This window comes from Pelodiscus sinensis, chromosome 22, assembly GCF_052426305.1.
Source record: "Pelodiscus sinensis isolate ZL-2025 chromosome 22, ASM5242630v1, whole genome shotgun sequence".
NCBI lineage: Eukaryota > Metazoa > Chordata > Testudines > Trionychidae > Pelodiscus > Pelodiscus sinensis.
The window spans coordinates 22,786,788-22,920,039 of NC_143073.1; the positions used below are offsets into that span (position 1 = coordinate 22,786,788).

General features: G+C 61.2%; 12 protein-coding genes across 19 annotated transcripts; 8 read left to right on the top strand and 4 right to left on the bottom strand.

Annotated features, from left to right (window-relative positions):
• Positions 1-1,404: 1,404 nt before the first annotated feature.
• LOC142819628 (protein NKG7-like) lies at positions 1,405-3,235 on the top strand. Its single transcript, XM_089772581.1, has 3 exons — positions 1,405-2,347; positions 2,509-2,694; positions 2,946-3,235. Exons 1-3 carry the CDS (start codon positions 2,143-2,145, stop codon positions 2,984-2,986), a joined length of 432 nt encoding a protein of 143 aa, XP_089628707.1. The 5' UTR covers positions 1,405-2,142; the 3' UTR covers positions 2,987-3,235.
• A 6,583-nt stretch (positions 3,236-9,818) lies between these two features.
• LOC106731456 (protein NKG7-like) lies at positions 9,819-14,423 on the top strand. Its single transcript, XM_075907920.2, has 5 exons — positions 9,819-10,818; positions 11,785-11,993; positions 12,215-12,361; positions 12,560-12,685; positions 14,383-14,423. The coding sequence occupies exons 1-5, from the start codon at positions 10,676-10,678 to the stop codon at positions 14,421-14,423; spliced, it is 666 nt and encodes a 221-aa protein (XP_075764035.2). The 5' UTR covers positions 9,819-10,675.
• Positions 14,424-16,483: 2,060 nt separating this feature from the next.
• Positions 16,484-22,037, bottom strand: LOC142819623 (uncharacterized). Its single transcript, XM_075907895.2, has 5 exons — positions 21,930-22,037; positions 21,466-21,660; positions 20,401-20,532; positions 19,264-19,404; positions 16,484-17,108 (listed from the first exon to the last, which is right to left on the bottom strand). The coding sequence occupies exons 1-5, from the start codon at positions 21,973-21,975 to the stop codon at positions 16,957-16,959; spliced, it is 666 nt and encodes a 221-aa protein (XP_075764010.2). The 5' UTR covers positions 21,976-22,037; the 3' UTR covers positions 16,484-16,956.
• A 2,381-nt stretch (positions 22,038-24,418) lies between these two features.
• LOC142819626 (protein NKG7-like) lies at positions 24,419-29,900 on the bottom strand. Its single transcript, XM_075907912.2, has 5 exons — positions 29,236-29,900; positions 28,331-28,534; positions 27,414-27,560; positions 26,490-26,624; positions 24,419-25,801 (listed from the first exon to the last, which is right to left on the bottom strand). The coding sequence occupies exons 2-5, from the start codon at positions 28,503-28,505 to the stop codon at positions 25,701-25,703; spliced, it is 558 nt and encodes a 185-aa protein (XP_075764027.1). The 5' UTR covers positions 28,506-28,534; positions 29,236-29,900; the 3' UTR covers positions 24,419-25,700.
• Positions 29,900-35,837, top strand: LOC112544519 (uncharacterized). 2 transcript variants are annotated; one of them, XM_075907878.2, is made up of 5 exons: positions 29,900-31,166; positions 31,942-32,138; positions 32,769-32,915; positions 33,424-33,522; positions 34,585-35,837. In XM_075907878.2, the coding sequence occupies exons 1-5, from the start codon at positions 31,087-31,089 to the stop codon at positions 35,580-35,582; spliced, it is 1,521 nt and encodes a 506-aa protein (XP_075763993.2). In that variant the 5' UTR covers positions 29,900-31,086; the 3' UTR covers positions 35,583-35,837. The 2 variants fall into 2 exon arrangements, with proteins under 2 accessions (XP_075763993.2, XP_025036588.3); XM_025180803.3 differs by having other exon boundaries at positions 30,893-31,166; positions 33,388-33,522; positions 34,585-35,781.
• A 22-nt stretch (positions 35,838-35,859) lies between these two features.
• On the bottom strand, positions 35,860-44,520 carry LOC142819622 (protein NKG7-like). 5 transcript variants are annotated; one of them, XM_089772511.1, is made up of 5 exons: positions 44,139-44,295; positions 41,802-41,950; positions 40,128-40,274; positions 39,010-39,144; positions 35,860-37,750 (listed from the first exon to the last, which is right to left on the bottom strand). In XM_089772511.1, the coding sequence occupies exons 2-5, from the start codon at positions 41,833-41,835 to the stop codon at positions 37,707-37,709; spliced, it is 360 nt and encodes a 119-aa protein (XP_089628637.1). In that variant the 5' UTR covers positions 41,836-41,950; positions 44,139-44,295; the 3' UTR covers positions 35,860-37,706. The 5 variants fall into 5 exon arrangements, with proteins under 5 accessions (XP_089628637.1, XP_089628636.1, XP_089628638.1 ...); XM_089772510.1 differs by having other exon boundaries at positions 41,802-41,953; XM_089772512.1 differs by lacking the exon at positions 41,802-41,950 and having other exon boundaries at positions 44,139-44,520.
• A 4,709-nt stretch (positions 44,521-49,229) lies between these two features.
• On the top strand, positions 49,230-54,571 carry LOC102448796 (protein NKG7-like). The gene is made up of 5 exons (XM_075907915.2): positions 49,230-49,508; positions 50,432-50,642; positions 51,082-51,228; positions 51,576-51,710; positions 54,290-54,571. The coding sequence occupies exons 2-5, from the start codon at positions 50,465-50,467 to the stop codon at positions 54,334-54,336; spliced, it is 507 nt and encodes a 168-aa protein (XP_075764030.2). The 5' UTR covers positions 49,230-49,508; positions 50,432-50,464; the 3' UTR covers positions 54,337-54,571.
• A 26-nt stretch (positions 54,572-54,597) lies between these two features.
• On the top strand, positions 54,598-57,909 carry LOC112544991 (uncharacterized). Its single transcript, XM_075907888.2, has 4 exons — positions 54,598-55,323; positions 55,758-55,907; positions 57,085-57,204; positions 57,287-57,909. The coding sequence occupies exons 1-4, from the start codon at positions 54,729-54,731 to the stop codon at positions 57,400-57,402; spliced, it is 981 nt and encodes a 326-aa protein (XP_075764003.2). The 5' UTR covers positions 54,598-54,728; the 3' UTR covers positions 57,403-57,909.
• Positions 57,910-58,962: 1,053 nt separating this feature from the next.
• ETFB (electron transfer flavoprotein subunit beta) lies at positions 58,963-63,307 on the top strand. Its single transcript, XM_075907897.2, has 7 exons — positions 58,963-59,118; positions 59,845-60,000; positions 60,985-61,143; positions 61,366-61,428; positions 61,593-61,751; positions 62,797-62,978; positions 63,112-63,307. Exons 1-6 carry the CDS (start codon positions 59,062-59,064, stop codon positions 62,965-62,967), a joined length of 765 nt encoding a protein of 254 aa, XP_075764012.1. The 5' UTR covers positions 58,963-59,061; the 3' UTR covers positions 62,968-62,978; positions 63,112-63,307.
• Positions 63,308-64,703: 1,396 nt separating this feature from the next.
• On the top strand, positions 64,704-71,785 carry VSIG10L (V-set and immunoglobulin domain containing 10 like). Of its 2 annotated transcripts, XM_075907871.2 has the most exons (11): positions 64,704-64,774; positions 66,547-66,879; positions 66,976-67,239; positions 67,493-67,777; positions 67,947-68,201; positions 68,691-68,963; positions 69,068-69,355; positions 69,646-69,759; positions 70,497-70,558; positions 70,679-70,822; positions 71,190-71,785. In XM_075907871.2, the coding sequence occupies exons 1-11, from the start codon at positions 64,726-64,728 to the stop codon at positions 71,289-71,291; spliced, it is 2,169 nt and encodes a 722-aa protein (XP_075763986.2). In that variant the 5' UTR covers positions 64,704-64,725; the 3' UTR covers positions 71,292-71,785. The 2 variants fall into 2 exon arrangements, with proteins under 2 accessions (XP_075763986.2, XP_075763985.2); XM_075907870.2 differs by lacking the exon at positions 71,190-71,785 and having other exon boundaries at positions 70,679-71,173.
• Positions 71,786-86,786: 15,001 nt separating this feature from the next.
• IGLON5 (IgLON family member 5) lies at positions 86,787-116,823 on the bottom strand. Of its 2 annotated transcripts, none has more exons than XM_075907887.2 (8): positions 116,546-116,823; positions 97,596-97,674; positions 93,960-94,192; positions 92,547-92,666; positions 92,012-92,143; positions 91,752-91,872; positions 88,547-88,698; positions 86,787-87,886 (listed from the first exon to the last, which is right to left on the bottom strand). In XM_075907887.2, the coding sequence occupies exons 1-8, from the start codon at positions 116,703-116,705 to the stop codon at positions 87,786-87,788; spliced, it is 1,098 nt and encodes a 365-aa protein (XP_075764002.2). In that variant the 5' UTR covers positions 116,706-116,823; the 3' UTR covers positions 86,787-87,785. The 2 variants fall into 2 exon arrangements, with proteins under 2 accessions (XP_075764002.2, XP_075764001.2); XM_075907886.2 differs by having other exon boundaries at positions 88,547-88,701.
• Positions 116,824-117,055: 232 nt separating this feature from the next.
• On the top strand, positions 117,056-127,563 carry LOC102445942 (putative G protein-coupled receptor 33). The gene is made up of 2 exons (XM_075907883.2): positions 117,056-118,425; positions 123,734-127,563. Exons 1-2 carry the CDS (start codon positions 118,234-118,236, stop codon positions 124,841-124,843), a joined length of 1,302 nt encoding a protein of 433 aa, XP_075763998.2. The 5' UTR covers positions 117,056-118,233; the 3' UTR covers positions 124,844-127,563.
• The last annotated feature ends 5,689 nt before the right edge of the window (positions 127,564-133,252 follow it).

The window sequence follows — 133,252 nt, forward strand, 5'->3', positions numbered from 1 at the left end:
GGATCAGCCTGTGGGACTGCCTGCCACTGGATAGCAGAGGGGTCAGCCTGCGGAGCTGCCTGCCACTGGATAGCAGAGGGGTCAGCCTGTGGGACTGCCTGCCACTGGATAGCAGAGGGGTCAGCCTGTGGGACTGCCTACCACTGGATAGCAGAGGGGCACTCATTGGCGATAGGAGGTAATGCCTGTAATGTGCTGCATTAGTGTGGCTGGGGACCAGGACGCCTGGGTTCTCTCCCCACCTCTGATGGGGTGGAGCGTGGCTGTGGGGGTGGAGCGTGCAGAAGTCACAGAGCGACGGCGAGTGAACTCACCACACTGGCAGGGTTTGACGTTGAGGGGACAGACACACGGACGGCGCTTTGCCGGGAAGCACAAGCCATCCAAGCCCCTGTCTGACCTGGCTCCATATTTCCACCATCCGCCACCCAGGTGAGTCGAGACGATGGGCAGAGAGCCCAATGCTGCATCTGAAGGGGAATTTCCTCGCTGAGGCCTCTTAGACACCACAGACATTGGCAATTACAAAGGCAAACCAGGGAGACTCCCTGCCAATGGGTAGAACTGGGGTTATCCCGTGGGACTCCCTGCCACTGGGAACTAATGGGGTTTGCCTGCAGGACTCCCTGCCCCTAAACTTCCCCGACTGCTGATTTCCCTTGCCCACCCCCATGTTTCACCTCACTGGGAAAGGACCTGTTTCCACAATCCGACACAACACACACGATGTCACAGCCCGCTGTTACTGTCAGCTGCCCTTCCCGTTTTCCCATTGGCTGAGAACCCTGATACTTACCATCTGGGGGGCAGAGCACGGAGCAGTGGGAACAAGTCCCTGTAGGAAAGCTTAGCAGGGACTGACTTCACCAGGGCTCTTTATGGCGCCTGTTGTCAAACTAGGCAAATCTCCCGATGAGCTGGGGTACCCCCGGGAGGGCTCTGTGCGCCCCTGGGGTACGTGTCCCTAGCGGAGAGCCACTGCTCTAAGGCAGCACACCTCACTTCCCCCCACAGCCAAGCACTTCTCACTCCTTCCACTGTCCGAGAGCTCAGGACACACCCAAGGGTGCTGGCTCCCATGGAGGCACCGTGCTCCCAAGGCCCTGGCTGAGGCACTAGCCCGGAGGTGCTGGAGCAGGGCTGGCAGCACGGTTGTGGAGCACAGAAGCGACTCAGTGGACTGAGGTTTCCTGTGTTGAAATGAGGGTGAGAAGGACCCTGCACATCTCACCAGTCAGGATGTAACAGCGACAGGCAGATGAGCCCAGCAGACAGTGCGGGGGAGGGACAACTTGTTCCATCTGGTAGCAGAGAGTTCCACTGGCACCAGCTTCTACACCCTGGGAGTCAGCAACACCGATCCCACCCTCCTGAGCCAGCCCGGCCCTGCCCTGGAGACAGAGCCTCCTGCTGGGGAAAAGCCCCATATTCCATTCCCCACCCTTCTGTGTGATCTCTGGCCCCACAGATCGGGCTGCCCTGGGCGCCGTGACCGCAAAGTGAAGACAAGACACGTAGCAGCTGGCAGCAGCCCCTGACCGTGGGGCATTTATACACGGCACCCGGCCCTTGCTCAGAGCCGCGCTGGTTTAGCCTCCGGCCACAATTCTGCAATTTCCACGGCTCCCGTTCATCTCGGTTTCCCACCCTGTGGAGCAGAGGCCCTGCCGCAGCCCATCCGGCACCACGGGCCCCGTCTCTAAGAGGGACTCAGCCCAGCCTGCACCAGGTTCCCTGAGGCCGCGATTTCCCATCTCTCTCTTCCTCCCCTGCCAGGTGTCCTCAGATCCCGGCTCCTCGGCCCCCAGCTGCCCCTGCCATGCAGCCCCTCCGGATCGTCAGCACCGGCCTGGCTCTGCTCAGCCTCCTGCTGCTGCTGCTCGCCCTGGGCTCCAACCACTGGCTGGTGATAAACAGTGAAGTCATTCTGGGGTTGTGGCAGTTTTGCCACAATTCAATCTGTGAAAAATATCCTGCAGTGTCAGGTAAGGGCAGGCGGCTCTGCCAGGGATCCCACCGCTGCCACCAACCAGCTCCACTGGGCACAACCCTGACTTCCTGGGTTCTTTCCCCGCTTCTGGGAAGGAAGAGGGGTCTAGTGGTCAGAGCAGAGTGGACTGGGAGCCAGGACTCCTGGCTTCCATGGGAGTTTGCTGCAGGGTTATTCTCTATGTAACCCTGATCTCTCTTGGCTCCTCAGATTATGTTGGCGCCACCAGGGCTTTCCTGTTCCTCGCCATGATCGCTGGGGGGGTCTCCAGCATTGCTGTCATCACCTCGTTCTTCCGCTCCCACCTCGGCCCCGTGCCCCTCACCCTGGTCTCTGCTGTGGGCAGCTTCAGCGCAGGTACCGCGCCCAGGGGGCCTCCCCCCAACCCCAGTCCTGGAGAGCTCTCCCCAGGCCAGGGACCACGCTCAGGGCTCTGGCAGCTCCCCCTGGCGGCAGGGGCTCTGGGGCTGGGCATGGGCTGCACTAACCGGGTGTCCGTGCTCTTCTCTGTGCCCTAGGGCTCTGTGCCATGATCGCCATGGCCGTGTTCACAGCAGAAGTGGCCTTGGTCACAGCAGAAATAACCGTGGTCACAGCCGAAATGGCACGCTTTTGGACTCCAGACCAAGGCCAACTCCCCACCTTCTCCTACGGCTGGTCCTTCGCCCTCGGCTGGGCCTCCTTCCCCCTCTTCCTCCTCACCGGTGAGTACAGCACTGGGAGCGGGTCCCCAGGGATCTCTCACCTGGCGCTGAAATGCAGCTGAGTCTGGGGCAGAGCTCAGGGCGGGTTTATAGAGGGAGCCCTCTCCGGGAGCTGAGATTCAGTCCTCCAGGGATGGGACATGGGGACTCCTCGCCGGGCGCTCACATTCAGCCACCTCTGGGGTGGTCCCCATGGGGGCTGCTCCCAGGGACCCAACACCGCACTGAGCCCCAGTCCCTGCTCTCCCCAGGTGCAGTGACAATGTTCATCCCCAAGGACCCCTCGAGCTGAGCCTCAAGCCGCGCTGGCCGGAGGCTGGACGGAGCCAGCAGCATCATGGAGCTGATTCCCTGAACAGCCCAGAGCAGATGGCAGATAGAGGGGGGAGTGTGCAGCCTTGGCCCCTCTCAGCCCCGGCCTCTTGCTACCATGGGGGCCCCCCACCTTCAGCTGTCCCCTCCAGCTGTGTCCCCCCTGCCTCTCCCCATACGCACAATGCAGCCCCGTCCTTTGGCATCCAACCCACAGGCTTTGTACAGACATTACACAGATCTCTTTCTAAAGCATCGTGCCTGGGGATTTTATGGTGTTTGAAAGGGAGTCGGACGCCTGGGTTCTGTCCCCGCCTCGGGGAAGGGAGTGGGGTCTATGGGTTAGAGAGAGGGGGGCTGGAGGCCAGCACTCCTGGGTTCTCCCCCCAGGGGGCAGGGCGTGATGCTGGTTGGCGTGGGGAGGAAGGAGGGACACGATCTCCTGCCCTGGCCAGGGGCAGCGTGAGGCTGAGCGAGGGGCGGCCCTTGGCGGGTGCTGAGCCCAGGGCGCAGCCTGGCCAGGAGGGAAATGGCAGGAAATCCCCGGCCCTGCGGTTCGGTGACTCTGCTCGGAGCCGGCGCTGGGCAAAGGGAACCGAACGGCACCGTCTCGTCTGGAGCGAGTCTCCCATGAGCCTCTGGGGCATCGCAGAGTCCTACTGGCCCCACGGCCCCTTCCCCGTAATCCTAGGAACGGCCAGGCTGGGCCAGGCCTCGCGGCGCCATCTCCCTGGGGGGCGATGCCCAGCGGCCAGCCCTCGCCAACGCCCTTAACTCCGCACAATTGTCCCACCTCAGTCTCTCCTGCGCCAGGAGCTCAGGGGCTGGGGGCCGTGCACAAGCCACATGCCAGCTGGACACAGGGTCACAGGTGTGGCTACATACCCCAGGGGTGCAGCAGGGACGCGCACACACACACACACACACACACTGACTCAGTGTGGGCACTTCCGGCCAGGGGTCACCGGTGAATCTGTTCCGTGGAACCTGGGAGATCATTGGGGGCCCACCTGGCTGAGGTGTTTGGGGGCACTGGGCCCTGTTGCGGGGGGAAGGGACTGGGTGAGTGCCAGCCTCGGGAGTGGGCCCGATCCTTTCATGGCAGTACACAGGCAATCCAGGAAGTTTTTGGAGAATGTTGTGGATAAATCATGGAAGGGATCCTTAAGGAATCCATATTGAGGCACTTGGATGAGAGGAAAGTGATTAGGAATAGTCGGCATGGATTCACAAAGGGCAAGTTGTGCCTGACCAATCTGATTAGCTTCTATGATGAGGTAACTGGCTCGGTGGACATGGGGAAGTCAGTGGATGTGATATACCTTGACTGTATCAAGGCTTTTGATACGGTCTCCCACAATATTCTTGCCAGCAAGTTAAGGGAATGTGGATTGGATAAATGGACGGTAAGATGGATAGAAAGATGGATAGAAGACCGGGCCCAGCGGGTAGTGATCAATGGCTCGATGTCAGGATGGCGGTCGGTTTCTAGCAGAGTGCCCCAAGGTTCGGTTCTAGGACCGGTTTTGTTCAACATCTTTATTGATGACCTGGATGAGGGGATGGATTGCACCCTCAGCAAGTTTGCGGATGACGCTAAGCTGGGGGGAGAGGTAGATATGCTAGAGGACAAAGATAGGGTCCAGAGTGACTAGGACAAATTGGAGGATTGGGCCCCAAGAAATCTGATGAGGTTCAACAAGGACAAGTGCAGAGTCCTGCACTTGGGACGGAAGAATCCCAAGCATTGTTACAGGCTGGGGACCAACCGGTTAAGTAGTAGTTCTGCAGAAAAGGACCTGGGGTTACAGTGGATGAGAAGCTGGATATGAGTCAACAGGGCGCCCTTGTAGCCAAGAAGGCTAATGGCATGTTAGGTTGCATTAAGAGGAGCATTGCCAGCAGCTCCAGAGATGTCATTATTCCCCTTTATTCGACTTTGGTGAGGCCGCATCTGGAGTATTGTGTCCAGTTCTGGCCCCCCCACTACAAAAAGGATGGGGACGCATTGGAGAGGGTCCAGCGGAGGGCGACCAAAATGATTAGGGGGCTGGAGCATATGACCTACGAGGAGAGGCTGAGGGTACGTCTACACTACAGCGCTAGTTCGAACTAACTTAGTTCGAATTAGTTAATTCGAACTAAGCTAGTTCGAACTAACGCATCTAGAACTAAAAACTAGTTCGAACTAGCGTTTTGCTAGTTCGAACTAGTAAGTCCACATTGAGTGGACTCTGAACAGGGCTTAAGGATGGCCGGAAGCAGTGCCGGCAGGGCATAAAAGGAGGACTTAGAGCATGGAGATACTGTCTCAGGCTAGCCGAGGGCTGCGCTTAAAGGGTCCCGACCCCCACCCCGGACACACAGTTCTAAGGGGTGCCCCGCTTGCAAAGAAGTTCTGGCTTGGAGTGCCCTGAGTGCCCACACTGGGCACATCACACCACTCGGCCATCAGCCCGGCTGCACTTGCCGCAGGCTGCCATCTGGGGAGAGGGAGTAATTGGGGGGCTGCAGGAGAGCTTCCACCCCCAGAAGCCCGCAGAGCCAGCCCAGTCCTCCCCATCGGGGGCTCGTACCCCATTCCTCCCTCACCTCCTTCCACTTACCCTTCCTTAGCCCCCCTTCTTCTTGATGTACAAAATAAAGATAACGTTTCTTCCAACATTGACTCTGTCTTTATTGAAAAAAACTGGGGGAGACTGGGAAAAGGAGGTGGGAGAGGGGAAGAGAAAGGCTGGGAGAGGGGAGGGCAACTAACATGATCAGGGGTTGGGAACAGGTCCCAGATGAAGAGAGGCTACAGAGACTGGGACTGTTCAGCTTAGAAAAGAGGAGACGGAGGGGGGACAGGATAGAAGTCTGTAAAAGCAGGGGTTGGGTGGAGAGGGTGCATTCAGAAAAGTTCTTCCTGAGATCCCATAAAGAAGGACTAGAGGACAGCAAAGGAAAGGAATGGGTAGCAGGCTTGAAACTAGTAAGAGAAAGTGGTTCTTGACAAAGCAAATAGTTAACCTGTGGAACTCCTTGCTGCAGGAGGCTGTGAAGGCTACAACTAGAACAGAGTTTAAAGGGAAGTGAGATCAAGTCATGGAGGTTGGGTCCATGGAGTCCTATTAGCCAGAGGGTAGGAGTGGTGTCCCTGCCCAAAGTTTGTGGAAGGCTGGAGAGGGATGGCACGAGACAAATGGCTTGGTCATTGTCTTCGGTCCATCCCCTCCAGGGTCCCTAGGGTTGGCCGCTGTGGGCAGACAGGCTACTGGGCTAGATGGACCTTTGGTCTGACCCAGGACGGCCATTGTAAGCTCAGGGCTCAGGGTCGGGGGTCTCAGTGGACCCCCTTGATTTTCATGCACACCTGGTCCTGGGTGGCCAGGCTGGCAGCTCTCCTGCCCTAGACGGCCACTTTCCTGTGCCTAGTGCGGAGATCGTGGACAAGGTCCACGATGTCCGCACTAGCCCAGGAAGGTGCCCGCCTCTTGCGGTCCAGGGCAAGCTCCCGGGAGCCGCCAGCCTGGTCCCGGCAAGAGGGGGTGGGCTGGGGGGCATCGGGTGGGTGGCTCTGTGCCGTGCCAGGTGCAGGGTCTGCTAGCTGGGTGCTGGCAGGCTTGCACCTGGCACGGGCACCGTAGCCAGCCCGTGCCCCTTTAAGGGGTCCGGGGCCGGGAGGGGGGCATAGAGTTTCCCTGGTGTTGGCCAGAGTGGCCACCAGGGAAACCTGGGGAGGGCTAGCCTCCCACTAGTTCGAACTAAAGGGCTACACAGCCCTTAGTTCGAACTAGCTAGTTCGAACTAGGCGTTAGTCCTCGTAAAATGAGGTTTACCTAGTTCGAACTAAGCGCTCCGCTAGTTCGATTCAAATTCGAACTAGCGGAGCGCTAGTGTAGCGCATAGGAAAGTTAGTTCGAACTAACGTCCGTTAGTTCGAACTAATTTTCTAGTGTAGACATACCCTGAGGGACTTGGGTCTGTTTAGTCTGCAGAAGAGAAGAGTGAGGGGGGATTTGATAGAAGCCTTCAACTCCCTGCAGGGGGTTCCAAAGAGGATGGAGAGAGGCTGTTCTCAGTAGTGACAGGTGGCAGAACAAGGAGCAATGGTCTCAAGTTGTGGTGGGAGAGCTCCAGGTTGGATATTAGGAAAAACTATTTCCCTAGGAGGGTGGTGAAGCACTGGAATGGGTTCCCTAGGGAATTAGTGGAGTCTCCATCCCTAGAGGTGTTTAAGTCTCGGCTTGACAAAGCCCTGGCCGGGTTGATTTAGTTGGAATTGGTCCTGTCTAGAGCAGGGGGCTGGACTTGACCTTCTGAGGTCTCTTCCAGTTCTATGATTCTATGATTCTATGGGGTCCTCTCACCACCCGGGAGAAAGAAGAAGAGGCCAGGCAGCCCATGTAGCAGAACCAGCCACGCAGGGGCCTCAGCGCGAGGGGAAGGCGGCTGAGGTCTTTGGGAGCGACGGCCGGCACAGGAGGCTGGTCAGCGAGACGAGCCCTGGGGCAGGAGAGAAAAGGTCTGGGCAGCAGCCTCCTCCCTGCAGCTCCTGGGGCACCAGGGTCCCTCTATGCCCAGCCCCGTGCCCCTCCCCAGAGCTGGTTGCATTTCAGCCCCACGTGAGGGATTCCTGAATAACCCGCCCCCATACCCCACGCCAGAGGTGCTGGTCTCCCCGCGCCCGGCGAGTGGCCCTGCAGATGCTGAACAGACCGGTCCAGCAGAGCCCGGGGCCCCCACTCGCTACCTCTCTGCTCTCCGAAAGCCGCCCTTGGGCGCACGGGATCCTGGTTTGGCTCCCGCACGCACAGACCCACGTGAGACATGCCTGGGAGCGGGTCCGCCTTGCAGAGCGGCCTTCCTCTCTGACCCCCGCGGCGCTGCAGAGGGGGCAATTCAGGGCAAATTGCCTAGAGACAGGGCTACTTACAGTCCGAGCCTGGTGTCCTCCTGTGTCAGGCACCAAATCAGCCACATCCAGCACCTCAGCTGGTGTTCCCTGTGCCCCACCCAGCCCCCCCTCGCACAGGGGAGAGGGTATAACCCATCCCCCCCTCCCCCAGACACCCCAGTGCTCCCTGTGCCCCCCAGCCCCCCTCGCACAGGGGAGAGGGTATAACCCATCCCCCCCTCCCCCAGACACCCCAGTGCTCCCTGTGCCCCCCAGCCCCCCTCGCACAGGGGAGAGGTTCTAACCCATCCCCCCAGCTCCAGACAGGTTCTCCCAGTCCCAAAGGACCAGCCCCAGTCCCAGGGCAATTGATACCTCGGATCTCACCCAACAGAGCCGGCTGGGCCGATCCTTTAGGACAGGGGTGGGAAACCTCAGGTCTGGGGGCCGGATGCGGGCCCCAGCTTGTCTGGATCCAGCCCCAAGGCTCAAGCCTTCTCCCAGCACTGGGGAGCTCGCACTGGGCTGCAGCCTTCCCTCCCCGCCCCCCACTGCAGGGCTGGAGCACACAACTCGACTAGCCCCCCCCCCCCCCCCCCGGCTGTGGTGTGTTTCTCCCCCCCTGTGAGGGGTTGTTGGTTCTTTTGCTTCTCACTTGTGTGCGGCCCCCGACTGGTTTTCTGTGGGTCAGCGGCCCCCGGCCTGGAACCGGTTCCCAGTCCTGCTGGGGCCTCTAAAGCCTCCAGGCCCAGGCTCGTCAGTGCGCCCGGCAAAGCTGCTTGGGAAGTGAAGGCGGGAGTGAGGCACCCCAGGCCCTGGCATCCCCTTGCCCGTGTGGAGGGGTCCCGCTGGCGTCCGGTGCGACGGCAGCTCCCCCAGGTCAAGGCACGAGCAAGCGGCCTGTCGGTGCAGGGCTCCCAAGCGGCCCCGGGGGCCTGGCGACTGTCGCTTTGCAGACACTTCCTCCCGTGCGGCTCGGCAGCACTCGCGGGTCACCGTTCGCCGCCTGCGGCTGGTCACTTGCGGAGACGCCGGCACGACAGGTGGCGACGCTGCTGCTGTCGCCCAGAAGCCGATGCCTCAAACTGCAGCCCGGAGCCCGGACTCACCACTTCCCGCCCCAAAACCACCCGGAGCAGAGCAGCACAGACGGGCCCCGCCGAGCGCCCGCAGCCAATGGACGCCCCCGCCGGCGCTCGGCAAACCCGCCGCGAGGGGCACAGCGCTGTCGGCCTCTTCCTGTCGACGTCCAGCACCGACCCACGGGGCGCGGGGACCTGCGGGGAGACAGAGCAGGGGAGGGGAGGGGAGGGGAGGGGAGGGGAGGTCTTTTATTGCCCCAACCTCTGCTGGTGAGAGAGACACACTGGGGGGCCAGCCTGAGCTCTCCTGGGGGGGGGGGACAGGCCCTCAGACACCCCCCCCATTCAGTGCGCCTGGCACAGACTGTCTGGCACACGGAGATAACACCCCTGTCAAGAGACGGTTCCAGTTGAAGCGGCCCCTTAACACCTCTCCAGTCATGGGGGAGGGGTGCAGGTGGGGTTGCAGGTTGGGGAGGGGAGCAGGGGGGTACAGCCAAGGGAGGGGAGCAGGCAGGGAAGTGGTGCAGGTGGGGGAGGGGAGCAGAGGGGGAGGAGTGCAGGTGGGGAGGGGAGCAGGGGGGTACAGCCAAGGGAGGGGAGCAGGCAGGGAAGTGGTGCAGGTGGGGGAGGGGAGCAGGGGGGTACAGCCAAGGGAGGGGAGCAGGCAGGGAAGTGGTGCAGGTGGGGGAGGGGAGCGGGGGCGGGGAGGAGTGCAGGTGGGGAGGGGAGCAGGGGGGTACAGCCAAGGGAGGGGAGCAGGCAGGGAAGTGGTGCAGGTGGGGGAGGGGAGCAGGGGGGGAGGAGTGCAGGTGGGGAGTGGAGCAGGGGGGTACAGGTCAGGATGAGCCCCATCTCCAGCCTCTCTGCCCAGCCCTGGGTTTCTAGCACCAGGCTGGCGAGGGGTGGGGAGGATGGGAGGAGGGAGGGAGGGAGGGGCAGGCCTTGGGCAGGTTTCCATGGGGACGAGGACTGAGCGGGCATCTATGGGAGATGGCTGGGCAGAGGGTTCACCCATGGGCACAGGGCACGGGCAGGCCCAGGGTTGCCCAAAGCCGGGGGGGGGGTTGTTGCTCAACAGAGCAGGGGACACATGGGGCAGATTTCACAGCCAGGGGTGCTGGTCTGTGGGGAGCTCGCCCAGGGGAGGGAATCCATCCGTCTGTCTGTCCGTCCATCCCTGCCCATGCCCCCCTCTGCCTAGCCAGGGATGGAGGGAGGGATCTCTGCCAGGCCAGAGCCTCCCTGCCTCACCCCACTCCCCACCCATGGCCCCAGAGCGAGGGGGAATGGAAAGTGAAGGCGGAGGGGAAAGTGCAAGGGGAAGCAGAGGGGCCCTGCCCCGCATTGCCAGGCAGAACCGCCCCATGCGCCAGACAATTCCCGTATTCTTCTGTGGGGACTGATAAGCCCGTTCCCAGATCCTCCCCTCAGAGATGCTCCCCTCACGGCCCCCCCCCCGCCACCCCTCGGACTCCTGGGTTCCCTCCCCAGCCCTGGGAGGGGCGTGGGGTCTAGCGGTTACAGGGTGGGGTCTGGGGGTCAGGACTCCTGGGTTCTGGGGGCACTGGGGTGGGGGGCACTGGGGTGTCCTGTCCCCAGGGGGTTGAGAGACTCCAGAGGAGCCAAGGGCGGGGGGCAGGGTGCGGGCGTGCCAGGGGCTGAGCAGGGTACGTTACCCAGGGGAGGGAATAGTCGGCTGGGATGGATGGGGGGGGGGGTTGATTATGGGACTTTGCTCCTTCTCTGCCTCCAGCCCCACCTGTGGGAGCAGCCCAGGTACAAGGCTGGGGCTCCGAGCCGGGGTGGGATCGGCCGGACGCAGCCCTCCGAGGGAGCAGGTGCCAGCAGGTGAGGGGAATCGAGGGGGTTCATTTACCTACATCCCCCTAGGCATAGGCCCCACACAGGGGCACAGAAGGGCTGCCCCCCCCCCCCGCATCCTTCCTCACACACAGAGAGCGCCCCCTCCCCTCCCGCCCAGCACACCCATTTCTCTCCAGCACCTGGCCTGGCCCCCACCTGTGGATGGCTGCAGGTCCTGCCCTGCCACGCGGGAGGGGCCGGGCTAAGGCTGTGGGGGACCCTTGGAGGTGCTGGTGGGGGAGGGTCTGGGTGCTGGCTGGTCCAGGGCTCGGCTGGGGGGCAATGGAATAGAAGTGGGGCAGGAGCGGGGAGGACCGGGGAGGGGCCGGCAGGAGGTGCAGGGAGATCAGAGCCAAGGGGGCACAGACCCGGCACAGGGGGGGGAATCACACGCCCAGAGTTCAAGGCCAGAGGGGCCCCTGGGTCCCACGGGTTGTCCCAGCTCCTGTCCGCTGCACCCACGCCCGAGACGGGACCAGCATGTGGCACCCTGAGACCCAGCTGAGCTGTCGGGTGCTGGGACCAGCTGAGCAGAGGTGCCCCCGGAGCACCGTGTCCCAGCCTGGCTTCGCAGTGCACAGCTGGGTTAGGGCTGGCCGGGGGCTCTCCGCCACGCCCGGCTGAGTGGTCTCTGGCCCTGCTGATCAGGCTGCCCTGGGTGCCCTGACCACACAGCGAGGACGAGACACATAGGAGCCGGCGGCAGCCCCTGACCGTGGGGCATCAATAGACGGCACCTGCCCCTTGCTCAGAGCCGCGCTGGTTCAGCCTCCGGCCACAATTCTGCATTTTCCACGGCTCCCGTTCATCTCGGTTTGCCACCCTGTGGAGCAGAGACCCAGCCGCAGCCCATCCGGCACCACGGGCCCCATCTCTCCGTGGGACTCAGCCCAGCCCACGCCAGGGCCCCTGGGGCTGCGATTTCCCATCTCACTCTTCCTCCCCTGCCAGGTGCCCCCAGATCCCAGCTCCTCGGCCCCCAGCTGCCCCTGCCATGCAGCCCCTCCGGATCGTCAGCACCGGCCTGGCTCTGCTCAGCCTCCTGCTGCTGCTGCTCGCCCTGGGCTCCGACTACTGGCTGGTGGGTGACAGAAACATCAGTTATGGACTGTGGAAGAACTGCGGCCCAACAGAATGTGCAGTACTTTCTTCAGTGCCAGGTAAGGGCAGGCGGCTCTCCCAGGGATCCCACTTCCGCCACCAACCCGCTCCACTGGGCACAGCCCCAACTCCTGGGGTTTAGCTCTAGCTCTGGGATGGGAGTGGAGTCTAGTGGTTAGCGTGGAGGGAGGGCAGAGGATGTGGAGCCAGAACTCCTGGGTTCTGGGGAGTTTGCTGCAGGGCTCTTCTCTACATAACCCCTGCTCTCTTGCCTTTACAGAATACTTTGATGCCACCAGGGCTTTCCTGTTCCTGGGCATGATCGCCGGGGGGGTGTCCAGCGGTGTTCTCATCACCTCGTTCTTCCGCTCCCACCTCGGCCCCGTGCCCCTCACCCTGGTCTCTGCTGTGGGCAGCTTCAGCGCAGGTACCGCGCCCATGGAGCCTCTCCCCACTACTCCCAGCCTCCCAACTGTGCACCCCCAGCCAGCCCTGGGGAGCCTCCCAGCCAGGGACCCTTCTCAGGGCTCTAGCAGCTCCCCCTGGTGGCAGGAGGGGCAAGGGCGGGGGGGGAGCTGTGCATGGGCTGTGCTAACGGAGATCTATGCTCTTCTCTGTGCCCTAGGGCTCTGCGCCATGATCGCCATGGCCGTGTTCACAGGGAAGACTGTGGATACCACCCAGGGTATGGTGAACTTCGGCTGGTCCTTCGGCCTCGGCTGGGCCTCCTTCCCCCTCTTCCTCATCACTGGTGAGTGCAGCCCCAGGAGCGGGTCCCCAGGGATCCCTCGCCTGTTGCTCAGATGCAGCTGTCTCTGGGGTGGGGCCCTGGGTGTGTTTCTAGGGGGACCCATCGCCTGGTGCTAAGACGCAGTCCCTGTGGGGTGAGGCAGGGGGCTGGCTACAGGTAGGTGACCAGCTGCCCTGTATTTAAAGGTACAGTCCCCTATTTAAACCCTTCTGCAAGTGTCCCTACTGGTTTTTTTAATGGGCACAATACCCTGTATTTTCTGTCTCTCCCCTCCCATCAGTGCTGGTGGGCAGTGATCCCTGTGAGCTGTGTGCTTGGGTGGCCACCCAGGAGAGATTCAGATGCCCTCCAGCTGATTAGCAGAGCACCCACAGCCAGCAGCGTGTGTTGCTATTGGTGGTACACATCCACACATGTTTTGATGCCCATAAAATTTATTCCTCACATGCTTGGAAAACATTAGAGGGAACACTGCTGGTGGGCTCGAATGCTGGCTGGCTCCTTCGTCACCAGCTGCGCACCCACCAGTGGTGAGCAGGGAAATCCAGGGGCTGCTAAGGAGACTGGGCATGCCAGGCTGGCAGTCGGGCAAGGCTGCAGCAGGCAGGGCCGGCCGCTTCCCCTGCTGGTCCATCCATGTCCCTGCTACGTGCCCGGCCAGCAGGCTCCGCAGCACCTGGTTTCCAGCCGGCCCTGACTGTGTGCTGTGTGACGTAGTGGGGGTGTTGTTACATTCACTCTTTGCTGTATTGTGATGTCTGTGTGTGCACACACCTCAGTTTCCCCCGGCTACTGCGGCACTCTTTGCATAAGGAGGGAGAGGCTGGGCATGACTCACTGCAGATGGGTGTTGGGCCCAGACACCTGAGGGCCAGTCAGGAGATAACTCCTGCCCAGGAAAAGGGACAAAGGGCTGAACCAGGCTGGGGAGGAGAAGGATCATAGGGCAGAAAGGGGGGAGAAGGCCCGAGACCCCTCCCTGGGGATAAGTCTGGCTGCTCTTGGTCCCTGTGTTAACATTGATCCTTGCTAGGCTGTGTCCCTGGGAACTAATAAACCTTCTGTTCTACCAGTCGGCTGAGAGCCCCATTGGGCTGCGGATCTCCCCCTGTCAGCCCCCCCACTCTCCCCACCGATCTCCCGCAGCCAGCCCCCCCACTCTCCCCCACCTCCCCATTCCATCTCTCCCAGCCAGCCCCGCTACCCACCCCCCATCTGAGATCAAGTGTGTCCAGTATTTTTTTTAAATCATCTGGTAATCCTACCCCCAGGAAATCCGAAGGCCCTCTGGTCAGGGGTGCTGGTTCCAAGAAGCCAAGCCCTGCATCCCCTTCCCCCTCCAGTGCTGGCCTGGGGAAGCTTTTCTGGCACTGGGCGGGGAGGGGTTTAGCACCCTATTCACACCCTACAAGCTTAGTTTGAAATGCAAACCTGCAAACATCCTGCAACACACACTCCGGAAAATCATGCCAGTCTAGACGTAGCCGATGACTCCAGGGCTGCAGAATTTCTTTTCAACAAGGCCTCTGTCCAGGTGACCCTACCCTGACCGTTAGGACGGCGTCGTGGCTGATTGCCAGAGAATTCACTTGAACCCGGGTGATTTTACCAGGTGTCCCTTCTTCAGCAAAGGGAAATATGGTCGCTATGGGTGTTGCTCCCAACACCGCCCTGAACCCCAGTCTGCTCTCCCCCAGGTGCAGTGACCATGTTCACCCCCAACACCCCATCGAGCTGAGCCCAGGGGGGCTGGATGGAGCCAGCAGCATCACGAAGCCGATTCTCTCAACAGTCCTGAGCAGGGGGCAGAGAGAGGGGGGAGCGTGCAGCCTTGGCCCCTCTCTACCCTGGGAACCCCCCACCTTCGGCTGCCCCCGCCAGCTGTGACCCTCCCCCCTCGCCTCCCCACAATCCAGCCCTGTCCTTTGGCATCCAACCCACAGGCTTTGTACAGACATTAAACAGATCTGTTTCTAAAGTATCGCACCTGGGGATTTTATGGTATTTGGAAGAGTCGGATGCCTGGGTTCTGTCACCGGCTCAGGGAGGGGAGTGGGGTCTAGTGGTGAGAGCGAGGGGCAGCTGGGAGCCAGGACTCCCTCTATAGCAGGGGCCTGCAACCTATGGCTCTGGAGCCAGACACAGCTCAGTATGGAACCAAGCCATGGCGCTTTTGTCATTCCCGAAAAGCAGGCCACTTTTTTATTTAAAATGAAAAATGAATTCCAAATTTTCAAAGACGCCCTTACGCGTGCAGCTGGAATGCTGCATGACCCTGGGTTCGACAGTTCTGATACAAATGTCAAAGACGGGTGGGAAAAGATGCAGCCGCAGCCGGCCCATGACGTGCAGCCAGCCGGGGCAATGGTTCGCGGATGCTCTTAGTCACCGGGTCAATCCCCATGCTGTGAAGTCGCGTAGGGTCCGGCCGGCCGACGGGCGTTCTCGGGGCTCGCCGGGCGACGTGCTCTGACTTTGGATGGCGTTTGGCTCTTTGCTTTGGGACGCTGCCGACCCTGCTGTAAGGTGAGCGCCTGGGTGCCCCCCCCGAGCCGGGCCCCCCCCCAGGATGAGACCCACCCAGCTCCTCTGAAGAGCCATGAAGGGGCTGCTCCAGGCGGGGCCCCATGGCCGGAGACTGCCCCTCCCCAGCCACCCTGCGGCCCTGGCCCTGGCATCAGACCTCCCCAGGGCTGGAGCTGTGGGCCGCGTGGCGGGCGGCAGCTGCTCCAGGAGCCCGGCTGGGGCCGGAACTGGAGACCTGTGCTGGGTGGAGCCAGCCAGGGCGGGGTTGCTCAGCGGCCAGGGCCAGCTGGGGCCATGGGGGGGCAAGGTTGTCCCTGTGGCTGGGGCCAGGTGGGGATGCATGGGGAGGGGGGTGGACTGCTCCAGCACCCAGGGCCAGTTAGGGCAGTGGGAGGTGGGGGACAGGGCTGTCCCTGTGGCTAGGGCCAGCTGGCGGTGCCTGAGGGGGGCTGCTCTAGCAGCCAGGTCCAGCTAGGGCCGTGGGGGGGGGGGGGACAGGGGCTACTCCAGCGGCTGGGGCTGTGTAGGGGCAGGGCTGGATTAAGGGGGGGCTAGCCGGGCAGCTGCCCGGGGCGCCAACGTCTGGGGGGCACCCGATGGAAGTGGTAAGGGGCGCCGTGCACCCGGGAGCAGGGCCACGCATACACCACGCACACGCTGCCCGGGGCGCAAGTATGGCTCGGTCCGGCACCTCGTAGGGGGGCAGGGCTGCTCTGCTGGCAGCAGCTTCCCTCTGCCCCAGGTGGGGACTCGCAGCAGCCCCACGGGGGCAGCCCCCACCCTGCCCCGGGCTGCCCCAGGAGCAGCACTCTCCGGGGCAGGGCGCGTTTCACCTTCTCCCCACGAGGCGGGGTGGGGGCTACCTGGGAGAATCTCTCGGGGCAGCGCCACTGGTGGGTGCCACGGTGGCACGTCTGAGGAAACTCTCTGCGCTCACAGACGGAAAATCTTAGGGGGAGGCTGCTCTGGGGTTCTCACCGGGAGGGGCAGTAGGTGATGCTGGTGGGGGGACACGATCTCTGGCCCTGGCAGGGGCGGCGTGAGGCACAGTGGGGGGCGGCGCTTGGTGGGAGCTGGGCCCAAGGGATGGCCCGGCCAGGAGGGAGGTTCCCTGCCCCGGCGCAGCTGCCAGGAGAGCAGCCGAACGCGGGGCGCCTTCTGGCAGGACGGAGGCCCAGCTGCCCTGCAGGCCAGGCTGTACCCGGGAGCCCATCGTGCCAGCATCAGGCCTGGTGGTGCCCATTGACACCCCAGCAGGGACACGCCCGGCCAGGCATTTGCAAACTCTGTTTAATTTAGTGCAATAAATGTCCCGATTCCGCCTCTTTCAGCTCCAGGATCCTGGTGGGAGGAGGCGGGCGAAGGGGGGTTGTGCTGGGCAGCAGACGGGCGTCCTTGCCCTGTGAGAGCTGGCTCAGCCGCGGCATCCCGGAGGCACCGTCACGCCAGCCGGACACAGGTCACATGAGTCACTGCATGCACGAAGGGGTGTGCGCCCAGAGCAGGGCCTGTCCCCTCCAGCAGGGGGCGCTGCTCCCCCTCCCCCCACACTCACACACACAGACAGCAGGGCCTGTCCCCTCCAGCAGGAGGCGCGTGCGCGCACACACACACACACACACACACACACAGAGCAGGGACGGTCCCCTCCAGCAGGGGGCGCACACACATGCATGTACCCACACTCGGGGAGCACACACACACACACACACACACACACGCCCCAGCCCAACCCAGGCCCGGCGTCACTCCGGCGGGGGCAGTTGCGGCTGGGCACTAGGCGGGGGCTGCTGGAGGGGGACGCGGGGCTGTGGCCTGTCCTGCTGCGGGGAGACCTGGCTGCGGCTGTGCAGGGGCGTGTTCGGGCACTGGATGTAGGTGATGAGGCTCAACAGGGCTGTGGGGGGAGAGCTGGGCTGAGCGGAGCTTCAGAGGGGGGCCCAGCCCCCCATTACCCTGGACCCTCCCCCGATAGCCCCCAGCCCCCTCATTACCCCATCTTCTCCTCCCATAGCCCCCAGCCCCCCAATCCACAGCCCCCCCATTACCCCGTCCCCTCCTCCCATAGCCCCCAGCCCCCCAATCCACAGCCCCCCCATTACCCCGTCCCCTCCTCCCATAGCCCCCAGCCCCCCAATCCACAGCCCCCCCATTACCCCGTCCCCTCCTCCCATAGCCCCCAGCCCCACAATCCACAGCCTCCCCATTACCCCGTCCCCTCCTCCCATAGCCCCCAGTCCCCAATCCACAGCCTCCCCATTACCCCAGCCCCTCCTCCCATAGCCCCCAGTCCCCCAATCCACAGCCCCCCCATTGCCCCATCCCCTCCTCCCATAGCCCCCAGTCCCCCATTACCACAGCCCCCCCATTACCCCGTCCCCTCCTCCCATAGCCCCCAGTCCCCAATCCACAGCCTCCCCATTACCCCAGCCCCTCCTCCCATAGCCCCCAGTCCCCCAATCCACAGCCCCCCCATTGCCCCATCCCCTCCTCCCATAGCCCCCAGCCCCCCAATCTACAGCCCCCCATTACCCCAGCCCCTCCTCCCATTGCCCCCAGCCCCCCAATCCACAGCCCCCCCATTACCACAGCCCCCCATTACCCCATCCTCTCCTCCCATAGCCCCCAGCCCCCCAATCTACAGCCCCCCATTACCCCAGCCCCTCCTCCCATAGCCCCCAGTCCCCCATTACCACAGCCCCCCCATTACCCCATCCCCTCCTCCCATAGCCCCCAGCCCCCCAATCTACAGCCCCCCATTACCCCAGACCCTCCTCCCATAGCCCCCAGTCCCCCAATCCACAGCCCCCCATTATCCCAGCCCCTCCTCCCATAGCCCCCAGCACCCCAATCCACAGCCCCCCATTATCCCAGCCCCTCCTCCCATAGCCCCCAGCACCCCAATCCACACCCCTCCCATTACCCCACCCCCTCCCCCATAGCCCCCAGCCCCCCAATCCACAGCCCCCCATTACCCCAGCTCCTTCTCCCATAGCCCCCAGCACACCAATCCACACCCCTCCCATTACCCCACCCCCTCCCCCATAGCCCCCAGCCCCCCAATCCACAGCCCCCCATTACCCCAGCTCCTTCTCCCATAGCCCCCAGCACACCAATCCACAGCCCTCCCATTACCCCACCCCCTCCCCATAGCTCCCAGCCCCCCAATCCACAGCTCCCCCATTACCCCACCCCCTCCCCCATAGCCCCCAGCACACCAATCCACAGCCCTCCCATTACCCCACCCCCTCCCCATAGCTCCCAGCCCCCCAATCCACAGCTCCCCCATTACCCCACCCCCTCCCCCCATAGCCCCCAGCTCCCCAATCCACAGCCCTCCCATTACCCCACCCCCTCCCCATAGCTCCCAGCCCCCCAATCCACAGCCCTCCCATTACCCCACCCCCTCCCCCCATAGCCCCCAGCCCCCCAATCCACAGCCCTCCCATTACCCCACCCCCTCCCCCCATAGCCCCCAGCCCCCCAATCCACAGCCCTCCCATTACCCCACCCCCTCCCCCCATAGCCCCCAGCACCCCAATCCACAGCTCTCCCATTACCCCACCCCCTCCCCCCATAGCCCCCAGCTCCCCAATCCACAGCTCTCCCATTACCCCACCCCCTCCCCATAGCTCCCAGCCCCCCAATCCACAGCTCCCCCATTACCCCACCCCCTCCCCCCATAGCCCCCAGCACCCCAATCCACAGCCCTCCCATTACCCCACCCCCTCCCCCCATAGCCCCCAGCAGCCCAATCCACAGCCCTCCCACTACCCCACCCCCTCCCCCCATAGCCCCCAGCACCCCAATCCACAGCCCTCCCATTACCCCACCCCCTCCCCCCATAGCCCCCAGCACCCCAATCCACAGCTCCCCCATTACCCCACCCCTCCCCCATAGCCCCCAGCAGCCCAATCCACAGCCCTCCCACTACCCCACCCCCTCCCCCCATAGCTCCCAGCACCCCAATCCATGGTCCCCCCATTACCCAGCCCCTCCCCATATCTCCCAACCCCTCGGTATCTCTCCCAGGCCCCACGCCAGGCTCTCACCGCTGGCCAGGAAGAGGAAACCGGCCAGGCAGCCCACGTAGAAGGACCAGCCGCGCTGCGGCTTCATCTCGGGGTGGAAGGGCTCCGAGATCTTGGTGAAGGACACCCTGAAGGTCAGGACACTCGCCAGCGTGCACAGCCCTGAAGCAGAGGCAAGGCGTGGGCTGCAGCCTCCCTGCCCGGCCCCACTGGGCTCCCAGCTGGCTGCTCCACCCCAGAGCCAGCCACCAGGCCAGGGCCCTGTGTGATCAGCCCCTGCCCAACCCCAGAGCCAGCTGCCAGGTCAGGGCCCTGTATGATCTGTCCCTGCCCCGTCCCAGAGATGGGCGCATCCTGGGGTGGGTGAGTGGTGCCTGTATAACCAGCCCCGTCCCAGAGATGGGCGCATCCTGGGGTGGGTGAGTGGTGCCTGTATAACCAGCCCCGCCCCAGAGATGGGCGCATCCTGGGGTGGATGAGTGGTGCCTGTATAACCAGCCCCGCCCCAGAGGTGGGCGCATCCCGGGGAGGGTGAGCGGTGCCTGTATAACCAGCCCCACCCCAGAGGTGGGTGCATCCCGGGGCGGGTGAGCGGTGCCTGTATAACCAGCCCCGCCCCAGAGGTGGGCGCATCCCAGGGCGGGTGAGCGGTGCCTGTATAACCAGCCCCGCCCCAGAGGTGGGCGCATCCCGGGGCGGGTGAGCGGTGCCTGTGTAACCAGCCCCACCCCAGAGGTGGGTGCATCCTGGGGCGGGTGAGCGGTGCCTGTATAACCAGCCCCACCCCAGAGGTGGGCGCATCCCGGGGCGGATGAGCGGTGCCCGTGTAACCAGCCCCACCCCAGAGGTGGGTGCATCCCGGGGCGGGTGAGCGGTGCCTGTATAACCAGCCCCACCCCAGAGGTGGGCGCATCCCGGGGCGGGTGAGCGGTGCCTGTGTAACCAGCCCCACCCCAGAGGTGGGCGCATCCCGGGGCGGGTGAGCGGTGCCTGTATAACCAGCCCCACCCCAGAGGTGGGCGCATCCCGGGGCGGGTGAGCGGTGCCTGTGTAACCAGCCCCGCCCCAGAGATGGGCGCATCCCGGGGCGGGTGAGCGGTGCCTGTATAACCAGCCCCGCCCCAGACGTGGGCGCAGCGCGGCGGGGGCAGGCGGTACCTGTCAGGGAGTTGGTGATGGCGGCCAGCCGGTACTTGTGGAAGGAGTGGAAGGAGATGAAGACAGAGCAGACGGCGATGAAGCCCAGCAGAGTGGACAGCGTCATCAGGGCTTTGACCACCTCGAACGTCACTGCGGGATCAAGGGCCCAGGCCGGTTACCGAGCGGATCTCCCTGACCCCAAGACACTGGTCTGAGATACAGCTGGGGGGAGCCCAGGGCTGGGCTGGCAGGGGCTGTGGGCAGGAGTGGGGGGCACGGGCAGAGGCTGCAGGTGGAAGTGGGGGGCACCAACGAGATGGGTTGTGGGGGGCACCAGTGGGCGGCCAGGGCTGTGGGCGGGAGTGGGGGGCACTGGCGGGGGGGCAGGGGCTGTGGGTGGGAGTGGGGGGCACCGATGGGGGGTAAGGGCTGTGGGCGGGAGTGGGGGGCACCAGCAAGGGGGTAGGGGCTGCGGGCGGTAGTGGGGGGGTGCCTGCCGGGGGGGTAGGGGCTGTGGGTGGAAGAGGTGGGCGCCGGCAGGGGGTCAGGGGCTGAGGGCGGAAGAAGGGGGCGCCAGTGGGGGGCAGAGGCTGCGGGCGGGAGTGGGTCACCGGATCGGGGGCAGGGGCGGGAGTGGGGGGCACCGGCAGAGAGGCAGGGGCTGCAGGCGGAAGAGGTGGGCGCCAGCGGGGGGGCAAGGGCTGCAGGTGGAAGAGGGGGCACCGGCGGGGGGGGCTGTGGGCGGAAGAGGGGGCGCCGTGGGGGGGCTGTGGGTGGAAGAGGGGGCGCCGTGGGGGGGCTGTGGGCGGAAGAGGGGGCACCGGCGGGGGGGCAGGGGCTGCGGGCGGAAGAGGGGGCACCGGCGGGGGGGGGCTGTGGGCGGAAGAGGGGGGCGCCGGCGGGGGGCAGGGGCTGCGGGCGGAAGAGGGGGCACCGGCGGGGGGGGGGGGGGGCTGTGGGCGGAAGAGGGGGGCGCCGGCGGGGGGGCAGGGGCTGTGGGCGGAAGAGGGGGCGCCGTGGGGGGGCTGTGGGCGGAAGAGGGGCACCAGCGCACTGTCTGTGGGGCCGGGCAGGGGCCCATACCCGACCCCGTGGGCAGTTTCCTGCAGAACCAGTTGAGGCAGATGTTCCACAGCCCTATGGTGGTCTCGAACCCGTGGCTGCTGATTTCCAGCCAGTACGGGGAGACCAGGGCCAGCAGCTCCGTCAGCAGGCTCAGGCAGGACAGGACCTTGGTCATCTTCCTGAAGTTCAGCTTCTCAGCCAGCCCCGGAAACACTGGGGGAGGGGCGGATCTGCATTAGGGGGGGCAGGGTCCCCCAGAGCAGCCCCCTCACCAGGGTTCGGACCCCTCCCCCATTTGATCTCGCGGAATGACCCCTGCCCCCTCGTTAGCCAGCTCCCCCCGCCCCATCACAGCCCTGGCCCCCAGGAGCCACATGGCTTCATGAGGCCTCCTGCCCGTTACGCCCCAATGGGCCAGGCCCCCCTTAGCCCCGACAGTGCCCCCCGGCAGCTGGTGCCCCTCCCGGCCCTGTGCCATGTACTTGCTGCAGGGGCCATCCCGACGCCCCCACGGCCTCGCGCCCCCATGGCCCCGGCTGCCTCCAACTGCCACGGAACCTCCCCGGGGGCCCCGCGCCCACCCAGCGACCGGCAGCGCAGGGGTCTGGGGTCACCGGCCTCCCCTGCCGCGCGGCCCAGAGCCCGGCTCCCCGCTTCATCCCAGAGCCAGGGAGACGGGGCCAGCCGCCACCCTGCCCCGCCCCGCTCACAGAGGGCATCTGCTTCTGGGTGTGAAGGGGGGTTCCCCTGGCATGTCCCAGCATGGCACTGGGGGGGGGCGCTGTGCTGGGGGGAGGGGAGGCTCTTCTGGGGCTGGCAGGACCGGTCCCCCTGGGCCAAGGCAGCCCATAGGGGAGCGTGGACAGGCCTCCCATGTCTGCAGTGCTAGGCCCCGTCCGCGGCCAACGTGCGGATCTCTCACAAAGCAAACCAGGCCTGACTCAAGCCTGGGGCACGAAGCACGGAGGCCAGGCCGAAAAGGGGTGTGTGGGGGGGGAGTTAGGAGCCTGGACAGGACAGCGAGAGCAGGCCAAGACGACCAGAAACAACCTGGCACTAGCACGTCCCATGTGTGAGAAGAGAACACGCCAGAGACAGGTGAAAAACTACGACTGAGGCGCTTTGGCAAAATGTACCCTAAGTACTGGCATCATAGGGATCTTACGCAGAACGGAGCAATTGGGAGCTCTTGCCAGAACGGCCACGTCGGGTATAAATGGAGGTGTAGGAAAGATCGGCGGGGGGTGGGGTGGGGCAAGGGGTCCCTGCAACCCTACGCGCTGCAACAAGGAGCGGAACCAGCCCCTACCGCCCGATGCCTTGTGGACGCCTCTGCATGTGGGGAAAGAAAGCGGCGGCGACCGCGCACCTGACAATCGTACGGGTAGCGGCATTGGAACTGTGGGGGGGTGTGAGTGTGTGTCATAGACATAAGTACGGGTACGTTCATAGGCTGAGAACTGGCTCGTGTAGTGCCCTGGGGTAGGTGTGAGATTGTCTGGGCTGACACTCGGGGTGTCGGACTAGCTTGCTTTGCAGCCCATGGCTGGAACCTCGCACTGCAAGTTACCAAGCGCTCAGCTGAGGTGTTTTACTGGCTCCTCTCGGGTCTAAAAATCGAACCACACGACAGAGCCCTAGGGGGCGCTGTGCTGTGGGGGCAGGGCTCCCCCCGGCTGGCAGGGCTGGTTGTGCTGGGCCAGGGCAGTGCTAGGGGGCGCTGTGCTGTGGGGGCAGGGCTCCCCCTGGCTGGCAGGGCCGGTCCTGCTGGGCCAGGGCAGTGCTAGGGGGCGCTGTGCTGTGTGGGCGAGGCTCCCCCTGGCTGGCAGGGCCGGTCCCGCTGGGCCAGGGCAGTGCTAGGGGGCGCTGTGCTCTGGGGGCAGGGCTCCCCCTGGCTGGCAGGGCCGGTCCCGCTGGGCCAGGGCAGTGCTAGGGGGCGCTGTGCTGTGGGGGTGTGGGGCTGCCCCAGCTGGCAGGGCCGGTCCCGCTGGGCCAGGGCAGTGCTAGGGGGCGCTGTGCTCTGGGGGCAGGGCTCCCCCTGGCTGGCAGGGCCGGTCCCGCTGGGCCAGGGCAGTGCTAGGGGGCGCTGTGCTCTGGGGGCAGGGCTGCCCCAGCTGGCAGGGCCGGTCCCGCTGGGCCAGGGCAGTGCTAGGGGGCGCTGTGCTCTGGGGGCAGGGCTCCCCCTGGCTGGCAGGGCCGGTCCCGCTGGGCCAGGGCAGTGCTAGGGGGCGCTGTAGCCTTTTCTCTGAGGGTATGTCTACACTACAGCGTTATTTTGAAAGATCTTATTTCGAAATAGCGCGTCCACACTGATTGGACGCTGAATCGCATTTAAGGCCAGCCGGAACTGGTTCCGACAGGCCATAAGGTCAGACCTTACCTTGTGGCCAGGGCAGCCAGCAGGGCACCCTGGGAAGGGCTGGAGGCCCCCTATTTGAAAACAAGTGTCAACACAGCGCTTATTTTGAAATAGCAATTTTGAAATTGGCGCTATTCCTCGTGGAATGAGGTTTACCAATTTCGAAATAAGCCCTCCGCTATTTCGAATTAATTTCAAAATAGCAGTTGGCTCGTGTAGATGCTAAGAAAGTTATTTCGAAATAACGTTGCTGTGTAGACATACCCTAAGAGGCAGGGCTTGAATCCCAGGGGTCTGGGCCAAACCCCAACAGGGACAATTCCATTCAGCTTCCCTAACCCCCCCTTAGACTGTGAATTTTCATTCACTTCCCACCAGAAATTGCCGAGTTACAGTGAATGAAACAGCCACTGAGCCCTGCCCCAGAGGTGGCTGCATCTGAGCACCCAGAGAGCCCTCCTCATGCGACATTATGTGCAGCTGTTTCCCACCCGCCCTGCCCCTGAGGTGGCTGCATCTCAGTGCTGGGTGAGGCCGCACAACCTGAAAATGGAGTCTGGAACTTGGAGGGTGAAGTGGCCTGAGACAGCCGAGCGATTTTACCCGGAGGGTTCAGTGACTCTCTTGCTTTTGGGGGATGGTTCGTACAAGTGGCACCTTGTGCTCAGCCATGCACGAGCAGGACTCCTGGCTTCAATTCCAAGCATGGGAGAGTCACATAAACTTGCGGTGCCTCAGTTTCCCATCTGTAAAATGGGGATAATCTACCTTTGGCTACACAGATTATATTTAGGAGGGGCAGGGACTGTTTCTGTCTGGGCAGAGCCCGGCACAATGGGGCTTTGATCTCGGCCAGCATCTGGGCAGCGCCCGGCACAACAGGTTCCTGATCTCAGAATGACTCACATACCCAGACCAAGCATGTAAACTCTCAGGACTTTATACAAATGCAGCTGATGGCACCGGCAGAAACAGGTGAGGGGAGAGCATGGGGCGAGGGGGCTCTCTGGGTTTCCCCTGACAGCTGTGAGCTCAACCCAGACGACAGGCTGGAGTAACTAAAGCCCGGATGAAGTCCCATGGACGAGGCAGGGGAATGGCAGAGCAATGCAAAAATATGTGGCCTACAGAGGAAATAGTCCCAGAGGCGGAGGGATACACGATTCAGTTAATTGACAATGTCCCAGCAAGAGAGGAATATGTGATGGTGCGGAAAAGCCCAGAGGGGAAAAAGGCCCGGCAGCGGCGAGATATTCAATAAGTGCTGACTGAGAACGGAAACCCCCCCGGGCACTGGCAGGCTATTCGATAGGCTAATTGGGTCTGCGATCACGTTCCTTCCATGGATGGAGACCTCTAAATGGGGCTGAGAAAAACAAGTCCCTCAGTGGAGGGATATTTTATAGCACAAAGGGTCACAAAAGAGTCCTGGTGGTGGTCGGAGTGGGGGAGGGAGATCGAATAGGCCTGAATGTGAAAAAGTCTTAGTCGTGGAAAGATCTTCAGTTGTGCTAGGCACCATCGAAAGAAAAATGTCCCAGTGGTAGCAGGATAGATGACAGTGCAAAGTGACACTGTTAGGAAAAAACTCCCAGGAGCGGAGGGATATTTGATAGTGCTAAGGCTCATGAGAGGATAATTAGGCCTGACAGTGAAGGGATCTCCAATAAATCCAGCTTACATCTATGACAAAATAATCCCAGTCATGGAAGGATATTAAACACTGCAAAAAAATATTCCCTTGGCGGATGGCTCTCCCAATGGTGTGAAGAGCCAGGTGAGGTCACAGCTTGGAATATCCATGGACCAATCGGCATCCAGGATCCAGCAGGGTAGGGTGGCTGGTTCGAGCGGGGAGACGGGCCCTGGAAGCCAAGGGGGATGGCGCCCCCGGCTATGCCAGGGATGTGCCCATCCCCCCCTCCGGGGCCACTTGGCTGCCCAGCTTGGTGCCCAGGATAGGCAAATGCTTCTGGGTGATGAGGCTCGATATTCCTGGGCATGGAGAGGAGAGAAGAGTTCTGAAAAATTCCTGGGAATTGAAACTTTTCCAGAAGACGAGGACAAACACGTTTTTGCCGATTTTGGGGGGGGGGGGCCCAAATGCATTTCAAACACAGATTCTTTTCTTCTGAAAACCAGTTTTGAAAATGGAATTTTAAAGGCAAAAGTGGTTCCCAAGCTGAAATTTTGTCACGGAAAAATACATTTCAATTACACATTTTTTCTGAAAATGGTTTTCAATGGATTTTGCCCTTCCCTCCACAGATTTTTCCCAAAAAGACATTTTCCAGGAATGAATTTTTTTAACATAAACGGCTTTTCAAAACCAGAAGCCGTTTCTGTTCCATTTTCCTTCAGAAAACTGGATAAGGGCTTCAGGGAAAATGTTCACTACAAACTTCGGATTTCTTTTTGGAAAAATTCCCACCAAAATATAAAATTTGTTCCCCCCCCCCCCCAAATTAGATTCGGGTTAAAAAGTCTGTTTCTGGAAGGAAAAAATCTCCCCCCATTCTGCTGCTGGACCCCTCGTATTCAGGGACCAGCCTCCCCAAGGAAACATCCCACATTCTCCACCACCCAGGCCCCATTCTCAGACGTGACTGGGCTCCCCGGCTCGGCCATACGGGGATGGGACTGAAGGCAGGGGCCCCTTGGCCCCGCCCCCTGCCCTACATACCGGCAAGGGCGAAGGCAGGGCCCACAGCCCAGGACAGGTAGAAGGCCCAGTCGTAGGTGTGCTTGATCTCGGGGTGCGGGGGCACGTGGATCTCAAACACGAGGAATGTCACGGAGCCCAAAAGCCCTAAAGCCCCTGCGGAGCAAAGGGAGAGTCTGAGGGGCATGTGCCTTCCGCTGCCACCAGGGGGTGCTGGTGCTTTTGGGCAGAGGCGGGGCTCCCGGTGTGCTGTTACGGTAAGAGCCAGCTGGGGATGCACCCCCCCCCCCCGATCCAGGACAGCCCCAGCCCCCCCCTCAGTGTAATTTAGGAAGGGCAGGGGGTGATGCCCCCACCCTGAGATTGGTACCAGGAGCTCCAGCACCTTGCCCTGTGCCCCCCACTCCACCCCACACTTACAATTCCTACAGGTACTGTCCTATCACAACCCCCAGCCCTGAGTGCACCCCCAGGGGGCTTGCAATAGGACAGTACCTGTAAGCAATGGAAGTTACTTTCACCCCAAGCTTCTCTTCTCCTTGGGTGAGACAGTCTGTGGAGATAGGCCCCTACGGGCTAGTCCTCCTACCCATCCCCCCAACTCGCCCCTTTATCTGTCCAGCTGTGCACCCCATTCACCCAGCTCCACCCCTCCACCAATCCATCCAGCTGTACACAGCCCACTGTCCATTCCTCCCCTCCCCCCCCCCCACCAGCCATCATCTGCCCAGTCACCGAGGCAGGTGCCAAATGGGGGGATTTAGACGAACAGGATGTCTAGACCCCAGGCCTAGGCTGCACAAGTCCCAGGCTCTACCCTTGGCTGCCTGCATGCCCTCTCGCTCAGCCTCCCTGTGCCTCAGTTTCCCGCCCTGGCCCCCAGCAGCCCTTGCAACCACTGGAGAGCAGCGAGGTTGCTGGACCCAGCAGCCTTCCCCGTGCTACCTGCTGTGAAACAAGTCATGGCGGAGACGTTGGTTTCCGGGAAGAACTTGCTCGCCTGGCGGAGGAAGGAATTGAAGCAGCACAAGGCGGAGATGAAGGCGAAGATGATCCCCAGCAGCAGGAAGCCCCGGCTGGCGTCCAGCATACCTGGGGGTGTCGGGAGAATCAGGCAGCCCGGCCCGGGCCCCACCCCAGACCCCCCCCCCCCCGCCTCACTGCCCGAACAATGAACATGTATCGCCTACGGACAGCTGACGCTGGATGGGGGATGTGGGAGAAGGCCGATGGACACCACGGACTCCGATTGACACCGGCTGATGTTCACCAGCTGGGGGACCCCCTGGACTCCGGTGGTTGCTGGTTGATGGACACCGGCTGGGGGACCCCCTGGACTCCGGTGGTTGCTGGGTGATGGACACCGGCTGGGGGACCCCCTGGACTCTGGTGGTTGCTGGGTGATGGACACCGGCTGGGGGACCCCCTGGACTCTGGTGGTTGCTGGTTGATGGACACCGGCTGGGGGACCCCCTGGACTCCAGTGGTTGCTGGGTGATGGACACTGGCTGGGGGACCCCCTGGACTCTGGTGGTTGCTGGGTGATGGCCACCAGCTGGGGGACCCCCTGGACTCCAGTTGACACTGGCTGAGGGACACCGGCTGGGGGACCCCCTGGACTCCAGTTGACACTGGCTGAGGGACACCAGCTGGGGGACCCCCTGGACTCCAATTGACACTGGCTGAGGGACACCAGCTGGGGGACCCCATGGACTCCAGTTGACACTGGCTGAGGGACACCGGCTGGGGGGACTCCAATTGACACCGGCTGAGGGATCTGCCCCATGGACTGCAGCGGTTGCTGGCTGATTGAGATCCGGTCCCGTCGGGCCGCCGGCCAAGGGGCGCAGGAGGACACGTACTGGATCTGGCAGGCAGGCTCTTGCAGAAGTTCCCCTTGCACAAGCTCCATATCCCCAAATGCAAGGTCCCCACCTCCGAGCTCAGGAGCAGCCAGTAGGGACACGCGCCGGTGAGCAGGAAGAGGAGGAAGCTGAAGAGGTTGAGACAGATGTTCACCGCCCGGTAGGGGAACATCCTGCCCCATGCAGCGGGGCCAAGCCAACCTGGAGGGAGAGAGGCGGGGCCGTGAGGAGCCAAGCAAAGGCTCAGGCAGGGGGGAGCCGGCGGACGCAGCCCCGCTGACCAGCCGCCCCGCCCCAGGCCTTCGGTGGGGGGGAGACCCAGAGGAAGCACACACTGTGCCCACTGCTCCGGGGCAGGCAGATGGATAAATGGGTAGAAGGGACCGTAGGGGGCAGGAGGGGGGAAGGTGGGGACGGATGCAGGGGGGATGGGGATGGGGTTGGAGAGGTGTGAATGGGGACAGGAAGACGGAGGGATGGAGGGGTGGATGAAGGGGTGTGTATGGGGATAGAGGGATGGATGGACAGATGGAGGAAGGGGGAAGGGAAGGATGCACAGGTGAGGGATAGATGGATGGGTGCATGGATGGATGGATGGATGAGGGATAGATGGATCACAAATGGATTGAGGGATGGACGAGGGGTGGATCGGTGGGCAGATGGATGATGGATGGACAGATGAGGGATAGATGGATGAGGGGTGGATGAGGGATGGATCGGTGGGTGAATGGCTGGTGGATGGATGGATGGATGGATGGATGGATGGATGGATGGATGGATGGATGAACAGACGGATGGATGAGAGATGGATGAGGGGTGGATCGGTGGGCGAATGGATGGATGGATGGATGGATGGATGAGGGGTGGATGAGGGCTGGGTGGGTGGTGACAGAGAAACAGACCCTCACTGCAGCCCCGAACTCCGTATCTGCGACTCGGGCCAGCGTTGCTGCCGGGGCCTCTGCCAGTCGTGGGGGCTCTCGCAGGCACGTCCCGGGCTGGCTGTGCTGAGTTAGGGAGCCCGGCGGGCCAGCAGGACCCCGCTTGGCTGCGGCGGTGGCTCCGTGAAGGCTCCCAGTGATGAGTGGAACCCTCTGGGTGTGTCCAACTGCCGTGGAACCCTCCACCCACCAAGCCGGGCCCCTGGCCAGCCCCACAGGCAGCGCCCCGGGCGGGGGCGGGGGCGGGCTGGGAACAGGGAGACGTGGATGGAAACGGCTCAGGGGCCGGGCCCGGGGAGCAGGGACAGCGCGACGGTGGCGGCAGAAGCGCCGCGTTCCGAGCTCCTGGGGCTGAGCCGGCGTCCGGCGCTCAGAGAACCGGGGGCCGGGGCTTGCAAAGCTTTGCCCTGGCCATGGGCCTCCTGCACGGCTCCACGGCCTGTGTCAGGGGCACGTCGCCTGTCGCCAGCTTCCTGCGAAGGAAACGCCGCGTTTCCTGCCTTTGGGGTCGGTCGGTTCCGCCGCCGGCCTTGCGCTTGCTTTGTCGCGTGGGCCTGCAGCCCAGGGCACCAATGGGGCCAGAGGGAGCCCCACCCGCCCCAGAGGTGGCTGCATCTCAGTGCCGGGCAAGGGGGCCCCGTACCCGGCCCCCACGTGCAACACTCCTGCCTCTGCTGGGAATACCTGGCCTAGGGCGGAGGAGCGGTTCACACGGCTCATGGCCACCCACATGCGCAAGCCCCCCCGGCCCTTCCCCCTGATCCGGCCCAGCACAGAGCAGAGTCCGGCCGGGGGCTTTGGCCATCACCGTGTCCTCGGTATTAAATCCTAAGATCAGAGCCCCCCAGGGGCCACCGGAGACAGGCAGTCTCTCCCGGCCTCTGGCCCGTTGGCCTGCGGCTCTCTGGGCCTGGGCCCCTGTCCCGAGAGCCCGTCTCGCTCTGCTCCGCTGCACTTTGAACCCGGGCCCCTCGCGGCGAAGGGACCAGCCCGTCTCCCTCTGTCCGGCCACGTCGGAAGTGTCTGCAGCCCGCGGCCTGACCCAGCTCCTCTTTCCCCTACTGGCCACCCCCAGCTCCTTCAGCCTGCGCCCGTCCGGCGCTTGGCCCTTCCCGTTGATCGTCCTTGTCCCTCGCCTCCGGATCCTTTCCAGTCGCCCTCCGGCCTTTCTGGGCCTCAGGGACCCGCCCTGCCCCGGCAGCTGTTCCATCCCCGAGCATGTCGATGGCCCCGTTCTGTTGTGCAGCCCCCACCGCTGGCAGCCCAGGTTGCGACAGAGCCAGCACCGAGCCAGGAACAGGGCCCAGGAGCCCTGGGAGGCAGATTGGGCAGGATGTGAATTCAGCTGACAGGGCAGGAACGATGCTAATAGGGGGCAGGGCCTTGGGTTATAACAGTGCCCCCTACAAACCCTGCCCCCTGCAGAACAGCGCCCCCTAGTGCCATACTGGGGCACTGGGGCCAGCTCTGCCTGCCTGGGGAGACCCCGCCCCTGCAGCACAGTGCCCCCTAGTGCCATACTGGGGCACTGGGGCCTATCCCTGCCTGCCTGGGGAGATCCCACTCCTGCAGAACAGCGCCCCCTAGTGCCATACTGAGGCACTGGGGCCTATCCCTGCCTGCCTGGGGAGACTCCCGCCCCTGCAGCACAGCGCCCCCTAGTGCCATACTGAGGCACTGGGGCCTATCCCTGCCTGCCTGGGGAGACTCCCGTCCCTGCAGCACAGCGCCCCCTAGTGCCAGGGAAGGTTCCGTGGCAGTTGGCGGTAGCTGCAGACAGGCGGGGGCAGACAAGCTCTCTGGGGCCATGGGATGGAGCCGCAACCAGCTCCGCACCCTAGTCCTGCAGCCCCGATGGAAACAAGGGTCTCGATGTCGGGAACAGGCAGTGAGTGAGTAAGGTGGGGTGAGGAGAGATCTGGGCCCCTAAAGCACCCTCAGAGCAGCAGGTCCTGTAAAGAGAGAGTGGTGTGTGTCTAGGGCTAGATAGATAGATACACACATGCTTACAGAGCTAGCTAGATAGATAGAAGGGGTGTGTGGAGATAGATAGATAGATAGATAGATAGATAGATAGATAGATAGATAGATAGATAGATAGATAGATAGATAGATAGATAGATTAAATTAGATTGTATGAACAGAGAGTGGGTTATGGGCCATATGGACACATGGGGTGTATGGGGATGAACAGATGGAAGGGGTATACAAGGATGGACAGATAGATGGGGGTATATGGGGATGGAGGGATGGATGGATGGATGGATGGATGGAGAGTACATGGAGACGGACAGACAGATGGATGGAGGGTGTATGGGGACAGATGGATGGATGGATGGATGGATGGATGGATGGATGGATGGATGGGGGGTGTACAGGGATGGATGGGTGGATGGACAGAAGGGGGTTGTACAGAGATGGACGGATGGATGGATAGGGGGTGTACAGGGATGGATGGACAGATGGGGGGTGTACAGGGATGGACAGACAAATGGGGAGTGTACAGGGATGGATGGATGGATAGATGGGAGTGTATGAGGATGGATTGATGGATGGATTGGGGGTGTACGGGGATGAGCAGGCAGCCAAGTGTGGTGACGGATGAAGCGGTGGATGGGACGGGCGCCAGAGGGGGTCTCCCCCACTCAGACTCCTGTCTCCCCGTAGGGCTCCCCCTCCCAATGGCAGCCTGGGGACCCTGCGCTGTGTGAGCGCTGGGGCCACCTGCGCCAGCCTGGCCCTGCTCCTCGTCGCCATGGCAACCCCGCGCTGGCTCCTCATTGACTCACCCGAGGACGGGTACCACAGCGGGGTCTGGTGGCTCTGCTCCCGGCCCGTGTGCACCAGCATCGTCAGGGAGACGGGTAAGGGCCCTGCCTGATCCCCAGGCTCCCCAGCCCTGCTGGTGCCCCCCAACCCACAACATGCCCCCCCAGCCCTGCCGGTACCCCTCACTCCCAACCCATATCCCCTGCCAGCCCAGCCCAACCAGTGCCCCTCACTCCTGACCCTTAAAGAAAGCTGAGGGGGAACAAGAGGGTAAACAGAAACATTAGCTTAGCAGGGGAGGGGGAGCCCAGGGCTGGAGTAAGGGGGGGGCTGCAAGTCAGGAATGAGGGGCACTGGCAGAGCAGTTGGGGGAGGGGCTGTGGGTTGGGGGGGAGGGGCTGTGGCAGGGATGGGAGGGAGGGGCTGCAGGTCAGGGAGGCAGAGTTCCTGGCCCCCAGCTCTGCCAGTGCCCCCGACCCACAGCCCCTGCCCCCCAGCTTTCCTGGTGCCTGGCCCTCACTCCCAACTTACAGCCCCTGCCTCCCTGACCTGCAGTCCCTACCCCCCAGCCCCGCCCGTGCCCCTCCCTTCTGACCCACAGCCCCTCCCCCAACTGCTGTGCCAGTGCCCCTCTGTCCTGACTTGCAGCCCCCCCTTACTCCAGCCCTGGGCTCCCCCTCCCCTGCTGAGCTAACGCTTCTGTTTACCCTCTTGTTCCCCCTCAGCTTTCTTTAAGGCGATCCGGGCACTGCTGATCTTTGCGCTACTGGCTTCCTGCGTGGCCGTGGCCTCTCTGCTGCTCTCCTTCAGGCCAGGCGCCCGATGGCGGGCCTCTCACTTCCTGGTCTCAGCTGTGGCCAATTTCATCGCAGGTAAAAAGATCAGAACCCTTCCCTTCCCTCCATCCCCTGGAGAAACACGAGCCTCGGGCAGCCAACAGCCCCTGGCTATCTGGATGGCTCCTCTGGCACCAAGGTGCAGCCAGCTCTGGGGTGGGGCAGGTGGGGAACAGCCACACATAACACTGCCTGGGGATGTTCTCCTAGCATGGGGATGCAGCCAGCTCTGAGGCAGAGCAGGTGGGGAACAGCCACATGTAACACTTCACAATGATGACTCGCCCAGCACTGAAATGTAGTCAGCTCTGGGGTGAGATGGCTGGGGAACTGCCACACATAACGCTGCCCGGGGATGCACTTCTGGTGCTGGGATGCCACCTGCTCTGGGACGGAACTGCACAGGCTATGCCTTGCCCCCCAGTGCAGGATACTGGGGGAGTGAAGAGCTGTGGGAGCAGCTGATGGCTGGCAGCTGGAAGCATTCAGGGGTGTCCGGTCTCCCCAGGGCTGCTCGTGCTGATCAGCGTCGTGATCTTCACAGCGCACGTGATCCTGGGCATCGTTAACCCACAGGCCAGGGCCTCCTTCGAATGGGCCTTCTTCCTCTGCTGGACCCTCAGCCCCATCTTCGTCTTCAGTGGTGAGCCCCACCCTGGGGCAGAGTCACACACGGGGCCTGTGCCCAGGGGCCCTGCCCCCTGCCCTCCTCTTACCCCAGGGGCCACCCCCGGGCCAGCTCGGAACCAGAGCCAGGTCAGGGCAGGAGCCACCAGAATAGCCAGTTGAAAAGGGGCCCGGGTGGCTCCATTGAAATCCGGGTGGGACGGCTCCCTATCCCAGCCCTGTCTGGCTCCGGGAAGTGACCCCAGGTCCCTGCGGCCCCTGGGCAAAGGTGCGACCAGGGAGACTCCGCCCGCTGCCCCCGTCCCAAGTGCCAGCTCTGCAGCTCCCATTGGCTGGGAGCTGTGGCCAATGGGAGCTGTAGGGGCGGTGCCTACAGGCACAGGCAGCGCATGGCGCCCCCTGGCCCGTACACCTAGGAACCAAGGGACATGCCAGTCGCTGCCAGTTGCTACCTGAGGTCAGCCCTGGCTCTTCCAACACCTCACACCCCCTCCCGCACCCCCAGAGCCCTGACCCAGCCCAGGAGCCCCCTCCCACACCCCAGACCCCCCATTCCCAGGCTCTCCTCAGAGCCTGCACCCCAGCTGGAACCCTCACTCCCACCTGCACCCCAACCTCCTGCCCCAACTCAGTGAAAATGTGCAAGTGAGTGAAGGGTGGTGGGGAGACTGAGGAAGGGGTGGAGCCACGGGCAGGGGGCGGGGCCATGGGCAGGGGGCAAGCCAGGTTTTCCGTGCCATTAGACAGTTGACAGTTGTAGCCAGGCCTCCTGCTGTCAGCTGGGCTGCACCCACCGGCTCCCTCCTGCCCCACTGGACTTTGTGCCTGGGGCTGGCAGTTTGGGGGGCGATGTCCCCTCGCGCCCCCCCCCAAGCTCGGCCCACGCTGCAAGGCCCCTGTTCTGGAATGGGCATGCAGGGCTTCCTGCCCTGGGCCCAGGGTGTGGGGGGTCCAAAGGCTATTTGGGACATATTCCCCCCCGACCCCCATCTCACCACAATGGGGACAGGCTGGAGGGGGCGAGCCCCACTCCCCATGGGGGGGGTTCTGCTATCTAATCCTGCCCTCCCCCCTGCAGGGATCCTGTGTTTCTTTGTCCACAGCTGCCTCCTGGCACCAAGCCGCGTGGGACCCCAGAGCCAGGACAGCCTGGACCTCGAGGCGTCGCTGACCCAGGAGGAGTCAGAGGAGGGGCCAGGGGCAGGAACCCTCCCGCTGGGGCAGACGTTGCCAGCTCAGGAGGGGCCAGAGCCGGGGCTGGGGGCAGAGCACTTCCCACTGGAACAAGAGGGGCCAGAGGTGGAGACACCAGCCCAGGAGGAGGACAGGGGCCTGGGGCAGACGTTGCCAGCTCAGGAGGGGCCAGAGTGGGGGCTGGGGGCAGAGCACTTCCCACTGGAACAGGGGGGGTTAAAGGAAGGGTTGAAGGGGGGGCCGGGGGCAGAGCCCCTCCCCCTGGGCCAAGTGATGCCGGAGGGGGGGCCGAGGGCAGAGCCCCTCCCCCTGGGCCAAGTGATGCCAGAGGGGGGGCCAGAGGCAGAGCCCCTCCCCCTGGGCCAAGTGATGCCAGAGGGGGGGCCGAGGGCAGAGCCCCTCCCCCTGGGCCAAGTGATGCCGGAGGGGGGGCCAGAGGCAGAGCCCCTCCCACTGGGCCAAGTGATGCCGGAGGAGGGGCCGAGGGCAGAGCCCCTCCCCCTGGGCCAAGTGATGCCAGAGGGGGGGCCAGAGGCAGAACCCCTCCCACTGGGCCAAGTGATGCCGGAGGAGGGGCCGAGGGCAGAGCCCCTCCCCCTGGGCCAAGTGATCCCAGAGGGGGGGCCGAGGGCAGAGCCCCTCCTCCTGGGCCAAGTGATGCCGGAGGGAGGACTGGGGGCAGAGCCCCTCCCTCTGGGGCAGGTAACACTGGCTCAGGGGGAACAGGAGGGGGGAGCAGCTTCAGAGCCCTTCTCCCTGGGGCCGGTGAAACCGGCTCCAGGGGAGCTGGAGAGGGGGCAGGGGGCAGAGCCCCTCCCCCAGGGGCAGGAGGGGGCTGCACAAGGGGCTGAGGGAGAGTTCAAAGTGGGTGATTCGTCTTAGGCCCCCATGGGTGCCTATTAACCCTTGAGTGCCAGGACCCCTAGGGGCGAAGGAGCTGCTGGGCGGGGTCAGATGAGGAGATGAGGTGACTGTGGTTGTGTGGGTGTGTTTGTTGTGTGTGAGCATGGGGGTGTGGTTGTGTTTGTGTGGGGGTGTGTGTGGTTGTGTTTGTTGTGTGGGAGTGGGGTGTGTGGTTGTGTTTGTTGTGTGGGAGTGGGGTGTGTGGTTGTATTTGTTGTGTGTGTGTGGTTGTGTTTGTTGTGTGGGACTGGGGTGTGTGGTTGTGTTTGTTGTGTGGGAGTGGGGTGTGTGGTTGTATTTGTTGTGTGGGAGTGGGGTGTGTGGTTGTGTTTGTTGTGTGTGAGTGGGGGGTGTGGTTGTGTTTGTTGTGTGTGAGTGGGGGGTGTGGTTGTGTTTGTTGTGTGGCAGTGTGTGCAGCGACGGGCGCTTGCACAAGGCCTGTGCATCGGGCCTGGCTTCCCCGGCCACGCGGCCGCGCTGTCTCGAGGCGTCGAGGGAAAGAGCCGGGCACTCGGCAGACGGCGACTGAGGCCGTTTCTTCCCCGGCCGCTCTCCTGTGCAATTATTCTAATTAATTCATTCAAATGAAGGCTCCATTGGTGATACAACCTGCCCCTCGGCTCCTGAGCTTTGCGTGGGGAAGCGACGCCGGCGGCCGAACCCACCCAGGCGCCCCGGGCTGCTCCAATCCCCAGAGGGGTGCGGGCGCCCAACTCCCCTCGGGGCCCTCGCTGAAAACGTCCCAAAGTGCCATGGCAGGCGGCCAGGCCGCAGGAATCGAGGGAGCCGCGGGGCCAGGCAGCGAGACGTCAGAGGCCCAAAAGCGGCTCTGCCCAGCTCCAGGACACAGCCCCAGTCGGGCTGGCCCAGTGCCACGGTGAGTCCCTTGAAATGGAAAAGGCGCAGCAGGGGACAGGCCACGTCTGGGTGTGCGGCCACTTCCGGGAAAGGAGAGATGGAAACGCTGGCGCAGGCCAGCTCAGGGAAGGGACAGCAGAGGGACAGGCCACTAAGAGCTGGGTTAACCTTTGGGACTCCCTGTCCCTGCCACCAGATCAGAGCAGGGTTAACCCGATGCCCCTACCTCGCCGGCCCTGGAGGGGGGTGCAGGTCCCCAGCTGACACTCCTGCCACAGCCCGCGGTGAATGACGACACCCAGCACCCAGTGGCAGCACATACAGCCAGCAAGACAGTTGCCAAGCAGGAGAGATAGAGCCCGGTTGCCCCCATCTTGGAGGCCTGGCCCAGGGCCATTGTAGACAGGGGAGACCGGGCACAGCTAGGCTGGAAAAGCTGTGGGGTTAACCTGTGGGACTCCTTGCCACTGGGCACTACAGGGGTTAACTACCAGGACTCCCTGTCACTGACCATTGGAAGGGTTAACCCTTGGGGCTTCCTGCTTCTGGACATTGGTGGGGTTAACCCCCAAAGCTCCCTATCACTGGGCATTGGTGGGGTTAACCTGCGGGACTCCCTGTCACTGGGCATTGGTGGGTTTAACCTGCGGGACTCCCTATCACTGGGCATTGGTGGGGTTAACCTGCGGGACTCCCTATCACTGGGCATTGGAGGGGTTAACCTGCGGGACTCCCTGTCACTGGGCATTGGTGGGTTAACACCCAGGTCTCTGCTACTGGGTTCAGATGGGGTTACCCCCCAGAGCTCTCTGTCACTGGGCATTGGTGGGGTTAACCTGCGGGACTCCCTGCCATGGGGGCGTGGCCAGGTATCCATCAGGGTCTGTCCTGGTGGTCGTCTCCCCAGCTCAGCTCTAATCAGGTCTTGACTCCCATGGTAACCCCAGGGTTCCAGAACCCCTGTGGCCCATGTCGCCCCCGGCTCAGCCCCTGGGCCCAGCCCACCGGGCCCCCGTGGGTCGACAGGGGAGACGGTTCGGATGCAAAAGGACCATTTATTGCGGAGCAGGAACAGAGCCAGACACAACGGGCAAGCCGCTAGGGGGCGCTGGCTGTGCTCAGCCCCACAGCGGGACCCGCTGGCTCGAGGGGGGCAGGGAATGAGGCGTGAGGCCTTTCCCCCAGGGGGCAGCAGAGGCTGTGGGGGGTGGGGTCCATCCAGTCCCCCCATCTCCAAGGCTCCAGTCACCTCTTCGCCCGGCGGTTCTGGGTCACAAGGACGAAGATACCTGGGAGGAGATGGGAGAACTTGGAGACTCCCTCACAGCCCCCCCCCCCCCGCCCCCGCTGCTCCTTCGCGCCCGGCCCTTGCAGCGCCCCCTCTCTCACTTGAGCCACACCTCCCTTGCCCCATTTCCTGCCCTCGCCATGCACAGCACCCCTCCCCTGCAGCCCCTGCCTCCGGATCCCATAGCACCCCTCCCCTGAACCCCAGTAACTCCTGTCCCCCACAGCACCCCTCCCCTGCAGCCCCTGCCTCCGGATCCCATAGCACCCCACCCCTGAACCCCAGTAACTCCTGTCCCCCACAGCACCCCTCCCCTGCAGCCCCTGCCTCCGGATCCCATAGCACCCCACCCCTGAACCCCAGTAACTCCTGTCCCCCACAGCACCCCTCCCCTGCAGCCCCTGCCTCCAGATCCCATAGCACCCCACCCCTGAACCCCAGTAACTCCTGTCCCCCACAGCACCCCTCCCCTGCAGCCCCTGCCTCCAGATCCCATAGCACCCCACCCCTGAACCCCAGTAACTCCTGTCCCCCACAGCACCCCCTCCCCTGCAGCCCCTGCCTCCAGATCCCATAGCACCCCACCCCTGAACCCCAGTAACTCCTGTCCCCCACAGCACCCCCTCCCCTGCAGCCCCTGCCTCCAGATCCCATAGCACCCCACCCCTGAACCCCAGTAACTCCTGTCCCCCACAGCACCCCTCCCCTGCAGCCCCTGCCTCCAGATCCCATAGCACCCCACCCCTGAACCCCAGTAACTCCTGTCCCCCACAGCACCCCCTCCCCTGCAGCCCCTGCCTCCGACCCCCATGGCACCCCACCCCTGAACCCCAGTAACTCCTGTCCCCCACAGCACTCCCTCCCCTGCAGCCCCTGCCTCCGGCCCCAATGGCACCCCACCCCAAACCTCAGTTGCCTCTTCTCTCCCATGGCACCCCTATCCTGCCTCCCACAACCCCAGTCACCTTCTGGTCCCCCACATCAGCCCCTCTCTTGCCCCTACACCGCACAGTGCCCTGCCCCCCACAACTAAAATCACTCTTGCTCCCCACAGCATCCCCTCTCGCAGCACCCCTCTCCTGCCCCTATGCTGCACAGCACCCTCCCCCCATCATAACCCCAGTCACCCCCTGCTCCCCCACAGCACCCCTCCCCCAACCTCACCCTCCAGACTAGGCTCCGCCCCACCCAACCCGCAGCAGCCCCCTCCCCCTCCCGCGGCACCCCAGCACGGCCCCCCATGGCGACCCCCCAGCTCACCACACAGGCCCAGCAGCGGCAGGGCGGCCCAGCCCAGGTAGAAGGACCATTCGAAGGCCAGTTGGATCTGCCCGTCCAGGTTCCTGTGCCAGGACTCGGCGCTGAACACGGCCATGGAAACCAGGGTGCAGCCAGCTGGGGGGTAGACACCCTGAGCCAGCAGGATCCAACCCCCCCAACCAGATCAACCCCCCACCCTGAAGGCTGGTGCCCCCATGAGGTGCCAGGCCCTGAGTCCCATCCCCTTCCCCAGGGCCTGCCAGCCCCGCTCCAGCACCCCCAGAGGGGCCAGCCCTCATCTTCAATCCCTGCCCCTCTGCAGCACCCCCAGAGGGGCCAGCCCCCATCTTCAATCCCTGCCCCTCTCCAGCACCCCCAGAGGGGCCAGGCTCCATCTTCAATCCCTGCCCCTCTCCAGCACCCCCAGAGGGGCCAGCCCCCATCTTCAATCCCTGCCCCGCTCCAGCACCCCCAGAGGGGCCAGCCCCCATCTTCAATCCCTGCCCCGCTCCAGCACCCCCAGAGGGGCCAGCCCCCATCTTCAATCCCTGCCCCTCTCCAGCACCCCCAGAGGGGCCAGCCCCCATCTTCAATCCCTGCCCCTCTCCAGCACCCCCAGAGGGGCCAGGCTCCATCTTCAATCCCTGCCCCTCTGCAGCACCCCCAGAGGGGCCAGCCCCCATCTTCAATCCCTGCCCCTCTCCAGCACCCCCAGAGGGGCCAGCCCCCTTCTTCAATCCCTGCCCCTCTCCAGCACCCCCAGAGGGGCCAGGCCCCTTCTTCAATCCCTGCCCCTCTCCAGCACCCCCAGAGGGGCCAGCCCCATCTTCAATCCCTGCCCCTCTGCAGCACCCCCAGAGGGGCCAGCCCCCATCTTCAATCCCTGCCCCTCTGCAGCACCCCCAGAGGGGCCAGCCCCCATCTTCAATCCCTGCCCCTCTGCAGCACCCCCAGAGGGGCCAGGCTCCATCTTCAATCCCTGCCCCTCTGCAGCACCCCCAGAGGGGCCAGGCTCCATCTTCAATCCCTGCCCCTCTGCAGCACCCCCAGAGGGGCCAGCCCCCATCTTCAATCCCTGCCCCTCTGCAGCACCCCCAGAGGCCAGGCCCAGGCCCTACCGGCAGCGAAGGCTGAGAGGGAAGCGACGAGGTTGAGGCTCATGGGGCTCTGGAAGCAGGACATGATGGAGGCCAGCAGGGACAGGATGCAGATGGCCGCGGCCAGAGCAGCCAGGATCAGGAAGGCCCGGGTGGCTTGTATATACCCTGTGGGGAGAGACATGAAAAATGAACGAGAAACCACCCCCTGAGCCGGTGGAGGGGGAGCCTGGAACAGAGGGAGCAGGGGGTGGTGGGCTGGGCGTGAGGGGCCTAGGTAGGGCTCTCTGTGCACATCCCAGGATTGGGCGAGGGGGCCCTATCACTGGTTCCACAGCCCACCCCAGAGGTGGCTGCATCCCAGCACCGGGTTAGGGACCCCTGGAGCCCACTGCTCCACCCCAGTGAGGGCCGTGTCTCAGCACCAGGCAAGGGGTCCCCACAAGAACACCTCCCACCCCCACCCCAGAGGTGGCTGCATCCCAGCCCCGGCTGTTTCCTCACCATTGACCTGGGCAGGGGACACACACACCCCGCCCACTGTACACTGCTGCCAGAGCCCGCTGTGGAACGTGTCCTTGGCGCCGTAGGCCACCAGCCAGTAGTCGGTGCTGAGAGCCAGGCAGAGCAGCAGCAGGCTGAGCGCAGCCAGCAGGCAGCTCCCCACGCTACAGGCCTGCATCTCCCTCTGAGACGGGCCGGCTCAGCTAGCGGGACCCGCAAGAGGAGCCCTGAGATGGGGGCATTTCTGGGGCATAGCCCCTCTCCCGCCCAGCCCCCCTGCCCAGCATCCCACCCCCTGCGGTGCGGGGACTGAGTCAAATTGCTGTCGTGACTCATGTTCTCCCCTGCCCTTCAGAAGGCTGTGGGGCCTAGCGGTTAGAGCTGGGCGGGGGAGAGAAGTGGGGGACTCAGAGCCAGGAGTCTGAGATGAGTGGGGTCTACTGGTTAGAATGGGGGGGCAGGATGTCGCAGCCCTGCGGTAGGCAGGTGTTCAGTAGTTGTTAGCGCTGCTGCAGCTGCTTTTCCATGAACGTTTCACACCCCACCCACTCCTGCCTTGGCCTGCTGCTGCAGGACAGGCACTGAGGGGGAAAGCGCCTCTTTCACCTTGCGGCTCTTTGACTCCCACCGCGCCCTCCAGAAAACCCAGCCTACGTCCTGTCTCCCCTCCACACACATCCCAACCTCCCCCCCACACACTCACTGGACCCAGTTTCCACCTTCTCTCCCCTCCCAGGCAAACCCGACCCCTCAGTGACCGGACCCAATCCCCCCCTCCTCCACCTAATCCACCCTGCGCCCTCTCTTCTCTCCCATCAAACCCGATCCCCCCTCCCAACCAGACCCAGTCTGCTCCCCTCTCCCCCCTCCCCCCACTGACCAAACTCCATCTCCTTTCCCTCTCCTCGCCAAACCCTCGTGTCCCCTCCCCACAGGACGCCCTGGGGGAGGGGTGAAAGTGGCATGGGTCCCCCTACTTCCCTCTCTCTGCAGCTGAGGCCATTAGAAAAGTAGGGAAGTTCATGTTGTTTCCCTTTCTGTTTGCACCACTTTGTTATAATTACAGTGAAATTCATGAACCATACACAGAGCCCAGACATTTGGATTTTCTGAGAATTGCCTGAGAATTACAGAGAATCCGTTCCCTAGGCTGCATAGTTATAAAGCCAGTTTATGAGCTGGGCCAGTTACCATCACCTCCCGTCCACATTCCCAAACTCTGCATCAGACTCTTTGGGGCTGCAATGGAGTCGACCTCTACAGCGCACGAGAACTTGCAGAAGTGTCCCTGGGTACGTGCTCTCTGTGCAGTCTTCCAACCACCATCACAAGTTGATGAGCTGCTGAAAATACCGTATTGGCCTTATGCAATGAGATTACTTCTCCCTATTTGAATATCTCTCAATCCTACTTGATTAGAAAATAGGCCGCTCTTTTTAAACTCCTCTTTTCCCCTTTCCACAAAACCTGCCTCTTTATGGGAGATGTTGCCATAAGAAATGCTAACACAGGAAACAGACAAGCAGGCATGTCAATAATTGTACTTCACCTACAGTCTCCTTAACTACAAGATTTAATGTATCTCATTCCTGAGTTTTTGTCACAAATGTAAAGCCCCTAAAACTTATATTTATCCGTCTAGCCTTCAGTATCATGATGGCTCTCTAGAGAGAGAATCTAAGGCTGTGTCTAGACTGGCCAGTTTTTCAGGAAAATCAGCCACTTTTCCAGAAAAACTTGCCAGCTGTCTACACTGGCCGCTTGAATTTCCACAAAAGCACTGACGATTTCATGTAAGATTCTCAGTGTTCTTGCGGAAATACTATGCTGCTCCCGTTCGGGTAAAAGTCCTTTTGCGCAAAACTTTTGTGCAAAAGGGCCAGTGTAGACAGCCCAGATTTTGTTTCCGCAAAAAAGCCCCGATCGCAAAAATGGCGGAGCGGGGTTTTTTTGCGGAAAAGCGCGTCTAGATTGGCACAGACACTTTTCTGCAAAAAGTGCTTTTGTGGAAAAGCGTCCGTGCCAATCTAGACGCTCTGTTCCGAAAATGCTTTTAACAGAAACCTTTTCCGTTCAAAGCATTTCCGGAAAATCATGCCAGTCTAGATGTAGCCTAAGAGTATGTCTAGACTGTGGCACTATTTTGGGATACTGGAAGATTGCGGGTGCACAATTCTAACATCCCTGTAACAGGGTTAAGGGATTTGTCGGAATTGTGCCTTATTTTGAAATTTGGCACTGTGCAGACAGTGCCAAATTTCAAAATAAGCTCTTTCCACCCAGACTGGAATAAGCTAAGCCATGTGTGTAGCGGAAATTGCTACCTTATTCCAGCAGAAGGGTGCTGTCTAGAGGTACCCTGAGATTAGAGAGCTGTGTGAATCTCACTGGGGTCAGGCACTTAGCCTACAATTTTCAAATGGGGAGGCTTAAAGTTAGAGAAAATAGGAGCTATGAATGCTGGGCACCTTGGACAACCAGGCTACCGCTGCTTCTGTACCCACATAGGGATTCAGGAACCCAATTGTAGGAACAGGATTTGGGAAATGGGAGACTTGGTATCCTGGGCCTAGAGTGAGGTTCCAGCAAAATGTGACACCTTAAACACATAAGAAAGGACAGATTAGGTCAGACTATCTAGCCCCGGGCTCCCCTCCCTGCACCAGGAGAGAGAGGAGCCGCCAGGCCAGGGGTCGCCTGCAGCCGCCGCGAGGGACTCTGCGGCCAGCGGCTCCCGGGGGTGCTGCGGATGGGCTGCAGGCTGGCTGCCCCGGGCAAACCCCTGGGAGCAGGAGCGAGGCAGAGCGCGGGTGGGGCGCTGGCTGCGACAGGGTCCAAGCTCCGCGCGGAGCAGGAGGGTCTCCCGAGCTCTCCTGGCGCTGATGAGACAAGAGGCCGGAGGGGAGGGGAGCGGCGCGGCGGCGGTCCCAGCGGGGACGGCGGCAGGCGGCTCGGACCGTGGAGCGCAGCTGCCCGCCCTGGCCGCAGCAGGAAGCGGCGGAAGCCCGGCTGGGCGACCACTCGGACTCCACCCGCTCTTATTTGTTCGGGAAGCTCCGATGTAAGGGCAGCGGGCAGGCGGGGCCCCCCTCCCCACACACGATCCCCGGGAGCTGCCTCCCCTTGACACCCCCCACCCCGACCCCCACCTTTCCCCTCCCCACCGCTGGCAAAACCGAAACCCACCCGCAGCCTCTCTTGTGCCGCTGCCACCCAAGTTCCCAGCAGCGGGCGCGCCCCGGCTCCGCCTTCCCGGCCCGACCCCCACCGGAGCGGGGGGGGGGGATTGGGGGAGCGGCTGCCTCACCCCTCGGCGCGGTTCCCAGTGGCCACAGGCTTTGCGTGCGCCCCTGGACACGCTGTCTCGCCCCCGCGCCTCTCCGGGGCAGTGGGAGCGCGTCCCGCCGTGCGCCCTGGCTGGCCCCAGCGGAAAGCCCCGCGCGTCCCGTGTCCACAGAGCGGCAACGCTGCGCGGGCGCTTTTCGGGAGCCTCCCCCCCCCCCCCAGCCATAGTCCGGGCCTGCTAACCTCGGAGCTCTCTGCGGGGGGGGGGGGTCACTCGCTGATGCCCAAAGCGCCGCTGCCCTGGGGCTTGGCGTCTCAGCGGCCGCGTGTGCGCAGCGCGGCGGGGCGAGGCAGGAGAGGGGGCGAGCGGGCTGCGGGCCGGGTGGGTTGCGGGGGGGTGGGGAGCCGGCGGGGCGCTGCGTTTGAGGGGGGAGAGCGCGAGCGTGGAGTGGGGGGGCGGGGCTGCTTCTGCAGCGGGAGGGGGAACTAGAGGCCCCGCACTGGGGCGCTGACACTTCTTCCCAGGCCGCATGGGGCAGCAAGAGCCGCGCTCCCCCTGCGCTCCCCCTGCAGGCCTCGGCTCCGCTGCCCTGCCTGTTGCCTTGGGCGCCCCGGCTGTCCCCTGGGGACTGGGCAGGGTACCGCTGGCTGCCACTGGCTGCCACTGGCTGAGGGTCTGTGGCTGCTGGCAGGCCTGGGTCTTGCATGTGCTCAGTGGCCAGACTCTACCCCTTTAAGGGCCCCGGGCTGGGGGAGAGGAGAGTTTTCCTGGTTGTGCCCAGAGTGGCCACCAGGGGAAACTGGGAAGGGCTGGAGGCCCCCAATTCGAAGTAAGTGTCTACACAGCACTTCTTTCGAATTAGCTATTTCGAATTTGGTGTTATTCCTTGCAGGATGAAGTTTAGCAAATTCGAAATATGAGCTCCACTATTTCCAATTTATTTCAAAATAGCAGTTTGTATGTGTAGACGCTATTAAAATTAATTTGAAATAATGGCTGTTATTTCGAATTAACTTTGTAGTGTAGACATACCCCAAGGTTTTTATGGCAGAGAGTATGCTAATGACGGACTCATTAGCATGAGTCTGATGTCATTAGCATATGTTTTGCCAATGGTTTTTGCACAAAAAGAAGCAGCACAGACGCTTCCATTTTGCGCAAAAAAAAACCTTTTGTGCAAAATCCTAGACCCTGTCAGGACTCCTGGGCGCTCTCTCAGCTCTGGGAGGGGAGTCGGGTCTCGTGGGTTATAGCAGGGGGCAGATACATTTCAGCTCTAGATAAGAACATCAGAATGGTCCTTCCAGCCCAGAGGCCTGTCTGCCAACAGAAGGATTAAACAGAAGAGGCAATCAGCACGATCCATCCCTGGTGCCCATTTCCAGCTTCTGGTAAATGGAAACTAGGTTTCGGTAACTGGTGTTTGGTTCTTTAAAGGATTTGAAACCACAGACAGAGGAATACTTCCTTTGGGGGCTAAACAAAGATTTTATTTCTATTTATTTTTATAATTAATTTTTCATTTAAATTAATGTACTATCTGTGATTCGTTGCCAGCTTTGTCCACATATTCACTCTGCCGATACCATTATTGGACCTAACCAGTTGAGTTATAAGATTAAGAACAAATATTCCTGCTCATCCAGAAATATAATTTATGCTATCATGTGCCGAAAGTGTCCGTCTGCTATGTACATTGGACAGACGTCTCAGACACTTCGCCAAAGGATCAATGCCCACAAAACAGATATTAGGATCACAAAGAAAAAATAGTTTCTTGCCATTTCAACCAGAAAGGGCATTGTCTCAACGACTTGATTACCTGCATCCTGCTTCAAAGACCTTTTAACACCAGACTTGAAAGAGAATCCTTTGAACTGTCATTCATACTTAAATTCGACACTTTTCACCTTGGTCTAAACAAAGACCATGACAGGGTCTATGATTCTATAAGGGGAGAGGGCCCAGTGGGTAGATCTGAGGGGGCGCTGGGAGCCAGGACTGAGAGGTTCTCTCCCTGGCTGGGGAGGAGGGAGAATCATAGAACCATAGAGCTGGAGGAGACCTCAGAAGGTCATCAAGTCCAGCCCCCTGCCCTAGGTAGGACCAATCCCATCTAATGTGTGGAGTCTAATGGCTAGAGTGGGGGAGGGGGCAGAGGTCAGGACTCCTGGGTTCTCTCACTGGCTTGGGGAAGGAAGTAGGGTTTAGTGGTTAGAGCAGAAGGAGCTGTAGTGGTGAGGGGGGCGATGGCCAGTTTTGGGGAGCAGAGTGGGATATCTTCGTACCTTGCTGCTGGGTGCCCCCTGCACACTCTCTCCAGCTGCACCCAGGCCCCCAGCTGTCCCTCCCAGCAGATGGGGTCAACAAGAAAGGGAGTGGGGCTGTTACTTAGCAGGAAGGAGCTGGGGGGGTGCTTTGTGGGCAGAGAGAGTATCAGAGGAAAATGTGCGTCTGTCCCTGCGTACCCTGTGGGATCGAGGCACACAGCCCTACCCATCCCTGCATACCCCACCCAGCTGTACCCTGATCAGTCCCTGCATACCCCATAGAGCCATACCCTGATCGATCCCTGTATATCCCTATCCCTGCGCACCCCCCAGACAGCCGTACCCAAATCCCTGTGCACGCCAACCCCGCTTGCTTCGCAGGTGCTGCTCCCCAAACTCCTTTGCTCCCCTGAATCCCGCCCAGAGCTGGGGCTCCCACAAGGCCACCAGGGGGCGTAGCCGGGCACAGTGACCAGCAGAGCTCCGATCTGGCCACCAGGGGGCGAGGCCGGGCACCGTGGCCTGCAGAACCCCCCACCCTGCCACCAGGGGGCGTGGCCGGGCACAATGGCCTGCAGAGCCCCAACCCGGTCACCAGGGGGCGTGACCTGTCTGGCTCACTCTTGAGTCCCGTGGGCCCAGCTGGGGTCCGGGGTCCCTTCTCTAAGCCAGAGAGCAAACCCCCCGCCCTGCCAGTGCCCCAGCGTCCCCACCCGCCCTGCCAGCGCTGCTCTCTCCCCTGCAGGGCCGGTGGATCTTCCACCTACGTGGGCTCCTGCGGGCAGCTCGCATCGCCCTGACTGCGCGGCTCTCGCTGGCTTCGTGGCGGCTGCATCAGCCCTGAGCCGCTGCTCCCTCCCGGCTCGTCCGCGTGTTTTGCTCACTACACCGGCGGGGCCACCCCCTCTGGGGCTGGTTACACGGGGACCCCTCGCCCGGCGCTGGGATGCAGCCACCTCTGGGGCGGGGCGCGCGGTGCTGGTCTCTGCTCCGCTGTTTTGAGCCTCCTGACGCCCCGAGACCCGCGACTGCCCCGGCCGCAACAGTCGCCTGAGCCCGGGGGAGCAGGAGCAGCTGGATGGGGAGTGACCGGTGTATGCAGGAAAGCCGGTGTGTGTGTGTGTGTGTGTGTGTGCGCGCCCCCTGCCTTGTGTGTGTGTGTGTCTGCGCGCCCTGCCCTGTGTGTGTGTGTCTGCGCCCCTTGCCTTGTGTGTGTGTCTGCGCGCCCTGCCCTGTGTGTGTGTGTGTGTGTGTCTGCGCCCCTTGCCGTGTGTGTGTGTGTGTGTGCGCCCCCTGCCTTGTGTGTGTGTGTCTGCGCGCCCTGCCCTGTGTGTGTGTGTATCTGAGCCCCCTGCCTTGTGTGTGTGTGTGTCTGCGCGCCCTGCCCTGGGTGCGTGTGTATCTGAGCCCCCTGCCTTGTGTGTGTGTGTGCGCGCCCTGCCCTGTGTGTGTGTATCTGAGCCCCCTGCCTTGTGTGTGTGTGTGCGCGCCCTGCCCTGTGTGTGTGTGTATCTGAGCCCCCTGCCTTGTGTGTGTCTGCGCGCCCTGCCCTGTGTGTGTGTGTATCTGAGCCCCCTGCCTTGTGTGTGTGTGTGTGTCTGCGCCCCTTGCCGTGTGTGTGTGTGTGTGTGTATCTGAGCCCCCTGTCCTGTGTGTGTGTGTATCTGAGCCCCCTGCCTTGTGTGTGTCTGCGCGCCCTGCCCTGTGTGCGTGTGTATCTGAGCCCCCTGCCTTGTGTGTGTCTGCGCGCCCTGCCCTGTGTGTGTGTGTATCTGAGCCCCCTGCCTTGTGTGTGTGTGTGTATCTGTGCCCCCTGTCCTGTGTGTGTGTGTATCTGAGCCCCCTGCCTTGTGTGTGTGTGTGTATCTGTGCCCCCTGTCCTGTGTGTGTGTGTATCTGTGCCCCCTGCCTTGTGTGTGTGTGTGTGTCTGCGCCCCCTGCCCTGTGTGTGTGTGTGTGTATCTGTGCCCCCTGTCCTGTGTGTGTGTGTGTCTGCGCCCCTTGCCGTGTGTGTGTGTGTGTGTGTGTGTTTGAGTCTGCGCGCCCTTTATCCATTCTCTCCCTCCTCCCCCAGAGCCGGGGAGAGAACCCAGGGGGTGTGGAGCAGCCATTGCCCCCTGCAGTCAAAGCGGGGGAGGGGAGGGCTTGTCCCCTCCTCAGCGGTGACTCGCCGAGCTGTGCCGGTGGTGACCGCCCCCCCCCGAACCACAGGCACAGGAAGCGGGGGGAGGGGGGTGCAGAGAGAGAAACAGCTCGGCGAGCCAGCGAGAGAGCGCGAGGCGGGAAGGGGGCAGGTGACGGGGGGGAGGGGGGGGTTGAACGGACTGAGGAGTTGGGGTGGCCAGAGGCACCTAAAGGGGGTGTCTGGGGAAGGCGAGACACGGGGTGAACAGGGCTAGATGGATATAAAACGTGTAGGGGATGGATGGGCCAGGGACACTGGGATCGGCTGGGATCCTGGTACAGCTGGCTGGGGTACGCAGGGATCGGGGTACACAGGGATGGGGTATGGCTGGCTGGGGTACGCAGGGATCGGGGTACACAGGGATGGGGTATGGCTGGCTGGGGTACTCAGGGATCGGGGTACACAGGGATGGGGTATGGCTGGCTGGGGTACGCAGGGATCGGGGTACACAGGGATGGGGTATGGCTGGCTGGGGTACTCAGGGATCGGGGTACACAGGGATGGGGTATGGCTGGCTGGGGTACGCAGGGATCGGGGTACACAGGGATGGGGTATGGCTGGCTGGGGTACTCAGGGATCGGGGTACACAGGGATGGGGTATGGCTGGCTGGGGTACGCAGGGATCAGGCTACACAGGGATGGGGTATGGCTGGCTGGGGTACGCAGGGATCGGGGTACACAGAGATCGGGGTATGGCTGGCTGGGGTACGCAGGGATCGGGGTACACAGAGATCGGGGTATGGCTGGCTGGGGTACGCAGGGATCGGGGTACACAGAGATCGGGGTATAGCTGGCTGGGGTATGCAGGGATCGGGGTACACAGAGATCGGGGTATAGCTGGCTGGGGTATGCAGGGATCGGGGTACACAGAGATCGGGGTATGGCTGGCTGGGGTATGCAGGGATCGGGGTACACAGGGATGGGGTATGGCTGGCTGGGGTACGCAGGGATCGGGGTACACAGAGATCGGGGTATGCAGGGCAGGGACAGACACACAGTTTCCTCTGATGCTCACTCTTACCACAAAGCCCACCCCCTTGCTCCTTCCTGTCAAGTAACAGCCCCACCTCCTTTCTCGGTGACCCCATCCGCTGGGAGAGACAGCCGGGGGCCTGGGTGCAGCCGGACAGAGTGTGCAGGGGGCACCCAGCAGCAAGGTAAGGAGACGCCCCCCTTGCCAATATAGCTCCCCTTTGCTCCAACCACTAGACCCCACTCCCCTGAGCCAGGGAGAGAACCCAGCAGTCCTGGCTCCCTACCCCTTCCCATCTAACCACTAGATCCCACTCCCTTCTCTAAGCCAGAGAGCAAACCCAGCAGTCCTGGCTCCCAGCCTCCCCACTTCCACTGTGCCCTGCCCTAACCATTAGATTCCTCTCCCTGCTCCACAGCCAAGGAGAGAATCCAGGAGTCCTGTCCCCCAGGCTCCTGCCCCTGCTCTAACCATTAGACCCCCTCACTGGGCTGGGGAGCCCTGAGCACTGGGAGTGCCTTAGGTTCCCAGGAGCCCAGAGGGGGCTGGGAGAGGGTCCAGGGTAGCTGTCCAGAGGCAGTGGAAAAGAATGAAACTGGTAGATGGATAAGGGGCCAGATGCCAGGGTAGATGGGCCCATGGAGCTGATCTGTGGCAGCAGGACACCAGGCTGGGGGACCATGGGGCTGAGCGAGAAGGGTCTGTGGGGCTGATCCCCCAGACAGGGGCCCAAGTTCCTCAGAGCAGCCGCCGTGCAGCTCAGGTTGCAGGGAAGACATGAGAATAGCTCGGGAAGTGGTTGGGGTGTGAAACGCTGCTGGGGAGAGCAGTAGCAGCACTAACCATTAGCAAACACTCCTCCCCACCCACACTGGAGCTAGCGAGAGACCCCGGAGTCCTGGCCCCCTCCCCCCAGCTCTAACCACTAAACTCATGGCCTTCTGAAGGGCAGGGGAGAACATGAGTCATGGCAGCACTTTGACTCAGCCCTGGCACCACAGCAGGCCCAGCCGCAGTGGGGGGGGGGGGGGGGATGCCGGGCAGGGGGGCTGGGTGGGGGAGAGGTTGTGCCCGGGGACTGTCCCCAGCTCGGGGTTCCTCTTGCAGGTCTGTAGCTGAGCCAGCCCGTCTCGGAGGGAGATGCAGGCCTGTAGCGTGGGGAGCTGCCTGCTGGCCGCGCTCAGCCTGCTGCTGCTCTGCATGGCTCTCAGCACCGACTACTGGCTGGTGGCCTACGGCGCCAAGGACACGTTCCACAGTGGGCTCTGGCAGCAGTGTACAGTGGGCGGGGTGTGTGTGTCCCCTGCCCAGGTCAATGGTGAGGAAACAGCCGGGGCTGGGATGCAGCCACCTCTGGGGTGGGGCACGGGAGGTGTTTACATGGGGACTCCTCGCCCTGCCCTGGGATCTGGGGTGGGGGTGGGAGGTGTTCATTTGGGGACCCCTCACCCGGCCGTGAGATGCAGCCACCTCTGGGGTGGGGGTGGGAGGTGTTCTTGTGGGGACCCCTTACCTGGCGCTGAGACATGGTCCTCACTGGGGTGAAGCAGTGGGCATCCATCCCGATGCTGGGATGCAGCCACCTCCGGGTGGGCTGTGGGGCCCGTGATAGGCCCCCATCGCCCAATCTTGGGACATGCACAGAGAGCCCTACCGAGTCCCCGCTCCCTCTGCTCCAGGCTCCCCCTACACCCACTGAGGGTTGGCTGGGGATGGTGGTTCCTCGTTAACCCTTCATGTCCATACCCTCCCCACAGGGTATATACAAGCCACCCGGGCCTTCCTGATCCTGGCAGCTCTGGCCGCGGCCGTCTGCATCCTGTCCCTGCTGTCCTCCATCATATCCTGCTTCCAGAGCCCCGTGAGCCTCAGCCTCGTCGCTTCCCTCTCAGCCTTCGCTGCCGGTAGGGCCCAGCCCCGGGCCTGGCCTCTGGGGGGTGCCGAAGTGGGGCAGGGATTGAAGACTGGGGCTGGCCCCTCTGGGGGTTGTTGGAGCAGGGCTGACAGGCCCAGGGCCCGAGAATGGGGCTTGGGGCTTGGCCCCTCTGGTGCGGGTGCTGGAGTGGAGCTGGGAGGCCCAGGGGGGCAGAGAATGGGGCACAGGTCCTGCCCTCTGGGGGGTGTCAGAGCGGGACTGGTGCCCAGGGACATGCAATGGGGCTCAGAGCCTGTCCCCTCATGGGGGCACCAGCCTTTAGGACAGGGAGCCTGGAACCTACTGGCTCAGAGTGTCTACCCCTCCCTGCCCCAGCTGGCTGCACCCTGGTTTCCATGGCCGTGTTCAGTGCCGAGTCGTGGGACAAGAACAAGGACGGGCAGATCCAACTGACCTTCGAATGGTCCTTCTACCTGGGCTGGGTCGCCCTGCCGCTGCTGGTCCTGAGCGGTGAGCTGGGGGGTCGCCATGGCGAGCCGGGCTGGGACTCCACAGGGGAAGGCTGCTGGGGCAGGTTGGGGGGAGGGAGCCCATTTGGAGGCCGGGTGCTGTGGGGGCAGGCGAGAGGCATTGTGGAGGGAACAGGGTGAGTGGGATTGTGGGGGGCTGGGGAGAGGGTGCCATGGGACAGCACGGGTGGACTGAAGTTGTGGCTCTCCACCCTGGCTGAGTCTCTGTCACCGGGTATTAGACAAGTACAGGGATGGGCATGAATTTATGATGGGGGCTCTCCAAGAATTTGAAAAGTGGTCAAGGGCTGCACTCTTCCAAGAGGAGGAGGAGGTGCGGGGTCTGGGATGGAGGTTGGGAGCAGAAGGGTGCTTGGGGTAAGGGAGGGAGTTTGGGTGAAGGAGGCAGTTGTGACCTGGGGCACTGGACTGGGGTGCAGGGGGTTGGATTGTGTCCCAGGGCAGGGAATTGGGGTACAGGAGGGGGTGCAGGGATTTGGGTTGTGAGCTAAGGCAGGAGCTAAGGCAGGGGTTGGGTGCCAGATCTGGGAGGCGATATGAGTACAGAAAGGAGGCAGAGGATTAGGGTCTGTGGGTTGGAGAAGGGAGGGGCTGAGGTGTTCCTGAATCAGCCTCCCCGCCAGCCAGTGTCTCTCTCAGCTGTGGGGCAGCCCTGCCCAGTCAGTCAGCTTCGTGCATGGAGCCCTGAGCCGGTTAATCCGCTCTGGGGCCAATTAATCCCCTGCGAAGCTGTGTGGCTGCCCAGCTTAGAGGGAACAGGCTGTCTGATCTGTCCTGCACAGGCTGCAGCCATGTGCTCTGGAGCCCCTTGTTCTTCATGGCTGCCTGTTATTGAAACAGGCAGCTCCCATTGGCTGGTTTCTTAGCCAATGGGATTGTGCTGGGGGTGGGAGCAGCCCCTAAATCTTCCCCCCCACTCCAGGTTCACAGTTTAAAAAGAAAAACCACCCAGCGGCTGTGTTTGAGTGGCCTGCGGGTGGGGTGAGGTAAACGGGGAGCCTGCCATGGGCTCCCTGCAGCAGATCCGGTGGCTTGGCAGGCCGGATCCAGCCTACGGGCCGTATTTTAGCCCGGCCTGGTCACACACAGCACAAAATGGCTGAAACAACAACGACTTTATTAACACAACAGCAAACGTAAAGAACAACCACGAAATCGGGCTGTTATCATCGGGGCGGATGATAATTTTGCAGGGCCCAGGCAGTGCTGCGGAGCCCAGGGCGGCACAATTTCGTGCATGCGCTTCGGCAGCAGCCAACCAGAAGTAGCGTGTGCAGGGCCTATTGAAGCGTGGGGCCCGGGGCAGCCGCCCCGCTCGCCCTTCCCTATATCCGCCGCTGGTTATCATGAAACAGTGGTGTGAAGGCAGAACCCAAAATGTGAGTCGCTAACACTGGGGGCAATACAAATAGCGGGATCACACCCCCCTCTCGGTGTTTGGAGAGGAGGGTTGCTGGATGTCCAGGACGGAGGAAGGAAACCCGGGGAAACAGGACGGAGCCGTAGAGGCTCAGGCAGGCGGCCGGTCTTCTCTCGCTCCGCCTTGAATCTTCTTTTCGTGCCGTGCCGCCCGGCGTGTGGTGTGCGGCAGGAAGACGAATGAGGGAACGTGAGCGTGTGTGTGTGGACAGTAGATCTGGGAGATCGGTCGCCTGGCCTCACTGCAGGCACCTTAACCTAAAACGAACACGCTGTGCCCAGCAAGTGCGACAGGCGTGGGGCTGCCCCTCCCCTCTCCCCACTCCCCGGCCCGGACACACTGTCTGGCAGGAGATTTCCAGTCTCCGTGGAGGCACCAACCAGGCTCCTGCCCCTGCGGCCTGAGGGGCACAGACGGGCTGTAGCTCCGACCCCCCCGAGGGTGCGGGAGCGCCCTTGTCAGCCCTCTTGTCACCCGGCAGGTTGGGGTCAGGTGACCCCACTTTTCCCGCCTTTTTCCTTTTCCCACCTTCAGGCCAGGGTCGGCGACAGGGAGGCTGATCACTGTCTTTAGAGGCGAAATTAAAATGGTGGACCCACAGACTGGCGCCCCTCCCCCGACACAGGAGCGGGGGGTGACTGGGATTGTGGGGGGCAGGACACTGTGACATCGGGGCAGGAGAGGGGGTGCTGTGGGGGACAGGGGTGACTGAGGTTTGGGGGTGGGGTGCCATGTGGGGGCAGGAGGCAGGATCTGTAGGCAGGGAGTGCTGTGGGGGATGGGGGACTGAGGTTCAGGGGTGGGGTGCCATGGGGACAGGAGTTTGGGGCTGCAGGGAGGAGGTGCTGTGAGGGGGAGGGGGTGACAGGTTCAGGGTGGGGGGGCCGTGTGGGGGCAGGAGGCAGGGACTGCAAGGAGGGAGTGCTGTGCAGGACAGGGGTGACTGGGGTTCAGGGGTGGGGTGCCATGGGAGCAGGAGGTGGGGGCTGCAAGAAAAGGGGGGTGCATGGCGAGGGCAGGAAATCAGGCAAAGGAAGTGTGGGGCAGGTTGGGGAGGTGCTGTGAGGGCCGGGCGCAAAGGGGCGGCGGGGAGCGGGGGGGCTGTGGAGCTGTCTCCAAGTTCTCCCATCTCTTTCCAGGTATCTTCGCCCTTGTAGTCCGCCGGGCGGGGTACGAGCAGTTGTAACCGGAGCCCTGGAGATGGGGGGACTGGATGGACCCCACCCCCAAAAGCCTCTGCTGCCCCCTGCTGCAACGGAGCTAGCGCCCCCTGAGGGGAAAGGCTGCACACCTCATTCCCTGCCCCCCTCGAGCCAGCGGGTCCCGCTGTGGGGCTGAGCACAGCCAGCGCCCCCTAGCGGCTTGCCCATTGTGTCTGGCTCTGTTCCTGCTCCGCAATAAATGGTCCTTTTGCATCCGAACCGTCTCCCCTGTCGACCCACGGGGGCCCGGTGGGCTGGGCCCAGGGGCTGAGCCGGGGGCGACATGGGCCACAGGGGTTCTGGAACCCTGGGGTTACCATGGGAGTCAAGACCTGATTAGAGCTGAGGTGGGGAGACGACCACCAGGACAGACCCAATGGATACCTGGCCACGGCCCCATGGCAGGGAGTCCCAGAGGTTAACCCCACCAATACCCAGTAGCAGAGAGCCCTGGGGGTTAACCCCACCAATGCCCAGTGACAGGGAGTCCCGCAGGTTAACCCCACCAATGCCCAGCAGCAGGGAGTCCCACAGGTTAACCCCACCAATGCCCGGTGACAGGGAGCTCTGGGGATTAACCCAACCAATGTCCAGAAGCAGGGAGCCCCAGGGGTTAACCCCTCCAATGGTCAGTGGCAGGGAGTCCTGGGGGTTAACCTCTCCAGTGCCCAGTGGCAGGGAGTCCCACCGATTAACCCCACTAGCGCCCAGTGGCAGGGAGTCCCACAGGTTAACCCCACAGCTTTTTCAGCCTAGCCGTGCCCGGTCTCCCCTGTCTATGATGGCCCTGGGCCAGGGCTCCAAGATGGGGGCAGCCGGGCTCTATCTCTCCTGCTTGGCAACTGTCTTGCTGGCTGTATGTGCTGCCACCGAGTCCTGGCTCCGGCTCTGGGTCCTGGGCATCGTCATTCACCGCGGGCTGTGGCAGGAGTGTCAGCTGGGGACCTGCACCCCCCTCCAGGGCCAGCGAGGTAGGGGCATCGGGTTAACCCTGCTCTGATCCGGTGGCAGGGAGTCCCACAGGTTATTCACACCTTTATCCAGTGGCATGGAGTCCCATGCATTAACTCTGCTCTCAGTGACCCACAATAACTGCAGTGAGGCCAAGTGGCAGGGAGTTCCACGTGCTCCATCAGCATCAGGAAGAGGCTAGATCGGGAAACTGGCTGAAAGAAGAGTGTGTGTGTGGGGGGGGGTCAGCTGTGCCCATCAAGAGGGAGCCCTGAGTGGGGGGCAGCTCCCTCTTCCCTGTTGTCAATACCCAGTGCATGGAGCGTTGGCGCCCTCCACTGCCCACATGAGGACACAGCGGCGCATGATGCTGGGGAACCCTAGGGCAGAAAGGCCCCATAGTGTGCAGAGGTTCACTAACCCCCTCTCTCATTCTGCTCCCCCTGCCCCCCAGCATATGTGGGAGTGTCGAGGGGATGCCTGGTTCCAGCCGTCCTGACCTCGTACCTCTCCGTGCTGTGTGGGGCCCTGGCACTCACTCCCTGCCCAGCCCCCAAGGGGCTTGATTGGGCCCGGGGGGCTGCTGCCCTCTGCTTTCTCACAGGTAAGAGGCTCCCCAAACCCTTCCCGCATCCTCTGCCCCCCAAACAGCCTCCCCTACTCCCAGTCCTCCTTACCCCCAACTGCCTTCCTCCCCTCCCTTACCCTCATGTGCACTGATTTTTACCCATCTCCGAGTAGGGTTGAAACAAAAATACCAAACACCCCCCCTTCCCTGGCAAAAAAAAAAAATTGGGAAAAAATTCCATTGAAGGGGAAAAAAAAGGGCGGGAGGGAGACCAAAGTTGTTGAGGAAAAAAAAAAACAGCATTAAATCAGCATGCCCCCTTTAAGAGACAGATAGGAACTGGGAACGGTTGAGCACTTAGACCCAGGGGAAACCATTGCTTCCCCTAGGTCTTTTGGCCTGCAGCCTTGGGGAACCAGGTAAGCATGGGGTCAGGAGGCTGGGGGCGCCAGAAGCCAGGAAGGGGCAGGGTGGGGGGGAGAGGACGGGCGCTGAGTGTTTGTAGGGTTGCCGGGTGCCCAACATTTTCACCTCCTGGCCGGAGAAAAATTCAGAAAATACTCGACATTTTAGGTGTCCGGTATCTCTGAATTTTTTTACCAGACAGGAGCCGAAAATATCGGACTATCCAGGAGAATACCGGACACCTGGCAACCCTATCTCCGAGTGGAATGAATTTTGTTATGTGCACCATTGTGGGAGGAGACGTGCGACAGGGAGGTGACATGCAACATGTCACCTTCACATTGGTGCACAACATATGAGTCACGTGGTGGGGGAAGGGCCAAGGGGTCTGCAGCCTGGAAGGAGGCTCGGGCCTGGTGCAGGGGGCTGTTGAGACGGCCCTAGGGGTGGGGCCAGGGTTGGTTTGGGATGAAAGCGGGTGCTCCGGGATCCCCCCACTCTCTGAACAGCACCTGGGTGGGCAGGAGACGGGGCTGGAGAGGGAGCAGAGCCAGGCCACCCTGGCCATGGCAGGATTGGGACAGGCTGACCACCATGGCAGGTTGGAGGGTAGGGGTGGGGTGGCTTGCCCAAGTCCCTGCCCTGTGCAGCTTGAGTGCCTGCTAAATAGCTTACAGGGGACTTAACAGCCTACCCCCCAACTCCACCCCTGCCCCATCTTCTCCGTCCTCACTCCTGACCCCCAACCCCTTCCTCTGGCCCCGGATCCCTGCAGTTTCCCCCCAGCCCCACATCTTCTGTCTTGCAGGTGCCTTGGCCACGCTGGCTCTGGGCAGTTTCATGGTTGGCTCAGCCAGGGAAGCGGGCGGCAGCTGGGCCTGGTCGCTGGTGGTGGGCTGGGTGGCCGTGCCTGCAGCCTGCTTGGCAGGTGAGCACGGGGGAGGGTGCAGGGGGGGGAGGGGAATGGAAGAGAGGCTGACACCTCCCCTCCCCTGCCCAATCCATTCCAGGCACCTGCCACCGCCAGGCTCTGCGGAGGGAGCGACGCTTGCACAGCGGCCAGAGAGGACCACCCAGCTTCAGTGATGCCCCGGCCCCCCGTCTGGCCCCCAAACAGAGCTATTAAACCCCGTCTGCCAGGTGGAGACACCACAGGGCGTGGGACTGAAGCATGGATGGCTCATCTGGCTTGGGATGCAGCCATCTCTGGGGTGGGGCTGCTGGGAACAGCCATCTGGAATAGCGCCCAGGGCTGGATCCCCGTGGGCAGGAGCAGCTACCTGTGGGGGTGGGGAGGGCATCCAGTTGTAACTAACATTGAACCAGCCTGCCCCACAACCACTGCTGCTCACAGCCAGGAGCCTGGGGCAGCATCTTTGCAAGTACACAGCCAGAGACGGGCCCTGCCCCACATCCACTGGCCCAGGCGCTGCTCGGACCTAGAGCCAGAGACGGGCCCTGCCCCACATCCACTGGCCCAGGCGCTGCTCGGACCCACAGCCACAGATGGGCCGTATCCCACATCACTGGCCAGACCCATGGTCAGAGACGGGCCCTGCCCCACATCACTGGACAGACCCATGGTCAGAGACGGGCCCTGCCCCACATCACTGGCCGGACCCATGGTCAGAGACAGGCCCTGCCCCACATGCACTGGCCGGACCCACAGCCAGAGACAGGCCCTGCCCCACATGCACTGGCCCAGGCGCTGCTCGGATCCGTTGTCAGGGACGGGCCCTGTGTGGGGTCGCCAGGTGTCTGAGTTTGAACCGGACAGTCCGGGATTTGAACTTTCTGTCGGGGAAACAAGTTGAGAAAACAGACGTGTCGGGCACTTTCTAATTCCGGAACTTTTATTATTAGCGGGTGTCCCTAGGCGGCTGCGGCCGGTGACAGGCTCACACGGCGGGAGCGTCCCCCAGCCGGGCAGCGCAGCTACACAGCGGGGAGGGGCCGGGGCAACCGGACCCGCCCTGCACCCAGCACGGGACGGGCAGCGCCCCGGGGTCTGCATGTGCCCGGGTCAGCCCCGCCCCCCGCAGCCCCGCCCCCAGCCGGCTGGTCCCGCCCCCGCAGCCCCGCCCCCAGCCGGCTGGTCCCGCCCCGTGTTTTGTTCAAACCCATCTGTAGCTCCGGCCCTGAGAGCGGACCCAGCGGGGGGCGGGGCCAGGAGGGGGCGGAGCGAAGAGCCGCACGCTGGGTTCCTTTCCGAGGGGGCGGGGCTCTAAGGCCCAGCCCAGGGAGCCACAAAGCCCCGCCCCGCCCCTCGCGCCTGGCAGCTGGAGTCCGGATCAGGTGTTCACTCCTTTCGTCACAACGTGACCCCCCATTGGGTTGCGGCGACCGTTTCTGCATGCCGATTGGCCAACGGGAAGAGCCCGCCTACCTCTCATGGTGATTGGTTCAAGGAGGTGGTTTTCCGTTACGATTGGAGATGAATAGCCCCTGCTCTGATTGGCTGCTTCGGCAACCAATACATGCTCTGATTGGTCAGCTGCTCTCCACCCACCCACCCCCTGCGAGCGCTGATTACTCATCAAGCCTAGATTCGCTCTCCGCTGATTGGGCTGCGCGCCCCTTAGCCGTGACCGGCCACGCGCCCCACATGCCGCCTTCCCATTGGCTGCGCCGCCTTCCCGCCTTTGTGCGGCGCCGATTGGTTCCGCCGCCGGCTCCGCCCCCTCTTCGATTGGCCGCTGAGCTCCGGCTCCGCCCTACCGCGGGATCCGCCCGCTGATTGGCCAAGAGCCCGGAAGAGGGCGTGGCCAGGCCGCGGAGCGGGGCGATGGCGGCGCTGCGGGCGCTGGTTGGGGTGAAGCGGGTCATAGACTATGCCGTGAAGGTGGGCGGGGCTCCGGCCGCTGGGTCCCCCGTGGGGGGCGGGGCTCGGGCGCCTGGGTCCCTGCGGGCGGGAGCGCTCGGGCCCCCCCCCGCCCGGTCCGTTTAGTTTTTACATCCCTGTGCGGAGCCAGTTTTGTTCCCTGCGCCGAGACCGCGCCCGGCGCACCACCCGCGGGACAGCCGGGGGGGGGCCGCGGGACAGCCGGGGGGGGGGGGGCCGCGCCGGGTCCCTGTCCCGGGGGGGGGGGGGGCCGCGGGACAGCCGGGGGGGGGGGGGCCGCGGGACAGCCGGGGGGGCGCCGCGCCGGGTCCCTGTCCCGGGGGGGGGGGGAGGCGCCGCGCCGGGTCCCTGTCCCGGGGGGGGGGGGGAGGCGCCGCGCCGGGTCCCTGTCCCGGGGGGGGGGGGGGGGGAGGCGCCGCGCCGGGTCCCTGTCCCGGGGGGGGGGGGGGGGAGGCGCCGCGCCGGGTCCCTGTCCCGGGGGGGGGGGGGGGGAGGCGCCGCGCCGGGTCCCTGTCCCGGGGGGGGGGGGAGGCGCCGCGCCGGGTCCCTGTCCTGGGGGGGGGGGGGGGAGGCGCCGCGCCGGGTCCCTGTCCCGGGGGGGGGGGGGGGGGAGGCGCCGCGCCGGGTCCCTGTCCCGGGGGGGGGGGGGGGGGGAGGCGCCGCGCCGGGTCCCTGTCCCGGGGGGGGTGTCTCCGAGGCCGGGACCCAGTGACGCTCTGCCCGCAGGTGCGGGTGCGGCCGGGCGGCGGGGTGGTGACGGACGGGGTGAAGCACTCCATGAACCCCTTCTGCGAGATCGCGCTGGAGGAGGCTGTGCGGCTCCGGGAGCGGCGCCTGCTGCAGGACATTGTGGTGGTGAGCTGCGGCCCGCAGCAGTGCCAGGTACCGACCCCCGGCTCCTGTCCCTTCCCTCCCGCCCCAGCTCGCAGCAGTGCCAGGTGCCAGCTCCCGTTTTCCCCGACCCTCACTCCCTGGTACTTGCCCTCCTAACTCCTCAGTTTTCCCTCCCATGCCAGGCACCGAACACCCCTTCTGCTCCCCCTCCCATGCAGCCCCTTTGGGTCCCTCAGTGCCCCTCACTGCTGGGACCTGCCCTGTTGCCCTGCAGTATGAGGTACCAACCTCACTTAGCGACCCAGTGCCAGGTACCTGCCCCCCAGCTCCTCCCACTTCCCATGATCCTCCTACCAACCTGTTGGCTCCCCTCTGCAGCCTGCCTCCAGCCCTCAGGAAACTCCCCCACACTGCCAGGCTGAAATGTGTCTGCTTTTGGGATGCGCTGCACCCCGCCCCTGGTGTCAGGCTGGGGCCAGTCCTGCCTGCTGGAGAGAGCCCCACTCTGCAGCACCCCACCCCCTAGTACTGTACTGGGGCCAGCCTTGCCTGCTGGGGAGAGCCCCCACCCCTGAATCCTGCCACTGGGTCCCTGCCTAGGCTCTGCTGGATCCTCCCCCGGCCCAGCTCTGTCCTGGCTTTACAGCCCCTGTGGGCCCTCGATCTTCAGCCACTGCCCCTCACGCCCAACCCGCAGCTTCTGCCAGCCCAACCGTGTCCTCTCCCCCCCTCCCCAGCCCTGCCAGCCCAGCCCTGACTATCCCCACCCTGCTAGTGCCCCTCACTCCTGACCTGCAGCCCTGGCAGCCTAGCCCTACATTTCCCCTCATTGATGGTTCCCAATTTCAGCAGCCTGCTGGAAGTGGAATGTGCCAGACCTCTTCCCCGCTCGGAGGGACAGACGCTGACCCGCCCAGGCTGGGCAGGGAGCCAGCAAGCCCCACTCCGGGGTTGGGAACATGGTTGGGGGACTGAGGTCGGGACCAGAGGCTGCCTCGCCTGCCCCTGAACTCTAGCTCTGCCCCTCCCCAGGAGACCATCCGGACTGCACTGGCCATGGGTGCTGACCGGGGGGTGCATGTGGAGATCCCAGCCCCGGAGTACGAGACCATCGGCCCCTTCCAGGTGGCCAAGATCCTGGCCGCGCTAGCCAAGAAGGAGGGGGTCAGCCTGGTGCTGCTGGGCAAGCAGGTGAGTTCCCCTCCTGTGTTCAGCCCAATGGGCCCATCTACCCCGGCATCCTGCCTGCTCACTCTCCACAGCTCAGCCCCATGGGCCCATCTACCCCAGCATCCTGCCTGCCTGCTGTGCTGCATGACTTGGGACACCGTTCCCAGCCCCTGGGGAGCCTCATGATGGGATGGGGAGGATCTTGAGGGTCTGGCTTGGGCTGACTCATCTTCTCCTTCCCAGGCCATCGACGATGACTGCAACCAGACTGGGCAGATGACAGCGGCGCTGCTGGACTGGCCTCAGGTGCCTGGCACGGGGGGAGCCAGAGGCATGGGGTGGGGAGAGAGTCTGGGAGCTGGAAACGACAGGGACGGGGTTCTGGCAAGTGGGGCATGTGGCCAGGGAGGGAAGATTGGGAGGTATCCGAGGGGAGGGTGCTCCCTAACCCCCTTGGCCTGGCCCTGCAGGGGACCTTCGCCTCAGAACTGACGCTGGAAGGGCAGCAGCTGACGGTGGAGCGGGAAATCGACGGGGGCCTAGAGAGCATCCGGCTCAAGCTGCCGGCCGTGGTGACAGCCGACCTGCGGCTCAACGAGCCCCGTTACGCCACCCTGCCCAACATCATGGTGAGGGGGGTTATGGGAACCCTCGCGCCAAGATGCAGCCACTTCTGGGGTGGGGCAGGGGCTGGTGGCAGCTCCAGCTGGGAGATGCAGCCACTTTTGGGGTGGGGCAGCTGGGTAACTGACAGAATCCTATGGTGGGAGCTGGAAGTAGGGTCCGTCTGGCCCCCTTCGTGCCTGGCCTGGGCTGTCTCAGTGCTTTGCCAGCCATAAGCCACCAGGTGCTGTTATCACTGAGCCACTAGCAGGGGGCGCCCCCCATAGCTGGCTCTCAAAGCCTCTGCCCCAGGGACAGGCCCCAGCCAGGCACCCCAGAGCTGCACTGCCCAGGACACCTTCTTAGCCCGGGTGCAGTGTGAGGCTGCAGCCTTGCCGGGCAGGGCTTAGATCGGCACCGTGCTGCCCCCGCACGGCGCAGCCAGAGGACGCAGGCGCCCTACAAGCCCGGCCCTCTCCTCTCCTCCGGCGGGGTCTGCCCTGCGTGCTCATTGCTTCCAGCCCAGGTGGGGGAGGAGAGGGGCTGGCTGCCTGGGAGACACTCGCCTGGCCCTGGCCTGCGGCGATGTGGAGTCGCTGGCTTGGGGGCCCCCCCTTCCCACCCGGCTGGTTTCCTGCACCTGAATAGGGGGTGGAGCCAGGAATCCCTCGCTCAGCGCCTCCTGCTGGTCAGTGACTGAACAGCCTCCTGGGTGGGCCACAGGCAGCATCCAGCGTGTTTCCTCCTGTGCCATCTCTGCGCCGGGGCATTGGCACGGAACAGCTGGGTCCAGCAGGTCGCAGCCTTCACACGGCCGGCTGTGCCCGCGGCCTCGGGTACAGACAGTGTGTCCCGGGCACAGCCCCATGATACCACGTTACCCTTGCGGGAAACGTCAGGGATGCCTGGGTTCTCCCCCACGCTCAGGGAGGGGAGGTGGGGCTAGTGGTTAGAGCAGGGGCTGGGAGCCCAGGACATCTGGGTTCTCTCTCCAGCCCAGGGAGGCGGGGGGGCTAGTGGTTAGAGCTGGGAGCCCGGCTGCCTGGGTTCCATGCCTGGCTGTTGTCTCAGAAAGCCAAGAAGAAGAAGATCGAGGTGCTGAAAGCCTCGGACCTGGGGGTGGATCTCACCTCCCGACTGTCGGTGCAAAGCGTCCAGGAGCCGTCCCAGCGCCAGGCCGGCCTCAAGGTGGAGACGGTGGAGGACCTGGTGGGCAAGCTGAAGGAGAGTGGTCTGGTCTGAGCCCCCAGCTGGTGAGTGCAGGGCTGGGCACGGGGGGGGGGGGGGGGGGATTATCCAGGGGCTTCTGCTCCCCCCTTCTGAACACTGACCCTCCCCCCATGTCTCCCTGCTCCCACTGATCTCTGCGCTTTGTTTCTCTTCTAGCCTCTCCTGGAGCCGCTGCATCCGGCCCTCCTGCTGCTGTGACGGGCAACGCCCTGGGGGGCCCTTTCCCGGGACCTGGTGCTGCCCCCCCCCCCATTTTAACCATGCTGCCTTTCAACCTGACGGCTGCCGGGAGTCGCTGCTGTGTCAGCGCCGGCGCTCAGGAACCATAAACCCTGCGGGGGTCTTTGGAGAACTCCTGTCTGTCCTTTGTCCACTTGCAGCCTTGTGCCCTGGGGGCACCCTGGCCTGGGGGTGTATGAGAGATTTGGGGGCACATGGGTGGCATTTGGGGGCGGCGGGTTGGTTTTGTGGAATGGGGGTGGGGTTATTGTAGGGTGGGCGTGGTCTAGAAGAAGGTGGGACTTAGTGGGGGGGTGGGTTTGGAAGGACCTGGGTGTGTTATGGGGGGAATGATGTTTATGGGGCCCCCAAGGAGACCCGGCTGGGCTGGGCCCGTTCTCTGGAGCTCGGCCCCCTCCCTGCTGGGCTCCGCTGGGTGACTCCTCCCCCTTGCTCGCAGCCAAGGAGTGGGGCCCTTGGGGGGGGGGGGGGGGAGGAGGCGGTGCCTGCTGCTCCTCTGGAACTCCCTGCCACGCGATGCCCCTTGGCACGAACATGGAGCTCAGGCCCCGCCAGGCTGAGAGGGCTCGTCGGGGAGGAGGTGCTGCCGCCTGCAGCCGGCTTGGGCCCTGCCTGAGCCAGACCCTCTGCTCCCCCCATCCTGGCTCCCAGCCCCCGTCTGGGCTGATCTCCGAGGGGAGCTGAAGTCCCCAGCTCGCTGTCCAGGAGGGGGGAGCAGCACATCTCCCAGCTCACTCCAGCAGCCTGAAAAGGGGGCGCAGGGGGAGGGGCCCAGGGGTTACCTGAACTCTGCCCAGGATGGCACCATGAAGTGAAAGGGGGGAGGGGGGCTGCTGCCCCTTACTGGAGCCACGCAGGGGGCTGGGGGGGGGGGCACAAGCCAACCTTGGTCTGGCACATTTCACAGCCCCACAATTTCCCTGCCCTGTGGTGGCAGCTGGTTCTGCTGTGGGGGCAACGCAGCCACCTCTGGGCTGGAGCAGCAGCATGTAACGGGAGGGGACTTTGGGGGTTGCAGCTGCCTAGAGCGCAGCGCCTGAAAGGGGGGGGAGGGGCTTGGGGCTTGTTACAGCCGCTGCCTCCCCTGGGCCCGGAGGCCTCCCTGTGCGGGGCCCGGCTGCTTGTAGGACTGTGCTGGGCCCTCCCTGCGCTACGGAGAACCCGGGAGTCCGGACCCTCCCCCCCCCCCCCCCCGCCGCAACCTGCCCCACCTTCCCAGCCAGCGCCCCCCCACCTTCCCAGCCAGCACCCCCCCATCTTCCCAGCCAGCGCCCCCCCACCTTCCCAGCCAGCACCCCCCCCCCCACCTTCCCAGCCAGCGCCCCCCCCACCTGCCCCACCTTCCCAGCCAGCGCCCCCCCCACCTGCCCCACCTTCCCAGCCAGCGCGCCCCCCCTTCGGCACTTGCCCCGTCCCCGGCCAGTCACTGCCCCGCCCGCCCCTGCCCCCGGCCTCATACCTGGCGTAGCTGCGCCGACCCCGCCCCCCCCGCCGGGCGTGTCGCCCCCCCCTTCCCCCTCCCCGCCCGTCATGGCCGGCAGGTGCCGGGACACCTGGGCCGCGCCGCTGCTGCTGCTGGGTGAGTGGGGTGGGGGGGGCTGCGGGGCCGAATCGCTCCGGGGCGATTCACCGGGGCCTGCCCCTAGTGCCCCCCCCCCGACGGGGACGGGCCTTGGGGGCGGGGGGGGGGGGCGGAAAGAAGCCGGGAGTCCCAGCTGGCCCCTCCCCTTTCGTCGGGGGCGGTGAAGGCTCCCGGAGTCCTGGCTCCCGACTCCCCCTCGCTAACCACTAGCCCCCGCTCCCCCCGAGGGATGGGGCTGGGGACGAGCCCCCCGGGGATCGCCGCCCTGGCTCGTGCTGCTAGGGCTGGGAGAGCCCCGGCTCCCCCACCCAGCCTCTGCCCACAGCCCGGGGGCCTCTGAGTCTGCCCGCCCCCAGCTCCAGCCCCGCCCCCGCCCAATGCAGCCTCGGGCTCCAGGCCCAGCCCAGGCTGCAGTGGGGCGGAGGGCTGCTTCCTAATGGGGGTTGGGGATGGCTCACCCAGCGGAGATGCAGCCACCTCTGCAGCGGGGCTGGGGAACAGCCACACATAACACCGCTGTGGGATGGTTGCTCTGGTTCTCGTTCGGCTGGGCTGGGCTGGCGGGGGTTGGGAGCGAGGGGCACCGGCAGAGCTAGGGGGTCAGGGCTGTGCGGGCAGGGCCTGTGGGTCGGGAGTGAGGGGCACCAGCAGGGCTGGAAAGCAGGGAGTGAGGGAGACCGGTGGGGGGCAGGGTTGGGGGGCAGGGAGTGAGGGAGACCAGTAGAGGGGGCAGGGCTGGGGGGCAGAGGCTGTGGGTCGGGAGCAAGGGGCACTGGCAGGGCTGGGGGGCAGGAGCGAGGGGCATCCCCAAGGCTGGCTTTCTCCCAGGTTTCTCTCTGCATTGATCTATTTTGGGACAAGTCAGCTGCTCCCGTCAAAAGCTGCTTCCCCCTTGGCCCCCTGCAGCTGGGCCCTTGACTGAGCGGGGGGGGGGGGGGGGGGGGGGCGGGGGCGGGGGCGGGGGAGGCCGGGGCAGAAGCTGCAGAATCCAGCCCAAGAACTGGCAGGGGCGTCCCGCCCGCCACCAAGGTCACTGCGACAGAAAGCGGCTCAGAAAGAGTCGGGCCGGTGCCCCTCACTCCCGCCCCCCCCCCGCCCTGCCGGTGCCCCTCACTCCCGCCCCATGGCTCCCGCCCCCCCCGCCCTGCCGGTGCCCCTCACTCCCAACCCACGGCTCCTGCCGCCCCCACCCTGCCGGTGCCCCTCACTCCCGACCCACGGCTCCCGCCGCCCCCGCCCTGCCGGTGCCCCTCACTCCCGACCCACGGCTCCTGCCGCCCCCGCCCTGCCGGTGCCCCTCACTCCCGACCCACGGCTCCTGCCGCCCCCGCCCTGCCGGTGCCCCTCACTCCCGACCCACAGCTCCTGCCCCCCCCGTCCTGCCAGTGCCCCCCACTCCTGCCAGCGCTGCCCCCTGCAGTGCCCTGCCTGTACCTATCAGTTTTGGCTCTGGGAGGGGCGGGGGGGCCTAGTGATTACAGCTGGGGGGCTGGGAGCCAGTTGTAGCTGGGAAGAGCTGGGAGGCTGGATTCCTGGGTTCTATTCCTCCGTCACCATAGGCTGCCTGTGACTGGCGGTGGGACAGGGAGTGGGTACGTGTGGGGACCCATCAGCCGCTCTGGGGCCGTGGGGGTGTCTGGCAGAGGAGAGTCAGTCTCTGTGCTGGGGTGAGGGGAGGCCACTGGGTAAAGGGCAGGGGATTGTATTGGGCAAAGACACCGGGGGGAACCAAAGCCCAGAACTAACCAGCGTCTCCACCTGCCCCCCAGGCCCCACCCTCCTCCTCTCTCTCCAGCTGCCCCCCAGCCCCCTGCAGGTGCTGCTGGGGGGGAATCTCTCGATCCCGCTCTCCTACCCGCTGGCCCAGCCGCCCCCCAGCATCGTGTGGCAGAGGAACCTGACAACGCTGGCGGCTGGATACCTGGCTCCCAATGGCTCCGTGGCTGTGGCCGCCGCCTACCAAGGCCGGCTCAACGTGGACCCCCACGGGGGGGCACTCACCATTGCCCGTGTCACCCTCCAGGATGCCGGTACCTACACAGTCGAGGTCTTCCCGCTGGGGGGCCAGCTGTGGAGGGGGGAGGTGCAGGTGGAGGTGTATGGTAAGTGGGGGTGCCTGGGTTGTATGCCCAGCCCTGCAAGGGCAGTGGGGCCTAGTGGTTAGAGAGGGACTCCCAGGCCTGTCTCCTGTCCTGTAGAAAAGGTAGGGAACGTCTTGGTGACGCCCACTTCGCTGGAGGTGACAGAAGGCGCCGAGCCGGCAGTTCTGACCTGCGCCCCCATACGGGGCACCGTCACCTGGACCAAGGATGGACAAAACCTGGCCCAGAACCCCCGCTACCAGGTCTCGCCTGGGACTCTCCAGATCAATCAGCCTGACCGGAGCGACAGCGGCACCTACAGCTGCACTGTGTCCAACCCGTTCAGCCACGGGACCAGCGCCGCCTTGATCCAGGTCTATTGTGAGTGCAGGCAGGACGCTGGGGTAGATGGGCCTGTGCTGGGACAGAAAATGGCAAAGGGTGGGGATCCCGGGCTGGCTGGGCCCCCATGGAGGGAGGGGATCCTGGGCTGGCTGGGCCCCCATGGAGGGAGGGGATCCCGGGCTGGCTGGGCCCACATAGGGGAAGGGGATCCAGGGCAGGCTGGGCCCAAGGGGGGAAATACTAGACATGTCCCCCCCCCAGTTTGGACTCAGTTCTGGTTCCTTCCCAGACGGGCCAGAGCCCCCCACAATCAGCATCTCCTCAGACGGCAACCCGGAGCCCCGGCGCTACGTCCGGGTGAACAGCACGGTGGTGCTGGGCTGCCGGGCCCCGTCGAACCCACCTGCCGAGATCTACTGGAACCTGGCGGATGCCAGCGACCCCCTGGTCCCTGCCCAGACCGACCTGACGCTGCCCCGGGTCCAGCTCAGCCAGGCCGGGTCCTACTCCTGCGTCGTCAGCAACCCGAAAACCCAGAACCGCCGGCGCGCCACCCTGACCCTCACCGTCACCCGTGAGTGCCCCCGGGTCATGAATGGGGCCTGTTCCCTGCAGGGGGCGGCAGCTCCCATCCAGCCACAGGGCAGGGACTGGCTGACTCAGGGGGGCGGGGAATGGCAGGGGATTGGCTGGTTCGGGCATGGGGCAGGGCTATGGGGCTGATCCATGTCCCCCTCCCTCAGAGATCCCCCCTGGATCCCCGATCTGCTCCCTGGATGCGGTGGTCAATGGCACAGCCCTTCGGTTCCGCTGCTCCTGGGCCGGGGGCTCCCCTACCCCCACCCTGAGTCTGCAGGGGCTGCCAGGGGGAGAGGAGCAGGGGGTCGGCTCTGCTCTGGAGCGTACCCTGAACCCTCCTCTGCCCAGCCTCAATGGCACCCGTGTCACCTGCCTGGGAAGGCACCTCGCCGCCGACGGGAACTGCAGCATGACGCCTGGTGAGAGCCAAGCCCACCGCTGGGGGCGCAGTACCAGCTCCGGCCAGCAGGGGCCGCACTGTGCAGGGCAGGGGGTCCCTACCAGCTGGGCAGGGCATGGCCCATGGCAGCAGAGTTGGTGCCCAATAGATGGGGGGATGGGAGGAGTGAAGGAGGGTGAGGCCTGGAAGTCCAGTGGGTAGAGGGAGAGTGAGTTGGGAGGGGCTAACGTCCAGCGGGTGTGGCCTGGAGTGTGAGGACACAGCCAATGGCCACTATGGGTGGGGTTAGCATCCTGGAGGAGGGGCCAAGATAGTATGGGTGGGGCTTGTATCCAGGGGGAGGGACCAGGACACGGTGGGTGGGGCTAGCATCGAAGGGGAGGGGCCAGGATGCTGTATGTGGGGCAAGCCCCAAGGGGGAAGGGTTGGACAATAGAGGGGGGTTAGCACCCGGCAACTCCACCCAAATCAATTCCCCAATGCTCCCCTCCAATGCTCCTCCCCCCAGAGGCGCCCTCGGGGGTGTCTCTCTCATTCCAGGCCTCCCGGGAGCCTGGGGGCTGGGTGCTGCTGGAGCTGCGGTGCCAGGGCACGTACCGGCCTGTGGAGATCGGCTGGGCCCGGGCCGGGGCAGCGCTGGGCGCAGGCGGGCGGTACCAGGTCAGCGCCGACGGGGCCCGACTCACCATCACCAACTTCACAACCCCGCAGGACCTGGGGAACTACTCGGTGCGGTGCCAAAACCCACTGGGCTCGCAGGAGAGTAACCTCACGCTGACAGGTAGGAACCCAGGAGTCCTGGCTCCCAACCCCCCTGCTGAAACCACTAGTCCCCACTCCCTTCCCACCCCAACCCCTCCCTCCAACGCTCCCTCCTCCCTGCAGGTCCTGCCATCTCCAGCTGGAGCCTGGGGCGTGACTCGGAGCCCAGCTCTGCCTGGCTGAGCTGGGTTGTGCCCGAGGGCTCCGTGGTCACCGAGTTCTGGATCCAGGTCCAGGGGACCTTGGGAGGCCGGGCGGCAGGGGAGTGGCAGACGCTGCAGGCACTAGGGGGCGCCAATCGCTCCAGCACCGTTGGGGGGCTGCAGCCTTACAGCTCCTATTCCTTCCGCCTGCTGCCCCTGCTGGGCACCCAGGCTGGGGAGCCCAGTGGCACACAGACGCTCCCGCCAGGTGAGTGAGAGGGCAGGGCAGGATGCCTCCGTTCTTTTCCCAGCTCTTCGAGGGGGATGGGGGCTAGTGGTTAGAGCTAGGGGAGGGATCTGTGAGCCAGGACCCCTGCATTTTCTCCCTGGCACTGGTAGGGGTGTGGGGTCCAGTGGTTTGATCAGGGGAAGTGGGGAGAGGGGACAGGGACTCGTAGGTTCTCTTCCTGGCTCAGTGAGGGGAGTGAGGGCTAGTGGTTGGGGCGGGGGCTGGGAGCTAGGACGCTGGGGTTTCCTCTGTCTCCCCTTTCTCTGCAGCCTCTACCCTGAGCCCCGGCGCCATTGCGGGCATCGTGTTGGGCTCGATCCTGGGCATGATCCTGATCCTTGCCCTCCTCGTGTTGCTGATCTGCTTCCTCCGGGCACGGTGGGGTGAGTCTGAAACCCCCTCCCACCCCACAGCCTGCAGGGAAAGGGGGCCTGGGACAGGATGTGCTGCTCTTAGCCAATCAGAGCCAAGGGGAAAACTGCTAAACTGGTTCCAGCCAATGGGAGGAAGGGCTGCTCTTCTCCAATCAAATGCAAGGATTGGAATCACTGCTCTGCCCTTGGCCAATCAGAAGACAAGAGGGGATGGTGTTGCTAAAATATGGCCTGACCAATCAGACCTGGAGTGGTTAGTGAATTGAACCTAGCCAATCAGGTGCAAGGGGTGGGATCATCCCCAGGGTTTCAGCAATCAAATGGCAAGGGTGGAGTAACCATAGGCCAAACAGCTGACAGGGGCAGAACAACGCACCAGCTCTCAGCCAATCAGATGCGAGAATGGACTCATTGACCTCCACTCCCCAATCAGGTAGAAGGGCTGTTGTCATTGGCCAGTGAGCAGCAAAGGGTCTTGCTTCCATTGACCAATCCAAACACAGTGGCTCTGTCCTTATCCAATTGGAGTTTGGAAGGCAGGACCCAGCTTCCAGCACCAGTCAGACTTCACAGGTTCAGCTGGGGGTGGGGCTGGTACCAGCCAATCAAAATTCAGGGATATGGGGGGGTGGGGTGCCCTGGCTCCAGCCAATGGGAAGCAAAGGAATCAGTCAGTGATCTTACCAGCGGCCAATGAGAATTGAGTGTTTCTGGCACCAGCCAACTGGGCTCTTTCTCTCCATCAGGAAAGAGGGAGAAGAGGCCCATGACTCCGCCAGGCACCCGCCAGCATTACCTGCCCCGCCAGGTGCGTGCAAGGGGGCGGGGCCATCTGTGGGCAGAGCCCAGGGGTGAACTCTACTGCCCGTGACTTGCCCGTGCCTCAGTTTCCCTGTCCTGAGGCTCACGGCGCGTCGCTCTGTTCTAGTTCCCCAACGGGAGAGAGTCAGACCCCATCGAGCCCCCAGCCTCGCCCGCCTGGGGGTCCCCACGCTGCTCCTGGGGCGACGGCAGCCTGTTCTACATCAGCTACGAAGAGCATCTGCGCATCCATGGCCCCCCCGCCTCCTGGGTAACTGCACCCCCAGGTTATAGGCTACCTTGTCCACTGCAGCATGGCGCTCCCTATAGACCTCCACCCTGCAGCATGGCCCCTATAGATCCCCCAACCCCTGCAGCACAGCACCCCCTATAGATCCCCACCCCCTTCTGCACAGTGCCTCCTAAACACCCTCACCCTGTAGCTCAGCCCCCTATAGATCCCCCACCCGCTGCAGCTCGTGCCCCTATTGATCTCCCACCCCCTGCAGCACAGCGCCCCCTATAGACTCCCACCCTGCAACACAGCACCCCCTTGTGCTAGCCTCGGGCACTGGTCCAGCCCTGACTACTGTCTGGCTCCCTAGCCATACGTCTCTTCTTCTCCTTCCTCTAACCAGCCCGGGCGCCCTGGAGAGGGCCGAGACGGCAGGGGCTCCGGGCTTCCCGCTCTGGCCAGTCAGCGCGACCCCAGGACCGCACGCAGTGCCACGCGGGTGTGACTGGCGCCGGAGCCAGGCGGCCGGGGAGCCCTGTGGGGCCTGGGAGGCGTCTGGCAAATGGACTGATGCTCTGTGGGGCCCCGCTCTGAGTATCCCCGGTCACGTGCTCACCCCCAGCTCCCCAGAACTGACAATGGGGCTGGAGGGGGGTCCACATGCCTCAGCTGCTGGGAGGGGTAGCGGGAGAAAGGGACTGGCCAGGAGGGGGTGAGACTTCCTGTCTTTCTCTGTGTGCTTGGGAGAGGGTGGGACTTCCTGTCTTTGCAAATCATCTCAGGTTATACCTGGCTCTGATTGGTTGGAGATCTGGTTTTGCTGTCAGGGTGATGGCCGAGTGGGGGTGGGCCGAGGGCTGGGTCATTGACTGTGGGTGTTTTGACTGAAGGCCGCGGGATTACAGGTGTTGATCTATTTTGTGTACAACAGAACGATTTATATTTTTAATAATGTGATTTTAGAACTTTTTTTGCCAATAAAACCCGATTTCCAGCAAGCGGGGGGAGGTCAATCCATAGGGCAAGAGTTGTTGCTGGTGCAGATTTTCTTTTAAATCCGTTTAACTTGTGGAACTCCTTCCCTCATGATATCAAGGCCGGGCAGAGCCTGAAAGGCCTGGAGCTGCCCCTACAGGTGGGAGAGGATGGGCCCTGTGATGGCTGTTTTCCAGCCTGCAGCCCACATTGACCCCCCCATCTCAGCCCTTCGCCCCACACACCAGTTTGCACCCCTCCATAGGGACAATCCATCCCCTCCAGACAGGATTTGAATCATGACCCTGGCAATGGGCAGTGGGGGGCCCCGGCCCCAGCATGGTGAGGGGCTGGCTAATCCATGGGGCAGAAGGGGGAAGGAACATGGGGGGGGGGGGAATTCATTGAATCTTTTGGCTTGAGAGAGAGGAGGGGAGGCTTAGGGCTGTCACAGTCTCACAGGTGGGGCCCACACTTGGCCCCGGTGCTCCCCACATGGAACCCCCCTCCAAACAGCCCTTCCTCGCGGCGCCCCCTGCAGCACGACACCCTCCTTGGGGATCTCCCCTCTCTTGGGGGCCCACCCCTCAGCCTCTGGGGTCGCCTCTCGGCCTTCAGCCTGCCCCTGCTGTGAGCCCCCCCCGGGTCCCCTCCCTCTGGGCCCCAGGCCCAACCCCCAGAGGCTCTTAGCCAGTCCCGCTTCTTGAGCTTTGAACCCAGCAGAGGCTCTCGCAGGCCTGCAGGTCCCCTTGCCCCCCAGCCCAGCCCCTCTGTCTCCCCTGCCACCAGTCCCGCAGCCCCCTTCTCCCAGCCCAGCCCCCGCTGCCCCCCTCCAGCAGCCCCTCCCCTGGACTCCGTCTTCTGTTGGTAACAGGGTCAGCGGGGCCCCTCCCTCCGTCCTTTGCCCCCTGGCTGGAACCCGCTGGGCGGGCACCCGGGGCCTCTCTCTGCAGCCTATTGGCCTCCCTCCGGCCAGACCCGGCTGTGCCCTCCCAGCTGGGTCACTGGGGTCCCTAATTCCGTGCTGGCCCCTGCCCCTCCCCTCGTTAACCCAGGCAGCCCTGCTGTGAGCCCCCCCCCGCCCCCCCCGTCCCCAGCACAGGGAGGGGGCGGCTGGACAGAAAGGCGCAGCAGCTAGTAACAGCTGTGCTGGCCCCTCCCCCCGCCCCGAGCCAGGGCGGAAACCCAGGAGTCCGGGCACCCACCCACCCCCTCCCCCGCTGTGGCTGACTCTGGGGTTCTGGCCCTGGCGCCTCCAGTCGCTTTTGTTGCTCTTACACGGGACAGTGCCAAGAGCCGGGCTCCGGCGTGGGGCCAGCGCTGTGATTGGCCAGCAGCTCAGAGCCTGGGGGGGGAGGGCTTGCTCCTTTAGGGGGCACTGGCCCTGATCTGGCCTCAGGGTAAGGGACGGGCTAGGCTCCCCCCATCCCACACTGCCTTGCTCTAACCACTAGGCCCCTCTCCCCTTCCAGAGCTGGGGAGCGAACCCAGGAGTCCTGCAAGCCGGGGTCAGGGTGGGCTGTGGGGGTGCCTGGCTGACCTGGGGCTCTCCTTGGCAGACCCCCTCAAATGGAGGTTTACTCCCTCCCCCCACACTGCAAAAGTATCCCCTTCGCCGCAAAGTGCACGAGCCAGCGGCTCCCAGCATCCTGCACAGTCAGCTGGTGCCCCGCTCCTGACTCTCAGCCCCTGCCCCCCAGCCCTTCAGTGCCCCTCGCTCCCAACCCTCAGCCCTGCCCCCCCAGCCCTGCCAGTGCCCCCCAGCCCTTCCAGTGCCCCTCGCTCCCAACCCTCAGCCCTGCCCCCCCAGCCCTGCCGGTACCCCTCGCTCCCAACCCTCAGCCCTGCCCCCCCAGCCCTGCCGGTGCCCCTCACTCCCACCCCTTCGTGCCCGTGGGCCAGGGGTGCAAGTGGGCCGGGCCGATACTCCACAGGGACACGAGTTGTGGCTGGTACCTCATCCCAGAACGGTCCCCTGCCAGTCAGCCCGTTCCTGCCCCTGGCTGCCCTGGCTCTGCGTCCAGGGCTGGGGGCTGGGGGTTGGGGCTGGGGTTGCCACGATGCTGCCCCTCCTTGTCCCACCCCACCAAGCTCTGTCCCCTGGGGCTGGGGGTGTGTGACTGATACCCCCACTGCACTCACCCCCCATCCTGCCTCCAGCCAGCGCCCCCCTCCTCATCCAGTCACACCCCAGCCAGTCACACCCTGTCCCTCCCCACTTCCCTGTCCCCTTCCCACCCAACCACCACCTCTGCTCTCCCCTACAACCCACCACCCCCCTGCCCCGTCCCCACACCACAGGCCACGCCTCCATTGCTGCTTTTCTTGCATTTTATTGAAAAAAGGAAGGTGACTTATTTTTTACGCTATTTTTAACATCTTTTCCCCTCCCCTCCCCCCCATGGAGTTTGACAAATTAAACCAAAGGGTGTTTCAAAGGAAAACGGAGCGAATCGAGCGAGCGCCCCATGAGGTCACTCGCACGGGGGATCTGGGGCTCATGGGGGGAGGGGGATGAGCTGCCCCCCCAGAGCCTTGGTGGGGATGGAAGACAAAGTGGCTTGTTAGTGTTTTCTTGCAATAACGTTTTGTTTTCATTTCTACAATAGATTTTTGTCTTTGTTCCCATTTGTGTTGCAAACGTTGAGGTACAGAATCGAGCCGCATGCCCTGCCCCCGCCCGCCCATCTCGCCTGGCCCTGGTCTCCTTTGGGGATCTGCTGCAGTCCTGCCCGGATTCCTTCCCTGCTCCGGGCCTTCCCCTTCCACCTCTGCTCCCCTCCGCCCTGCCTGGCCTTTTCCACTCCCTGCCTCCACTCCCCTTCCTCTGCGCTTCTCCTCCGTGCTAGGCCCTTCCCTCCCTTCCCTGTTCCCTGACTCTGCTCCCCTCCTCCATGCCTCGCCATGCCCGCTCCTTCCCCTTCCTCCTCCGCTTCCCTCCTCCATGCCTCGCCATGCCTGCTCCTTCCCCTTCCTCCTCCGCTCCCCTCCTCCATGCCTCGCCATGCCCGCTCCTTCCCCTGCCTCCTCCGCTCCCCTCCTCCATGCCTCGCCATGCCCGCTCCTTCCCCTTCCTCCTCCGCTCCCCTCCTCCATGCCTCGCCATGCCCGCTCCTTCCCCTTCCTCCTCCGCTTCCCTCCTCCATGCCTCGCCATGCCTGCTCCTTCCCTTCCTCCTCCGCTCCCCTCCTCCATGCCTCGCCATGCCCGCTCCTTCCCCTTCCTCCTCCGCTCCCCTCCTCCATGCCTCGCCATGCCTGCTCCTTCCCCTTCCTCCTCCGCTCCCCTCCTCCATGCCTCGCCATGCCCGCTCCTTCCCTGCCTCCTCCGCTCCCCTCCTCCATGCCTCGCCATGCCCGCTCCTTCCCCTTTCTCCTCCGCTCCCCTCCCCTCCTCCATGCCTCGCCATGCCTGCTCCTTCCCCTTCCTCCTCCGCTCCCCTCCTCCATGCCTCGCCATGCCCGCTCCTTCCCCTTCCTCCTCCGCTCCCCTCCTCCATGCCTCGCCATGCCCGCTCCTTCCCCTTTCTCCTCCGCTCCCCTCCTCCATGCCTCGCCATGCCCGCTCCTTCCCTGCCTCCTCCGCTCCCCTCCTCCATGCCTCGCCATGCCCGCTCCTTCCCCTGCCTCCTCCGCTCCCCTCCTCCATGCCTCGCCATGCTTGCTCCTTCCTCTTCCTCCTCTGCTCCCCTCCTCCATGCCTCGCCATGCCCGCTCCTTCCCCTTCCTCCTCCGCTCCCCTCCTCCATGCCTCGCCATGCCCGCTCCTTCCCTTCCTCCTCCGCTCCCCTCCTCCATGCCTCGCCATGCCCGCTCCTTCCCCTTCCTCCTCCGCTCCCCTCCTCCATGCCTCGCCATGCCCGCTCCTTCCCCTTTCTCCTCCGCTCCCCTCCTCCATGCCTCGCCATGCCCGCTCCTTCCCCTTCCTCCTCCGCTCCCCTCCTCCATGCCTCGCCATGCCCGCTCCTTCCCCTTCCTCCTCCGCTCCCCTCCTCCATGCCTCGCCATGCCCGCTCCTTCCCCTTCCTCCTCCGCTCCCCTCCTCCATGCCTCGCCATGCCCGCTCCTTCCCTGCCTCCTCCGCTCCCCTCCTCCATGCCTCGCCATGCCTGCTCCTTCCCTTCCTCCTCCGCTCCCCTCCTCCATGCCTCGCCATGCCCGCTCCTTCCCCTTCCTCCTCCGCTCCCCTCCTCCATGCCTCGCCATGCCCGCTCCTTCCCCTTCCTCCTCCGCTCCCCTCCTCCATGCCTCGCCATGCCCGCTCCTTCCCCTTCCTCCTCCGCTCACCTCCTCCATGCCTCGCCATGCCCGCTCCTTCCCTGCCTCCTCCGCTCCCCTCCTCCATGCCTCGCCATGCCTGCTCCTTCCCTTCCTCCTCCGCTCCCCTCCTCCATGCCTCACCATGCCCGCTCCTTCCCCTTCCTCCTCTGCTCCCCTCCTCCATGCCTCGCCATGCCTGCTCCTTCTCTTCCTCCTCCGCTCCCCTCCTTCATGTCTCGCCATGCCTGCTCCTTCCCCTTTCTCCTCCGCTCCCCTCCTCCATGCCTCGCCATGCCTGCTCCTTCCCTGCCTCCTCCGCTCCCCTCCTCCATGCCTCGCCATGCCCGCTCCTTCCCCTTCCTCCTCCGCTCCCCTCCTCCATGCCTCGCCATGCCTGCTCCTTCCCTTCCTCCTCCGCTCCCCTCCTCCATGCCAGGCCTTTCTCGCTCCTTTCCTTTCTTCCTCCACTCACCCTTCGCCACACCTTGCCTTCACTGCTCCCTCCCCTTCCTCCTTTGGTCCCCTTCTCCATGCCTCGCCATGTCTGCCCCACTCCCTGCCTTTGCTCACCCTCCTCAGCTCCCCTCCTCCATGCTTCACCATGCCAGCTCCCTGCCTCCACTCACCCTTCTCCATGCCTCGCCTTCCTCCTCTGCTCCCTTCCTCCCTGCCTGGCCTTTTCCACTCCCTGCCTCCACTCACCTTCCTCCGCTCTTCTCCTCCGTGTCAGGCCTTTCTCGTTCTCTTCCCTTCCTACTCCCTGCCTCCGCTCACCCTCCTCTGCACCCCTCCTCCATGTCTAGCCTTTCCTGCTCCCTCCCTCTGCTCCCGCTCAAATGATCCATTTCTCCTTTCTCTCGTATTCTCCCTTCCCTCCCCTCTGCATTCATCCTGCTGCTCATCTCCCTCTCCTCCATTCCTCTTTTCTTTCCTTCGCCACCTCCGGCCTCCCAAGCTACCCCCATCTCGTCCTTAACCTCGGGCTGAGATCCCAGCAACACCCCTCGGGGGAGAACAAAGATCCTGCCTCTGGGTCACCAGCAACCCTCCAAGTTCCCTCCCCCCTCGTCTCTGGAGAAGTCAGGAGTCAGCCAGGGCTGTGCATGAGCTCCAGCCGTGCAAACCAAGTGCAAAAGGGGGACAAGAGGGTGGCTTCCCATTCTCTACCTTGGTTTGCACATTTACACCTGTTTACACAGTCTGTACACCATGTTTACATCTCACTTGGCACAATGTTTACACCCTGTTTACATCTCCCTCTCACTTCATTTACAGAGGCATAGCACAGAGTTAATCCCTTTACAGAGGCTATGCACAGATTTTACACCTTGTGTACACTGGCTTTACACCAGGATTGCACATGCTTTGCTGCATTTACACCCTACATGCACGGTCTTTACTCAAGCTTTACAGATGCTTTGTGGTGTTTAAACCATTTACACATTCTTTACACCCTGGTGACATCTGCTCTGCATTAAGTTTACAACCTGTTTACACATACATTAGGTTGACAGATGTTTTGCACCAACTTTCCACGCAGTTTGCATGTGCATTACGCCCGTTTTTCACATGCTTGACTAGCAATTTACATCCCCTCTCCCTGGACTGTACACACAGTTTCCATGTGCTTTGAAAACCATGTGTGATTTTTGCACAGAATGTACACACTGCTTGCATCCACATTGCACAGTTTACATGTGGTTTACACATGCTTTACACCTTGTTTGCATGCAGGTAAAACCTGTACATCCTGTTTTACGTGTATACATGTTCTCTGGGCGCTGGTCTATGCCTCATTTACACAGCGTTGACAAGTAGGATGCATTTCTTTTGGCCCTGAAATGTACACCATGGTGCTATGTGACTTACACTTGGTTTACGCATGTTTACATGCTCTTGTGCATGTGGTTTAAACCCTGTTTATGCGACGGTCACAAAGAGTGAACACCCTGCTTGTGCATGCTTTCCACAGGGCGTATGTATGGGTTTTCTGCCAGCGACTCCCACTCTGCATGTGCTTTACACAGCACTTACGGTTTGCTTGCATGTAACTAACTGACTCATGCTTTACACAGACTGTACAACTCATTTACACATAGTTGCATGTGCTTTACACTGAATGTACACATGCTTACAGCGAGTTTACACCACGTCTGCATGCCCTGTACACACGCTTGTTTACACAGAGGTTAGGCCTTGTTCTGTCATGGTTTGCACGGGATTTACTCAGCGTTTGCTTCTTGTTTACATAGGTTTGACCTGTAATTTACCCCTGGTCTGCATACACTCTATAGAGTTTACACCTTGTTCACCCAGGCTTTACACACAACTTATGCTGTGGCTCACACCTCTTTTGCACACTTGGTTCCTTGCATATACACACTTGACGCCTTGTTCATGCTTCACGCATGGCTGTGAGCACTTCCTGATTCACATGTGAGCGTGTGTAAATCAAATTCTCAACATCCATTTGCAGGAACACCCACCCAACTCTGTTTTCAATTACAGCAGTGTGTAAATACCCTGTAAGTCCAACGAGCCATTCCAGAGTCACACTGAAAGCAGGTGTTGGGCTCCTGTGTGTCTCTAGTATTAAGCGTTGATATGTATCACATGTGATTCGTCATGTGTCATACATGGCATATGGCACATGATTTGCCCAGCTGTGCATGTAGCTTGCACATGTAGTTCCACACACTTAGCATGTATTTCGTGCACACGGTCTCTGCTTTTGGCTGCGGCTGACAGATTGGTTACATGTGGTGATGGGAGGCTTACATGTGATTTCCACACTGGCAGCACATGCTTGACTTGTGGTTAATGCATGCTTTTCTCATGCTGTATGCAGCGGCTTAATAATGATTTGCATGAAGTTTGCACATGGTTTGCTTGTGTTTTACGCTTTGTTTATTCATGGTTTGCATATGATTCACTCATGCTTTATATATGGCTTGCTCATGATTAGCATGCATCTTGCACATATGGCTTCAGGATGTTCACTCATGACTTACACATGTCTTGCATATGATTTGACACTTTGTTCACTCATTGTTCACTGCTGGTTTGCTTGCTTACACATAATTTACACATGGTTTACTCGTGGTTTACACATGCTTTACACAAGGTTTACTCATAGCATACATGTACTTTACATGTCATTCGTTGCTTGCAAGTGCTTTGCATTGTTTACGCACAATTTCCTTGTAGCATCCATGTGCTTTGTACATAATTTACTCATCCTTTAGGTATGGTTTACTCATTGGTTTCATGAGTCATCCATTGTTTCCATACGCTTCACAAAATTGTTTGCAGTTTGGCACTGTTTGCAGAGACAGTACCCAGCAGTTCCATGTGGCTTGCATGGGTTTTTAAAATAAGCATCTAGTGTAGCTATAAACAGAAAGTAAACGGGTGTAAAGCAAGTTAACAACTTTGCAAAAACAATGTAAACAGCCATAAACTAAATAGTCAGGTAAATTTGATATGAACACTAAGGGCTTTTAGCAACAGTGATAACAGGGTCAGACTTTAGAAGCTGTATTTTGCTGAACACGCTAGTGTCGCAAAGGCAGCGTAGTGTTGCCAACTGATCCGGTGTGACTCCAGATTCACCCTAGGGAGCTAAATTCAAATCCAGTCCTGAGCTCAGAACCATCTTGCAACTCGGGCTTGGATCAATGGGTGGAGGAGGCCAGGTTTTATTCCTGAATACCATGGGCACAGCTTCTTGTCTGGTCCTCAGAGGTTGAGGAGAATAATTTTTCCCTCTCTGCCTTGTAACAAACAACCTTTTAGATTAGGGCTGGGGAACCTTTTTTGGGTCAGGGGCTGCCCACCCACAGGAAAATCAGTCGGGGGCCGCACACAAGTGAGAAGCAAAAACACTGACATGACCCCAATGAGGAGAAAGACCCTCCCCACATTCCCCTCACGCACCAGAGCCCAGGGGGGCCGACGGCCGGCCTACTAGATTTTGTGTGCTCCAGCCCCTCAGTGGGGTAGCGGTGGGACTGGCGCACCAGTGTGGGCTCCCCAGTGCTGGGGGGCGGGGCATAAGCCTCAGGGGCCAGATCCAGGCAAGCCAGGGGGTTGCATCTGGCCCCCAGGCCTGCGGTTCCCCACCCCCTTTAAATACTTGAAAGCTGCTGTCATGTCCCTTCTCAGTCGTCTCCTTCCCAAACTGAACAAGCCCAATTCCTTCAGCCTTGCCTCGTGGCTCATGTTCTCTAGACCTTTCCTCATTTGTGTTGCGCTTCTCTGGACCTTCTCCAATTTCTCCACATCTTTCTTGAAATGTGGGGCCCAGAACTGGACACAAGACTCCAGCTGAGGCCTAATCAGCGCAGAGTAGAGCGGAAGAATGACTCCTCGTGTCTTGCTCCCAGCACTCCTGTTCATGCCGCCCAGAATCATGTTGGCTTTTTCTGCAGCAGTCTCACACTGTTGACTCCTAGTCAGCTTGTGGTCCACTCTGACCCCTGGATCCCTTTCTGCAGGACTCCTTCCTAGACAGTCGCTTCCCATTCTGTAGGTGTGACATGGATTGTTCCTTCCTAAGGGGAGTACTTTTGTCCTTACGAAACTTCATCCTATTTACCTCCAACCATTTCTCCAGTTGGTCCAGATCATTTTGAATTATGACCCTCTCCTTCGAAGCAGTTGCAACCCCTCCCACCTTGGTATCATCTGCAAACCTAATAAGCGTCCTCTCTATGCCGATAGCTAAATTGTTGATGACGATATTGAACAGAACTGGTCCCAGAACAGACCCCTGCGGATCCCCACTGGTTCTGCCCTTCCAGCCCGACTGTGAATTGTTAATAACAACTCTCTGAGAACGGTTATCCAGCCAGTTCTGCCCCCACCTTACAGTAGCCCCAAGTAGGTTGTGTTTCCCAAGGTTATTGATTCGAGACCGTGCTAAGGGCCTTTCTGACATCTAGGTCCTTCAGGGGTGTCTCCTCTGGGCTGTGATGGGGGGGACTCTCCCCCGCCCGGCTCCTGGCTCCGTGGGCGGATCGCTACCAGCGCCAGGAACTGGGTCGAGGAGGCTGCTCACAAACCGACTGGGATAGACCCCCCGCGGGACGCAGCCCTGGCCCGGTGATCTCGCAGCCTGCGCCTGGCGGAGCCGCTGTGCTCAGCGCGTGGCCCAGATTCGTGTCCGTGAGGCTACAGAGCCCAGGGACTGGGCGGAGCATTTCCCGGGGCTTGGCCGGCGCCAGCGCGGCAGTGGGGAGCCTCAGCTTCGTTTGTGGCCCCCAGCGAGTCCTCATGAGGCTTCCGCACCCAGTCAGAGCCTGCGGGGCACCAGCTGCCAACGGCGCGGACGTAGACACGCCCTCCCCTGCGGGAGGCGAACTCCCTGTCCCACCTCTTCTGCCCATGGCCCCGCCCACATCTCATCTCAGGCCACACCCTCTGCCCACTCAGGCTCCGCCCCTTCCACTTGCCACCTCCCTCCTCTCCTTCCTCCCTCTACCCCACAAGGCCCCCCCCCCACCCGCAGGGATGTGGGTGAGGAGTTCAGGGGGGAGGGGAGGGGCTCACCCAGGCCAGCGCGCAGCGTGATGTCGTGGGTTTCAGCTACAGGAGCCGCAGCACCGGTCACAACTTTTGGAGGGGCCCGTCTGCAAGGGAGGAACAGTCGAAGCGCATCGACAGAGGGCCATGGCTCCGCCCACGGGTCTGGGCATTTCTTCAGCGCTCCCAGTGGGGTTGATCCTCGAGAGAAGATGCTGCAAAACTCCAGATTTTTGCCCAGGCCACGGAGGCTCTAGGGCTCCCGGCGAGCCGCTACCCAAGACATCTGGAGAGATTCCTTCCTAGCATGCTGGCCATGAGCCCACGTTCCCACGCCCGGACCAGGAGGTTGGCTGGAAAGACCAAATTCTCCTGCTTTGAGCCAGCCCCCAAAGAGTCTCTGGGGCTCTGCTGGGCTCCGCTCTGGCTTGGAGGTGTCCAGCGGCCACGTTTGTCGTTCGGAGACCAACCCGATGCCACCTGCAGAGCTGCTGTGGGGGATGGTTTCTGGGATGGAGGCAGCCACTGACAAGCGGAGCAGTTACACCTGGGAGGGCAAATACCAAGTGGTGGAATGGCTCTGGTGGAAGAGCTTCAAACAGCCACGGAGAACCCAGCACCAACAACCAGAGCTGTTCGGCCGGTGGCGGGAGCCTCTGGGGAGTAGGGGTGGAGCAGGAAGAGGAAGATCGAGGGCGGGGCCTCAGGGGAAGGGATCGATTTGGAGGCGGGGCCTCAGAGGAAGGGGCAGAGTTGGGGGAGGTCAGGGCAGCGCTCTCATGAGCAAACATTAAAAAGTCAGCACCTTTGGGACTGAGCAACCCAGAACTGGGCATGGACGGGTCTCGGAGGCCGGATCATCACGCGTGTTGTGTTACACGCTGTGCTCCTGAACGGACGGGATCAAGGACCAAGCCACTGCCCCCGGTGCCAGAGCTGTGCCAGCATGGCACTGACATGGGGGCGTGAGAACACGACAGGCAGGGGACCTGCAGCCGGCACGGACGCTGGGCAGCATGAGAACACATTGGGCAAGGGACTGCAGCCTGGCATCCAGGCGCCTGCACCCCAGCGCCCCCTAGTGCTGGGCCGGGGCATTGGGGCCAGCCCTGCCTGCCTGGGAGAGCTCCCAACCTGCTCCCTGCAGCATGCTGGGTTTTCTGGGGGTCCCCCCTTCAAGCACTGACCAACGCCAGCCCTGCCTCATACATGCAGAGCTCCTTCATGTGACCCCCAAGCCCCTCTCTCTCCTTGGACCCCCTGCTCAGCCCCCAACATCCCGTCTCAATGCACCTACAGCAGCGCGACAGCCCAGCTCCTTCTGCAGAATCCCAGAGGCCAGCTGGCTCAGGGGGGTGGAGAATGGGGCAGGGCCTGTCCCCTCCAGGGGGGCACCAGCTGACACGCTAGTGAGTCTACGAGGGTCCACACCTGCAGGGGAGGTCAGACACAGGACCGCATCAGGCGCTGCTGATGGGGCAATGAATCTGTGGCTGTGATGTCACTGTGTGATGTCACCGGGGGGGGTGATGATTTCCCACAAAGGCTGTCAGCAAAGCGATTGGCTCTGCTGTTAAGAGGTTAAACTCCAGGCTGGTTCCAGTCATGGCCGAGCCCATGGCTCCATCATCCAGGTGGGCAATGGGGCTGGGATGTCAGAGGGCTCTGATTGGGTGGTGTCTGCTGCATCAGCACCTGTGATGTCAGCGGCAATGCCCATCCCCCGGCTGTGATGTCACAGTGATGTCAGAGCTCAGAAAGGATGACCCCAGGGCTGGCGAGGCAATGAGGGAGGCAGAGCCATCACTGTGACATCACAGAAAGCCACCACTGCAGCCATGACATCACAATTGTCTGGCCACGCCTCCTTCACCTGCTGATCCTCCAGCCAGCGAAGAGACCCAGTGAGCACAGGGAGGACGACAGTCATGCTGGCACGCCTGTGGACCCTGAGCTGTCTAGCTCTCGAGGATGCCCATCACCCCGGAATCTGGGCACTGTGCCCTCTGTAACATCTTCCCCCTCTCCCTCCCTGCAGGCAAGCCGGGCAGCGCAATTCTCCCCATTGTACCAATGGGGAAACTGAGGCAGGCTCACCCAAGGTCGGTGGAGGTAGGAATAGAACCCAGGTGGCCGGAGGCCCAAGCGCCCACCCTTTCCAGCTGGGATCCTGGCCAAAACCGTAATACACCTAATAAACAGCAATAAATAGCACAGTGGGGTCCTATGCGGTGACTGCAGCGCCTGGGTGTTACCATAATACACTTAATAAATGGCACTTGAATACACAGCACCTAGCAAAATGGGGCTTGGGTGCACAACAGAGATTCAACACTAACGGGGGCAATTCAGGTAGATTTATGTTTGCTGGCAACATACACAATAACTAAGGCTGCTAATTCCAGCACCCTGGACAGCTCCATGCCCAGGGACAGGCTGGGAACAAAAGCCATGCAGGGTGGTTGAGAAACCGCAAGCCCAGCTCCCCAGGGAGACCGAACCCGACTTCGCCAATCCGGATTTCCTGTCCTGGACAAAACCAAACAAGCAAATATTCAGACCCAACGATATCGGCTCCCAGAAATCAGATTCAAACATTCTGCGGGAAAATCAACTGAACACAAACCCCTTCCCACGCCGGCACAGAGGCCTTCGCGTGCTTTGGCGTCTTTGGCCTCGTTACAAATCAAATCACGTGGCGGACAAACAAGCGAGGAAATTCACAGGCCAGAAACTTGGGGGTGTGTGTTAACGTCTCACTCCCAGTGACCGTCTCAAGCCAGCCCGACCCACGTGTCTGGTCCGACGCTGTTCTGTGTTATGAAAAGATCTGGTATGGGGGAAAACGAGAGATGGGGGGTAGGGGTCCCACTGGAGCTTCAGGGTGATCTCTAGGGCAGATGGAAATTCTCCAGTGGAACGTCCCCTTTTTCCTCTGAACATTGTCTTTTCCCATATGAAGGAATGAAGTTGAAAACGTTCACGTGCCCACATTAGGAGAACCCTGCAGGGATGCAAAATCTGCATCCGTCCCCGCGAAAACCGTCCCCGCTGCGGATTTGCAGGGCTCTCCCCGTTCGATGTGAGCAACATGATCGACCCAAAATGACACCCCCCCTCCCCTCCAGAATTTCACTTCACAGAACATTTCAATTTCGTTTTGTTGTGTTCTGGGAGTTTCAAAACTGTGGTCTTTCCTGGGAAAACAGAGGAGCCGGTGTCTACTCAGCTGTTCTCAACTGTGGGGCCTTTTGCGCCATTCCCTGGGGCAGACATGTTAATAGGGATGGAGGTAGGATACCAGGGTAGATGGGCCCATGTGGATCTGATCTGGGCTGGCATGGAGTGGGCTGGTTACACATCTCAGAGAGGAATAGCCCTGCAGACGTGTGCTCGGTAATATGCCAGGAATGAGGTCTGCCCTCATGCTGTAAGCACATACACATGTCTCCCAGTAGCCAAGCAAGCACAGTCCTGAGCACATCCTGGAGACCCTACAATCATAAACCAAATCTGCACAATGCCTAGGCATTCCAGAAGACCCTACAATAATCAGACAAGCTCATAGAGCTCCTAGGATTCACAGGAGACCCTGCAATAACACACCACGTCTATGAAGGCCAGGCACTCCCAGAATAGAGAACAAGCTAAGTGAGACCCTACAATAACATATCAGTGCATAACTCCTCCCAGCTGCCCAAATGTTTATTACTAAAAAAAATCCTAACTTTATTAACTTAATTTCATTAAAGTGATAAATATCAACCTATTCTTATAGGGTCTGTCAGGAAAGATGATAGCACATGACCCGGTTTTGTTATTATATGGTGTCTCAGTATGGACAGGGTGGTACACATGCTGGTTTGTTATTGTAGGGTCTCTGCCAGGACTGCATTGGCAGTCTGTTGTTATATCTTTCAGAGGGGTAGCCGAGTTAGTCTGTAACAGGAAAAACTTTAAAAACAACAAATAGTCGAGTAGCACTTTTAAGACTCACAAAACATGTAGATGTTACCATGAGCTTTCATGGCTACAGCCTATTTCCTCAGATTACCGGACCATCTGAAGAAGTGAGCTGCGCCCACAAAAACTCATGATCCCATCTCCATGCTTTGTGAGTCTTTAAAGTGCTGCCAGACCATTTGTTGATTTTAAAGTATTTCCTATGATTATAACGTCTCCCACAAGCGGAAGGGATGGGCTCGCCGGTGTATATTGGTGTGGCTGGGCCCGTTTGTTATTGTAGGGTCTCCTGGCCTCCCACCGCTGCATCCCGGCTCTGCGCACGACGACATCAACTTTGCAAATGTTCATCAAGCCCCACAACATGCCCCCCAGTGGCTGCAGGAAGCCGGAGCCCCCCAAACCATCCCCTCCTTGTCGACTCACTCTGGCTCGGCGAGAACGGAGGGTGCGGAGGTGGGCGTGGAGCAAGGGAAGCAGATCCCTTAGCTAAAGAGACGGACGGTTTCCTTGTTCAGCCCTAAGCCCTTCTCCATCCAGCGCTGGGGAGCCGGGTCTCAGACGAGGGGCACACAAGTCCCCTCGGGCCCATATTGCCGGGATGTCGCAGAGCCGTCGTCCTGAATCCAAATCCCAGGGAGGCAGCCAGCTTCCAATTCGGTCTTCTCCACGCGGGGGCAGGGAAAGGACTGAACAATGCAGGGAATTCCCAGCCCCCAAACTTCCAGAAGGAAGGAAATCCCTCGCCTGAGAAATGGGAGGAAGTTCCCAGGGGGAAAGCAAAACACTCGGTGAGTGCCAGAAAGGTGCAGGTGCCAAACCCCCCGGGCGTCAATAAGCCAACTGCAGGTGCAAACCCCCTCGGTTAGGAAAACTGCACATGCAAAACAACTTCATTCATTAGGGAAATGCACAGGTGAAACCCCTCTTAATTAACTAACAAAGTTGCAGGTGCCAAACCTTGGTTAATGAAGGACATTGACAAGGCAAAAATCTTCATCAGTTAGGGAAGTGGGTCAGAAAGTTGTATCGAGGGAATAAATCGTCAGCCCCTGAAACTCTGTGAAGGCAGGAAATTCCCTATCAAAACCGGCACTGATTGAAGGCAAATTGCAGGCCACAAAACCTGGACTTCCCCACCGGGCAATCAAATTTGTGAGGTGGCAAACTTCCCGCTGGGGCAAATTGCTGGGGAGTCACAGCTGAAAGGGGGATCCTTCTGGGTTGTTTGTTAAGGAAGGAACGTCACAAAAAGCTAGGGAAAGACTCAACCGAAAACCTCTGATCTGGGGGGATTCTCGCCCCAGAAAACTTTATGAGCTAAATAAATCTGCACTCGAGAACTGGGGTAGTTTTAACCCCCTGCAGACTAAGAGAGTCCACAGCTGAAACCTGCGTAAACTAGAGAAATTCAGAGTCAAATCCTTATGACATTCTCCCCACGAAGACCAAATCCAGTCTCAATTCGGATCATTCTCAGCCCACAAAAAACTTTGTGACCGAAGGACATCTCTAGCGTCAAACCTCTGTAAACAAGGGAATTCTCAGCCTCCAGGAGATTGTGAACTAAGAACATTCACAGCCTCATGCTTGTGTAAACAAGGGTCATTTTCAGCCCCAAAGCTTTGCCAAGGAAGGACATTTTCAGCCTCCAACCTGTGTAAACAAGGGAATTCTCGGCCCTGCAAGGTGAGCGAAGACAATTCTCAGCCCTGAAAGCCGGCAGGAATTCAGAGTCCAGAACCTGTGTAAATCTGGGTCGATCGCAGCGCAAAAAACTTTCACTGAGAAACTTTTCAGCCCCAAATCAGGGAAAACGCCCCTCTCAAAAACTGTGCGCGCTGGGGATGCGCCGCTCCCACCGTTTCCGAACGCCGGGGGTCTCGCCTCTCGCACCAGCTGAGAACCCCAAAGTCTCCTAGAAGGGGAACAACTCCTCACCCCGAGGCCTATCTCGGGGGCCTCCATGGGGCCCAGCTGTGCCGGCCGTTAACCCTTTAAAGCCCTGTGTCTCTGTAGGTCAGTTTGTTTGTCCTGGTAGAACAAGTTCAGCTGGAAGTGTCTGGGATGGGAAGTGACGGAAAATGGCTGTAGAAAGAAATGCATATTTTTTTTGTCGTTTTTTTTTCTTTTTCATGGTTCCCTCACAGTGCTGGGGTTCTCGATACGATTTGTTTCTTTGTTTTCTCTCTTGGTCTTGCCTGGAAAGGAGAAGGTCTCGCTCTCTCCGCGCGCTCCCTTCCTGCTCCAGCTGCCGCGCCTTCCGCCTGCCGGACGCGCTAGATCTTAAACAAGAGAGTCACGAAGGCAGACGACAGCAAGCCCAGGAACAAGGGGGACTCCATGCCCGTCACGGCTATGTTCTCCAGAGAGCCAGGCCCTGGCAGGAGAAGAAAGAGGGTTTCAAAGCCGGCGGCAAGACTTCCCGGGGACTGGGGCGCTAGGCGTGATTTCCAGAACCACGTGAAGTGCTGGTGTCGTGGGTTCAAGGAGGGAAGCAGGGGACCAAGACACTGAGTTCTGCCCCGGTCAGGGAGGGCAGTGGGGCCTAGGGGTCGGAGCAGAGGGATCCCTGGACATTCCATCTGTTACTAGAGCCCAGGGCCAGTCCTGAGAGACAGTGGGCGGAGCTGTGGGTGATGGTGGGTGGGGCCAAGGTGTGGGACATGGGGCAGGGCTGTGGGGGACACGGGTGGGACTGCAGTGGGTAGGACCAATCGTGAAGGACTCTGGGCGGGGCTGTAGGGAATGGTGGGCGTGGCCAAGGTGGGAGACCGTGGGTAGGACCAATTGTGAAGGACACTGGGCGGGGCTGTAGGGAATGGTGGGCATGGCCAAGGTGGGAGACAGTGGGTAGGACCAGTCGTGAAGGACACTGGGCGGGGCTGTAGGGAATGGTGGGCGGGGCCAAGGTGGGAGACAGTGGGTAGGACCAGGCGTGAAGGACTCTGGGCGGGGCTGTAGGGTACAGTGGGCGTGGCCAGGGTTAAGGGTAGTGGGCAGGGCTGTGGGGGACAGTGACACGGGGCGGGGGACCTACGTATCAGTCGCAGGCTGGCGTTGGAGGCTCCCAGCTTGTTGGAGGCCAAGCAGGTGTAGTTCCCATAATGCCGAGCAGTGACGTTGTCGATGAGCAGCATGGAGCGCGTGCGCTCGTTCCGGATCCGCAGCCCCTCGAGGCCCCCGAAGAGTCTGCTGGGGAGGGGGCGAAATGGGAGGGAGAGGAGGGAGTGTTACAAGGACCTCGCAGCTTCATACCTGGTAGGGGATTTATCAGCAAACCAGAATCAAACATGATAAACTACAGAACCGGCAGGGCTGGCAAGGGCTGTGGGGTGGGGGTGAGGGGCACCGGTGGTGCTGGGGCAGAGGGGCTGGGCTGGGAGGGGCTGCGGGGCGGGGGTGAGGGGCACTGGGGCAGAGGGGCTGGGTTGGCAAGAGCTGTGGGTCGGGGGTGAGGGGACTGGGGCACTGGGGCAGAGGGGCTGGGCTGGTAAGGGCTGTGGGGTGGGGGTGAGGGGCACCGGTGGTGCTGGGGCAGAGGGGCTGGGCTGGGAGGGGCTGCGGGGCGGGGGTGAGGGGCACTGGGGCAGAGGGGCTGGGTTGGCAAGAGCTGTGGGTCGGGGGTGAGGGGATTGGGGCACTGGGGCAGAGGGGCTGGGCTGGTAAGGGCTGTGGGGTGGGGGTGAGGGGCACTGGGGCAGAGGGGATGGGCTGGCAAAGGCTGTGGGTCAGGGGTGAGGGGCACTGGGGCACTGGGGCAGAGGGGCTGGGCTGGTAAGGGCTGTGGGGTGGGGGTGAGGGGCACTGGGGCAGAGGGGATGGGCTGGCAAAGGCTGTGGGTCAGGGGTGAGGGGCACTGGGGCACTGGGGCAGAGGGGCTGGGCTGGTAAGGGCTGTGGGTCAGGGGTGAGGGGCACTGGGGCAGAGGGGCTGGGCTGGCAGGGGCTGTGGGGTAGGGGTGAGGGGCACTGGGGCAGAGGGGATGGGCTGGCAAAGGCTGTGGGTCGGGAGTGAGGGGCACTGGGGCAGAGGGGCTGGGCTGGTAAGGGCTGTGGGTCAGAGGTGAGGGGCACTGGCTCAGCTGTGAGTTGGCTCCTTTGATCTCCAAGGTCATTTATTTCCATTTGCCCCATGAATTCCCCATTGAAAACCTGTCCCAAGAGTTGGCACGTGGCTGATGTCAGAGAGTGACTCTCCTGGAGCGAGGGGGGGGGGGGCTCCCCCATTCAGGGATCACCCATCACCTGTGAGCACAGACAACCAGCCTGACAAAGTAACAACAACCCACCAAACAACCCCCCCCAAGGCATCAGCCTAACCAACCACCACTAGACCCAGCAACGAACCCAGCCGGTCCATATTCAAGGCACCACACAAAACCCAGGAAACCACCAAACAAATCGACAGACCAACCAACAACAAAACAACCCTGATATCAAACAACCAACTTACCAAACAACATGGGCAACAAAATGGCAAATGGAATTTAATGTGGATCAATGTAAAGTAATGTACATTGGAAAAAATAACCCCAACTATACGTACAATATGATGGGGACTAATTTGCTACAACTACTCGAGAGAGAGATCTTGGCGTCCTCGTGGATAGTTCTCTGAAAACACCCACTCAGTGTGCAGTGGCAGTGAAAAAAGCAAACAGAATGTTAGGAATCATTTGAAAAGAGATCGAGAGTCAGACAGAAAATATCTTATTGCCTCTGTATAAAACCCTGCTACTCCCACATCTTGAATACTGCACACAGATGTGGTCACTTCATCTCAAAAAAGATCTATTGGCATTGGAAAAGGTTCAGAAAAGGGCAACACAACTGATGAGGGGTTTGGAATGGGTCCCATAAGAAGAGAGATTGAAAAGACTTGGACTTTTCAGCTTAGAAAAGAGAAGACTAAGGGGGGGGGGGGATATGATAGAGGTCTATAGAATCATGACTGGTGTGGAAAAAGTAAATAAGGAAAAGTTATTTACTTCATTTCCACAATAAAAGAAATAAGGGTCACCAAATGAAATTAATAGGCAGCAGGTTTAAAACAAACAAAAGGAAGTATTTCTTTACTCAGCGCACAGTCAATCTGTGGAACTCCTTGCCAGAGGATGTGGTGAAGGCCAGTACTTTAACAGGGTTCAAAAAAGAGCTAGATAGCCATTGATGGACCTAACCTCCATGAATCTATTAGCCAGGATGGGTAGGAATGGGGTCCCTGGCCTCTGTTTGTCTGGAAATGGGTGACAGGGGAGGGATCACATGAGGATTACCTGTTGTTTTCCCTCCCTCTGGGGCAGCTGGCATTGGCCACTGTCGGCACACAGGACACTGAGCTGAATGGACCTTTGGTCTGACAGTCTGGCCGTTCTTATGTTCTTATGTAATAAGGAACTTAGGTATCGAACAGTCGTAGCCCACAAACCAACAATCTGAATAAAACAACAATCAATCAACCCAACAATCACACCAACAAGCCAATGATGAACCCACTCAACAAACCATCACTTAACTAATACAACAACCAATCCTGCAAACCAACCAACAAACCAACAACCAGCTGAACAAACTATCAACCAACCCAACAATCAGCCCCATGGACCAATTGAACCAACATATTAACTCCGATAATCAATCCTTCAACCAACTCAATAAACCAACAACCAGCCAACTCAACAAACCATCTGTCAACTAAACTGCCATATTGACAACCACCCAACAAGCAACTCACCAACCAGCCAATCCACCATATCAACAATCACCCACCAACCAACCCAACAACCAGCCAACCTATCGTACCAACAATCACCCAGCAACGAACCCACCAACCCACCAGCCAACCCACCATATCAACAATCACCCAACAACCAACCCACTAACCACCCAACCCATCGTACCAACAACCAACCTACCAACCAACCCACCCACCATATCAACAATCACTCAACAATCAACCCACTCACCAGCCAACCCACCTTACCAACAATCACCCAACAACCAACCCAAGAACCCAACAAGCCCTGAGACCTCCAGAAAGGGGATTCATCTTTCCGGGACAAGACTCTCACAGCTCGGATCTCACTGGGAGGAGAACTTGGACACCTAGATGACCATGGATCACTTGATGCCATGTGGCCAATGAGAGACCAGAGGGTGGCTGATTGGATGTCAGACTCCCATGAGGGCAGGCCATGCGGCCCTCTCCTGAGGGCTTGGCGAGGCGGGGGAGAAATCACTCACTGCTTCTCATCCTTGAACCACTCGAACTCGGCGGCGGGCACAGCCATCGCCTCACATCTCAGCAGCGCCGGCTTGCCCATGGGGGGATAGGCGTCCTTCACGTCCTTGATGGTGGGAGGGTCTAAGAGGAGAAAGCAAAGGAACTGAAGGAGAGAAGCTAGCGCCCCCTAGAGGCTCCTCTGAGCCAGCCTGGCCTGCCTGCACTGAGGCTGGATGGGAGCCGGCGCCCCCTAGAGGGGGAAGGGTGAAGGGCGACTCACAGTTGACCGTGATCAGGACTCTCTTGGTGTCGGCCATGGAGACGCCGTTGGCCGTGATACACTCATACTCCCCGGCCTGCTGCCTGTTGATCTCAGTGATTTCCAGATATTCCCCTTCGCTGGTGAAGCCGTCTGTGTGGGGAGGAGGTGTGGAGCGGGGGGAGACAGACACAAACACAGACTTACACACGAGAAAAGACACACAACAACACAACAGTTATCAACCCCTCTTGAGATGTGGCCACCGCTGGCCAGGGCTGGGGGGGGGGCAGGGGCTGCGGGGCGGGAGTGAGGGGCACCGGCAGGGGGTGGCTGGAGCTGGGGGGGGCAGCAAGTTGGGTTCTCGTTCGATTCCTCTGTGTCAGCTCCAGCCCCCCAGTCTCCTCTCCACTCGGATCCCTTCCCAACCTTCTTCCCCCCCCCCATATCCAGCTGATTCCTCCATAGTATCCCCCTGCCCTGATCCACCCCCATTGACCCCTCCCCTCTCACCTGCCCCCAGTCTCCAGCCCTGGCCCAGCCCGCTCCCCCTCACCTCTCAGCTGCCGCCAGGTGACGGTGGGTTCTGGTTTGCCCGTGGCCATGCACAGCAAATTCACGTTGCTCCCTTCGTTCACTGTTACAGCCGACGAGATATTCGTGATCCGAGCTGGTACTGGGGAGGAGGGGGGGAAAAATCGGTGAATGCGGCACCAGCCTCCGTCCCCCTGGGGGTGCCCTCTCCTCCAAGCCCCATGCTTGGTGCTGCACAGTTGACGGAGGGGGCCTGGCACCCAGACACCCCAGCCCAGAGGTGGCCGCATCTCAGAGCCAGGAAAATAAGCCTGGTATAAACAGCTCTCCCACCCCGCCCCAGAGGTGGCCACATCTCAGAGCCAGGAAAATAAGCCTGGTATAAACAGCTCTCCCACCCCGCCCCAGAGGTGGCCACATCTCAGAGCCAGGCGAGGAACCCTGGGATAACCAGCCCTTGCGCCCCACCCCAGAGGTGGCTGCACCTCGATGCTGGGTGGCACGTAGGGGGTTAACGTTGGACTCCCCCCCCCCCCGGTGACGGAATTTGACGTGGAAGCCAGAAAAAGCCGCCCCCAACGTGTCTCTCCCCACAGCCCCGCTAACAAGGCCCGTGGTGGGAGCGGATTGGCTGGAATGACGCAGGCCACGGCCAATCAGGAGGAAGCAGGAACAGCTGCAGCAGGGACCCCGCAGTTGTCCCCCCACATCCAATCAGGCTCCATTGTCCCCACTTCCTGGCACCGCGGCCTGCGGGCACCTGGGGGGCGGGCAGCTGAGATGGCAAAGCCTCCCCAGCCGGCCCCGGCAACCGGGGGGAGGGGGAATGATTCCTGGCTCCGATCACGCACACGGGGCCGCCTCCGGGAGGGGGCGGAGGCTGGTTAGATGGGGACCCCTCCCCCGGTACTGAGATGCAGCCACCTCTGGGCTGGGGCGGGGGGGGGCGACATCCCAAACTCAGCCCCACGTCACAGGGCCTGGGGGGTGGGATCTGCGGATGCCGCAGGCGCTGGGGACGGACACTTATGGGTCCAGCACAAACCCAATGGCAGGGAACTGCCCCCCGCACTACCCCTCCCCCCATCCTCTCCCCCTCCCCCCAGCTCACCCACAACCTCTGCACAGTCCCTCCTCAGGGACCAGCCCCCACCCCCTTCTGCACACTGCATAGACCCCCCTCCCCTGCAGGACCTCCCAGCCCCTCTGCTCTGCCCCCACTGGTCCTCGCTCCCCATCCCACCCACAGGCCCCAGTCACTGCCGATTCCTCCACCTCCCTCCGTCCCACCCCTGCCCAGCCCTCCACCCCAACCCCCCAGCCCCTCCACCCCACCTCTGCCCAGCTCCCGACCCCGACCTCAACCCCTGCCCAGCCCCCGACCCCGCACCCCAGGGCCCCGCACGCCTGCCCCCCCCGCCCCACGCCCCCGTACCGTGCACGATGAGGTAGACCTGCGCCGTGTGGGGCTTGGCCTGCGTCTGGAAGGAGCAGGTGTACAGCCCCTCGTCCCACACGTCCACCCGGGCGATGAGGATGCTGAACTCGGCCAGGCTGTTGGTCAGCAGCTGCACCCGCGGGTCGATGGACCACTTGTCGTTCCCGGCATAGAGGATGTTGGAGCGGTTCAGCCAGGCCACCCGGGTCACCTGCTCGTCGATGTAACAGCTGGGGGCAGAGACAGTGGGGCTGCGGGTCGGGAGTGGGGGGCACCAGCAGGGCTGTGGGGCAGGGTGGGCCGGGCAGGGGCTGTAGGGTGGGAGTGGGGGGCACCGGCAGGGCTGTGGGGCAGGGTGGGCCTAGCAGGGGCTATGGGGTAGGAATGGGGGGCATCGGCAGGGCGGGGAAGAAGGCTGCGGGTCAGGGGTGAGGGGCACCTGCAGGGCTGGGGGGCAGGGCTGGGTGGGCAGGGGCTGCGGTTCGGGACTGAGGGGCACTGGCAGGGCTGGGGGGCAGGGGCTGCGGGTCGGGGGTGAGGGGCACCAGCAGACTGGGGGGCCCAGGCCTGTAATCCCTACCCCCAGTCTCTGTCTCACTGCTGTCCCATGCACCCTGGTTCCCGGCCCAAAGGCGATTTCTGTTCTGCCTCCTGGAAAATTCCACTTTGCCTCAGAACCAACCGCTCCCCAGAGGTGGCTGCATCTCAGCCCCAGGCTGGGAGCAAGAGCCTTGAAAGAGCTCTCAGAGCTGGGAGCCAGGCCTCCTGGCTCTACCCTCAGCTTATGCACGAGCGAGATGCCTGAGCTGTTCCAGCTCGTTTTATCATCCCCCTGAACCCGCTGGGACGAGTGGATTAGTATCAGCCACGCAATTCCCTGCCGGTGCCCCTCACTCCCGCCCCACAGCCCCTCCCAGCCCAGCCCTGCCGGTGCCCCTCACTCCCGCCCCACAGCCCCTCCCAGCCCAGCCCTGCCAGTCCCCCTCACTCCCGCCCCACAACCCCTCCCAGCCCAGCCCCGCCGGTGCCCCTCACTCCCGCCCCACAACCCCTCCCAGCCCAGCCCTGCCAGTCCCCCTCACTCCCACCCCACAGCCCCTCCCAGCCCAGCCCTGCCAGTCCCCCTCACTCCCGCCCCGCAACCCCTCCCAGCCCAGCCCCGCCGGTGCCCCTCACTCCCGCCCCACAACCCCTCCCAGCCCAGCCCCGCCGGTGCCCCTCACTCCCGCCCCACAACCCCTCCCAGCCCAGTCCTGCCAGTCCCCCTCACTCCCACCCCACAGCCCCTCCCAGCCCAGCCCTGCCAGTCCCCCTCACTCCCGCCCCACAACCCCTCCCAGCCCAGCCCCGCCGGTGCCCCTCACTCCCGCCCCACAACCCCTCCCAGCCCAGCCCTGCCGGTGCCCCTCACTCCCACCCCACAACCCCTCCCACCCCAGCCCTGCCAGTCCCCCTCACTCCCACCACACAGCCCCTCCCAGCCCAGTCCTGCCAGTCCCCCTCACTCCCGCCCCGCAGCCCCTCCCAGCCCAGCCCCGCCGGTGCCCCTCACTCCCGCCCCACAGCCCCTCCCAGCCCAGTCCTGCCAGTCCCCCTCACTCCCACCCCACAGCCCCTCCCAGCCCAGTCCTGCCAGTCCCCCTCACTCCCACCCCACAGCCCCTCCCAGCCCAGTCCTGCCAGTCCTCCTCCCTCCTGCCCCACAGCTCCTGCCCCCCCAGTCCTGGCCCCCCCAACGCTGCCAGTGCCCCTCACTCCTGACCCACAGCTCCTGCCAGCCGTGCCCCTAGCCCCCCTGACCTCTGCCACTCTGGGCTGTGAGCCCTCCCTCAGGACAGACCAACTCATTGGGGTTTTCTCTCCGTTGAGGCCACAAGCACTAAATAATTCCTGGCCCCAGCACTCCAGCACCTGCTGCAGGACTCAGATTGGAGGGCACACAGGAGATCCGGGAGGGGTTCTCTCTGCCCCATTGCCCCAGTGCAGCACTAGGGGGCGCTGCATGGGAAGGGTCCCTGTGCTGGGACGCAGGCGGGGAGCGCCCCCTGCAGGCGGTGTGCGGAACACGGCCTGCCTGCGACCAGCCGAGTGCCATGGTGGGAGGGGGTGGCGGGGTAAAAGGGGGCGGGATTACAGACAGCGATGGGGGTGTTGGGAAGAAGATATGAGGGGAATATTGGGAAAGGGATACGGGGGGGCAATACCGGGGAGCATGTGGGCTCCCTTCCCCTTCAGCACCCACCAGGCTGCTGCCCCCCCTCCACTTCCCACCATATCTAGGTCAGCTCAGCCCCATTGCCCCAGGCAGAGCCTCGGGGAGGGCTGCGCGGGAGCGGGGAGGGGGGAGAGGAGCTGGATGTAGGTCAGTGCTGAGCATGACTCAGGCTGGCTGGTGCATTGCAGGCGAGGGGGGAGAGAGAGACGGGTGTATGGATAGAGAGAGGGGGGGGGTGGGGATAGATGGATAGATGTGTGGGGATGGATGGATGGATATAGGGGATTTTAGGGCCAATACAGGGGGTGTCTGGAGATGGACGGACGGACGGATGGATGGATGGGTACAGGGGTTTCAGGGCCGATACAGGGGGTGTCTGGAGATGGATGGACAGACGGATGGATGGATGGATACAGGGATTTCAGGGCCGATACAGGGGGTGTCTGGAGATGGATGGATGGACGGATGGATTGGTACAGGGGTCTCAGGGCCGATACAGGGGGTGTCTGGAGATGGATGGATGGATGGATGGATGGATGGATGGATGGGTACAGGGGTTTCAGGGCTGATACAGGGGGTGTCTGGAGATGGATGGACGGATGGATGGATGGGTACAGGGGTTTCAGGGCCAATACAGGGGGTGTCTGAAGATGGATGGACAGACAGACAGACGGATGGATGGATGGATGGATGGATGGATGGATACAGGGGTTTCAGGGCCGATACAGGGGGTGCTTGGATGGATCACAACTACTCACGTCCCTTCCTGTTGCCCAAAGACACCCACTCACCCCCAGCTTGGTTATTGGTACCAAAGGACACAGACCCAGCGGTTCTGATCCAGTTTCTACAGTGCAGTTTGTTATTGTAGGGTCTTTCATCAGTGCCAGATTGTTACTGTCGGTCTCTCAAGCGCAATTTAGCGTCACTGGGTCTCTCACCCTCACCCTAACGGTGCCAACTTTTTTATTGTAGGGTCTCCAGCTCAGATGAACCCTGCTGCCCTCGCCCAGGGCTCCCTCCACCCAGCTCTGCCAGTGCCCCTCACCCCAACCCACAGCCCCTGCCAGCCCAGCCCTGGCCCCTCCCTCCCGCCCCACAGCCCTGCCAGCGTTGCTCTCGCTCCGAAGCAGGCTTGCTGGGTAAGCAGACAGACTTTTGACATCACTGTTCCTAGCACAGCGGTGCCCGGGGCCCATGAAGACGTGAGTGGTGACAGCTTTAGGGGGACACAGTGTAAGGAGGGGAGGGGACGTGATGAGGCGGGGGCGCTGCAGGGTCACTCTGCCTACAGCTTCCCACGAGATGGAGCCAGACGAGCTCCTCGGGGGTGGGAAGGGAAACTCGGAGCCGTGCTGCGGGGCCAGCGACCCCCAGCCACACGGCTACAGTGCGGGGGCAGGCAGGCAGGGACTCACCTCAGCGTGGCGTTGTCCCCTTGACACACGGTGTAGTTGTCAGCCGGCTGGTTGTACTCCAGGCTCCCCACGAGCAGCCCTGAGGGCAGAAAGAGACAAGGGGTGAGAGAAAGCCCAGAGAGGGTTCTCCCCGGGCTGAGATGCAGCCACCTCTGGGGTGGGGCCCAGGGGCTGTTTAATTCACCACAACTCAGTACAGTTTAGGTGGGAAGTGAATGAAAATCTCAGCTCGAGGGAGGATTGTGGGAAGCTGAGTGGAGTCGCCCCAGCTTGGGGGGGACCTGAGGCCAGCCCTGTCTGCCAGGGAGAGCCCCCATTCCTCCCCTTGCCCCACAGCACCCCACAGCGTCCCTGCATCGCTGCCCCTCCACTACCAGCCCCAAGGTGGTGGAAAAGCAGCTGCTACCTGGGGGCACAGGGGGTTATAACTGAAATGTGATCTCAGCCGGGCCCAGCAGGGGGCGCTCGCCCTACACACAGGCCTCGGGGCCTTAGGGCTGTTTTAGGAGGGCAGAGCTGGAGCTGGGGGTGGAAAATCCAAAGGTTCTTCCCCCACATGGAGAACAAAAGAGATCGGAACATAAAGAACCCAGGAGTCCTGGCTCCCAGCCCCCCTGCACTAACCACTAGCCCCCACACCCCTCACCATGCCAGAAGAGAACCCAGGCGTCCGGGCTCCCAGCCAACGCAGGGCACCTGTCAGGACGCATTGGGAGGATTTCAGTGACGGAGCCTCCCATTCCCCCTCCCCCTGCCAGGGACAGGCCGACCCCCCCAGGCCTCATCAGCTGGTCTCATCCTATCACCCTCACCTCAGTCCCCGCTTGGCCTCCCCCATGGAGCAACAACCTCACTGAGGTGTGGGGCCAGGAGAGCTCAGGGCTGGGGGTCAGGAGTGAGAGGCACTGGCAGGGCTTGGGGGGGCAGGGGCTGTGGGTCAGGGTGAGGGGCCTGGCAAGACTGGGGTGTCAGGGCTGGTTCTCATGGAGGCTGTGGGTCTGGGGGTGAGGGGCCCGCAGGGTGGGGGGCAGGGCTGTGGGTCGGGGGTGAGGAGCCTGGCAGGGCTGGGGGGCAGGACTGGTTCTCATGGAGGCTGTGGGTCTGGGGGTGAGGGGCCCGCAGGGCGGGGGGGCAGGGCTGTGGGTCGGGGGTGAGGGGCCTGGCAGGACTGGGGGGTCAGGGCTGGTTCTCATGGAGGCTGTGGGTCTGGGGGTGAGGGGCCCACAGGGCGGGGGGGCAGGGCTGTGGGTCAGGGTGAGGAGCCTGCAGGGCAGGGGGGCAGGGCTGTGGGTCAGGGTGAGGGGCCCGCAGGGCAGGGGGGCAGGGCTGTGGGTCAGGATGAGGGGCCCACAGGGCGGGGGGCAGAGCTGTGGGTCAGGATGAGGGGCCCGCAGGGCGGGGGGGCAGGGCCGTAGGTCAGGATGAGGGGCCCACAGGGCAGGGGGCAGAGCTGTGGGTCAGGATGAGGGGCCCGCAGGACGGGGGGGTAGGGCTGCGTGTCAGGATGAGGGGCCCGCAGGGCGGGGGGGCAGGGCTGTGGGTCAGGGTGAGGGGCCCGCAGAGCGGGGGGGCAGGACTGCGGGTCGGGGTGAGGGCTGGGGCCAGGGGCATCCCAGACTCTTCTCTCTCCATCGTTCGACCTTCCCGGCTCCCTGAGGTAGAAAGGACGCTAGCGACACGCAGCCACGGTGCCCGCACGGCTCCGCGGGGACGTGACTCCAGCGTGGGGGGGACCAGGCTGGCTGGGCCCAGGGGGCGATTGGGGCAGGGGAGGGGACCCTGGGATATTTGGCTGGGGCGGGGGACAAGGGGCTGGAGGCAGGAACCCGCTGCCTGGGCCCCAGGGCCGGCCTCATGCACCTACGCGCGGTCAAAGCCGGAGAGGAGCCGGCAGTGAAAAGGGGCATCCCGCCCCCCCCCGACCCCCACCTCCCTTGGGCCCAGACTGGGACACCGGGACTTTCCCCTCCAGGGGCATTGGATCCGACCCAAGTTAGGATGCAGGGCTGGGGGGGAGCAGGTTGCAGGTCGGGCATGAGGGGCGCTGAGAGGGCGGGTGGGGAGCCCAGGGCTGGGCTTGCAGGGGCTGCAGGTCGGGCGTGAGGGGCTCCGGCAGGGCGGGGGGGCAAGGGGCTGTGGGTCGGGAGAGGGGCACTGAGAGGGAGGGGGGAAGGGCACTTAGAGGGCAGGGGGAAGGGGCTGTGGGTCGGGAGAGGGGCACTGAGAGGGCGGGGGGCAAGGGGCTGTGGATCGGGAGAGGGGCCCTGAGAGGGCGGGGGGCAAGGGGCTGTGGGTCGGGAGAGGGGCCCTGAGAGGGCGGGGGGCAAGGGGCTGTGGGTCGGGAGAGGGGCACTGAGAGGGCGGGGGGCAAGGGGCTGTGGATCGGGAGAGGGGCCCTGAGAGGGCGGGGGGCAAGGGGCTGTGGGTCGGGAGAGGGGCACTGAGAGGGCGGGGGGCAAGGGGCTGTGGATCGGGAGAGGGGCCCTGAGAGGGCGGGGGGCAAGGGGCTGTGGGTCGGGAGAGGGGCACTGAGAGGGCGGGGGGCAAGGGGCTGTGGGTCGGGAGAGGGGCACTGAGAGGGCGGGGGGCAGTGCGGCGAGGCGGCTGGGGCTGGGCAGGAGCGGGGGCAGCAGCCGGTTGGTTACTTTGCATTCAGAGCCAGCGACAAGGTGACAGGGGAAGACGGCACAGACAGCGATCGATCATCCCCAGCCGGCGCTGCCTGTCAGCCCCTCAGCCCCTCGCCGCCACCCCACAGCCCCCCCGTCAGCCCCTCGCCACCGTCCCACAGCCCCCAGTCAGCCCCTCGCCCCCGTCCCACAGCCCCCCCGTCAGCCCCTCACCACCGTCCCACAGCCCCCCGTCAGCCCCTCGCCGCCACCCCACAGCCCCCCCCCCCCGTCAGCCCCTCGCCGCCACCCCACAGCCCCTCTATCGGCCCCTCACCACCGCTCCACAGCCCCCCTGCCATCCCTGCACTGCCGCCCCACAGTCCCTGCCAGCCCAGCTCTCAGGGGGCTATTGAGGTGGCTGGCGCTGCACTGGAATAACCCCCCTCCCCCCATCAGGCCACCATGCCCCACTGGGACCAATGGAGATGCCTCCCCCCTCCCCCCTCCCCTCGACACAGTCTGGTTTGGGCTAATTCAGGTGATTTATGGTGCTTGGTCATGATGCTCCTTGAGGTGCAGCGAGGCAAATACAGGAGCAGGGGGGCCGGAAGCCTCGACGCCTGGGTTCTCTCCTGGCTCTGGGAGGGGAGTAGGGCCTAGCGGTCAGAGCTGGAGCCCGGATGCCTGGGTTCTGGGCTGGGGGCGCAGGGCCCCGCGGTTCCATGCGGGCGCTGTGCGGTGATTTCACCGTGGCCTGGAGCTGGTAAGAAAAGGCAGCAGTGCAGGTGGGGTTTGTACGTCCCCGCAGGGCTGTTAGCCAGCTTGGGGGAGGGTGTCCCTGCTGGCTGGTTATGTAACACACACGCCTTCCCCACACACGGCCTGCAGGGGGCAGCGCACACACCTCTGGCCAGCAGCCACACACTGCCGCCCCGGGGGAAACCGAGGCAGGGATTGGGCCTGTAGGTCCCCCCCTCATTGGGCAGGTTCTGACACCAGCTCCCTGAGGACTCGCTCTGCCGGGTCTGGGCTGGATTTAAATAGAGGAAAGGGGGGGGGGAGGTCTGGAGACAGGCGGACAGGGCATGCACCAGAGATACGGTGTATTCATCCCTCCCTCCCCCCTCTGAGCTTCCTGCTTCTTCCTTCCCATCCCCTGGCTCACACCAATATGCCTGTCAGCTGCCTGGCTTTGTGCCCCCTTGCAGGGGGGGGGTAAGACTGTGAGCCTCAGTTTCCCCTCCTCTCCCATCTCGCCTAGGCTTTGCCCCAGTTCCCCCTGCCTTGGATGCCCCCATCTCTCGCGGGCTGCAGTAGGCCCAGGGAGGGTCGTGAAATACTGGAATTGGGCACAAAGGAGCTAGGGGTGCGGGTGGGGGAGGAAATTGTCTTCTGCCGCCGCAGCAGGAGGATGCTGATAGGAGCTGGCAGGACTGCAGCTTCCCCCCTTCGCTGCTTCCCGGCCCGGTGGCCTTTTCAGAATCAATAAGCTCTTTCGGAACTGCGCGCTCAGACCGGGTGGCAGCATGTGTCGTGGCCCAGTTCCCCCCCCGGAACGTCACGCGCCCCAGCCCCCCAGGCAGCCTCTCCCGAAACACAAGAGTGCCCCCCGGACTCATCGCATTGGGACCGATCTCTAGCACCATCTCGTTTCTCCGCGAAAGCATGGGACTAAAATCACGCGACAGTCTTCAAATTACCCTACGGGGACTAAGAATAGGACCTCTGCACCCTTCCAAGCATGTCGTGAGAGGTGACTAAGGAGCAACCCCAACCTGTAAAAATAAACACATGCTACAAAACCAGCAACAACTTCAACCTGAATAGCAAGCCAGCCTCAAAGAGGGATTATGACGCAGGGCAGCCAAACCCGAAAGGATATGTGAACGTGAGGAAAACGGGCCAACGCTGGAGAGAATTAGAAAAGGCGGCACAGGACAGAGAGGCTTGGAAAGGAGTTGTTGAGGGCCTATGCGCCCATAGGAGCTAAGGGCAAAGAAGAAGTCTTCAAATTGGCCCCAAGAGCATGTGTGTGTTCTGGAGTGGCCTATAGGACTGGGCGTTTGATGGGGGACCCTTGGGTGGTGGGTTCTAGTTCTGCTTTTCCCCCACCCACCCTGGGAACAGCTGAGGATGCTGTAACGGCTATGGCTAAGGGCACACAGCAAGCTTTAACTCAAAATGAGCCACATTAAGGCTACGTCTAGACTGGCATGATTTTCCGCAAATGCTTTTAACGGAAAACTATTCCATTAAAAGCATTTTCGGAACAGAGCGTCTAGATTGGCAGGACGCTTTTCTGCAAAAGCACTTTTTGTGGAAAAGCGTCCGTGCCAATCTAGACGCGCTTTTGCACAAAAAAGCCCCGGTCGCCATTTTCGCGATCGGGGCTTTTTTGCGCAAAACAAATCTGAGCTGTCTACACTGGCCCTTTTGCCCAAACGGGAGCAGCACAGTATTTCCGCAAGAAGCCCTGATTTCTTACATGAGATCGTCAGTGTTCTTGCAGAAATTCAAGCGGCCAGTGTAGACAGCTGGCAAGTTTTTCCGGAAAAGCGGCTGATTTTCCGGAAAAACTGGCCAGTCTAGACACAGCCTAATTGTATGGCTTATTTCAGGTTTGGGGGGAGGGAGAGCTCAGTGGTTTGCACATTGGCCTGCTAAACCCAGAGCTGTGAGCTCAATCCTTGAGGGAGCCATTTAGGGGTCTAGGGCAAATGTGTCAGGGATGGTACTTGGCCCTGCCATGGGGCCTCAATGACCTCTCAAGGTCCCTTCCAGCTCTAGGAGATGGTATATCCCCATTTAGTAGTATTATGTATCTATCTTCAAAATCATAACCTACAAGTGGCTAGGCTGGGTCAGACCAAAGGTCCGTCCAGCATTTAGAAAGCAGGATGAAGGAGCCACAGAAGGAAAAGCAGCAGGGTAGGTTCTGGAGTAGCCTAGGGGCTAAGGCATTTGCCTGGGGAGCACAGCATGGTGGGCTCACATCCCACCTACTCGCCCTGGGAGCAGCTAGACAGCCAACACAGGACACCTCAGGGATGGAGCTGGCTCATGTGCTCAGAAAGAAGGGTGGCCAATGCCAGGTGCCCCAGATGGAACAAACAGAACAGGGAATCATCCACTGATCCATTCCCAGCTTCAGACGGCGGTGAGGGACACCATGCTGGCCAGTAACCATTGAAGAACCCAGCCTCCATGAATTTATCAAGAACTTTTTTGACCCTGTTATAATCTTGGCCTTCACAACATCCTGTGGCAAGGAGTTCCACAGGTCATAGGAAACTTTGGTTTGTTTTAATCCTGCTGCCTCTTCATTTCACTAGGTGACCCCTCGTTCTTACATTATGACGAGTAACTATTTGATTCCTAGACCCACGTGATCACCGTAAAAATCGTGACATTGCCAACAGGAGCAAATTGTTGCGTGCAGCCGGAGGAGACTGATCCCTTAGAACCAGGCCCTTCGCCTTCAAAATCAGGAGACTGCTGTCCAAAAGCATGAGCCCATCTTCAAACCCGCAAGGCTGCTGCAGATTGTGAGATTACCCATAAAACCCAGACACGGCTCCCTGCACCGCCCATGCTGGCCCCAGCGACCAGGCACTGCCATAAGAATCAGGAGACCGCTCTGAGAAAGCCTCCCAAGACGGGCTCTGAAACCCAGCGCCTGCCCTGCATGATCACGGGGCTGCTGCGGAATCGCCCAGTGGCGCGAACGCAGGAGACTGTCCCTCAAAATAACAAATTTGTGTCAAAATCAGGAGCTGGCACCAAAACCCTGCTGATCCCTCCAGTCCTGACTGCCCCCAGATCACAGCCCTGGGTTGCAAACGCACAGCACCTGCCACCACCCCCCACCAGCCATGCGTTCGGGGGCTTGTTTATTTGCCTGCTGGGTTCCCAGACCCGGGACTGGAGGAAATCGCAACTTCCCACTTTTCTCCCAGCCACGGGGCCAGAAACGGACTCTTTCAGTGACAGAGCTGAGAGCTCCGACACTCACAGGCTGCTGGCCGAACACTCACCAGGACAGAGATGTGATCAGGAGATGAAGTAAACACTTCCCTGCTGTATGGCACAGGCGGACAGACAGACAGAAGTGAGTGGAGATTAGATAGACAGATAGATAGACGGTGTGTATGGGGATAGATGGACGGATGGATAGATAGGAGGTGTCTGGGGGAGGGATGGATGGATAGATAAGGGGTGTTTGGGGTGGATGGATGGATGGATAGATGGATGGATAGGAGGTGTATGGGGACAGATGGATGGATAGATGGGGGTGTACGGGGATGGATGGCTAGATAAGCAGTGTTTGGGGTGAATGGATGGATAGATAGGAGGTATATGGGGACAGAGGGATAGATAAGGGGTGTTTGGGGTGGGTGGATGGATAGATAGGGGGTGTACAGGGAAGGAGGGATAGATAGGGGGTGTTGGGGGGGACGGATGGATAGATAGGGGGGTGTCTGGGCATAGATAAGATTAGGTAGGTGGCAGGGGAGGATGGACGGAGAAGGCCGTGTTTGGGGTGGATGGATGGATAGATGGGAGGGTGTCTGGGGGGACGGAGGGATAGATAGGGGGTGTATGGGGACAGATGGATAGATGGGGTGTCTGGGGGGGATGGAGGGATAGATAGGGGGTGTATGGGGACAGATGGATAGATGTTTGGGATGGATGGATGGATAGATGGGGGTATACGGGGACAGATGGATAGATGGGGGTGTACGGGGACGGATGGATAGATAGGGGGTGTATGGGACAGATGGTTAGATAGGGGTATATGGGGTGGATGGATGGATAGATGGGGGGTGTCTGGGCACAGATAGATCAGGCAGGCGGCAGGGGAGGCTGGACGGAGAAGGCCGTGTTAACCACTCTCCATCTCTCTAGCCCATTGTCCTCACTGAGCTCTTTTGTTTTCATTCTGAGATGTCAGCGTTTCCCCCCCCTTCCCTCCCCTCCCGTGGCCTTTCCAGAGCCAGCTGGCCTGAGAACCGGGAAGCCCAAGGCTCCAGGAGAACCACCTTGGGGTTTATTTCTCGGTTCACTTCCCCCGCCCTCCCCGTTCTGTGGGTTAATGGTGGGGAGGTCCCTCTGCTCTGAATCTCAGCAGCACGGGGGTCAGAGCAACCGGGACCTCATGGCCCTGCAGGAACTGGCCTGGAGCCACAATCCCAGGGACAATGAGCAGTGTGTGTGTGTCCCTGCTGCTGGGGACAGAACCCAGGAGTCCTGGCGCCCAGCCTGCCTGCTCTGACCACTACCCCCCACTCTCCTCCCAGAGCCCGGGAGAGAACCCAGGAGTCCTGGCGCCCAGCCTGCCTGCTCTGACCACTACCCCCCACTCTCCTCCCAGAGCCCGGGAGAGAACCCAGGAGTCCTGGCGCCCAGCCCGCCTGCTCTGACCACTACCCCCCACTCTCCTCCCAGAGCCCGGGAGAGAACCCAGGAGTCCTGGCGCCCAGCCTGCCTGCTCTGACCACTACCCTCCACTCTCCTCCCAGAGCCCGGGAGAGAACCCAGGAGTCCTGGCGCCCAGCCCGCCTGCTCTGACCACTACCCCCCACTCTCCTCCCAGAGCCCGGGAGAGAACCCAGGAGTCCTGGCGCCCAGCCCGCCTGCTCTGACCACTACCCCCCACTCTCCTCCCAGAGCCCGGGAGAGAACCCAGGAGTCCTGGCGCCCAGCCCGCCTGCTCTGACCACTACCCCCCACTCTCCTCCCAGAGCCCGGGAGAGAACCCAGGAGTCCTGGCGCCCAGCCCGCCTGCTCTGACCACTACCCCCCACTCTCCTCCCAGAGCCCGGGAGAGAACCCAGGAGTCCTGGCGCCCAGCCCGCCTGCTCTGACCACTACCCCCCACTCTCCTCCTAGAGCCCGGGAGAGGACCCAGGAGTCCTGGCACCCAGCCCGCCTGCTCTGACCACTACCCCCCACTCTCCTCCCAGAGCCCGGGAGAGAACCCAGGAGTCCTGGCGCCCAGCCCGCCTGCTCTGACCACTACCCCCCACTCTCCTCCCAGAGCCTGGGAGAGAACCCAGGAGTCCTGGCACCCAGCCCGCCTGCTCTGACCACTACCCCCCACTCTCCTCCCAGAGCCTGGGAGAGAACCCAGGAGTCCTGGCGCCCAGCCCGCCTGCTCTGACCACTACCCCCCACTCTCCTCCCAGAGCCCGGGAGAGAACCCAGGAGTCCTGGCGCCCAGCCCGCCTGCTCTGACCACTACCCCCCACTCTCCTCCCAGAGTCCGGGAGAGGACCCAGGAGTCCTGGCGCCCAGCCCGCCTGCTCTGACCACTACCCCCCACTCTCCTCCCAGAGCCCGGGAGAGAACCCAGGAGTCCTGGCGCCCAGCCCGCCTGCTCTGACCACTACCCCCCACTCTCCTCCCAGAGCCCGGGAGAGAACCCAGGAGTCCTGGCGCCCAGCCCGCCTGCTCTGACCACTACCCCCCACTCTCCTCCCAGAGCCCGGGAGAGAACCCAGGAGTCCTGGCGCCCAGCCCGCCTGCTCTGACCACTACCCCCCACTCTCCTCCCAGAGCCCGGGAGAGAACCCAGGAGTCCTGGCGCCCAGCCCGCCTGCTCTGACCACTACCCCCCACTCTCCTCCCAGAGCCCGGGAGAGAACCCAGGAGTCCTGGCGCCCAGCCCGCCTGCTCTGACCACTACCCCCCACTCTCCTCCCAGAGCCCGGGAGAGAACCCAGGAGTCCTGGCGCCCAGCCTGCCTGCTCTGACCACTACCCCCCACTCTCCTCCTAGAGTCCGGGAGAGAACCCAGGAGTCCTGGCGCCCAGCCCCCCTGCTCTGACCACTACCCCCCACTCTCCTCCCAGAGCCTGGGAGAGAACCCAGGAGTCCTGGCGCCCAGCCTGCCTGCTCTGACCACTACCCCCCACTCTCCTCCTAGAGTCCGGGAGAGAACCCAGGAGTCCTGGCTCCCAGCCCGCCTGCTCTGACCACTACCCCCCACTCTCCTCCCAGAGCCCGGGAGAGAACCCAGGAGTCCTGGCGCCCAGCCCCCCTGCTCTGACCACTACCCCCCACTCTCCTCCCAGAGCCTGGGAGAGAACCCAGGAGTCCTGGCGCCCAGCCTGCCTGATCTGACCACTACCCCCCACTCTCCTCCTAGAGTCCGGGAGAGAACCCAGGAGTCCTGGCGCCCAGCCCGCCTGCTCTGACCACTACCCCCCACTCTCCTCCCAGAGCCCAGGAGAGAACCCAGGAGTCCTGGCGCCCAGCCCGCCTGCTCTGACCACTACCCCCCACTCTCCTCCCAGAGCCTGGGAGAGAACCCAGGAGTCCTGGCGCCCAGCCTGCCTGCTCTGACCACTACCCCCCACTCTCCTCCCAGAGCCCGGGAGAGAACCCAGGAGTCCTGGCGCCCAGACCATCTCCCAATCTGGCACAGAAAGCAGGAAAGAGGCAGAGCCGCTTTGTCACTGACAAACGCCTAATGGGGGCAGATTCGTTTATTTCACACCACCCCTCTCCCTGCCCCTGCCCCGCAGCCAGGTTCATTCGGGGCATTGGTGAGAATGGGGAGGGGTCAGAGAAAGATCCTGATGGGGGGCAACCCTGCAACAACAAGGGCCCCCAGGAGACCCTACAATAACAAACCAGCATGCAGAGCCCAGGAGTTCTGAGAGAAACCACAATAACAAAGCAGCCCTTCCAAGTGGCCCTACAATAACAGGGGATCTGTTCTGCTCCCAGAGGACTACCCCCTCCCCAGACCCATTCCGCAGCACACCCAGGACCCCCCTGGGAGATCTCGCTAGCTGGCTATTAAACCACCCTCTCGTTCTACCTAGCTGTCCACCCTTTCGTTATCTGTCCCTCCCTTCCGGATCTCCCTCCATTGTCGGCACCCATCCACCCTCCCACTTTCTGTCTAGCCATTCTTCTCACCACATCCATCACCTCTCCCCCTCACCATCCATTCATCCACTCTGCTTCCCAGCCACCCCACCCCCTGTGTATGTGTCTGCCTACCTGGGACTAGGGCCCCGGCTGGGGTGAGAAAAAAGAAAAGGCAGCCAGGCTGACACTACAGAGGGGAAGCAGATAAACTGTTGCCTGTTTATACCCCACCTAGCTTGGGGCTCTACCAACCACAACCACACACACACACACACACACACACACACACACACCGCCATTCCAGGGTCTTTGGGCTCCCCAGCCTGTTGGGTTTGCTGTCTTCTTTCCCCACCGCCAAAGCCCCCAGCCTCCTTGGCAGGCAGATGGGGGAACAGGCTTAAGCCCCAACCGGGGCAGCATGAGGGCCTGGTGACAGAACTACGGGACTGGAGAGGTGAGGGGGCATGTGCGGATAGATAGATAGATAGGGGGTGGGGTGGGGATAGATAGATAGATAGATAGATAGATAGATAGATAGATAGATAGATAGATAGATAGATAGATAGATAGATAGATAGGGTGTCTGGGGACAGACAGATGTGCACTAAATCTACTCTGATTTCTCTTCTACGTCAACACGCCGTACATGTACGTCTGTACCTCTAACAGTAATACATAAGAACAAGCACAGATGCACGCACACTAAGAGACACGCAGAAAACTACACAATCCATAAACACACTCATGCACAACCACAACACAAGCACACTCCTACAATCGTACAAATACACGACAACACTGTGCAGATGGGTGTGCTCATACATTCACTCTCTCACAAACACACACACCTCATGAAAGAGTCATTCAGAAAAGCATGCTCCTACAGTCACACACTTACAGCTGCATACACACAAACATATGTATTCTCATCAACACACAGACTTACACAGTCACCCAATCACATAACACAACTACACAAATCCTCACAAGCGCTGACACCCACACCCACAACCACACACCTTCTCCCCAACTCAGCCTTCCATGCACAATACACAGCCAGAATCACACCCACACTTACAGAAACACACAACACCCTCCTGAGCAATGTAGCTGCTCTCAGCCACAACATCTCTTGTCAGGGCTGGAAGGAAGAGAAAGAGAACAACTTTTCACTGACTGTAGTCAACCCCATTCTTCTGATCACACCAACATCAACACTTCTGAATCCGCTTGTTGTCTCTCGTACCCTCAGATTGGGAGCCATCTGGGACAGGAATGGTCTTTTTTGGCACGGCAGCATCCTGGACAACAGCAGGTGTTGGTGGAGCGATGGTAACACACACTTCAGTCACAAAGATCGAAAATTGAACCAGGCCTCCCAGACTGTTGTTTAAAAGGTTCCTGAGGGGCCACCAGTGTCGGGGGCAGAACGGGGCAGGACGTGCTGTGAAATGCCACCATCTCTCAGAGGTCCAGCCACCCACCAGCAGCCCCCTGCCTTCCCGAGCGGCAGGACAGGCAAAGCCACCCCGCTGTCCATTGACGGGCGAAGGACGCACACCCTGACCCAGCCTGGCGTGGCCCCAAGTCTCGGAGTCATAGCATGGAGCCAGACTTGGGAGCTTCACGATCCCCCGAGTGAGCAGCAGCAGGCCCCTCCGGCTGGCACAACGGCCCCTCGGTTTATTATCAACCAGGCTGATACAGAGAGTACCGGCCCCAGAGCTCCCCTGAGCAAACCGGTCCCGAGGGCCTCGCTCCAGGACAGTTGGTTGATCCCAGTGGCCGGTCTCTGTTCCAGGCTCTGAGGCCCAGGGGAGCAGGAATACCCCATTATGGCAGCTGGAAAAGTGAGGCACAGAGAGACTAAGTGACATGGCCATGGTGATCCAGCGATCTGTGGCAGAGCAGGTGGCTCAGCTGTGGTAGCTGGTATTTCACAGCAGGAGCCAAATCCTGGTCCATCCTTCCAGACAGAGACCATCCACCCGGTTACGCCAGGCCCTGTCGTGGCCACACAGCCACCCACCTCCATTGCGGCCACCGACCCCCCCAGTCATGGCCACGAGGCCACCCGCCCCCCCCAATCGCAGCCATGTGGCCAGTGACACCCCACCCCCAGCGCGGCCACGGAGCCTGCGGACCCAGCAAAAGTATCTTATAACGTCAATGCCACCAATCCCTTGCCCTCAAGCACCAATCTCAGTAGAGCCGGGCCAACCTGGCCCCCGAACCGGCTTGTGCATCGGATGGGTCAGGACCGCACTCTGGGGGGCCCCGTGGCAGCAACTGTTCCATGGATGGGCCCAAGGGGCCTAGGGAGGCCTGGGGGTCACATGCGGGGCCTGGCGTGCAGCAGCAATGGGTCGCCCCCCCCACCTCATTCGCTGCAGCCCTGTGCTGTGCCGGGCGGGAAGGGGAGGCCGGCCCCTGCGGCTGTCCCGCGCCAGGCTCCCCGGTAATGCCCCACTCAACATGCCCGGGTGTGGGGCCTTGGGCAAGGGGGGCAATGGGGACAGAGAAGGGGCAGGACCTGGGGGAGGGAGGGTTGTCCTGCCCACCCCAATCCCACCAACCGCAATCCTGCCGAGCGACCCCGCCCACTCCAATCCCCTCACACCAGGCCACCTTGCAAACACCCCGGCACCACCATCCCCGGAAAAAACCCCGCGCCACCCTCCCTGCACACACCCCGGCACCACCCACCCCAGTGTCACCCTCCCCAAAAAACCCCGCACCACCCTCCCCGCACACACCCCGGCATCACCCACCCCAGTGTCACCCTCCCCAAAAAACCCCGCACCACCCTCCCCGCACACACCCCGGCACCACCCACCCTGGTGTCACCCTTCCCAAAAAACCCCGCGCCACCCTCCCCGCACACACCCCGGCACCACCCACCCCAGTGTCACCTTTCCCAAAAAACCCCGCGCCCCCCTCCCCGCACACACCCCGGCACCACCCACCCCAGTGTCACCCTTCCCAAAAAACCCCGCACCACCCTCCCCGCACACACCCCGGCACCACCCACCCCAGTGTCACCCTTCCCAAAAAACCCCGCACCACCCTCCCCGCACACACCCCGGCACCACCCACCCCGGCGCCACCCTCCCCACACACATCCCGGCACCACCCACCCCGGTGTCACCCTTCCCAAAAAACTCCGCACCACCCTCCCTGCACACATCCCGGCACCACCCACCCCGGCGCCATCCTCCCCGCACACATCCTGGCACCACCCACCCCGGTGTCACCCTTCCCAAAAAAACCCGGCGCTACCCTCCCCACACACACCCCAGCACCACCCAGGGCTGCAGGGATAGAGGGGTGGGGGATGGGTAGATAGAGAGGTGCCCATGGGGTAAGTGGGGCAGCAGGAGGGATAGAGGCCACCATCCAGGGCCACCCCGCAAATACCCCAGGGCCATACTTCCACCCGCCAGGAGATCAGCCCCTGCCAGTTAGCAGCCCCCACAAGCCCCATGGCCAGCACGTCAGTCGCGGCTCCAGCTCTTCTGAGCCAGCCGCACTCGCAGCGACGCCCCGACCCCAACCCGAAACCCAGCCCCCGAATTCCACGGCGCCGGGAGCGCCTCCGAGACGCCGCGCAGGGACCAGGGATTCAGCAGGGCCCCACGGCGCCGGCCACGAGCCAGGGCAGAGGAAATTCTCGCTGGTGTTCCCTGACTGCAACCGGGCAGGTCTGTGCCTGAATCCAGCCATCCCCGCCCCCCGCATCCAGCTAACCCCAACGCACCTCTCTGCCCCCTTCCCCCCCACATATCCCCCACCTACTCACCCCCCGCATCCAGCTAACCCCAACGCACCTCTCTGCCCCCTTCCCCCCCACATATCCCCCACCTACTCACCCCCCGCATCCAGCTAACCCCAACGCACCTCTCTGCCCCCTTCCCCCTACATATCCCCCACCTACTCACCCCCCGCATCCAGCTAACCCCAACGCACCTCTCTGCCCCCTTCCCCCCCACATATCTCCCACCTACTCACCCCCTGCATCCAGCTAACCCCGACGCACCTCTCTGCCCCCTTCCCCCCACACATATCCCCCACCTACTCACCCCCTGCATCCAGCTAACCCCGACGCACCTCTCTGCCCCCTTCCCCCCACATATCTCCCACCTACTCACCCCCCACATCCAGCTAACCCCAACGCACCTCTCTGCCCCCTTCCCCCCCACATATCTCCCACCTACTCACCCCCCGCATCCAGCTAACCCCAACGCGCTTCTCTGCCCCCTTCCCCCCACATATCTCCCACCTACTCACCCCCCACATCCAGCTAACCCCAACGCGCTTCTCTGCCCCCTTCCCCCCCACATATCTCCCACCTACTCACCCCCCACATCCAGCTAACCCCAACGCACCTCTCTGCCCCCTTCCCCCCACACATATCCCCCACCTACTCACCCCCTGCATCCAGCTAACCCCGACGCACCTCTCTGCCCCCTTCCCCCCACACATATCCCCCACCTACTCACCCCCCGCATCCAGCTAACCCCGAACGCACCTCTCTGCCCCCTTCCCCCCACACATATCCCCCACCTACTCACCCCCCGCATCCAGCTAACCCCGAACGCACCTCTCTGCCCCCTTCCCCCCACACATATCTCCCACCGACTCACCCCCCGCATCCAGCTAACCCCGAATGCACCTCTCCCCCCCACAGCCTCATATCCATCCCCCCATCTACCCATCTCCTGCATCCAGCTAACCCCGAACGCACCTCTCCGCCCCCCTCCCCACAGCCCCATATCCATCCCACGCATCCAGCTAACCCCGAACGCACCTCTCCGCCCCCTCCCCACAGCCCCATCCCCATCCCCCATCTCCCCATCCCCTGCATCCAGCTAATCCCGAACGCACCTCTCTGCCATCTCTCCCCTATAGCCCTGTCTACCCACCCACTGATCTCCCCCACCCCCACAGCCCCATATACCTATCTGTCCCTCCCCTGACCCCTCTACCTATCTCTGTCTAGCCAGCCAACCTCCACCCATCTAACCCTGAACACACCTCTCTGCCTCTTCGTCCCCCACAGCCTTCTATCGCCCCACCCACCGGTCTCCCCACAACCCCTCTACTCGTCCATCCCTCCCCTCACACGCATCTCTCTGCCCGCCCGCACCTGTCCATACACCCACCTACCAGCTATCTACCCCCTCGGCTACCCATCCGTCCCCTTCCCCACCTATTCAACCCCCTGTGCCTCTCGCCGTCCATCTAACCCCCCATCCCTCTACCTACCTACCAACCCATCCCACACAGCCCTCTGAGCAGTAAGCCAATCACCCCCAGGAACCTATCTACCCTCCCCCACTCCTCTCTAGGTATCCACCTGCCCCTTTCTGTTCCTTCATCCACCCACCATCTAGCCCCATATGCCTCTATCTACTGATCCCCCTACCTCGCAGGTACGATTCCCCCATCCCCACTTCTCTACCCATCCATCTCCTCTCTATCCGCCTATCCATCCACTCACCCGCCCTCTACCTATCCATCCCCATATGCATCTCTCTATCCCTCCATTCCACCGGCCCTATATTCCCACCCTCCATCTACCTATCGATTCATCCCCCACCCGCTATCCCTCCAACCCTGTATCGCCACCCTCCATCTACCTATCGATCCATCCCCCACCCGCTATCCCTTCGACCCTGTGTCCCCACCCTCCATCTACCTATCGATCCATCCCCCACCTGCTATCCCTCCGACCCTGTATCGCCACCCTCCATCTACCTATTGATCCATCCCCCACCCGCTATCCCTCCGACCCTATATCCCCACCCTCCATCTACCTATCGATCCATCCCCCACCCGCTATCCCACCAACCCTGTATCCCCACCCTCCATCTACCTATCGATTCATCCCCCACCCGCTATCCCTCCGACCCTGTATCGCCACCCTCCATCTACCTATCGATCCATCCCCCACCCGCTATCCCTCCGACCCTGTATCCCCACCCTCCATCTACCTATCGATCCATCCCCCACCCGCTATCCCTCCAACCCTGTATCCCCACCCTCCATCTACCTATCGATTCATCCCCCTCCCTTTATCCCTCCATCCCACCGACCCTGTATCCTCACCCTCCATCTACCTATCAATCCATCCTACCAACCCTGTATCCCCACCCTCCATCTACCTATTGATTCATCTCCCACCCTCTATCCCTCCTGTCTCCCCATTTACCCCATGGTCACCTCTCTATCTACCCATCCCCCCATCCTCTATCCCTCCAGTTGCCCCATCTACCCATCCCATCTATCTAACCCCATATGCACCTCTGCATCCAATAACCCCACACTCCTCTATTTATCCATCCATCCCCTACCCACCATCTATTTATCCCCATTTGCACCTTTCTACCCCATCTCCCACACCCCTCTATCCACCTACCCCCTCTATCTCCTTACCCATCCATCCTCCACACCCTTCTAGCTATCCCCAAATGCACCTTTCTAGCCATTTAGCCTCCACCATCTACCTCCATACACACCTCACTCTCCACCCCCTCCCCTTGGCCTACCTGTCCGGCCACCTTTCCATGCCCATACCCACCCCGGTACCCATCCATGCCTGCACGCATCCCTGCATCCATCCGTGTCTGTGCACCCCCCTGTACCCATCCATGTCCATATGCATCCCTGTACCCATCCATGCCCGTACTCACCCCTGCACCCATCCATGTCCAAACACATCCCTGTACCTATCCATGTCCATATGCACCCACCCCTGCACCCATCCATGTCTGTGCACCCCCCTGCACCCATCCATGCCCGCATGCACCCCCCTGCACCCATCCATGCCCTGTACCCATCCATACCTGTACGCACCCCTGCACCCATCCATGCCCACATGCACCCCCCTGCACTCATCCATGCCCTGTACCCATCCATACCTGTACGCACCCCTGCACCCATCCATGCCCGCATGCACCCCCCTGCACCCATCCATGCCCGCATGCACCCCCCTGCACCCATCCATGCCCTGTACCCATCCATACCTGTACGCACCCCTGCACCCATCCATGCCCGCATGCACCACCCTGCACTCATCCATGCCCTGTACCCATCCATGCCTGTACGCACCCCTGCACCCATCCAGCCGTCCATCTCCCCCCATGCATCTAACGTACAAACACGGGCTTCTTTTTCTTCCAGGGCCACAAGCTAGGTCTGTCTCTCCCTGTGGCATTTTCTCCTTCTCCGCATCCACACATCCCTTTCCATCCCCTTCCACAGCTAGGAGCCGTCTTCCCACAGCCACACACTCACACATGTGGCACATACGTGTCCACACGGACAGCCTCACAGAGGGAATAGTTTGCATGCCAAGAGGTACAGAGAGGGAAGGTGAGGGGGAAATTCTGTATTCCAGAGACACACAGAGGAGCATATCTGATTATTTAGGAGAAACACAAACACTATTAACATCTATTTCAGCCGTGCGTGCACACACACACACACACACATGCACAAATTGTGTATGCCAGGGAGATACGTTAATTGATACAAACTGTCTATTCCCGAGGTACATACGCACAGTGATAGATAATTTTGTCAATATTCCAATAGCACACGCGTGCGCTCACACAAATTGTGTAAACCAGAGATATAAATGGACAGAGATAAAATATCAGCATCCCTGTGGCAGAACACACTGATCACATTTATATCTCAGTCTGAAATACACACAGATCAAATGGTGCATACTGAAGGTCCACACACTAGTCCGGAGATACAGACACACAAATAAAAATTGTGCATTCCAGAGGCACACACAGAGCAGGGCTCATCCCCTCCAACAGGAGGCAGCACACACACACACACACACACACACACACACACACCCCATCAAATTGTGGCTTCCATTTGCAAACAGAAATAAGATTGTACATCCCTCTTGGAGATGTGCAGTCTGAGAGAGAAAATCGTGTATCCCAGAGTCTGAGTCACACAGAGAGCAAAGTGTGCATCCCCTGCGGTCACCCCCTCCTCCCACAGCACAAATTGTGCATCCCAGTCTAACACACACAGCGATTGAATTGTGCAGCCCAGAGCTGCACAAGACGCACAGATAAGTCGGTGCACCCTAGTGTTTCACACGCAGAGCAAATTGTGCACCGAGAGGCAAACCCCCCAAGGTGCGCGCACACACACACACACACACACACACACACACAGTGCCCCCCTAGGTGCGCAGACACGCACACACTCCCTCCGTGTACCCAGACACACATACAAACCTGAGGGGTGCGCGCACACATACACTTCCCCCTCCCGTGCACACACACGCACCCCCCCAGGTGCACCCCCCCAGGTGCGCACCTGCCCCCGGTGCACGCGCACACACTCACACGCGGCAGGGCTCAACCCCGCCAGCAGGGGGCGGCAGAGACACACACTTCTCCCCCCGCCCTCGGCCGGGCACTGCGGTACCTCGGCAGAGCAGGACCAGCCCCAGCCGGCAGAGCAGCCCGGCCGGCCCGGCGGCCCCGCTCATGGCGTCGGCGGCTCCCCGCGCTCCGGCCCGGGATGCGGCAGCAGCGGGCGCTCGGACGGGGCGAGCCCGGGCTCCAGCCCACCAGCCCTGGCGCATCGAATCAGGGGCTGCGCGGAGCGGGCTGGGGGGGCGCCGTGTGTGCGGGGGAGGGGGGACGGTGGAACGTTAACAGACAGCTGATCGAGGGGGAGCGGCCAATCAGGGAGCAGGAGCGGGCGGGGCGGAGCCAGGCACGCAAATGAAGACAGGGGAGCGGACCAATGGGAGCGGGGAGAAGCCAGATCGGGCGGGGGGGCGCTGATTTATGAGGCGTTCTTTGTTACTGCAGCACTGGGGGGAGGGGCGAGGGGGAAGCTCCTCGCACCTGGGATCCCCCCCCCCCGCATCCTCCCCCCATCGCCAGCCCCAGCGTCATAGGGGCAGGGGAGACCCTCCTTGTCCCCTCCAGCCTCGGCTCCCCACCTCGGGGGAGGCCGTCTGGGCCCGCAAGGGGCAGCCCCCCACCGCAGCACAGCGCCCCCTAGCGCCCCCGGGGTGTGGGGGCCAATCCTGCCTGCCAAGGGAGACACCCCCCCCACACACACACACCATAGCACAGCGCCCCCTGGCGCCCCCAGAGCATGGGGGACAGGCCTGCCTGCAAAGGGAGACCCCCCCCCCACCGCAGCACAGGCCCCCCTCCAGTATGGGGACCAGCCCTGCCTGCCAGGGAAGACCTCCCATGCCAGCACAGCCTGCCCCCCCCCCCGGATGGGGACCAGCATTCACGACCAAGGGAGACCCCCCCCCACACACAGCCTAGCATAGTGACTGCTCTCTCTCTGGAGGGGGTGGCTAGTTACCTGGGGCTTCATTGCTCCTAACCCCCTTCCTGAGGAGGCAGGAGGCCAGGGGGATGGGCAGAGGATGCTCAAGAAGAGCAGCTTCCCTGCACTGTTGAGGGACGCAGGAGGATGGGATCAGATGATTTTTTTGCAGTCCTGTTGGATAGCCCCGCCAACAGGATCGGGCCCTATGGGGCCAGGCCCCATTACTGCCCAGACACACAGCCGGTGCCAGGCACACAGTGAGCACCAGCCTTGAAAGAGAAGCAGGCAGGAGTATGCACCCTGTTTTATAGGTGGGGAAACTGAGGCAGGCAGCGATGGGCTCTGCTTCTGTCGCACCATCTCCGTAAGGGGTGGTAGAAGTCCTGGCTCCTTGACCCCAGTTCCCTGCCAGAGCGAGAGACAGAACCCAGGGGTCCTTGCTTCCCCTTCCCCTCCTTCTCTCTAACCATTAGACTCTCCCCCCCCCCGCCCCCGCCCTTCCCAGCAGCCGCAGTGGGTCAGGGAGTCCACTTCAGTGGCTGGATTTAATAAAGGGGTCGGGTGATTTTTATGACCATTACTAGCACTGGTTACCATGGCAACAAGGCTAATGACAATGACAGAGACCGGGTTTCCTGGGTGGGTCCCCCATACGGGGGTGGCATGAGGCATGGGCTGGGAGCCCGGACTCTGGGGTTCTCTGCTGGCCGGGGGAGGGGAATGGATTAGAGATGGGGCCAGGACTCATGGGCTCTGGAGTCAGCTCTGGGGGAGGGAAGCCTAGCGGTCAGAGCATGGGTGCCTAGCATGGAGAAATGAGAAGTGAGGTTTCCTGTTTCATCTCCATATTCTTGGTAAGTCCCTTGGTGCAGGACTTAATGGAAACATGGCCCCTCCCTTTTCTAGCAGAAACCCTCAGTGGCTCCAAGCTCTGCCCAGCGGGTCCAGTCTACGGGACCTCCGACGGGAACCCATCGCTGCCGGGAAACCAGACCCTCAGCTGCAGGGTAGGTGGAAGCATGCGGGAACCAGAAGGGAGGAAGTGGGGCCTAGGGGTTAGAGTCTGGGGGCTGGGACTCCTGCGTTCTGTGCAGCAGCTTCACAGGCCTTTGCTCCCATGATGTGTGTTCAGCCAAGGAGGGGATCCTGGGAGGGGGCTTCACACAAATGAGTCCTGGCACCCTGGAGAGCTCAGTGCCCAGGCAGGGCACCCCTCCCCTCTGCTCTAACCACTGGACACCACTTCCCTTCCAGGGCCAAGGAGAGAACCCTGGAGTCCTGCCCCCCCCCCATCAGATCCTTTCTGTCTCCCGTTGCGGTGCTGAATTCAATTACGTTTATTACCCACAAACAGCAAATATAAACAACCAGGAATAATTGGGAGCGCGGCTGCTCTGGTTTCATCCAGACTGGAAGCCCTGGGGGGATTGAATGGGGGGGGGGTCACAGGATGGGGTGGGGGCTGTGTGGTGTGGGAGTGCAACACACACACACACACACACACCACACACACACACGCTCTCTCACACATGCACACTCACACACACACTTGCTCTATTACACTCACTAGCTCTATCACACACACTCACACTTGCTCTATTACACTCATACACACTAGCTCTATTACACACACTGGCTCTATCACACACACACTAGCTCTCTCTCTCTCTCACACACACACACACACACACACAAGCTCTATCGCACACAGGGACATAAGCACACTGGGCCCTTGTACCGGTCGTGCTCACAGGTGTCTGTCAGACCCAGGGCTTGGGTACCCCTATGGAAATGGCAGGGGCTGCAGGTCAGGAGTGAGGGACACGGGCAGGGCCGGGGGGGAGGGAAGGGATGGGCTGGCAGGAGCTGCAGGGTGGTAATGAGGTGCAGAGCTGGGGGGCAGGGCCGGGCTGCCAGATCCCCCACCCCCACCCCTGGGCCCTTTAGCACAGTTTCAGTTTCCAGTTCCAGGGGAAGAGGGAACCAGGCTCTGTTCCGGTCTCCCCAGGGCCTCGCTCAGGCCCCAGCTGCAGAGCCAGGCCGGACCGGGCTGGAGGTAGATCTGATGGCGCCGAACGCTGGGAGGAGACAGGCAGACCGGGGTGGTTTGGGGGGTGGCTGCCAGGAGGCAACTCCCTCCCCCCCCCCCCATATCTCCTGGCTCCAAGAAGGCGGATTCCCCCATCTCCTTACGGAGAAGGAGCCAGGAGCCCGCAATCGGCCCGAGCGATGCTGTTGCTAAGAGAGTGGCTGTGAGCCTGGGCTAGAGCTGCGGGGGCGGGGGGGAGTCCCCTCTGGTTATAGCAGGTGGGATGCCATGGCTGGAGGCTGCACCCAGCTCTGGGGGGGTCGCATGTCAAACAGCAAGTGGGGACATGAGGCAGGGCTCAGAGAAGAGTGACAGGGCTGATCCGAGGGCTGGGAATCCTGCCTGCGAGCCCGGCATGGAGGGAGCTCCTTTGGGGGAGTTTCTCCAGAGATGCCTCAGAGGGGACCAGATCCCGGTCTGTCAGCACCTCCCTGGGGAGGAGATTTAGGGAACAGAGGGCTGGTTAACCCAGCTGGCACCGATGGCCAGGGGGTGCAGCCAAATGAATCAAGGCTGGAAATAAGAGGCGGATTTTCCTTGGAGCTTCTGCCCCGCCTGAGCCTTTCACGGAGAGCAGGTGTGTGCTGCTGCAGGCTCCGCTCTAGCTCAACCACCAGATATGGGCTGGCTGGAGGAATCCCTGGTTCACTGGCCTGTGCAGGAGATTAGATCAGAACAGGAACAGAGTCCAGGAGTCTGGACTCCCAGCCTCAGCACCCCCATCAAATCCATGATTCAACCAGGAAGGGCCAGTGAATGTAATTGACACGTGGCTAATGTGATCATTTGTGAGGCCATCGGCCTGGGAACACCTGGCCACCTGGTGCTGCCAAGGCCAGTTGCTCAGCCCCAGGAAGGGATGGTGGGGCCAGAGGAGGGGATGCCTGGAATGACAGTGGTACCTTTGGAACTCAGTGCCCCAGGAAACTCCTCACCAATCACAGTGCAGAGGAAAGCAAGGAGTGTTTCTTTGGGTCAGAAGGGCAAACAGAACCTTTAGAGCCAGGGGTTCAAACCAGTAGCAAGATGTTTGGAAAGGATTTAGACCAGTGGTCACCAACCAGGGTGACCCCACTACAAAAAGGATGTGGACGCATTGGAGAGGGTCCAGCGGAGGGCGACCAAAATGATTCGGGACTGGAGCATATGACCTACAAGGAGAGGCTGAAGGATTTGCGTTTGTTTAGTCTGCAGAAGAGAAGAGTGAGGGGGGATTTGAGAGCAGCCTTCCTGAAGGAGGGTCCAAAGAGGCTGGAGAGAGGCTGTTCTCAGTAGTGACAGGTGGCAGAACAAGGAGCAATGGTTTCAAGTTGTGGTGGGAGAGGTCCAGGTTGGAGATTAGGAAAAACTATTTCACTAGGAGGGTGGTGAAGCACTGGGCTGGGTTCCCTAGGGAGGGGGTGGAGTCTCCATCCCTAGAGGTGTTTAAGTCTCGGCTTGACAAAGCCCTGGCTGGGTTGATTTAGTTGGGTTGGTCCTGCCTAGAGCAGGGGGCTGGACTTGATGACCTTCTGAGGTCTCTTCCAGCTCTGTGGTTCTGTGATTCTATGACAGGTGACCCTGACTGGGTTGGCTGGGGGCTGTCAAGTGCCGGCACTTCATTTGCCCCTCTAAGCACTGCCATGCTGCTCCTGCCCTCTGCCTCGGAGCTGCCCCCCCCCCCCACCCCAGGAGCCTCTGGTTGCTGTGCAGGACACAGGAAGAAGAGGAGAGGGTGCTGATGTCAGGCTGCCCCTCCCTCCACCCTGTACCCCATCTCCACACAGCAGGGGCGGGGCCAGGGATGGAGTGAGTTTGCTGGCTGCTTTTGGGCGTGGTGCAGGGCCAGGGGAGGGGTGAGCCCGCCTTAGCCCCCCACACCACCACTCAGCAACCACCTGTGGTAAACGGTGCCCAGCTGGCGCCTGCATTCCAAACCTCAGCCCCAGTCCTGAACCCCTCCTGCACCCCAAACCTGCCCTGGCCCCCCTGCACCCAAACTCCCTCCCAGAGGCTGCACCCTGCACCCATCCTGCACCTCTACTCCCTGCCCCAGGCTCAGCTCAGACCTGAGTGAGGGAGGGGGAGGGAGGAGGGAGTGAGATGGGGCGGGGCCTTGGAGAAGGGGCAGGAAGGAGGCGGGGCAAGAGTGTTTGGGTTTGAGGTACATCCTGGATTGCACTTAAATTCAAAAAGTGATCTCGTGCTTAAAAAGGTTGGAGACCCCTGATTTAGACCCACTTTCTAGCAGGGAATTTCCCCCTTGGGGAGATTATTCCATCCTTATCCAGTAGGGGGTGTTTTGTACCTTCTTCAGAAGCAGCTGGGCTTTGCTAGAGACCAGAGGCCGGGGTAGATGGGCCCATTGATCTGAGCGAGAGCAGCTGTTTCTCTCTCTGCTCCAGCTTCAGCTCTCCCCTTCCTGCCCCCGATGCAGAAATAGAACCCAGCTGCCTTGAGCTCCAGCTGTTGAGAAGGCCCCAGGCTGCCAGCTGGAAAGCCCCTTCTAGGGCCAGGGAAGTGGCACTTTCTCCTGCGGTTTAGCCCCATGCCTTTGTGAAACCGCGTCAGCTCTTGAGGTTTCCTGTGTCAGCCAGACTCAGTTCCCCTCTGGATGTCACACACAGCGAGAAGAGACCCCGGAGCTGTGACGTAAGGGCGAAGCTGCACATTTCTCAGCCTCCGGCCACTTCCGATTCACAAATCCATCCATCCGGAACTCCGACAGGACCCTCGATGAGAGGCGTGCAAGATATGGCCCAGGGCCGGCTCCGGGCCTTTCAATCTGTCCCGTGGCCCACCTCACTGGACCCACCGGCAGGGCACAGCCCCAGGGCTCAGAGCGGCTGGCTGCTCCATCTGCTTCCTGCGCCAGTTGGGGGTGGGAAGAGAACTACACACTCTGTGAACCCCCTTCTTCCCCCAAACTCCCTCTCAGACCTCACGCCCTCTCCTGCAGCCCAGTCTCCTACCCCGAGCTCCCTTCTGCACCCAACGCCCGTCCCAGCCCCTGCACCCTCTTGGTAGAAAAGTGCAGCCCCTGGCCACTTACCAAAATTTGGGAGTGCTCACCCCCCATCCGAAACTATTGCCCACCCCTGCCCTAGATGGCTCCAGTCTCACCTCCTGCACACCCCAGGCTAGGACTTTTTCATTGAGCCCCCCCCCCCCCATTGAACCCTGTTGCTTATGTTTGCTGAGCATCCTCCAGAAAAGCCCCCCGGTGTTTGTCCCACCGTTCTTAAACTCCTCCAGGGCTGGGACTCCCACCACCGCCCCTGGGGGCCGATCCCGTGGCTTCCCCCACTTGAGAGCTAGGGATTATTCTAACGTCCGACCGAAACGGCACAAACAGCAGCATCTGGGGCGTGACCATGTCCCGTTTGCAGTTTAAAAAGAATCCGGTTTTTAAAACCTTGCACTGTTCAGTTTTCAGCCCACACGCCAGCCTGCCCACGGAGTCTTTAAAACAGGAAAATCAGTTGTTTCCTCCCCAAACCACATATCAAACATCAAACGTTTGGCTAGAAGCCGCTTTCTGAACCTCAAGACTTTTACGAAGCCCCCGAATTATTTCCACAACTGCGGGTTTTAATCAAGCCGCAGAGACAGGTTATGAAAACCCGACTGGGATTTTCCTTTAACAAAACTCCATTGTCAAAACCTGAAGCCTTTGGGCTGAAAACAGGTTTTGAAAACTGAATATGTGACTCCAAACAGGGTTTGGTTTGGTTTTACCAACACTGCTATTCTTTTACCCGCCCCCAACCTGTCCTGAAACTCCCAATTGCTTTCCAAACCCTGAAAAAATGCAGGTTCCGCTTGTTTCATTGGCGACAGAAATGTGGCCATTACATTTTTTAAAAGGAACCAGATCTGGACTGAAATGCCAGTGATAAATTGCTGACATGTCCAACTGGCTCTGTCCATGCCCCTGTTCCTCAGGGGTCTCCCTCGTACATAGGCAGGGATGGGTCGTACAAGCCGCTGAGGAAGTGGCTAAAACAGTCTTGGGTCCAGAACGCTCAGTGCCTCAGCTCTTATCTTGTGGCAGTGAGTTCCACCAGCCACGGCCTGTTGATGTGAGAATTACCCCACCAGGCTATCCTGGAGGGCCAGAGGGTTCCCAGAGAGGTCTGCTCCAATGGTGCATTCCTAATCCTGCCTGTCATTTCCCCTCCCTCGTGTTGCGCTCTTCTTCTTCTTCCCCTCCTGTCGGCCCTTTCAACATCTCTCTCTCTCCCCAGGGCACCATGGACCAAGGCAACCCCACCCTCCCATCAACCACAGAGGCAAACTCCAGCCAAAGCCCAGCAGCTTTGAGCCCCGCTCACCTGGCCACAGCCGTGTTGCTCTTCATCACCTTCCTGGTGGGTGTGGTGGGGAACGGGCTGTACCTGTGGGTGCTGGGGCTGAAGATGAGGAGGACGGTGACCACGCTCTGGTTCCTCCATCTTCTTTCCTGCTACCTCCTCTTCACCCTGCTGATCCCCTTCTTCGCTGTCTACATCCTCCTGGGTTTCCACTGGGTCTTCGGCACGGCCATGTGCAAACTCCTCAACACCTGCATCTCCGTGGGCATGTTCTCCTGCGTCTTCCTGCTCACCCTCATCAGCCTAGACCGCTACATCCTCACTCACCATCCCGTCTGGTCCCAGAATCACCGCACTCTGACCCATGCTAGGAAACTTGTCGTGGGCGTGTGGCTGGTCTCCTTTGCTCTCAGCGCTCCCTACCTGGCTTTCCGGGAGACCCGCATGGTGGATGGGGGCAGAATCGCCTGCGTCAACAATTACAATATCTCCAGAAACTGGAATGGAACCAAGAGATGGGATCTGGAGAGACGGATTCACCTGGCCATCTTTGTGATCCAATTCCTGCTGGGCTTCCTGCTGCCCTTCTGCACCATCGCGGGATGTTACGGCCGGGTGGGGCTGGAGCTGAAAGAGAAGAGGTTGTCACGGTGCGGGAAGCCCTTCAAAGTCATGGTGGCAGCGGTGGTGTCCTTCTTCATCTCGTGGCTGCCCTACCACCTCTACTATGGCTTGCTGCCCTTCAAAAGGGTGCCAGAGATGGACGTCATCCTGGTCCTTTACATCATCACCTTCTGCTTCAATGCCTGCTTCACCCCCATCCTCTACCTCTTTGTGGGGCAGAGGTTTCAGCAGGTGCTCAAGAGGTCCCTGCTGGCTCTGATTCGGGAGATTTTTGCTGAAGATCCCAGCAGCAATGATGCTCTGTCCCATGAGAACGGCAGGATGGCAGCCAGCAAATCAGGGCTGCCGGACCAAGTGACAGGGCCTCTGGATTCAAGGGCAGGGAGTTTAGACCCTACGACTCTAGAGGAGCTGACATAGAGCTGAACGGCTTCTAGCTCCCCCAGCCTCTGAAACAGGCTCTAGAGACATGGCGTGTTGTACAATTTCATGGGTTCTGGATTTCCCCAGGCTTTCACAAGAACCCAAATGGCCGGGTCTAGAACACCATAGATTCTGGTTCATTCCCTTCCTGCCCCGGATGTGATTTCATATGTTCTGAATTCTCAATGTGCTCTACAGCCTTGTGGGTTCTAGATATCTCTCCCTTTAGCCTCCTGATGGAGCCCTAGATTGTGCTCGTTTCCTGATTTGTCCTATAAGTTCATGAGTTCACTACCTATTTTAGATCATCTAAAACCCACAATTTCTCTGTATGTTCTAGTTTGCTTGAGTAGTTGATCAGGTTCTAGGTCACTCATGCTTTAAGACCCCGATGTTATCAAATGGGTTATGGATTCTTGACTGTTTCTTAGAACTGTGCATGCCCCAGATCTCACAATGCTCAGTAACTCAGTGGTTCCTAATTCAGTCTAGAAGAGCATGGATTCTAGCTCACTCACCATTTAAAAACCTTTGTGTGTTAGGTTATGTCTAGACTGCAGGTTTCTTGCGCAAGAAGCTTTTTGCAGAAGAGATCTTCTGCAAAAACGTCTTGCACAAGAGCGCGTCCACACTGCAAAAGCGCATAAAAAACGCAATGTGCTTTTTCACAAGAGAGCATCCAGACTGCATGAACACTCTCTCAAAAGGAAACTCTGATTCCTATTTACAAAATGGCTGCCAGGGCACCTGTGCTTTTTTCGATTGGCTCTTCCTGCGCCAAAACACCCTGTTCCCTGTCCACACACGCCTTTTTGTGCAAGAGCTCTTGCGCAAAAAGGAGTTATTCCTCATAAAAAGAGGAATAGCAATTGCACAAACCCCCTCTGTTCTTTTGATTTTTTTGCACAAAAACGCACTTGAGGTGTGGACGGGCCGCAAGATTTTGCAGAAACACGGCCATTTTTCTGCAAAATCTCTGTAGTGTGGACACGGCCTTAGACTCCTAGCTGGTTTCATGGGTCCTAGATATTTCCCCTCTTTAAAACCATACTATGAACGTATAGGTTCCAGATTCCTTATTGATTCTAGAATTTCACAGGTACCACATCTTGGGATGGTTTTAAACTCAGCAGCATCCCATGGGTTCTAAATTTCTGCCTGCCAATCTGTAGCTGCTTGGGAGATCTAGACCCCTTGATAACTTTGGAGCCAGAGCCAAGAGTTTTACAAAAACAGACTCTTCTTATGTATCTAGAAGCCTTTCCATCACCATTAAGACCCACAGTTTTAGATGGCATCTTTCTCTAAAACTGGCACAGATCAATTTGAACAACAGCTCAACTAGTACCCTCTTTAGAATTCCAGTCACTCTAGAATCTAGAAATGACCCAACTTTGAGGGAAACCAATTAAAGGAGAAGCTTTAACTAAAAACTCCTGATAAATGCCAACCCTAGGTACAGAGGTAACAGCTAATCTGGTTGAAGAAACACTAGGGCTAGAAAAACTTAAATTCTGGATTGTCCATGACCGTGAGTAAGCAAATAGGTTCCAGAGTGCTTGAAATATGCAAAGAAAGCTTTACTTTTGCAGCTGGAACTTAGAAACATCTGCAGTTTACTTTCAAAGAGAGGTGATGTCCAGACAAATGCAAGACACAGAGGATTTTGTTATTCAGCAGAACAATGTGCGCTCTGGAGTTCATTTGATCTAGAATGCAGGGATTTTCTCTTGGAGCTGAATAGTTCCTGGGTTCTAAATCAATCCAGGATGTTAGTAGTTCTAATCCTCGTCTCAGACATATGGCTCCAAAATTTCAGATGATCTAGAATACAATATCTTTCCTTTAGTGCAACGAGACAACTATATTCTAGATTAAGCCTAGTCCCCTCTGAATGGTGAAGATTCTAATTGTCAGAGGGTCTAGAACATGTGGCCTTTCTTCCAAAGTGTTACTTCTTCTAGATCCCATGTTTACACAAATTGTAGTGATTCTGAACACATTGGATTCCAGATTTCATTTGGCCTACATATTCTCAACACAACTTCTGCAGCCTACCTTGATTCAGCGCAACAATAGATCTAATACCCTGCAGGGTGCTATTGGGAATAGGAGTCAGTAAGCAGAAAGAAGGGCTTTTTGACTGGCGTGGCTATACAAAGTGTTCTAGATCAGACCGAAGGTCTGGGCTTGATGTAGGAATTATTGTGTGTGATTCTTTGGCCAGTGTTCATAAGGAGGTCAGCCCAGCTGCCCATTAACTCCCTTTCTGCTTTGAAATCGATGGTTCACAAGTTTTAGACTCGTTCAAGGCATTAATGAGTCTAGAACAACACCTAGAACTGCATGGGATCTAGGAGTTATTCTCGTCTAGAATTCAGAACATCATGAAACCTCAGACTGTACATTCTTCAGTGTTTCTATGGACCTTTGAGCAAGGAAAAACAGATCAAGTCAAAGGATATTTTATCCGCTATCTTCTCTCTTGAACTGTGATTTATCTCTTTTATTAAAACGTGACTGAAAGCAAAATAGCACAATGCAGCAGATGTGAACACTCATTCCAGGAAAGGACACATTTGCACCATTCTAGATTACTGTTGAGATCTCTGGTTTTGGGCTTGGAGGTCATGTTTTTTACACACAAACACACACACTCTCTCTCTCCAGCACCAATTCCTAAAATAAAGAAAAGTAAAAACACTTCTTGTACCCAGCTTTTACAGAGTCGTGTTTGTTCCTCTGACAGCTTTTGACACATTCGACTAGCAGGTCTCAAACTTTTTGGCCTGTGGCTACTCTGCTCAACGCAGACCTTCTCGTAGACCAGCAGCCAACCACCCGTGATGGCAACGTGGGCGGGGGTAGGAGGATGGGATGGTGCAGGTGGGGGGAAGGATGTGTGTGAGGGGGATGGAGGTAGAGGTCTTGACATGAGGGGGATGGGAGGCTGTGACGTAGTGGGGGTACCTTGCTGGTTGCTATGCTGGGCAGTGGGCTGTGGGTGACCTCTGCTGTCTGCAGCACGGCCCAGCAGGGCAGGGGATGAGTCATTATTCAAGGGGGCTCCGAACCTGTCCAACCAGTTATCTCCCAGGGAGCGGAACAATGGGAAGAAGGGGAGTGGAGCCCTAGCTGGGGGCAGGGCTGGATGTGAGTTAGGTAGGTTTCTGTCTGGGAGCATGGAGGAGACAGCCTAGAGAAAGGGGCTGGAATTTAGGGGCCCAGTCCCCCCATCTCAAGGGGGGCTGAGGCATCCTAGGCCTGCCCTGGAACCAGATGACATCTGTGCTGTGCTGTATCCTGGAGAAGCAATAAACACCCTCTATTCTACTGGCTGGTGGAGTCTGTCTGTGCCATTACGGGGGTGCAGGAGACAGGAAAACCCCAACGCGCCATCACAGAGGCCCTTACCGGGCTTTTTGCCCCTTGCTGCTCCTATTCTCCTCTCCCCGCTGCTCCCATTGGTTGCGATTCCAGCCAATGGGAACAGCAGGGAATGCCTCCAAGTGAGTGGCTTCCTTTGCTGCCATTCCCCCAGCCAGGGGAAGGGGCGGTGCATGCAGCCCCTCCCTCCACCGCAAGCAGGAGCCAGTCCGTGAGACCCCCTGGAACTGGCACTGGCACTTCCACCTTGTTGGGGGGAGGCATGGGGCTGGAGTGCCACGCAGGCTCCCCACTGTAAGAGGGTGGTGAGCCCCAAGCCGGAGACGCACCTGCAAGACAGTCATGGACCACTAGCGCTCCATGGAGCACAGGTTGAGAGCCACTGCATTAGACTATGGTAAGACTCCTGGCTTCTGATCCCAGGCCCCAAAGGGGAGTGGGGTCTAGTGGTCAGAGCAATGGGGCTGGTGAGCCAGGACTCCTGGGTTACGCCCCCAGGCCTGGAAGAGGAGAGGGGTCTGGCGGGCCCCAAGACTTTGTCCAGTCCTAACCAGAGAGGCCTGCCCAGTTCTACGTGCCCATTCCAGACGCAGCAGCTGCCGGAAGCCCTCCGCGAGACAGATTAACGGATTAGATTAACCGGATTAGCTCGCTCATTGTATTTGATTACAAAGATGTGATGGGCTCTTGACTAGATTATCAGGATTATATGAAATGCCTCCCACCGCATCGGACGGGGCGTTTTCATCCGCTTGAGCCCATGGATCCGAGGACTCGCTCCGCAGATGAGACGGGGTAATTTAAAAGGGTGCCGCAGGATATTTGCCGGGGTCACATCGCAGCGTAGATCAGAGGGGCCGTGGAAATTAGCTGCTTCCCTTTGGATAAATGGATTCGATTCACGGGATTAAGGGACGTGATGAGATGAAAAAGACAAATAGAGAAGGTGTAAGAATAGCACCTGTGCTATGCAACAAGAAACCAGAGAATCATTGAGGGCGGGGGGGTAGATGGATGGCGCCTGGCCCAGGTACGGGACGATGGATGGATGAGGGTGTATGCGGATGGAGAGGGGTACGCACATGGGGATGGAGAGATGGGGGGAGTGATGGGGTGGAGGGAGGCATAGATGGGGGTGTATGGGGGTAGACAGAGGTACACATATGGGGATGGGTGTTAGGAGGGCAGACAGACCCAGCCCCCATGCTGGGTGGGGAAGGGGCTGTCTGCGAATCCGGCTCTCTGGTCAGAGCTCCTCATTTGCACACAGGAGGGCCGAAGCTAGTGCTGCACTGCAGCTGTTATCCATAATCCCAGCCCCCCCCCCCCCGCTCCAACCACTAGCCCTCACTCCCCTCCCTGAACAAGGGAGCTAGGGGGGCTGGGAGCCAGGGAGCAAACCCAGGTGTCCTGGCTCCCTGCCCCCCTACTCTCATCACTAGCGGACTCCCCGCAGCTGCCCCTCGATCTTGGTGCATTGTGGCCGGTTGTGATAGGAAATCGATGGGCCAATTCACAGCCTGGGCAGGTCCCTGGGGGCTTTGGGGTTTCTCTGGGCTGACGGCTTGGAGGCACTGAGAGCCAGGGCCGGTCAAAGCAGCAGGACCCTGACCTCTACATCCTGCCCAGGGAGCCCTGCCACAGAAGACTGCCCCTTTCCTGGGCCCGTTGAGGCAGCATGGAACAGATGGGACTGGGATCCAGGACACCTGGGTACTATCCCAAGCTCTGGGAGGGGAAGTGGGGTCTAGTGGTTAGAGTGGAGGGGGAAGGTCTAGGACACCTGGGTTTTATCCCAGGATCTCGGAGGGGAAGTGAGGTCTAGTGGTTAGAGCAGGAGGGTGCTGGAAGCTAGAACACCTGGGTTCTATCCCAGGCTCTTGGAGGGGAGTGGGGTCTAGTGGTCAGAAGGGAGGAGGGTCTCTTGCCCTCCCCTGGCAGCTCTGGATGCACAAGGGGGTCCAGGTTTCCCCTGAGCACAGCCGTAATGCTGAGAGCAAGCGTGCAGCCAAATCTCCTTGGGGTTGTGCTTTGCGGGAGCAGCTGCTGGGGCTGGTGAAAGATTCTGCCTGCCAGGGAAGGTGGGAGGGGAAGGGAAAAATCAATGAGGCTGCAGCCTCCGCGGGGAGAGAGAGAGACAGATGGAGGCAAAAACCCTGCCATGCATCATCCCGAGTGTGTTTCAGGTGCAGTCAGGGAGCCGGGAGGAGACAGCGCAGAAATAAGAGATCCCCTCTCCTCCCCTAACCATTAGGCCCTGCTCCCCTCCCAGTGCCAGAGACAGGACCTAGGAGTCCTGGCTCCCGCCCCTCTTCTTGTACCACTTAGACCCCTTCCCCTCCCAGACATGAGAGAACTCAGGAGTCCTGGCTCCCACCTCCTATTTGGGCTAAGCACTAGACACCCGCCCCCTTCCTCGCTGCCCCCAGGGGGACTAATTCTCTGCCTCTGATCCAAGCACGTACCTACAGACACCTGCAGCCACTAGCTGCACTGGTGGGAACTTTACTTAAATCTTGGGAAGCAAAATAATTTAAATACTTAATTATTAATCCGCATCGAACTTGTAATAACTGCCCGGCAGGGAAGGGGAGAGCCGTAGATCTGGGCTGGGTGTTTATTCACAGCGGTAATTGTATTGACAGCCTAAATTCTAATTAACAGCCATTTCCCAAAGAGGTTCTGCCATCGATCACCTGGATTGACCAGCGACTCCTTCTCGGAGTCTAACCAGTGCAGGGGCCTGTCAGAAATTCCCCTGTCCGTCAAACTCTCATTCGGAGCAACTCTGGGGCAGAGATGGGGCAGGAGGGCTGGGGAGCAGCTGCACCACCGCAAGGCCTGGGGCGGCTCATCCGGAGCTGGGATGCAGCCACCTCTGGGGTGGCTAGATAGATAGATAGATAGATAGATTCTCTGTCTGTCTGTCTGTCTGGAGATTGACGGACAGACAGATGCAGGGGGTGCATAGGGATGGATACATTGATCCATCCCGGGTTTTGTCACTATGGCCTGTTCCTTTGCAAGCCTCTCTCTCCTCTGCTATAGACATTTCCCTGATAGTTGTGTCTATTAAAAGCAAATTATTTTGGCTAATACACAGTGCTGCGCCTGATAATAAAATAATAACACTAAACCTTTGGCTGTCCCTCCGGCCTTTGCCCGGCAGGCAGCATGCTCATAAACTCCTGTCTGGTGAGGCTAGTGCCTCTCGCTATCACTGGGGAAACTGAGTCGGGGCAGAACTCAAGAATCCTGCCTCCCATAACCTGCTTCTCTAACCACTGAGCCCCACAGCTGGAGACAGAGCCTGGGAACCCTGGACCCATTTCCCTCCCAGCCAGGAAGAACGAGGCCATTGGAGAACGAAGGGAAACCCCCTTTTGCTCAGGAGGAAACTCTGCCTCTAAGTTTTTCATTCATTTATTCATTCTTTCAGTCATTTTTTCATTCATTCATTCATCTATTCTCACTCTCACTTTATGTGATTTCCCTCCCTCGCTTTCGCTGTCGCCTCCTTCCAGACTCTGCCATGGCCAGTAAGCCTGGGGCGAAAGGGCCGGATTCCAGGGGCGGCTGTCCCCCAGGGACATGCACCCCCACATCCATCTCTGTATCAACGACCCCCTTGAACCACTCTCGACCTGCGTGTCAGATTTCTTCCGTCCTAGGGAAATGCACCGCGATCGGATTCCTTGCTCCAAAATGTCACCCCAAATATATATATCAGGGGGGATACAGATAAAACTTGCCAAAATTATGTTGTTATGGCAACGTCTCCAGGCCGCCTCCTCCCTGCGCGGCAGGGGAAATATTGTCCAATACATCATGCACCCAGGGACCTGACAGCAAGAAAATTGTCCCTAACCAGCTCCTGTCTGGGTGATTTATAAGTTCTTAATTTCCCGGTGACACTAGGGTATTTAACTTCATTTGCTACCGTCCCCCTACCCTGCAGGCCCACCTGGCACCCGGCTCCAGGGGAAAAGAGTCTGCCCTAGGCCCCCTCTGGGAACTGACTGCCCCCCCTCCCCTTTCCCATCTGCAACTGGTAATTCTATTCACAGCAGGTGGGGGTCGCCTCTAGGGGGTGCTGATAATCTGCCCACAGCTGGGCGGGGGGGGGAGGGGATGGGACATGGGCCCTTGTGCCTCTAGGGCGCACTGGCTCTAGGGAACTGGCTGGCCCTGGGTGGGGCTGTCGCCCACATCCCCTCCCCCAGCCTGCCCTCCCCACACTGCTCAGGCCCCCCCCCCCCCACACACACATGGGTGTTGATTGAAATAAATTCTTTGGGGGTTTCTTCAGGCGCTTCCCCCATTCTTCATTCTGAAGGGGGCGGGGCTAAAGCCCTGGCCCAGCTCTGAGCAAAGTTGGGGGGGAGGGGGGGAATTAAAGTGCTTTCCCCCTGTTCTACGCACGCTCGGACTGGGAAGGGAAGTCTAGTGGTTAGAACAGGGGCTGGGGGGCCAGAGCTCCTGGGATCTGTCCCAGCTGCAACAGAGCAGTGGAGCCCAGGGCGTTAGAGGAGCCCAGGCTGGGGGCCCTCTGGTGGGATAACGGGACACCCCTAAGCCTGGCTCCCGGCTTGGCAGCCCTGGTCTGGCAGGAGCAGCCAGGAGGCCTGGCTGGGGATCGCTGGCTCATGCGCTAGGGAAGGGATGCAGCTGGAGGGCCCGTCTGAGGAAGGACACTTAGAGGGCAAACGGGAGGGTCACAGCTGGGACTCGGGAGGGAGACCCCTGGGCAGAAATGTTAATGAGGATCCATAGGGGGCGCTGTGCTGCCAGGGGCAGGGCGGAGTGATGGCTGCTTCCTGGCAGGCAGGCTGGCCCCAATGCCCTTGAGAGACACTAGGGGGCGCTGTGCTCTCATGAGCACCCGCAGAGCCATCCCCCTATAAACACCGCGAGTAGGTTTCAGTTCAATTCCCCTTTCAATGGCCAAAGGGCCAGTGGCCAGCACTAGGTCCCGAGCCGCATTCTGCTCCCTTGAAACACTTTTCCTTTGAAGCCTGG

What these genes read in the sequence shown, in the direction of transcription:
- LOC142819628 (XM_089772581.1), top strand. Translation starts at nt 2,143, where the DNA reads ATGGGAGTTTGCTGCAGGGTTATTCTCTATGTAACCCTGATCTCTCTT. An exon ending in TGTGGGCAGCTTCAGCGCAG is followed by an intron (nt 2,348 to 2,508) that starts GTACCGCGCCCA and finishes TCTGTGCCCTAG; the next exon opens with GGCTCTGTGCCATGATCGCC. An exon ending in CCCCCTCTTCCTCCTCACCG is followed by an intron (nt 2,695 to 2,945) that starts GTGAGTACAGCA and finishes TGCTCTCCCCAG; the next exon opens with GTGCAGTGACAATGTTCATC.
- LOC106731456 (XM_075907920.2), top strand. Translation starts at nt 10,676, where the DNA reads ATGGGGGGGGGGGTTGATTATGGGACTTTGCTCCTTCTCTGCCTCCAG. An exon ending in TGTGGGCAGCTTCAGCGCAG is followed by an intron (nt 12,362 to 12,559) that starts GTACCGCGCCCA and finishes TCTGTGCCCTAG; the next exon opens with GGCTCTGCGCCATGATCGCC. An exon ending in CCCCCTCTTCCTCATCACTG is followed by an intron (nt 12,686 to 14,382) that starts GTGAGTGCAGCC and finishes GCTCTCCCCCAG; the next exon opens with GTGCAGTGACCATGTTCACC.
- LOC142819623 (XM_075907895.2), bottom strand. Translation starts at nt 21,975, where the DNA reads ATGGGGGCGCGAGGCCGTGGGGGCGTCGGGATGGCCCCTGCAGCAA. An exon ending in GAAACTGCCCACGGGGTCGG is followed by an intron (nt 20,533 to 21,465) that starts GTATGGGCCCCT and finishes TTGATCCCGCAG; the next exon opens with TGACGTTCGAGGTGGTCAAA. An exon ending in CATCACCAACTCCCTGACAG is followed by an intron (nt 19,405 to 20,400) that starts GTACCGCCTGCC and finishes CCTCTGCTTCAG; the next exon opens with GGCTGTGCACGCTGGCGAGT.
- LOC142819626 (XM_075907912.2), bottom strand. Translation starts at nt 28,505, where the DNA reads ATGTTCCCCTACCGGGCGGTGAACATCTGTCTCAACCTCTTCAGCTTC. An exon ending in CATGACTTGTTTCACAGCAG is followed by an intron (nt 26,625 to 27,413) that starts GTAGCACGGGGA and finishes TTTGCTCCGCAG; the next exon opens with GGGCTTTAGGGCTTTTGGGC. An exon ending in CCCTGCCTTCGCCCTTGCCG is followed by an intron (nt 25,802 to 26,489) that starts GTATGTAGGGCA and finishes CTCCATGCCCAG; the next exon opens with GAATATCGAGCCTCATCACC.
- LOC112544519 (XM_025180803.3), top strand. Translation starts at nt 31,087, where the DNA reads ATGGAGCCGCAACCAGCTCCGCACCCTAGTCCTGCAGCCCCGATGGAA. An exon ending in ATGTCGGGAACAGGCAGTGA is followed by an intron (nt 31,167 to 31,941) that starts GTGAGTAAGGTG and finishes GTCTCCCCGTAG; the next exon opens with GGCTCCCCCTCCCAATGGCA. An exon ending in CCCCATCTTCGTCTTCAGTG is followed by an intron (nt 33,523 to 34,584) that starts GTGAGCCCCACC and finishes TCCCCCCTGCAG; the next exon opens with GGATCCTGTGTTTCTTTGTC.
- LOC142819622 (XM_089772512.1), bottom strand. Translation starts at nt 44,427, where the DNA reads ATGCGGCCTGGGAAGAAGTGTCAGCGCCCCAGTGCGGGGCCTCTAGTT. An exon ending in CCCCCGCAGAGAGCTCCGAG is followed by an intron (nt 40,275 to 44,138) that starts GTTAGCAGGCCC and finishes CTCTCCCCACAG; the next exon opens with GGTATATACAAGCCACCCGG. An exon ending in CCTCTCAGCCTTCGCTGCCG is followed by an intron (nt 39,145 to 40,127) that starts GTAGGGCCTGGG and finishes TCTACCCCCCAG; the next exon opens with CTGGCTGCACCCTGGTTTCC.
- LOC102448796 (XM_075907915.2), top strand. Translation starts at nt 50,465, where the DNA reads ATGCAGGCCTGTAGCGTGGGGAGCTGCCTGCTGGCCGCGCTCAGCCTG. An exon ending in GTCCCCTGCCCAGGTCAATG is followed by an intron (nt 50,643 to 51,081) that starts GTGAGGAAACAG and finishes CCCTCCCCACAG; the next exon opens with GGTATATACAAGCCACCCGG. An exon ending in GCCGCTGCTGGTCCTGAGCG is followed by an intron (nt 51,711 to 54,289) that starts GTGAGCTGGGGG and finishes ATCTCTTTCCAG; the next exon opens with GTATCTTCGCCCTTGTAGTC.
- LOC112544991 (XM_075907888.2), top strand. Translation starts at nt 54,729, where the DNA reads ATGGATACCTGGCCACGGCCCCATGGCAGGGAGTCCCAGAGGTTAACC. An exon ending in CCCCCTCCAGGGCCAGCGAG is followed by an intron (nt 55,324 to 55,757) that starts GTAGGGGCATCG and finishes CCTGCCCCCCAG; the next exon opens with CATATGTGGGAGTGTCGAGG. An exon ending in TGCCCTCTGCTTTCTCACAG is followed by an intron (nt 55,908 to 57,084) that starts GTAAGAGGCTCC and finishes TCTGTCTTGCAG; the next exon opens with GTGCCTTGGCCACGCTGGCT.
- ETFB (XM_075907897.2), top strand. Translation starts at nt 59,062, where the DNA reads ATGGCGGCGCTGCGGGCGCTGGTTGGGGTGAAGCGGGTCATAGACTAT. An exon ending in GCGGCCCGCAGCAGTGCCAG is followed by an intron (nt 60,001 to 60,984) that starts GTACCGACCCCC and finishes GCCCCTCCCCAG; the next exon opens with GAGACCATCCGGACTGCACT. An exon ending in TGGTGCTGCTGGGCAAGCAG is followed by an intron (nt 61,144 to 61,365) that starts GTGAGTTCCCCT and finishes TCTCCTTCCCAG; the next exon opens with GCCATCGACGATGACTGCAA.
- VSIG10L (XM_075907870.2), top strand. Translation starts at nt 64,726, where the DNA reads ATGGCCGGCAGGTGCCGGGACACCTGGGCCGCGCCGCTGCTGCTGCTG. An exon ending in GAACTGCAGCATGACGCCTG is followed by an intron (nt 68,202 to 68,690) that starts GTGAGAGCCAAG and finishes TCCTCCCCCCAG; the next exon opens with AGGCGCCCTCGGGGGTGTCT. An exon ending in GAGTAACCTCACGCTGACAG is followed by an intron (nt 68,964 to 69,067) that starts GTAGGAACCCAG and finishes TCCTCCCTGCAG; the next exon opens with GTCCTGCCATCTCCAGCTGG.
- IGLON5 (XM_075907886.2), bottom strand. Translation starts at nt 116,705, where the DNA reads ATGCGCCAGGGCTGGTGGGCTGGAGCCCGGGCTCGCCCCGTCCGAGCG. An exon ending in GGTCTACCTCATCGTGCACG is followed by an intron (nt 92,667 to 93,959) that starts GTACGGGGGCGT and finishes CCTCCTCCCCAG; the next exon opens with TACCAGCTCGGATCACGAAT. An exon ending in AGTCCTGATCACGGTCAACT is followed by an intron (nt 91,873 to 92,011) that starts GTGAGTCGCCCT and finishes TTCTCCTCTTAG; the next exon opens with ACCCTCCCACCATCAAGGAC.
- LOC102445942 (XM_075907883.2), top strand. Translation starts at nt 118,234, where the DNA reads ATGAGAAGTGAGGTTTCCTGTTTCATCTCCATATTCTTGGTAAGTCCC. An exon ending in ACCAGACCCTCAGCTGCAGG is followed by an intron (nt 118,426 to 123,733) that starts GTAGGTGGAAGC and finishes CTCTCTCCCCAG; the next exon opens with GGCACCATGGACCAAGGCAA.